Source organism: Triturus cristatus, chromosome 8 (assembly GCF_964204655.1).
Source record: "Triturus cristatus chromosome 8, aTriCri1.1, whole genome shotgun sequence".
NCBI lineage: Eukaryota > Metazoa > Chordata > Amphibia > Caudata > Salamandridae > Triturus > Triturus cristatus.
Window position 1 is genome coordinate 1,179,631,049 of NC_140591.1, and position 141,576 is coordinate 1,179,772,624.

The following is a 141,576-nucleotide window of genomic DNA, read 5'->3' on the forward strand; positions in this document are numbered from 1 at the left end:
ATATCTAATATCCTATGTTTAAAGAACTGTGTTATCCAAAAAGAGAGGTCTCTTAGGATAGAATCTTATTCTATACTGACTATACTGACTAGTGCGTGTACAAGCGTCTAAGTGTCTATACTAGATGCGAGGGGGTAGGAAAATTCCATGGTAACAGGGCTATGAATTACTTGCATGAGGACAGCGAGGCCTGGCCCCTTTGCACAGTAGCTGGAGGAATGTTTACCTAAACTACAAGACAGGAATGCATCGGATGAGGGGCGGAGAAGATAATCTTGAAGGTGAAATACAGTTTTTGGCAGGCGACGGGCTGGATCAGGCACCGTGAGCCGCGCAGGGAGTAAGACAAAGTTCATGGTCACAGATGCAGGCTCAGACTGGAGCTTTCAGAGGCAGAAGGCAGGAAAAGGCTTGATGACAGAATTCGGGCCTACTCGCCTGAATCTGTAAAATGTGGAAAGTGAACCATATAAAGTCGGTGGCCTTTCATACTTAGGAAAGGAATATCTGACCCATTCATGGTGGATCTGAAAGAGGACATATTGACGGTGGACGCACATATATTTGCGTCTTCAAAACCGGAGCAGGAGGGAACATACATGTACGTATAGCATGTACATGGAGCCGTTGGGGTCTACGATAGGGGACATAACTGATCACAAAATTCATATTTCCTCACTTCCCCGCCCACGGGAGCGCCACACAACTCGTTCCTCTGCCCTGTCCCGTCCTCCGTCCACAGAGCCAACTACAAACTCCACTACCTCCCGAGGAGCCCCCCATCCACTCGATGGCACCGTGACCCGCGCTGCAAACCTGTGCGCTCCCACACCCACCGGCCCCTCAGCATACCCAACTGGCTTCCCCCCATCCCTCCCACCCCTTCTCCCTGCTCAGCTGCCCCTCACTCCTCCCAAGAGCCACTGCTCCCCCAACCCACCCCGCTCCTCCCCCTCACCTCACACAGTGCGGCAGCAGCACATACCATAAATATTAAAATTATTTTTTCATTAGGCAGGTATAATTCTTCAAAACCGATCTGGCTGTCAGAACCGGTGCACCACAACTCCCCAAGATGCAAACAACTCGGGGGCTACAGCATGCCGCAGTGCATGAATAATCGGATTTAATAGAATATCAATTGACTTCATCCAAATATTAATTGATATTTCAGCCTCTACCGTATATTCTCCTGTTTCATAATCTTAATGAAATTGTTAGTACTTTTAAAAGGGGGGGGGCACTGCCCCCTGTCTACGTGCCGTGCCTTTAGTACTACCGGCCCGCTCAACATACCCTGCCAGCTGCCCCACACATCTCTCCACTGCCCCCTGAGCCCCCTCACCTTACCTCTGTAACTGCAGCACCTTCTTCTCTTCTCTAGTAAAATTCCCAGGAGAAAGAGGGCCCTTGTTTTTTTATGTGTTGTCTCTATGGCCTAGTTCGTAATCGCATATCTTTTGTTTACTAACTACGTACTCCCATTGTTCTGTCATCTGTGTGTGCATTTTGTGCCATAGTGGCATAGTTAGGTCTCGCATTACTAAAAATTACAGCTATTGGTGTTGCATTATTATTTTCAACTTCAAAAGCTCTAACTCTAACTGATGCGATATCTATTGCATTGCAAATGCTTGTTAATATCCATGTCAGATCCAAGAATAAACGGAAGCTGAAATCTAGCAGTGGACTTTTAAATCTTTATCCCCCTGGCCAGAACATCTTTCTAAGAGCTCGCTGAAATACGGTTTAGCCTACCCTGACTTCTAGGCGTCAGGGTGTCCCGATGATGAAGCATGACACCACTAGGGTGTGTGAGTGAATATAAAACAAAAGGACGTGCCAACTTTCCCACCTCCTAGTGGCGTATCATTCACAGCTTCACATAGGGGTTTTCCACCAGTGTTAGTTCCGGAGCTGTCCTTAACACTTAACCTATCCAAACGGTTAAGTAACCAGGGGAGTACTTCTTGTGAAATAGTGCTACAACACGGGAGGGTGCACTCCCCTCTTGAGTTCCTCTCGGCCCTTCAACGAGTGAGAGATCTCTCTCGCTTTATTTGTGTATCACGTGTGGTCTAAGCCCCTTTAGTTTATAGCCTCTGGCCACACTTGGCCAGAGGATGTACTTGGTTGTGTATCCAGGTGAAGGCCTCCTCGGATAGGCCTGGCTGGCTCACTTCAGGCACAGCAGTACTATACAGATCTCTGTAACATACCTGCAAAGAGGGTCTGACCTCGTGTTGAAGGTTCATAAACAATTGTGCCTGAAAACTCACTTTTTCCCCTCAATTTATACTCTCTAATGCGCCAGGATACTCTTCAGGGTCACTTCAATATTTTTTATTAGAAAAAAGTGCACTCTAGATTAATAATTTCTATTCTGCCTGCCTTTTGAAGTGAGTTTACTCCTCCTAATGAGTCACTGTATCTTTTCCATGTTCCACACTCCCTCTTCATAGCAGCCAAGAAGGCTAATATCATGTGTACCCCATTTAAACTGTTTAAACATTCATTGCTTTTTTTCCCAACAAACAGTACACTGCAATGTAGGTGTTTTAAGCCCACAGTTACAGTGTTAAAAGCTACAACTAAAAGTCCCAGAATGCAACTTGCTTTGAGTAAAGACTGATTGCAAATTTCACACGTTGTGGAGTCACGTGGCTATTTTACATTGACATCTTTAGATAGGTTCGTAACATGTTCCCATCATATAACCTTACTTTGAAACCGGCGGGTGAAAATAGTGCTGGGCTGTTAAGAGTTAAATGTCTGTTTCCTGTTAAGAAGGCACATGACAAGTTGATGTCCGGTGGAATTTGCTAAAATAATTTTCCTTCCCCCCCCTTCTTTGGATAACCGTCCCACGGAATCTAAAGTCTTCAAATCTCTGCGCCATCCATGCCAGCCTCAACGTGGTAAGTATGAAAAAGAAACAGAAAAAAAGTGAAAGTACGAAGAGGGACAGGCAGTCTGTGTTTAGCTGCAGGTGTTTCAGAAAATCACTGAATGTGTCATACCTTATAAGTCATTACTTGGCGGCCCGAACTGCATGCAGCGTAAAGGAAGTTAAAAGGTTATACAGAAAACCGGAATAGCAATAACAAACAGCTTAAAAAGGGGACACGAATATTAAATAAACAGGTCCCGCAGCGAGAGAACGTCATGTGACCAACAGTATTTAAAGAGGCAGCGCACAGCAGAGACAGCAACCTAAGTGCTTTACTTTTTAATTATATTGATTCCATGCAGGGGTTGTTCTGGAAATTCGTTTCAAGATGGGCTCTCCAGTTGTAGATTTACTTGATACATATCTGACATTTGTTTTGAGAAAGCGAAAAAAAAAATCGGCTAGGCTGGCCAGCAACGGCATACATAAATGCTAACATTTTAGAACAAGAAAGCGGGAGATTTCGGAAAGAAATAATGGAAATGTATTTTCCCACATTGACTTCTATGGAAGCAGAGGCCATTTCAGGCTGGAGACGGACAAAATGCAGCCATTTGTGGCTTCAAAAATCGAGTCTCCCAACAGAATCGAGTCTATTGGCGTGCATGAAGGGGTGGGCAAAATATTCCGTTCTGCTTGCCACTCCGCGTTACTCTTTAACTAGGCCTGGGCTAAAATTCCGTTCCGCTCGCGGAAATTGCGATAATATGACATTTTCGCGTTCCGCGGAGAGCACGAAAATGTCAAAATTTCCGCAATCCGCATTTTAACGGAAGTTTTTTGCTTGCTCGCGCTGTAAAATAATACATTCTCAAGTGTGCGCGATCGCCTTACCTGAATCCCCGCGTTCGGCGACAAGTTTTCCCGATCCGGTCGCGTTCTCCACGAGCTGTTGGATTGTTGGTAGCCATTTGCGCTGTCTTGCGACAGTTCGCGCCCGCAGTAACGTCATTCGTCGCACGATCACGTCTTTCTTCTCACGATCATGCACCGCGAGACAAGTGAAAACAAGATGGCCGCGCCCGCGAGCAACCGCATGGGTAAGTTGGTGAAGAAAATACCGCGAACGGGCGGGAAAAAAACTTCCGCATCTTCGTGATATTTCCGCGTGTTTGCGGAGATTTTTAACATTTTCGCGATAATTTGCGAAAGTGAATTTCGCTAATTCCGTCCACCCCTATCTTTAACGCGAAATTCTGGCAATTGTCGCTTGTTGGAATTTTTCTCCTGCAACACTCCAAAATATACGAGCGAGATTTGGCGTCCCCTAGCGTGATATTCTAATGCCGGGGTTTGCGAGCGGTCGCGGTCAGAGGGCTGCGATTCTCGCATATTTGATGGCGCTCAAGTAGATTTTACTTGAGCGCCAGCAAATGAACTCAAATGGCCGCGCATTCTTGTGCAATGCATGGTGCTGTTTGTGCTGATTTTCAGCAATGCTCGCGCTACCGGCGCTAAATTGTAACATGAGCAGCACCAGTTGCATATTTTCTGCCCGTTGACGGTACTCTGTGGAATCTTGTAGAGTTATTCTGTAACCCTTCGGCATTCTGCAAAGTGAAACTCTGCGAGTTCCACCCACCCCTACAATGCATGGGCATATCAACGCAGACACTAAAGCTTTCATGTGAAAACCTAATCCAATCTGGGTATTGTAATCTTCTTTGCTTGCATCTCTTGAGGCAACCAGACTAATACACATGATAGCAATTATTTGTCTTTTAAAGGCCATGTAGCGGAAACAGTTTTTTTACGGGGAGTAAGATGGATAGACTTAACTATCTTGTTCACAGCAACAGGTGTAGTTTTTAAAAGTAACACCAGATGATCATAAGAGTACATCACTAATTATGCAGCAAACACTGGTCCCTTGTGTTGTGTCCCTGTTCCCCGGTCCAGAAAGCAATAAACGGAGACGGGCAGGTATGTAGCGGTGATTCTTTATTCCGCAGTCGGATGCCCATAGTCTCACGTCCTACTGTGTCCGTGCCCCGAGTATAAGTGTCTAGTTTCTGCCTTGCTCCTTCCTAACCGGAAGCGGTGTCCGGTGTCCAGGGCAGTGACCAGTGTTCATGGTCCTAATGCCCTGCCACATCCTGTTACTGCGATATCTCCCCTCTTTGTTAATAAAATAAACACATTTTCCATGGAATGGGAGAGAGAGAGAAAGAAAGAGGAAAAAAAAGTGAAAGGAAAAAAAAGGGAGAGAAATAGAGATACAATGGCTGATACCAAAGACAGCGGTGCCTTGCAACCATGCATCACAGTTCTTCAATGAGTCGTTTGGGCTTCCGAGTCACTCTAGTTGGGTGCGGGCTCTCTTTGCCCAGGCCGCGCATGCCACTCGGCTCCCCTCCTTTCTGCCTCATCACAAAGGGATCCATCCCTATTGGGAGGAGCTAACTTTTTCGCTCCTAGCGTTCGCGTTTCAGTGCCAGTGCTCCTTTCTCCTTCATCGTCATCTGACAACTGAAACTCTTTGAAGTAGGAGCTATTCTGGGCGATGGAATAAGGGCCTGCCACTGCTGTGATCATTGTCCCTTAGACATCTGTTACCTTCAGTGGCTGGCTGGAAAAAGGACTGTCTGACTTTCATGTCTAACGTTAGCGCACGAGGACCAAGTCTCTGGACTTCAGCTTGGAGTTGGTTGTGTGACATCGTGTGTCGGCCTGCCTTCTCACCTTTCCCTTGTCCTCCTGGTCAGGTGCGGCAACAATGCTATGCCCTGATGGGCCTTGTCCTCCATCTGAGGCTGACGAGTTCTGCTCTTTCTTCCTAGTTCTAGCTCCGATGGGCAGCTTCCCGTGGAGCTGTGTGGAGTATTGCGATAGTCTCGCAGTACTTGGCACAGACCTTGACCAACTGAAATCTACGTCAGCTTGGCTCATTGGACTGCCATTTGATGTTGCCCATGAACCGCTCCACCATGCAATTGGCTTGTGGTCATAGTGATGGTGTTTTCCTATGGTGTATACCTAAGTAGCCCATGAACCTACGAAATTCTTCTCCTGGAAAACAGGGTCCATTGTCTGTTTTGAGAAGGTGAAGAGTGCCCCAGGCTGCAAATATCTCATCTAGGAAGGGTAGTTTTGGCTGCTGCTGATGTGGATGACACTTGGTGTACTATGGGGAAACAAGAGTACTCATCAATGAGGACTAGTAGGTATCCCCCAGTGACCAATGGCCCATAGACGTCTGCTCCCAGTGTCGACCACACAGCTTCAGGGAGGTCAGACATGTGTAATTGTTCCAGCTTGGACGGCCTCCCTGTGATCTGACAGATGACAGTTCATGAGCATGTCCTCCACCAGGTGGTCAAGGCCAGGGAACCACACATTTTCCCTCAGCATTTTTTGTTTTTGCCAACATTCCTCTGTTGTTTTCATATGCTAGGCTGACTACCTGCTGGTGAAGAGACTGTGGTATGACTAACCGGGTGTCTCAAAGGAATACATCTCACTCCGTTTCAGACTGTTCTTCCTCCATGTGTATGAATGCAAGTATTTCTTCACTCTGTTCTCTACCTCTGTTACCTTGTGATGGTTTTCACAGCTTTCAGCGTGACGTAATTCATTGTTTCTTATGTCAGTTCTTCCATCGTAATCTGAGTTGGAGTGTTTTATCAAAGCACACAATTGAGGTATTCTTCAGCCATGGAACTGGTCTGTTTTGTCTTTATTCAGTGTTAGTCCAGCTTTCTCCAGCTGATTGCATACATCCCTTAGAGCCTTGTCATGCTTTTCATTTGTGCGACCAAGCACCAGAATATCGTTGCTGTAGTTTAGACAGTTCTTTATGGGCCTTATATTTCTTGAAATATCTCAGCCACGGATGACACCCCGAAGATTAGGTGTTTGTAATGCGTCTTGTGCTAGTAGGCACTTGAGTTCTTCCTCCACTTATGGTTGAACTCGACGGTGATTCTGAGCCACAGGTTTTATGGCTTAGTTGATGTGAAGATTGACTTGCTTGTCTTTCAGCTTTCCAAGCCCTCTGAAGAGTACTGGGTATTCTTTCAAGATATTCTGATGTTCAGACACATGATATGTCATGGCCAGGAGGCCCATCGGTGGTGCCATGACATTGCTGAGCAAGCTTGGTGCTGGAATGTCTACTCATACGATGTGTACCTCCTCTTGCACAGACATATCCTTGTATGTGAGCATCTCCAAAAATGTTCCTAAATTAGTCACCGGGCATTTTGCACCCCATGTTAAAACATCAACATTGGATGGCGATAATGGGGGCTTGCTTTCCATCCTGTTGAACTCCGACACACACATAATGTTAAACGTGGCTCCGCTGTCAAGCATGAAATGCGCTGCATGACTTCCTACCCCAGTATCCACCATAGCGTCTTCTGTATTTCTTTTTTGTCAACTAGCTGGATATGCTACGAATGCCTATCTGATGCAGCCATGTTTGGCATGAGGTATAGGCGTTCACCGGACTCTTGTACCAGAGTAGAATCAGAACCAGTAGAGGAGCTGATATTGCTTGCTTCCATGTGCATTGCATGGTGACTCAATGTTGTTCTCGGCCTGTCAAGCAGACCCAGTTCCGACTGGATGTGCCCACCCATGCAGACATTCGCAAAATGATTGTTCCTGTTAGACTTGCCACATGTCTGTCCCAGAGCCGGGCAGGTGCCAATGTGGGTTTTGCCAGTCCGCCGTGATAGCATGTTTTCTCTAATTTGTCTCGAGATGATGTCGGTGTCTGCTTGTTGTGTCTTGTTCCAGCGTTCACGTTCTCCCTATTTCCATGTTGATGGCATGCGCCATGGCACCGGTCTCTGACCGTGCCATGGCCAGTTAAGTGACACCCTTCAATGATACACAGCCTAATGTCTTCCTCATTGTTGAATTTGTTAAACTCGCAATAGGTTACAAGTTTGAGCAATCAGGTAACAAAATCGTCTAGGAATTTATACTCTCTTTGGAACGCCATGTTGAATGTGTACCGTTCATAATCAACGTTCTGCTGACGGTCGAAACTGTCAATGAGATTTTTGACTAGTTCTTTGTAGGTGGTAAACAATTCAGGTGGGAAAGTTACCAGCTAGTCTTCTACTCCATCCCCTATAAGATTGAGGAACAGATCTCTGGCCTGCTCATCTGAGTAATTTTTGCAAGTAGCTCGCAGATAGTGTTTGAAACGCTGAATCCACTTTTCCCACTGAGCGCCTTTCGTTGAAAGAGACTGAGAGGTCAAAAGACAGAGGGCGTCGAAATACGGAGCTAGGGATTTCTTTGTTGTAGTCAGTCATGGCACCAGTAGTCTGTTTACACCTACTTTGTCACACCTTCTGAGCTGTTGTGGAGTGTTTGGCTTTTGTATTGGTCCTATGCCTCTGTTCGGCAGTGCGGCCTGACCTTGAAATGGTGGCCCTCATTCGCTTGAATGGGCACCCGACTGACTTCAAAATGGCAGCTTCTGCTGATGCGTATGGAGCCCTCAACTTGCCTGACTCCACTATGGTTGTTCCCATACTTTTAGGTAGATGCCTTGCCTGACTTAAAGATGGCCGCTGTGGAATCTCGAAAGATGTTGCAAGCTTTTCCAGTCGTCTGGGGCAGCCTCCCTGGCATCTGGGGCGTTCTTAGGTTCGCGCTGAAAATGTAGGCGACCTCGCCCATGCTATGGCTCTCTTTCTCGGCCATGGAGGGAGAATGTAGTGGGCCGGCTGGTGCTGTACTGTGGCTGCGTTTCTTGCTGTGGCTGCGTGTTCCAGCCAGAGTATGGAGCCATGCAGGTGGGAGCTTCGTGGGAACGATAAATGCAGTGTAGGGTACTTGCCCACTCGTCGCCAGATGTTGTGTCCCCGTTCCCCGGCCCAGGAAGTAATACACAGAGACAGGCAGGTATGTAGAGGTGATTCTTTATTCTGCAGTCGGATCCCCAAAGGCTCACGTCCCACCCTGTCTGTGCCCCAAGTATAAGTGTCCAGTTTCTGTCTCACCTCTTCCTAATCAGAAGCGGTGTCCAGTGTCCAGGGCAATAAATAGTGTATGCATGGTCATAATGCCCTGCCACATCCCGTCAGTGTGACATATAGGGCTTGCTGAAGGTCTGTGTGGTCCCCCGTTGTTGAAGGTTTGCCTCAACTAACAGGAGTAATAGTAGTAATGTCAAACTTCTACCAAGCGAGGGTCTTTGACTTCAAAGTAGCTCTCCTGTTCACCCCCTCTGAATAGAGTTACCACCTGGCCAGTATTTTACAGAAATGGCCAATAATTATATGTGAAGTTTGGTAAAAAAAAAACACATGGTTTCAACCTAAGATAGTATTATTCTCCTTTCCAAATATAAATTTGAAACCTTAGTACAAGAGGAAACTGCATTAAAAGTAATTTAGAATGGTCTCAACTAATTTTAATTGATTATACAAAGCTATATTTTTCTTATGCATACCTTATAAATATCTAAAATGTGGTGGACATATAAATAAGGTTCCTAACATAGCATATTGCAGTGGCCTGTAAAAGAAATTCCCAGGACTGGAATGTGGTGCCCGTAGTGACAAAAAGTTATATAATAACTCATTCGTAGGAGAAATGATTAACTCGGCCATAGATTACGCAAACTTAAGTTATATAAGACTTCATTATAATATTTCTCGGAAAGCTACAGTGACGGCTGGTGATCTTTGAAAGTGGTAGTACATTTTATACCCACCCCTGCACGCGGGCAATCTGAGCAAGCCCGACCCCTTTCAGGGCCATTCAAGAGGAATTTCCTCCCAAGCCAAAGAAAAAAAGGGGAAGGAATATTGTTTTTTGAAGCAAGATGGTCACATAAATGTACTTAAAATCCATGGGTTCTGCATGGTTACTCCTGGAATATTGCAGTACTTTCATGGAGTACCACGAGTGATTACGACTCACCCGCTCCAAATTGTTTTTGATAATGATGCATGCTGAGTACATGTCCCTAAAATATCTAAAAAGACAAGTTACAGTCCTATGAGTTGCTCTAATCTTACAGAATAGGTTCTCATACATCAAGTGTGATTTTCCATCCGATATAAGCCTTAACCATGTTTTTCCCAATGTGAACAGTTTCCCAAACATCAGCTTGTTTGGTTTATGAACATATGCACACTGTTCTCTCAAATCTAAGATTTGTATTTCCCCTAAAAAATCTCAGTTCCTCCAAACAAAAGCTTAACATTTTCATGATTTGTTTTCCTGGAATACCAAGCTTACACTTTTAATAAATACATTTTTAGTGCATAAACATCAAATCGAAATTTTCATCTTTTTTTTTTTTTGTACTCAAAAGTGCTACTTCTACAAGTGGATAACGTATGTCTTACATGCCCCTATTTCACCATCTTTTACCATGGATGCCCACAATATGGCAAAATCACCAGAATTATGCTAGGGTCAGTATTATCCCAATGGTTGGTAACATCATTCCGTGGGCACTGATATATGTACAGAGGAGAGGAATTCCTTTCACCGTGCTCGCTATACTGCATTTGCACATCAAGTCACAGAATAATATATTAATAATAGTTCCTAGGTTACCTAGTCCAATTGGCCATTGATTATATTATCACTCAGCCATCATTTTTATGTTCCTTTTAAAACAAATCTCTAATAGGACATATTAGTATTGACATTCTGAAATAATTGGTGATAGAAAAGCTGTGAGGGGTTGATGGTCACTGAACTGTGAATGTAGTCTTATATAAAAAAAATCCATTCAAAAAAACTTTTACTTCAGTCAAATTGTCTATTTCATTACAACCTGAAAGTGCACTCTTTTTTTTATAACAATCAAATGGAATCTGGCCTGCTTTTCTGTTCTTTAATGTATGTTTGTTGCCTGCCAATAACATAGACCTATATGGTTTCATTTCCCAAGGTACCTTTGATTGCTACAGTAAGCTGCGGGCTGCCAGTCAGAGCACAGGAAAGGCTGGGCCAACCAAGTGGGCAACCTCTAGGGTAGCCACATGGCTGCATGCCACATCACACCCAACATTAGAATCAGATCATTAGTTTTACTCTTAAAATGAAATGCGGTCTTTGATTGTTGCCCAGTTCAGACGTGCCATACATTATATGTATTCATCATGACTATGAGATGAACTTGGTCACCTAAAACATTTAGTGTGTTTTTTGCTCTATTGTATGTTGTATGTCGTGGACGAATGAGCAGGTGTGAAAGAGTGTACGGTTGGCATATTTATGACATGTAATGTTTGTGATGTAAATTCTTGAAGTTATTTTTTCATTTGTAAACATAAATAGAATATAATCTCAATATTTTTAATAATAAACCTCCTTTTTAGGTCTTGCCTGACCCAGCGCATGCGCTGGTCTGGCGAGACTTATTGAGAGGGCTCCAAAAAGTGCTACAAGGCCAGCCTAGAGCTACAGTGCATGTGCGCGGGCGCACGCGCCGCGCTTTACCACGATTACTTTCACTTTCGCGGCCGCTTTGATGTTTGATTGGGATTGCGATCACTTTCACTTTCGCGGCCGCTTTGCATAGCCAATAGATCTCGCTTTTGGAACCTTATAAGTATTCTCCCGAGTATCTGTGCGCGTAATAAATGCATATAACATAACATAACATAACATTTAGTTATGCAACTGTTGCATGGCTAAACACTTATAAGGTCCCAAAGGCGAAACCTATTGGCTGTGCCAATGCTTGTTGATATGTATAATTATGTCTCCCCGGTTTTTGTATCATGTGCTCTCAGTGTCGTTATGATATAAAGTACATGTTGTAAAAGAAAAGTTGCCTAAGAATCTTCGTACATTTGTTTGCATGATCCCTGCCTTGGGAACAAAAACTTGCATTGATATGTTAACACTTCTAGCTGTGTATGCTCAGTGCATGCATGCTGCTCCACAGCAAAGCTTCATTGTACACAATAACAACCAGCAGCTAACTTGTGTCACAAATCACTCTCCTCTTCTGCTTTCAGTGTATACAATTGAAATGTCGCTGCTTGTGGGGTGGAGGTTGTATAACTAAATCTTGACCCCCAGAACATCGTGGTACAAGAATATTGAGGACAGAATATTGAACGGTAAGTGCAAATAGGGAATCATAGATTTACCATTCCCAACTCCACATCTTCGAAGCTTGCGTAGGTACATATATGTGGAGCTAAGTATAAAAAATCTATATTTGCTTGCCTCTCGATTTTTGGATTTGATATTTTGTCCTCCATATTCTTTGTCTTCAATATTCTGGTTTCGATATTCAGGCTACACACCCTTGGGAACAGCCGATCCGTGCATAACATGCGCAAAAGCACTGTCCACATCGGTGACATGCGGATTGTCCTCCATGCCTTTCGACCGGTAAATTGAGAGGAAATTTGCCTTATCTACTACTGTCTGGCTATATTTCTGAAATCTTCGTAGTAAACAAATACTGTTGTGGAATTAGACAGGAAAAACACAGTATTCTAAGAGGCTGTGCCTATCCCCATAATATTTGCAAAATTACTAGATATAGATGGGAAATGGATGTAGTAGCAGCATGACTGTTCTGTACTCCCTTGAGTTCACAACCACAAAAAACATCTTACAGGCGCTAAACAGAATTACTTCAAAAAACCAAGAGAGGAATCCGAGGTCTAATCTACAACCCTTGATCAGAGATTCAAGAGAGTTGGCTAATAGCAATTTTTATGCCAATAGTAATATAGGTAAACATGTGATAGAGCAATACAACAGTTGAAAGGTGCAGAAGGTGAAGCAAAAAAGCTTGATCTAAGGATAATCAGCATCCCATCATTACACTCTTAAAGTGCCCAGTGTCATCATCTGGGTTACCAAACAACTCTTCGCAAGGTCCTCATAATGTATCGAGGCTGAATGAATGAGTTGTATCCTCTTCTCAAGAAACATCCAAAAGAAGAGGAAAAAAAGCGAAAGTCTGTAGAAGAGTGCAAAGAAAATAAACAAATGTTTTTGTATTTTACCAGTGCTCATAAAACGGAATACACAATTGATATGTACTAGATATACGTAAGTACTGAACTGTGCCCCATCAATCGTGTTTGTATCTAAAATAGTGAGAAAAAGAAAAAGGAAGGCAGGTAACCAACGTTTGCTGCCCACTGATTGGTCGACATGTTTCAGCCTTCCGGAGAAACTCTCCTTGGCTTTCTTCAGGACCTCATAGACAAAGTCCCTAGTATGGACTTTGAAAAAAGAAACTGGGTTACTACCATACCCTTCACTATGTCTTCAATTCCTCTATGTGATTGCTGATGTTAAGTTGACATCAAACAATATCTGAGGAAAAAGCCCCACCTCACTCGGCACCAGCTTGAGTCAAGGAAGAGGCCCCGCTCTGTCCGTCGGTACCTCCGGCTGGGACTCGTACTGGGATGGAGGTCCTAAACAGAATTAGCCTATCTTTCTTCAAGGCCGGAGTCCATTACATATTTTGAAATGGGACTTGTGCCAAAGGCAACTCTCCTGCATTCAAAGAAAAGCTGTCCCAAACGAGCTTTCTTAGATTAGCGTTTAGTCAGTGGATGTTGTTAAAACATAAAATAATAATAAAAGAATAAGTGCAAGGTTCCCAGATGTTCTTAGGAGCCCATCCCAGGGTTTCTGAAGATCAAGGCTACCTACTTTTAATTATACTCCTGCCTCTTTCTTCCAACACCCTACCATGTGTGTTTTAACTCATTCTTGCAGGGTCTTTTTCTGTCCTGCTCTGTTACTTTTGACTGTTTTCCTATGCTTATCTTTCTCCTTCTTACTCCGATTTCAGTTGCTCTCTATCTTGTTTAGTAGCTTCAATGTCTGATAATGAAAAGCAGGTCCTTCTCCTCAAAATAAGTGCCGGTGCCCACCACTGGCAACCACCGGCACAAATTAAGCACTCCCTATTAGGTGGCTGTACTGAATGTGTCAGTTCTGGCCTCTTTGAGGATCATAAGCCTGAAGTAATGTTTTAAATATTTTTGGCTTGAAACCGGTTTGCAAGGTTGAGATGGATGAGTTGCACACCATCTAAGCTCGAGCTCAAAGTAGTGCTAGATAAGGATCCTGCATTTGTATGTGGTTTCTTTCCAGGTAAGATATAAACACAGTCGACTTTAGTTTTACAAGTGTAGTATTCTTCTCAAACTGTATTCCTTACCAAGTCAAGCATTGGTAAAGCGCGTGACCTTGCCTAGAGTTTAAATTATTTTTGCTTGGGCTTGCCATCTAAGGATAAATGGGAGTGTTGGTCGTATTTAAACATTACTGCACTTATGTGCTTGTTTAAACACTTTTGTTTACGATATAGTGGATGAGTTTTTTAACCTCGGCTGCAGTTGAAAATTATTCCCTGTCTTTGGACATTTGTGGTGTTTTTCCTGCTACAGAGAAGCTGTTTTTTACGGAGATTTGCAAGCTTAAATCGAGATAGGAATGTTTTAGTTCACATACAAAAGACAATTATTGACTTATGTGCCAGCACATGACATTGTTAATAAACGTTAGTTAGTTAATAAAATACGGTAATGGCAACAATCTTGTTCTAAGGTCCTGTTGACGGAACAATAAATGCGCACCTGTATACTCTAGATACAAGCCACCGGAAATACCTGTAACCGAGAAAGTATGGCACAAACGGTGTACTACCAAATGTTTTATGTTCTGCGAATGAAAACTCAATAAAATGTTTAAAGAAATCCAGATAGGCATGTTTACAATGATAATTTGGCATAAGCCACTGAGTTTTCCCATGATGGCAGACTGACCTCCTAGCCCCTTTTCTCCCAGCTAATACCATTTCACATTAACCAATATCCTGACCCTTGGGTTCTGGTGTGCAGTGGATTGGACTAATCGCCAGCTCAGCAGCGAGGCAGCAGTCCGGGTGGGGAAGCCTGCATGCTGTGTAAAGCTCACGGCGACAGAGGTAAATTATTCACAGGAAAGGCATCAGGTACAATATTAAAGATGCCTTTGAGTGACATTGAAGTGAGCGTAGAAGGAAGCAAGCGGTCTGTAATATTGCAATAAGCTGGAAACGGGATAGACTGAGTATTATGGGCTGAAATCACAAAAACATTAGGAGAACTGTGCATTGCAGAATTTTGCCTACACTCTGCATAGATATTCTCATTTTTCTAAATTCACAAAACCCTAGTGAGGGCACCAGCCTTTTCAGCTATACTCAGTAGTGAAATTGCATAAAAAAGTATGGGAACTGTGATACTGAGCACATGTGGGGACGGGGTCAATGCATGGACGTCGATTCATCAAAATGTCTGGGGTAGCAGAAGTGCAATGTGACTCATCAGATGGCACAGGAAATTACATCACCTGCTCTCTGACCCACCCCGATGATGTCACAGGAAGTGACATCGGAAAACATTTGACCTGATGACATCACAGGAAGTGATATCATGTGACCTTTGGACCTCATGAAATCAAAGGAAGCAACATTGCATGACCTTTGACCTGGTGCAATCACAGGAAGTGATGCATCTAACTTTTGGTTACATACATCACACACACAGGCTGGAAAATCTCTACAGATACAAAAGAATTACCCTATAATCAGACATACTTCAAATCCTATTTCAAATGCAGCTACTTACATTGTTTCAGGTAGTATCTTCAGATATCCAATTAAGATAATGTAGCATTGATAAAGAACCTATCAAATAGTGTACCACAATGGAAAATACGCTAGTCAAGTAGAAATCAGCCATTATCAATATCAAATAACTTATAAAATGGGAATGTTGATGGGCCTATAAGGTTCAAAGCAAGTTCACTTTATCATTTACTTTAGAAACTAAGAGTATCGTGTAATTAAATCTCAGTCTTAGACCTTAGATAACAGTGCTATTTAACGCAGGTCAAGTTCTCCCAGCAACCTTCCTTTCCATGACATGATATACACACTTCTAAACCTGTGGAGCCACTGAGCCTTTCCAGATTTACTGTCATTCATTTCTTCTACAGAAAACATGCACATCACTGGTACAGTACTTGTATTGATCAATGATATGTTTGTTTTTCATTAGCATACCTTACCAGCAACAAACATCTAACAGCCAGAATACCCAAAGGCATGAATGCTTGGTTTACAAATGCAGATGTTACAGTCCACATTTAAATAGGACTCCATTAATCACTGCTCCTCAAGCAAAACTTTCCACATTTTCTAACTCCACCACACACACATACAGAGACAATGAATCATATGTGTGTAAATCAGTGATCCCTCCAGTGCTTTAAATGGGAACAAATAAGTGCAGGTACTCATTAATATGAGCTAGAGGCGTGGTGAGTGGGTGGGGTTAGGGGTGGGGCTTAGGGCAACATATGACGATACATAATGACTTCTATATCAGTTGCAGCAACTATGAAAAACACATGAGAAATGTGTTTATGTAACCAAAACAGGTTAACTCATTACACAAAATGAAACCCAAAAAGGATGATATGTTAACAGTTTATCGTTCTGTAATATTTGCTGCTTCTTAATGCCATACTGTTATGTGGCACAATACTATATGCTCTCAAGCGTGCACACACACGCACACGCTCTATCACTCCACATTCCCTCTAAAATTTACTGAGTGTCCTGATTCTCTCCCTTTTATCTCCACTTGCCTCTAATCTTCACCCAGCCTATAAACTTCTCACTAGTTCTGCTCCTCTTTTGCTTACTCTCCACAAGTCTTACATTTTCTCCCTGGTTTTTCCGTACTTGTCTCCTGTTCACCCCTCCATGCTCCCCCTAAATTTGCTGTCTGGAAAATTAAAGTTAAGAAATGCACCAGATTTGACTTTACAGAAATGTGTGTTAAAATACAATTTCTGAGATGATTCATGATTTTCAAAACTCAACCACCTCACGTCTTTACATTCATCCCTACTCCTTCCGTCCACAAAGAGAAGCAGCTCCTGTCCTGAACAAAAAGATAAAAAGAAAACCGGCTTTGGCGAAGGCAGAGGATTTTGTTGGGCTGTCACTGCTTTAGAATGGCCAGTGCAGTCAATATCCTGACTGACTGCCCGTCCCAACCCATTTACACACCTGATGGAGAGGGGCGGGGTGAGGCTAAAGCACTTTCAGCAGAATAGTCCTCGGGCACATGATGGACAGTGAAGGGTCTGTCTAGACCCTGCACTGTTAGTCACAGCGTGTCGCACGGTAAGCCCTCTGCCCCCTGCAGGCTCAGGCCATTCACATGGGTGCTGCTGGAATCTCCAGCAGGGACTCAGCATGAGGCTTGGCGCTTTTACAAGCTCCTGAGAAGCAGAGCGGCATCTGCCCTGTGCTAGAGGAAATAAATAACCGGAGCCTGCAGTGTCATCTAGTAGGGTGCCGGTACTCTCCCTGGCGAATGAGAAGTGCCGGTACTGAGGGCCAGAAAATTCAGAAGTGCCGGTACTCAGTACCGGTGAGTACCGGCCCATTTAAAGCACTGGATCCCTCCCATTTAGCCGCCTCTGAGTTGGATAATGATCTTGCAGCTTTTCAGCTTAAACAAAAAGTTATCAGCCTTACTCGCATGAAAGGCCATTTACTGGACCCCATTTTCTCTAATGTTGATGAGTTATTGGTTAAAGACCCTATCCTGGTGCCTTGATCCTATCATTTTCAGATTCCTTTCACCTGGACGCCTATGTGCCCTCAGTAGCGGCTCCTGGAGGGAGTGCTGTGGGGGTGGGGGAGGGGCAGGGTGGTGGGTAGGTAAAGAAATAAATAAATAAAACAAATTAAATTGTGCGCGCTGCAATGCCAAATGCGTTGAATGCACAATTTAATTTGTTTTATTTCTTTATTTCTTTACCCAACTCCGATCGGCCGTATGCCAGAGTTTACTACCCCCACCCTGCCCCACAGCACTCCCTCCAGGAGCCGCTACTGTGTGCCCTACCCTGGCTGTCAACCCGGCTAGATGCCAGACACGTCTATGTTCAAAACTCTCGCTAGAACACTGGGTCTCAGCTCTGGAAAATACCAGGCTGATTCCTGATCTCAATCCCATTAGTGCTAGTGATAATTTCAACAAATGGATTGAATCCTCGCTAGACCAGGTCCTCCCTAAGAAGTGGATTCAGAATACAGCCGGAACAAACAGAACAGCGTGGTACTCCCCTAAGCTCTGTAAGCTTAAATAAATCTGCAAAAGATGTGAAAAAATTTGTAGAAAAGACTTTTCCCTAGTCAATAAATTTAAATATAGGGAGGTCATTAGAATTTATAAAGCAGAAATTAAATCAGCACAAGCTTTATATTACGAAAAAAGAATTACTCGGGCATCTAATTCTCGCTAAATTTTTCGCATTGCAAAAACCCTTCTTAGCTCTCCCTTACAGCCAGCTATTAATGATGATGCTTGGTTTCGCTGCAATAAAGTGGTAGAGTTTTTTCTCAATAAAATCCAAACCATTTATACCTCTTTTCTGCAGACGGCCTGCCATAGTAACTTATTATTCTTGGACAGCGTGCCTCAGATCAGTGAGCACCTTCTGGAGGAAATCCCTCCGATGAACCTCGAGTCATTACGAAGTATTTCAGCTAGGGTAAAATCTGGTTCACCTAGAGACTCCGCACCTCCTACTATTCTGAAGAAAGCTGCTGGAATAGTCTCTCCAGTGATATTGGAGCTGATTAATGCTTCGATCTCGACTGGAGTAGTACCTCCAATACGGAAAAGCGCCATGGTGAGGGCACTGCTAAAAAAGCTCAGTCTCAACCCCGAGCTCCTGGGGAATTACCGCCCTGTTTCGCTTCTTCCAGGAATCAGTAAGATTGTTGAGAAGCATGTCAATGCAGTCCTTTCTACATTTCTGGAGTCTCACAATTACCTTCACCCCTAACATACTGGCTTTCGACCCCCAACAGGGTACAGAAACTGCCCTCTTAGCAGTAGTCGAAGAGTCCAAGAAAATCTTGGATGGTGGAGGCACTGCAGCTATCATCCCCTTGGATCTCAGTGCAGCCTTCGACACTGTTAACCACCACACCTTGGCCCGTAGACTCAGAAGTGTGGGGGTGACTGGAGGGGCTATAAGGTGGCTGCAATCCTTTCTGTAAGACAGGTCATTCCAGTTTTTGAATGAGATGCGATTTTGAAATGTATGTCTCTTACTTGTGGGGTTCCGCAGGGATCATCTTTGAGCCCCGCTCTGTTCAACGTATATATGAGTCTGTTAGCAGAGATAGTGCTTCATTTTGGAGTCCACATTGTCACTTATGCTGACGATACACAACTTGTTGTGGCCCTTAATCACTCCACTAATTCTTCACCTGGCCTAGGCCCATGCTTGGAGAAGGTAGCTAGGTGGATGGAGGATTCCTATCTGAAATTGAATGGAGATAAGACTGAGATGATGCTCCTAGGTAATTCTCCCATATTTAATGTAGGAATGTTGTGGCCAGTCTGTCTTGGTCCTGCCCCTACTCCCAAGAACCAGATTAAAAGTCTGGGTTTCTGGCTCAATCGCAACTTGAATTTTAAGCATCAGTCCCTGAAATTGGCTGGTACTTGTTATGGAATACTTAAGATGCTTCGTAAAGTTCTTCCTCTTTTACCATTCCTTGCAAGAAGACTTATGGTCCAGGCCTTGATTCTTTCTCACCTGGAATACGAAAATGATCTCTATTTAGGAGCTCCTTGTGCTACCTTCACGAAGCTGCAGATGGTGCAAAATTGCCCAGCGCATATGCTCCTTCGGATTCCGAACCGCCAATCTGCAAACCAGCTCTGAATACCCTCTACTGGCTCCCCATAAAGGAGAGAATTACATTTAAGGCCCTCTGTATTATTCCCAAGACCTTGGCAGGGAAGGGACTGCCAATTAATCTGTCCATTGTTTTTCCATACCGGTCGAACAGGCGCCTACGCTCAAACAATCTCTGTCTCGCCTTAGTTCTCAGAATAAAAAAGTCGAGAAGTGGTGGTCGTTTGTTTTGCTATAATGCTGCTAGGATGTGGAACACCCTCCCCCTCCACATTCGTCTTGAACTTAATTATTTGACCTTTCGGAAATCTCTTAAAACATGGCTTTTCTCTTAACGTTGCTTAGTGGTTTTCACTGTTTATGCTGCTATTAGCGCTGGGATGCCCTTGGGTAGCTACTCGCTTAACAAATGTTTTATTCATTCAATATAGAAAATGTTTCATAAGGCAGTTGAGACTACAAGGTGTATGATTCACATTTCATCCATACTGGTAGGTACTTTTTGAAAGCACTTGGTCTGGAGAAGCACAAACTTAGGATTCAGAACATAGCACAGTGGTTAGAGTTGACTTTAATGTATTTCTGCCCAAACAAACCTTTCTTAGCAACATCAGAATAGAAAGACTGGGAACAAAACATAACATTCTAACCTTTACCATACAGCTTGCATGCAGATCTTGGATGGCAGTTCATAGCTCACTGGACTAGATTGCGAATGTAATATTATGAACTGCACAGTAACAGAATCTCTGTGAGAAAAATAGTAACCCAGTGAGCTATCCACATAAAATATTGTTCTTTGATATGCATGGTACACATTCTTTGCAGCTAGCATATTAACCCTCTGCGCTACCTTAGATAAGTGAAAACTGGCACTAGATAAAACTCCCTTCTCTCCAGCAGGTACATTAATAAATCACCAGCGTTAACTTGACACTTTTATTGTTGCCCGAACACTAGTGACTATGCATGAGACTTTTCATTGCTTTTAATGCAGCTGCACTGCTACAAAACCGGCCTTCACTAACAAAACCGGCCCCCCCCCCCCCCCCCTTCCAGCCTCCCAGGGAAATGCCCACCCATCACCCGATGCCCAGCCATTCGAACCTTGGTGGTGTTCAAAACAGACAGTCTTTTTGGCCAGTCCACCAGTATTCACTGACTGGCGAGCACATGCAGTGTTCGACATATAACAATTGCAATTAATGTGTTATTCATATTACCTAAACGATGGCTAGACTGCTAGAAGGGTTGAACCTGAAATGTGTGCTCTTTAACAATCATTTCTGAAGTTTTGCATGGCATTTGTGTCAACTCCAAAAACAGATAATCTTATCTGACTTTACTTGTGGCTTCTGTTAGAGGTTTGCCCAGGGCCCGCTGCTTACAGGAGAAACAATGACCTGCACCACCTCAAGGGGAGTCGAGGAGTTGAAACTCTAATTGAGTCAATGTGATGACTCAGTCAGTCTCACTCATGTGATCTCACCTGCCCCGCGGCCCGCCTGAGGTCCGACCGTCCAACTCAGTCAGAGAGTGACAATTAAGTGAAGCAAGTCACTCACGGCCAGGTCCCGAACTTGCATTGATTCTAGTCATTCACTCCAGAGTCTTGACACCCAGCACACATGCAGCAGGCACGAGGCCAACTCGACTCCAAGGCCGTGCCGCATCAATGCAGCTTTTACTGCTGCACGGGGGCTGGCCAATCATTTTTGCCAGGGCCGTAATCCTTGGTAGCGCTTTTGCGTCACCAGATAGACGGCCCTTGGACCCGGTCGACTGTCCCAAACTCGGTAGTACACATACCGCACCAGTCAACAAATCCTCAGCTAGGGTAGGGTGCAGCAGGTGCATGCTTGCTCTTACATTAATGTGCTGTTAGCTGCAACATGTGTAGTAAGTCACTGTTCAATCATTCCCAGACTTGCTGCACCATCTTTGTGCTCATTCGCTCCGCTTCCTGGCCCAGGTCCACAGCAGATACATACAATGGATCAAATCAAGGACTGCACTGGCCGGCCCGGCCTGGGGTCACCATAGCAACAAGTGAGATGACTTCTTTCCTCTACCAAGGCCCAGCTTGCAGGTCATGATGTCTCTGCAGGCAGAGCTTCAGCACAGCACTGCAATCACGCGCTGCTCACACTGTGGCTGATTTTATGCCACCCGAGCGCTTGCCAAGGCTAACAAACAGCCAGGGGTTGCAACCAATGTGACAGGGGTCACAATGAGTTGCTTAGGAGTCGCAGTTGCGACTCCTGGCGACCCCTAATGGTTCAGTGAGTGTGGGGGTGGAGTAATGCGCATAACTAAAAAAGAAAAAATCTTTTCTTCCATATTGTTGGACTGTCACGTGGAAGGGACTGTGAATAGAATACACCGCACGCACCTTAAATGAAATACAAGTGCTAGTTAAACTAATATACACAGTGCAGTAGAGACCCCTTTCTTTCCTTTTAACGTGATGCAACTCAAGGTTGTCATTAATAGTGCAGGAACAGTTATTCATTAACAAAAAGTATGGGAACTGTTTTGATAGAAGTTAAAAAGCTGGGGAACGCCGTTCCTAATAGATCCCGCCCACTTCAACCTCTGTCCTACAATTACTTAAGTTGATTGTACGTATAGATGAAAATCTGCTGGAGTAAGTATTACTGAAAACCGTCATTTGCACATCCAACTTTTTTCAATTATTTTTTGTACCTTTTTTCATGTGGATAAAAGTCTTCCTTTCCTTATAGTAGTATTAAACTCAACTACTCTCCAAATCTGTATGTAGGTGTGTAGGATCACAACTAAGATATCGTTCTCTACTGCTAGAAGTGGCATATTATACTTCCTAGATGAGTTGCACACGTTTGCGACTGTGCATTTCTGCACCTCTGTAAATCCAGGTGTGTGCTCCTGGCATCAATGTACCCTATTGCATACGTTCCTGCATCCTTGTGTTTCTTCTCTTATGGGTATGAGTTTAAGGGTGACATCAGTTTCCTGTTGTCAGATTTTCTGCCTGGGCCCAATCTGATGCTTAGGCTTACTCCCCTCATACTCCTTGATTGTAGGTAGGTCATTGTCAGAAACAGGGAGTGTTTATCCTCAGATTGTGGCGTTTCCTCAACTCCACATGTCCTCTCTCTGGATTTGGTGCCTAGAATGTCCCCCTCATGTAGTTTGTTAGTGTTCTTTTTGTGGCGAATGGGACAAGATTATTTTATTCTCACTATGTAAGTGTGGGTCTTATTTTGTCTGTTATTCGGTAGCCTTCTCACTATTGCTGGTGTTGTCACTGAGGAGCACAGAGGTTGCCTCAGTTTCTGAAGGAAGGTTCAGGATTTTTGCTTTTCATGCGCTCCATGTTTTTAATTAAAGAACGAAGCTGTGTTTCTTCCTGGACTATGGATTGATCTGTGTCTGCCTCTGGCTGCAAACAGTGTGTTGCTTTGTAGCTATATATATCTATATCTCTCTCTCTCTCTCTCTCTCTCTCTATATATATATATATATATATATATATATATGTATATATATATATAATTCAGTTATCATTAACCATCAAAGTGTACACAGACAGAAACGCAATATCAATAAAACATATACATTAAATATAGAATAACGGGCCAAATGTATAAAGCAAATTTGCGATCGCAAACGCCGAAATTCGCCGAATTTCGGTGTTTGCGATCGCAATTTTGCTAAGTGGTATGTAGGAAGGCAAAGCTGCGTGCAAAATAAGGAATCGCAAATTTTGCGATTCCTTAAATGCAATGTAAGAAGCACCAAAAAAGTGCAATTTGGCCTTAAGGAATCGCAAATTACCACTAACTACAGGTTGGTGGTAATTTGCGATTTCTTTCAAAAATGCATATTTTTGCATTTTTCAAAGTGGCATGTGGTGCACACACATGTCCTTAGGGCATGTATGTGTGCCACATGTGCACCCATGCTCATTTCAGGGGTGCAACAGGGTGTCCTTTTGACACCCTGGCACACTTGAAATTGCATTCTCAATTTGCGATTCTCTAATTGAGAATCGCAAATTGAGAATGTCTTCCCATTCATTCCTATGGGCCTCTAGGCCCATAGGAATGAATGGGGAGGTATTCCTTAATTGCGAATTGCAATTTGTAATTCGCAGTTAAGGAATATGTAGGATTCGCAAAATTATTTGCTAATCCTACCTACATTCCGTTTTGCAATTCTCTAATTGCGATTCCCTAAAAATTGCAATTAGAGAATCGCAAAACACGTTCTACCTACATATGGCCCAACAATCCACAAATACTTCATCCAACTTCAGAGAGAGAATGTATATGAAATAGTAATAATCATGTTGTGTTTTATGATAAAATCAAATACAAGCACGTCATTGATTCCCTAAAGTAACAATACATCCACAGCAGCATCATCGCAATTCTTAAAACAACATTTCCGAAGAGGCAATACAGAGTAAATCAGTGTAAGTAACTCTACAAAGGAGACAGTGCAAAATGCGACCAGCAGTCAAGTGCAAAAGGGCAAAAGATTTACAGTTCTGATTTCCCAATACAATCTCTCAATATAAATATATAATATGATAAACATCCTAAATAACGTTAAAGAAGATTACAAAAAGAATTTATAAAGGGCATTTATAAATACTTTTACAATGGGCACAAGCATGAAATGACGGCCTTTAAGATTTTGTTCCTCTGGTACCAGATTGCCTGTAAGAACCTTCCCACTGCAAATACTACTTTTGGAGTAGTATCACTTTTTTAGATTCTAAAAGCTACCAAGTGTCTGTATGTTCTCAAGTCATGGCAAATTGGCCGAATCCATTTATGGTGGGAATTGTAGTACTCAGGGCAGAAAAACATTGTAGGTATCCCATTCTCGTCGTTCGAACCACATGCAGGGCAAGTAATAGAATCTTGTTCCAAGCGCCTTTTGTAAGTTAAAGATCTTAAAGGGAGGGTCCTGTGGCAAATCGTATATACAAGCTCCTAGCTAGAGGAGAGGATATTAGTACTAAAAATTGCTCCAAGACCAGAAAAGGCCTAAAATAAAAAAACAAGTTGGTGGAAGAACCATTTGAGCTGGTTATTATATATCCATCATTTATTTGAACCCAATAGAGAACCTTCAAGGTCCTAAGTTCTTCTTTGCGATTTACACTTGGCTCGTCCCAGAAGCTCTGTAAACCTAATGTTCGAGGCATATGAGCTGCAGATCACACACTTAGGATAAGATCGCCATCTGGTGTTGGGCTCGGATGATTGCAGGTTGTTGTTGTCTTCGGAAGAAGCCTTTTGGTCACGAGATAGGTGACTCCTCCCCTGGACAACAGTGCGCATGGGCATCCACTCCATCCTCAGATTGTTTTTTTCCGCCATTGGGTTCGGATGAACTTTTCCACTCCGGCTGAAAACTTCTGAAAATCCAGCTTTCGAAACCAAAAACCTTTACAACTCAACGTCGAAATCCAATTGGACCGGTTCCGGATACGGTTCATGGAAAGGACACCTTTTAAAAAATGCCCCCAATGCGGAGCAAAGTTCCCCCACAGTGACCACCACGAGGTCTGCAACCTGTGCCTCTCGCCGGAACATAACGAATCCTGCTGTCCAGCCTGCGCCGCATTCCGCTCCAAGAAAACCATCCGGGACCGAAGAGCTCAACGCAATATCATGGCCAGACCAGCTCCAGAACCAGAGGACATCTTTGTCCAGGATGTCCCGGAAGACGATTCCGAAGACCTCCAAATCGTATCCGAAGCGGACGATTCTGATGACCTCATCACTCCGGGGCAACGAGTGAGTACCAGGGCCCCTACCCCAACCCCTCCAAAAAAGGCATCGGTCAAGACTCCGCCAGCTGGCCCCAGTCGCGACCGAAAATAGTCTTCAGAAGCCCCGCCCTCGGGCTCGGCTCCGAAGAAATATAAGCCTACAGGTGGCTCGGGCTCGAGCAAACCACATGTTATTGTGCTCACAATACCTTCGGCACCGAAGACTCAACACCTCTCGGCACCGAAGCAGGCTCCGAAACCATCGAGGCTGAAATCTCCACCGGCACCAAAACGTTCTTCGGCACCGAAATCCCCACTGGCACCGAAAAGTTCTTTGGCACCGAAACCATCATCGGCACCGAAACCATCATCAGTACCGAAAAAAGTCCAAAAAGACTCTACCGATCATCCAAAACATAGATCGGAACCGAAAAAGTCGGCACCAAAGCCACTTTCGGACAATGAAGAACTTTTTCGCCCTGATCCCACGCAAAAAGGATTTATATCAATCCAAAAACCGGACATGTCACCGCTGTGCCATACAAGAAAAGGAAGCTGGACGCAACACCTCCTCCAGCTCCCATAAAGAAGAAGGACTTCGCCACCTAACCCATTCGTCCTTCCTCTCCTATATCACCTCTCATCCCACTCCCCCTGCCCCCATCTCCTTCTCCTCTACCATCTCCTTCACATACACCACCTCCACAGGATGATGATGATGACTTAGGGGGAGTAGGGGGAGGGGGTGATCCGGATGACCTTAATGATCCTAATGATCCTTTCACACTCCCGGATACAGCACCCTTAGATGACTGGGCTTACCCTTTACCCGATATTCCTGATCCCACTACATACCCCTCCAAACCCTCCCCTCCAGATGACCACCTAGGGTTTGGGCAGCTGATAAACAGGGCGGCACTTTTCCATGGTGTCACCATGCACTCAGATACACCCGAAGAAGACTTTCTTCTGGACACATTCGAACAGTCCCAAAACTCAGTTCAGATCTTGCCCATGATTAAGGGAGTCATAAAACAGAGGTTTTTAAAGACCCTGTCAGAGCTAGGGTTCTTAACCCCCGAATTGAAAAAAAATATAGACCTGCCCCACAAGATCCCGCGTACATTAGAGCTCCCTCTAGACTCTTTAGTAGTTTCAAACGCAAGAAAGCGGGCTAACTTCCAAACAACAGGAGACACACCGCCCCCAGATAAAGAGTCCAAGCTATTAGAGGCCTCGGGCAAAAGAGTTGCAGCACAAGCTGCTAACCATTGGCATATTGCCAACACACAAGCCCTATTAGCCCGATATGATAGGGCTCATTATGATCAGTTAGAAGATCTTTTACAACACCTGCCAGATCAGTACAAATCCCAGGCCAATGACCTCATCCAAGAGGGAAAACTCATATCTAGCGCATCAATCAAATGTGCACTAGACGCCGCGGACACTGCTTCTAGGGCGGTCAACACAAGCATACTACTTAGACACCATGCATGGCTACGTATTTCAGGCTTTAAGCCGGAAGTACAAACAACAATACTTGGTCAACCATTCAACCAAGAGCAACTATTTGGGCCCGCAGTAGATACTGCACTAGAGAAGATGAAAAAAGATAACGAGACTGCTAAATCAATGGGAGCATTACAGTCTCCACAACCACGAGGCTCCTTTCGGCGCTCCTTCTATAGAGGAGCCTCCAAAAATGTTGGAACAGACACCTCTTCCACTTTCAAAACCTCCGCACAAACATCCCCTAACAGAGGATATTTTAGAGGAGGATATAGGGGAAACAACACCAAGGGCCGAGGTTGGGGCAATACCAACACCCGTACCTCTCCAGCCACTAAACAGTGACTTGCCTCCACTCCCCCCAGACCATTCCACTCCGGTCGGGGGAAGACTCCAACAGTTCCTACCTGTCTGGAATTCCATTACAACAGACAAGTGGGTAAGACAAATTATCCAGTTTGGTTACTGCCTCGAACTCACAAACACCCCCCGCACATACCACCCAAACACCGTCCAATGTCACCACACCATCTTACACTCCTCAAACAAGAAATTCGGTCCTTGCTTCAAAAACACGCAATAGAACCAGTTCCACTCCAACATCAGGGTACAGGAGTATACTCTCTATACTTCCTAATTCCCAAAAAGGACGAGACCTTAAGACCCATACTCGACCTCAGACTACTAAATCAGTACATACACTCAGATCACTTCCATATGATCACTCTCCAACAAGTCCTCCCACTACTTCAACAAGACGACTTCCTTGCCACATTGGACCTCAAGGACGCATACTTTCACATCCCCATGCATCCTGCTCACAGGAAGTACCTAAGATTTGTGGTAGACGGACAGCACTATCAGTTTACGGTCCTCCCATTCGGACTAACAACTGCACCCAGGGTATTCACCAAATGCTTACCAGTAGTGGCAGCGCATCTCAGGAGACAACAAATCCATGTCTTCCCGTATCTTGACGATTGGCTCATAAAAGCCAATACTTTCGACAAATGCGTTCTCCACACTCACCGCACTATTCAAACCTTGCACAACTTGGGATTCACCATCAACTATCCCAAATCTCAACTGCAACCCTCCCACATACATCAATATCTGGGAGCCACCATAAATACTTCCAAGGCCATAGCTTATCCCAGCACAGCCAGGATAGCCAACATACAAAACCTCATCTTAAAATTTCAAACTCAACACTCTCTTCCAGCAAGAGTGTTTATGCAACTGTTAGGCATGATGGCATCATGCATCTCCATTGTGCCTCACGCACGACTTCAAATGCGTCCCTTACAAGAATGTCTAGCACAACAGTGGAACCAGGCTCACAGACAACTTACCGATCTGGTGTTGGTGGACAGTCGCTCACTTCGCTCACTGAAATGGTGGAACACCATCAACCTGTCCAAAGGGCGACCGTTCTTAGAGCCTCTTCCACAAGTAGTGCTGACAACCGAAGCATCTCTCACAGGGTGGGGAGCCCATCTCCTTCAACACACCACTCAGGGCAGATGGACCACTCAACAAAAACTACTCCATATCAATCACCTAGAACTTCTAGCGGTGTTCCTAGCACTGAAATCCTTTCAGGTACATCTAAGGAACAAAACTGTCCTCATCCGCACAGACAACATGACGACCATGTATTACATACAAAAACAGGGGGGGGACACATTCTCTCCAACTGTCCCAACTCGCACAGAACATCTGGAGATGGGCAATTCCCCAAAACATCTACCTGCTAGCGGAACACCTTCCAGGGGTTCACAACCAGGTTGCCGATCTCCTAAGTCGACAGACACAACAAATCTATGAATGGGAATTACACCCCAAAGTCCTACTCCCATTCTTCCAAAAATGGGGCCAACCAGACATAGACCTGTTCACCACACACGAAAACGCAAAATGCCCAACCTTCGCCGCCAGGTTTCCACACCCACAGTCGAAGGGCAATGCAATATGGATGAACTGGTCAGGCAGATTTGAGTACGCTTTTCCGCCTCTCCCACTCATTCCATTTGTGGTACGCAAGCTCAAACAACAGTCTCTAAAACTGATTCTAGTAGCTCCCACTTGGGCACGTCAACCCTGGTTCACGACACTTCTGGAACTATCGCTAGTTCCACATCAAAAACTGCGCCTTTCCCCGGTCTTATTAACCCAGGACCATGGAGAAATCAGACACCCAGATCCACAGCAACTGAACTTGGCGATCTGGCTCCTGAAGTCTTAGAGTTCGGTTACCTCAATCTCCCACCAGACTGTATGAATATCATAAGCTAAGCTAGAAGACCTACTACTAGGGCATGTTATGCTGCAAAATGGAAAAGATTTGCCATTTACTGCACTAACAATAATATATGCCCACTGGATGCTTCCATCCAAAACATTATTTGCTATTTACTACACTTACAAAGATGCAATTTAGCGTATTCCTCCATACGTCTACACCTAGCAGCGTTAGCAGCCTACTTACAAAATAGACAACACTTGTCACTATGTAGTTTGCTTATAAAATCTAATATTTGCATTGGATCACTATTTAAGGTACCATCAAAGCCTTCATGGAAGGTCTCAAAATAATTTTTCCTCCAAGATTACCACCTTCCCCAGTGTGGAATCTAAATATTGTTCTAACAAGGCTCATGGGCCCTCCATTTGAACCTATGCATAAATGCGAACTGCAATTCCTTACATGGAAAGTGGCTTACCTTATCGCAATCACATCCCTGCGAAGGGTAAGTGAGATACAGGCCTTAACTATTGAAGAACCATTTCTACAACTACATCGTAACAAAGTGGTTCTTAGGATAAACCCAAATTCCTACCAAAAGTCATTTCCCCTTTCCATTTTAACCAATCAGTCGAGCTGCCAGTCTTCTTCCCTAATCCAGACTCAGTAGCTGAGAGAGCACTTCATACCTTAGATGCTAAAAGAGCCTTGCTTTATTACATCCACAGAACCAAAGCTTTTCGCAAAACCAAACAACTGTTTGTTGCTTTCTCTCCACCACATAAAGGCAACCCCATTTCAAAATCAGGTATAGCCAGGTGGATAGTTAAATGTATCCAAATATGTTATCAAAAAGCTAAACGCACTCTTACAGTTCCCCCTAGAGCGCACTCCACACGTAAAATAGGGGCTTCTATGGCATTCTTAGGGAACATTCCCTTAGAAGATATTTGCAAAGCAGCCACATGGTCTACCACACACACCTTCACTAAACATTACTGTGTTGATGTGCAAGCCAAACAACAAGCTTCCGTAGGCCAGGATGACCTAAAAACTCTATTCCAAACTGCTGCAACAGATACAGGTGACCACCGCTAGGGGAGACACTGCTATATAGTCTATCCTAAGTGTGTGATCTGCACCTCATATGCCTTGAGCGGAATATGCTACTTACCAGTATGCATCTGTTCTTGGCATGTAGAGCTGCAGAGCCACACACTCCCACCCACCTCCCCGGGACCTGTATCTGTTCCAGCATTGTCTTAATTAGACACTACACATGGACATCCTTTCTCTTTATTCTTATACACTCCATCAATTCCCATCATGGCGAAAAACAATCTGAGGATGGAGTGGATGCCCATGCGCACTGTTGTCCAGGGGAGGAGTCACCTATCTCGTGACCAAAAGGCTTCTTCCGAAGACAACAACAACCTGCAATCATCCGAGCCCAACACCAGATGGCAATCTTATCCTAAGTGTGTGGCTCTGCAGCTCTACATGCCAAGAACAGATGCATACTGGTAAGTAGCATATTCCTTTCCCTTCCAAGCACAAACAAATTTAACCCAAGAAAGAGTCCTAGCTCTTGGGACTTTTAGTAAATCTATAAGTGAGTCTTTGTAAACTCCTAACTTGGGTGTAGTCCAAAGAAAGACCCCAGTACACTAAACACTTTAAAACAGCCAGGTCAGCAATTCAGCTATAGTTAGCAGGTGAGTGTCAATACAACACCAGTTCTCGGTGCCATAAAACGCCGCACCCTGAGCTTTGGCACAATACATTTCCAAGGCTGGTGAGACTACACGCAATGTAGTTTGCTTATAAAATCTAATATTTGCATTGGATCAATGCTCTATTACTAGAGTACTCATATTCAATTGACTTGTCAACCTGTAATTAGCCATAAGTCTGACACCTAAATACTCAAAATTCGGTACTCTTGCTAAAAAGTCGCTGCCGACATGAACAATAGAATTTTTCCTCATACCCTTTCCTAGCACCATATATTTAGTTGTATTCACGTTTAGCTCCAAGCCCCTAGAATTGCAAAAGCATACAAATGTATCAGTTAAGATTTGGAGCCCCATAGGTGTCTTGGAAATAAGAAGGGAATCGTCGGCGAAAAGAAGAATTTGCATCTTTCTGTTATTCAAAACAGGGGAATCATTTCTACATTGTTCCAGAGCATTCACAACATCAATCATATATAAAGAGAACTGCGTTGGGGCGAGAACACAGCCCTGACACACACTTCGATCAATGGGAATGAGGTCAGTCAATTCTCCATTTGGACCCCAACGAACTTGAGCATAGTTTTTATCATGTCATTTACTATTCAGGTGGACCAGATTACCTGGGGCCCCCATATTTGTCAAAACTCGCCAAAAATTTGAACGTGGGATAAGATCAAACACAGCTCTTAAATCTACAAAAGCCACATAAAGCTTTTGTTTTTGTGGTAAAAAAATATTTCCAATATAAAATTGTGACCATAAAATCCTGATCAATTGTACTAATCTTTGCTCTAAAACCTGCCTGTAGAGGGGACACAATGTTGTCTGTATCCACCCAGTCATGCAGTTTCTCTAAAATGTGTTTTGCAAATATTTTTTGAGCGTTATCAATCAAACTGATCGGCCTATAGTTTGAGGGATCTCTTGCAACGCCCCTTTATTATATTGTTATAATTTCTGCCGAGTGCCAGGAATATGGCACTTCACCCCCAGCCGCTATTGCATTTGATAATACATTTAAATACGTTGTCCATATCTGGGGTCTGTTTTATATAAATCTCCAGGTATTTTATCCAGGCCCTGGAGCCTTAGCAGACTTTAAGAAATAATTGGCTCTATTTGTATCCTCAATGCTAAAGAAAAGAGGGGCAGTAACTTCTGTAAGAGTTGTGATATCCAGGTTTGCAAAGGCATCTAGGTTGCTACTACTCCATAGGTCAATACAGTCTTCAGTGGCATAAAGGGTAGAAAAGTGTTCCTACCCATTTGTAAGCCAAGATGTTATAATGATGAGATTTAACATTATCAGACTTGGTTAGAGCCACTAGATGCCAGAACAACCTAGTATAATTTGTTTTACTAGCTTCTAACAAATATTGCCAGAGTTTTCAGCCCAGTTCCTTTTTGCCACGTTCAAAAGTGCCATATAAGTGCATGTTGCTTTGCTAATTTTGGTCCACACCATCTAAAATAGCTAATCTTAGTGAGATCTTGGTTGATTTACATACTAGATCAAACCACTTTGACTCCTTAGCAGAGTTGGATTTTGCATGAGATACGTCCTTATAAAAAACCTTTTGCATCCGATAATGTACTCTTAAGATAGGAATTTCTACTTTGTTAAATCCCACATATTCCACCAAATGTTTAACATAAAGACTGTAAATCTGCTAATATAATTTTAGATTAGACATAACATTTAGCCAAGTAACATAACTGCAATTGTTGGTTACAAGAGGGGCTGGTACTATAGTTGTGCAAATATTATTTTCTTGCCGCAAAGATTCCCCCATAAATGTTACTTCCAAAGAATTATGGTCGCCATTGACTCGCGATATCACTTTCAAGTTGGTTAAAAGGGACCATAATTTCACATCGACAAGGACGTAATCTATAACACTAGTGCACTCTCCTCTCTTAAAAAGTTGGTGTTCTATTGGGATCAGAGATGGTGCGCCCATTACATGCCCCAAGTCCCCTACTAACTGTTAAAGAGTCTAATTTGAGTGGAAGACTAGAAAGGTTTTTCCTTGGTTGTCCTTATAGTGACGGGATACCCCAAATTTGATCTTCCTCACCAGTTATCTCACTTAAATAAATCAAGGGTTCATAAGAAGTGTTAAAATCCCCTGCCACTATAATTTTGTATTTATCTGTACGGTGTCTAAAACTTCTTTCAAAAGAGCTAGTGTAGGTGATTTATCAGATACCCTTATGGTTCTAACTTAAATATTTAAAAGGGCAAATGTAGTCCTGTTGCAAAAATCACAATAATCCCCATTAAGTCGGGGCAATCTATGTCCATTATTGTGAGCAAACTAATACATCCATCCATTTCTAATTAAAATCATAAGACCCCCAAATTGCTCGACCCAAATCGCTCTGCTGGTTTTGCCTCTATGCTAAAGGTGATGAAACCATCAATAAACACTTTTTCTGTGGCCCACGTTTCTTGAAACATACAAATGTTGTGTTCTTCTACATACACCACCCACTTTGGATCAATCAACTTTGAGCCGAGTCAAGCTAAATTCTGTGATAATAAACTAATACTAGGTATAGAACAATTACTACTGCTGGACATAAGTCCAAAGGGTGAACCTGGCCTCCCATCTAAATGTCCATTCTCAATCCTATCTATCTTGTTGTGCAAGGTAATCTTACGTCTGTCCACTTCATGGGTGTCATCTAAGTTAACTAAAAATAACTGGATTGATGCATTTTCTATAGTACAACAATTTCTCAAAAGGTTGTTCATGTTAGCAACAGCTGGACTAAGCCCGTCCTAATTCACCGGTGCATTCTCTATAATGCAACAATTTGTTGAAGGGTTACTCGTATTAGCATCAACCGGACTAAGCCCAACCTTATTCACAGGTAAAATACCAATTTTTGTCACCTTGAGGGTTACAACAAGTACTTCAAAAAGTAAGTTCTCGATGGACAGACAAGGATTCGATTGAGATTTGAACATTAGTCAATCAACCTCCAGATTAGATGAAACAACAGACAAGGGAGTAATGGTATCACAGGGTGGAGGGCTGGGCGCATTCCTAACAAGTCCTCTTGGTATCCAATAGATGGGGGAGATTCCTTCAACCTTATTCCCAGCAATTTAACCCCCAGAAGTTGGCATGTGCGCAGTTCAACATTTATGAGATTTTCAACCATATACCTCGAACTAGTATATAATAATGTGAAGATAGGTTAGGTGAACATCTTTTTGCATGCACAAAATCCAATCTAACCACGAAAAGCCAATTCCGCTCCACCCTAAGCCAGTGGGTCAATTTGTTAATTAAGGCTTCTGTGTCCTCAAAGGATTCTGGTTTCAATTTTGGGACCTGGACCATATAGATTGATCGCGTAGGGGAGATGACCGAAGACTCTTGTGACAAATTAGAGTAGCCTTTTGTAAAATGACTTCTTGACTGAAGAAGGATAGGTGGACCAGTTTAGCCGCTATGAAGAGGGGCCTATCACTGTGGTGATTCCTCCAATCTGATGGAATAGCTAGAGGCAATGATTCATTGGTTGACCATTTCAAATGGTTTTGCATTTGCTGTGTGTCGAATCTATGAGAGCCCCCGCAGAAAAATGAGAATTGTAAATTGTACTTGATGGTCTTTCAGATTCAGCCACTTTTTCTAGATGTAATTTGTTGTGATTGCTAGTAACCACTTGTCTTGTGTCCGAGACTGATTCTCCACTAGTTATGGAATTTGAGTTGGTACCTAACTGGTCTTTCGCAGAAGGCTCATGAATACCTTTAGTGCGCATATCATCTTGACAACAATAGCATGTTTTAGCTAGCAAGCTAGTAACCTGGGCAGACAGGGAAAGAATTAAGCTTTTGAGATGATCCAATTTAAGGTCCAATGTATCAATACTACTTGTTCCCCCATGAGCTTTATGTGCCGCTACAGTTGATTGGATTAGATTTCTTTCAGATGTATGAACCTTATGTACGAGAATTTCTTCATTTGGACCAATTAAGTGAAATTGATTGAAACAATTATGATAAGGCACGTTAGAGAGCACGGGCCATACCAGCCATTTCAGGACAACAGGATTGAGAAATTTAGATCTTTTAAACATGGCTGGAATTTTTGGTAGTTGACCCTTCCCTTTTTTCTCATTTGTAGTTCGCAGCAACTCCACTTCCTCTATTAAGGTGTCAGCCAATGTATTCACATCAGATAAAGAGGGCTCAGGTATGACTTTCCCTGGTCCCTGTGGTTCCTTGGCATGGGCTTCACTTTTCACAGGATCACCTGCCTTACGTTTGCCCAGATCTGTAAAAAATGAGGACTTAAAACAAAAGCGAAGGAGCCATTGAAACTCAAGAAGAAGAAAAAAAGAAACAAATAAAATATAAGTCTTAAGTTTAAAAAACAGGCTTACTAGTGATTTATGCGTAATCTTAGCTTAATTAAAAGAAAATGGGCCCAGGCTGGCCTCCTCCGGTCGATGACTCAGAACTGGCCCGTCTTTGCCCGGGCACCCACCCGGGCACATCCCACGCTGCAGGAGCCCATAGGTCAATTTATTCAAGCGCCTCCGGACGCAGACGTAACGGTGGTGGCGGCGGCGGCGGAGGCGGTCTGCGGCTGCTGCTGTGATGCTCCCTGGGGCTTTTGGTAGCCCCCGATGGCCACAGCAAGGACTCTCATGCTGCGCGAGTACACAGGTCAATTTATCCAAGCGCCTCCGGGCACGACGTGACAGTGGTGGTGGCGGCGGCCTGCGGCTGCTGCCACGATGCTCCCTGGGGCTTGCGGTCTGCCCCCGATGGCTTTGTATTTCTTGTTATGCTGTGTCTTCTCCTCCCAGGTCTTTTTGGTTTCCATGACTTTCTTCTTCTTGCTGATAGTCTCAGTCAGTATGATGTGTTATTGGCTGGCTTTCAGGCTACTTTTTGTCTAGGTGGATGCGCCCCTGGTTGAGAGATCTTCCGATTGTTCATTGAATCTAATTTGGGACTCATGGAAGTTCTATGACCATAAGTTGTTGGTGTATTTTTTGTATTGCTGCAGTTATTAGCTTGGGCATCCTAATGCTTTTGCTGTTTATTTGTGATGCTTCCATGTTGTAGGTTAGTGGTTTTGTAGTTATGAAGGATGTTATCCATTTGATTGCCTAGAAATGTATTTTGTGTTTCAGCAGTGATTCAAATTAATAATGCTTATCCTGGAAAAAAGATATAGTGTTTAATGAAAATGTTCACAGATAGTTATTTAAAGAAAGTCTTAATTTCAGTAGAAGTAGAGATGAGTAGTATCCTCCTTGATATAGCTTTATATTTTTTGAGCAGCCAAATTTGACAGAAACTGCACTTCCAATCATCCAGAAAAGTGAACTTCCAATGACAAAAATAAACAACCTTCCTCACTTAATCAGGCATTAGGACCTTAAGGAAGAAGGCCGGATGGTACAGAACACTGTTGTGAGTTCGGAAATCTCATAAAAATGTCACAAGTAGCGTCACTTTAAAACTTACTTAGTGAACCTCCAATTTTCCACGCCTTTCCTGGTCGATGAATCTTTGTCACCATGTTAGAATGGAGCATCACACAAAATAGACATCACTTTTAACATTGGATGCTCAGCCAATAAAGAGAGGGCTGGTTAAGTTTCAAATGTTTATTTTCTCTTTAAGTGATTAGTCAGTATTTTTGTTCTTTTTATTTAGATTAGTCAAATAAAACCATTTACGTAAATAGAAAATTTTGTTAAAACAAGCATAGTAAATAACTGTGTTCCTTTCAGAATTTAGTCCTTATTCTAATCTAAAGGACCTAATCTACCCTAACGAGAACCCATAAAGAGTTCTTTTGGAAAAAAGCAAGTGATTTTGGAGCTTAAGATTTATATCTAAGAAAGGTCGAACTCCTTATAAAGAGTAGTTCTGGAAACTCAGCTGAGTTCCCCACAAAATCTGCAATAGCAACCGTTAAGACAGGTAGGAGGAAAGAATCACAGCAGTAGTTATGAACGGCATAAAAACAGAAATTCTCCTCACAGAGCGTTTGGAAAATCCAAGAGTAAACCCCATTACCAATAGCTTATGGCGATTTGGGCTAGCACACTAAAGTGCTAGGGGACTCTCTAGCTAGGAACACGTACTATATAGAAAATGCAAAATAAATTCCAAAAGCAGGTGACTATGTCATCCTCATCCAATGCGGATGGATCTTTCGATGGTCCGTTGTCTTCATCTTTGATTCCCATGGTAAATGTCTATGTCAACATGAAGTCATTCAGATGTTACTACAGCGTATTACAAAAAGTTACATCTACGAAGGTTCTTATGAGAACCTTTTGCAAACCTACTCTATTAGCTACTTGGGGTCCCTTTTCTGTAACAATGAGTTGCTCTATTAAATGAAATATTAAAATCTGGTATGTCGTGGTTAGATCAAGAAATTTTAACTACACCAAGCATTTTTGATCATTAATATACTTATTCATTATAGGCATGTAACATAGGAAACATTCTAAAATACAATTAAGTCATATGGTGTGAGGACGAAAGGAATACATTTTGCAGGAAACAGCACATTACACTAAGATGTTGAGTTCTGCAGTTCGGTTATAACATTAAATCATTAGGCCTTGTGTTTTCTTAAAGGTATAAAGAAGAATATAGGAAATACTTAGGCCTGGCCGTGAGAGAACGATAGAAATGAAAGTTTTCTGCAGAAATAAACAACATTTTCACTTTTTGGATGTTTAATAAAGGCACATTTTCCTAACCCCTACTTTAATAAACATTTTCTATGTTAGCTTTAAAGTACGTTTCTCTATTACTATGTGGTCAATTTTCATAAACATTTTCAGCTCTCACACTGTCGAAAGACAGAACCTTGGGCAAAACGATATCCTCACTAGGCGCCTTGAGAAGGGCTTCATGAAGGAACCCATAGATAAGGAGATAACCAGCCCACACACTAAGTCAGAAATTATTTTACCAAGCAGTATACTGCCATTGAACATACCTGTGAAATATTTTACAAAGAGAAGGTATTATCTTGGCTTCCCCTGGCAAGTAAAGAGGACAAGCTGGTGATAGATAGCCATTATGGGTTTATTGTGACTGGTATCAGTCTGATTGGTTAAACTTTCTCTCATTGGTAGTTCCTTTCCCTGGGGTGGTGGGTAGTGTAGTTGGAGTTCTAATGTAAAACAGGATCTGACAGCATAATAGGAGCCTCCAGTCTTGCAATTAAATTGATTAATATGGCTATTACAGTGGAGGACTGTGTTCCCAATAGTGTGCCCAGTCTGTGGATAAGTAAACTTCAATCCTTATAAATATTTTTAGTGTGTTTTCTTCATAGACATAGGGGTTATTTTTTCCACATTAAAAAGTAGCTTTTTATTAACAAACTCATTACTTCCACAAAAAAAGTGATGGTAAAATGGTCCTCCGCTTTGATGCTGAATGAGGGTTGATTGAAAAGCAGCTGTTAGGAGATACCATCCCAATAGATGATCACATTAAAAGTTATTCCTCCAAGTATAACAAAACCTTTTACAAATGATCACCGTTTTATGAAAGGCTGACAGTGCTTAGAAATCCTGGAGGCTATTTTAATATTTCTGACAACTTTTATGGTCCTTTTGTAACCAGTGGAAGTCCCCAAACTGCAGATGCTCTGTCTCAAAATTCCCACATGGCATAACTTTTGAGGGGCACTGTAATGAGAAATTGAGGAATGGGACCACCAGAAAACTCACTCTATATTTTAACCCCTGAGATGCACAGACGGCATGGCTGTAATAGTCATTCGGGCTCACAAGGCAATCCATGATGAAAAGTTTTACACAATTTGATGTTTTGCATCAGCACTTCAAGACGGTGTCTGACAAACCCCATGGCCTCTTTTGGCCTTTGTGGTCGTTGTTGGCCGCAGTTTTATTACCATTATGCATACTCATTTTGCAATCCCCTGGGCATATTTTGGCCAGGGTCATAAATCATGGAATATCATAAATCAGGTGTCATAAATCATTTGTGTATCATAAATCACTTGTGTCATGACAGCCATAAACTGGACGTCAGCAATCCTCTGCATTACTGGTTATAAATCATTCGTTGGTCATAAATCATTGTGTATCATAAAATCGTAAGATTATGGGTCATAAATCATTTGTGTATCATAAATCATTTGTGTCATGAACCGCCATAAGTTGGGCATCCTAACTCATTTGCCTTACTTGTCATAAATCATTTGTCTAACATCATTCATTGGTCATAAATCATTTGTTTGTCATAACTCATTTGTATATCATAGAATCGTAAATCCACAGACAGTTTGTTATTCTGCTCTTTTGCAGGCGTATCTCCTTTCTTGCCACTTTTTGGGTCAAAATTGCTCTGTTGGTTCCCACCCCCTTTGTGTGTGGGGCGTAGCCTCTCCCCGGAGTTAGGCCCCAGCTCACTACCTTGCTAGTCTTTTTAGTGCCCTGCCATCTGGCGGGGTCTGGGCTGTGAGCGCCGTCCTGGTTTGCTACCCCATTTTGTCATGCCTACTCACCCTGCCATACGGCATCCCAAAGTGAGCAGCCCTCCTTCTACACACCGCCCTGTCGGTGTGCCTCCATAACCAGCCAATGCACCCTTCTTATCTGCCACTCCGCCAGGGAGGCTCACGTCTTCCTGCCGCTTCCCCCCCCTTGTGCTGTCAGGATGTTCAGAATGTTGTCTCCACTCGCAGCTTGTCAAACATGAAAGAAAAAGAAAGACAATACCCCTTCTTGGGGAGGGGGGGGGGGGGGTGAGGCAGCACACCGTCCCCTACACAAAATCATTTGCTTAACCAGAGCCAGGTGTTACTCTGTGTAGGTGTCACTTTACCAACCGTGTATTCAAAAAGTATTTACTTATTTGTACATGATGGCTTCTTTTGTCTAACTATTAGTATCATTATTATTGTTCTTATTTTATATTATTATTATTTTTTTTGTTTTTTTGTTCAATTCTGCCTCTATTTAACTGTCTTGATAGAAAACGATCAGTGGAGGTCGGCAAAATACCAGAATTGCCTACTGCTTGTTCAACTGCCTCTATTTAACTGTCTTTATAAAAATTACCCGTAGAGGTCAGCAAAATACCAAAATTGCTTTCTGCTTGTTCAACTGCCTCTATTAAGCAATCCTATTAGCATTCTCTAGATTCCGGTCCATACAAAGCGCCCGTAAATAATATATATATATATTTTTTTAATGTACAGTGATGTGACCACCGACGGCCCTGATCTTATATTAAAACTGAGTTTTGGACTATACCATTTACAGCAGAAAGGCAATATTTCTCTCCCTGTTTTCCCATGCCTGGCATGTCACGCAGTGTGGTGCTTGCTTCCCCTCCATGTTAAAGAACAGTAGATGTTTCAGCAACCAGGATAATGTGCTGCATAGCTAAATACGTATAAGGTCCCAACGGCGAGACCTATTGCATTGCAAATGCTTGCTTTTCTTTCTTTCTTTTTTTTAAATTTTTTTTACTAAGAACCCTTCTGCGCCGCTCCCCAGCTCCACGATGTAGTAATGTGCTGTAGTATGGGGACCGGCGCCTTATAATCCCCCTGCGATTTTCCCGCCGAAAAGGGGGGTTGCTTCTATTGGAACGTGGTTCAAACATCACCGGGCCCCCTCCATTGAGCAGGTGACTAGGCGCCTCACTGGTGCGAGTTTTGCTGTGACGGAATCGCTCCTTCTGCTTCAGGGCGCTTACCGGCGGTTAGAACTGGTTCCTTACAGGGCTCCGGCCTCCGTTATGGTGCCGGCCCTCGAGGCCCCCTTCGGGGGCGGCCTCTGCAAACAAGGAAGTGGGACTTTAATGCTATAAGGCTATAGAACATTCCACCACTAGGGCAATTAGAACAAAGGCCTCATGGTAAATCCCTTTGGGCTCCGTGAGGCCTTTGTCCACAGCAACAGCTGGAATGTTGGAGCTCCGGGTTGCCACATGACATTAGAAGCCCGGAGCACTCCATTGTTTTCAACGGCGCTCCCAACATTCCAATGTTCTAATAACTTTAAGGAGCTCTTCTGCCAGAGACCATTAAAGGACATCACAAGACAAGTCATCAAATGCTGGAGTAGAGTTGCCTTCAGGCATTAAGGCAGCTGGGAAGTTTTTGGGATATTCCTGAGTGCACAAAGGATTACTTGAATTGGGTGCCGACTAAGGGCGTTGCGTGACTGGTTTCTGAATGGAAGGGAGAATATGGGAAAAGACACTGAAGAAAGCTCGTCATCAGTGGGTAGCAGGAGTGCACATATCCCCTACCCCCTCCAAAATGTCCAAGTGTGCCATTTCAATTCAAGTGTGCAACGGCAAATGAAATAGGGTACACGGAATTACCATCTTTACTTTGGCTATGGAAGACCGGGGTGAGTTATGCCGTTGGGTGGCTGTACACCGAATAAAGTGCTGAAGACCGTTTTTGTTACCAAACGCATGACCTCCCGCTGGGACAGGTCAACCTTTCACTCAGCTGCAGCACCTAATAAATCAGTGAGTGTTTGTCTCACATCCCCAGCCTGGAGTTAAAGTTTAACAAAGTCCAGAGTATAAACCGCGAGCGCCGCCAGGGAGCGTTTGTCTCGGGTGGCACGAGGAAGGCGTCCCTGCAGCAGGTGAGGTATGCACTTCTCATCTGCAAACATTCCATTGAGGTCCTTCTCTCGCAGTGCGCGAGCCCAGTGCTTGTAAGTGGCAAACAACCGTCGTGGTATGGCCAGGGTGTGGCTTATCGGCTAGAGCGACCGACTTTGAGGCTGGGGAACCAGGTTCGAGTCTGGCGGGAGGCTGCAACATCCTGTGATTGATTCTGGGCAAATCACTTAAATCTCCCCGTGCCTAAAAAATGGATCTGTCCGTCTGTAATGCAACTGGTGCTCGTGTAATGCGCACTGATGCCTCGCTGTGGGTCGAGATCGCGCTATATAAAAAATATGTATACTTCTTACGAAACGTAAGCCTTGCTCAACCCATGACTGTGTGGGCGTGGTCTGGCGAGAGTAGAGAATTTCTTTTTGTTGTTGCATATTTATATAGCGCGAACTCGACCTGAAGGCATTGGAGCGCTTTACATGAGGCACCGTATTTTGGCTCGAACCCTGGTTTCCAGCACCAAAGTCGGCAGTCTAGCCGACGGACCACATCCTCTCCCCAAAATCGGTGAGTAACAGTCTGCTGACCTGGTCATTTGTGTACAGGCCCGTATTTTAAAGGACTAGTATTTTCCGAGACTATTTTGATATGGAACAGATTAGCTACGGCCAGCAGTTGGTGACGTCGTGACTAGCGGAGAGCAATCTCGTGAAATCAGGCAGGGCAGCAGGTTACAGGCAAGGCGACTGGAATTATGCGGCAGTGGAGGACAACAGTGTGCAGTGAGCCCATCGTGCAGGATTATGTGGCACTTTCTGTGGCATTTTTATGTTACTGTGTTGACATTTTAACAATGTTTTACGCTAACCAAGACAAATTGTCATTTAATGCCGGATGACATCATTCAACAGCTGAAAGGTGATCAGTTAACTCCTGCAAAGAGTCACGTTGCGCGCAGTGTGCTCGATTGTTGATAACTTTTGATCCTCTTGAGCTAGAAGTACGTTTTTTGAATCTGCAAACTATGCTCAGGTTATGAGGTGAGTGCAGCAGATTCATGTTTATTCGGGACATGTCCGGGCCGGTCCATCACATTTTTAGGTCTCGCTTGAGCCAGCGCTTTAGCGCTGCTCTGGCGAGAGCTATAGAAAACGGGGATCTGGAAGTGCAAACAGTGCTTTTCAGGCCCCCAACTACAGTGCATGTGCGCCGGGCGCGCGCACCATTTGGCAGCCTGCCTGTACATTTCGGGCGCTTTGATGTTCTCAGTGAGCTGCGCGGCCACTGCGAACATCAAAGCGCCCGCGAAATGATTACTTTCACTTTAACGTTCGCACCTACTTGGCAGACTGGTTCTCTGTTGCTCTTTCCTCATCTGCTCTCTCTCCTCAGAGTCCGTCCCTCTCCTTGTTGCAGCAGCTGGCATTACACGGGGGAGGGTGGCTCTTCGTGCCTACCAAAAAACAAGCATTGGCATAGCCAATAGGTCTCGCTTTTGAGACCTTATAAGTATTTAGTTATGCAACTGTTGCATAGTTAAACACTTATAAGGTCCCAAAAGCGAGACCTATTGGCTATGCCAATGCTTGTTCCTGTGGCCCTCGTTATAGGCCCAGCAACCACATTGTTGCTGAGAGATCCTGGGCTTCATCAAAGCAGCGATCATAACACTAAGGGGCAGATTTACTATTTTTTCACGTAGCGCACCGAAGCAGCCGCAAATGCTGTGATGCGCTAGGTGAACAGGAGAAAGGAGAGCGCCCTATTTACTAAACTTGGCACTCTCCTCCCCTCTCGCTAGCGCCGGCGCTGAAATCAGCTGCCATGTGCCACGGAGACACCTTTGCGCCATGGTACCAGGACGTGAGTCTAGCATAGGTTTTGTACTTCCAGCACAAGATACTATACGCAGGCTCACTTGAACTATTTTCACACTTTGTATTTGTGCTGTAAAGTGCAGCACGCATGCAAAGTCGGAAAAGGAAGGAGGAATAAAAGCATTTCTCCTTCCTTGCGCCTACTTGAAAAGGACACAGTTTTCTCATGCAGAACCCAATCTACTGTTTTTAGTAAATTGGGTTTAGAATGAGAACCCTTGGCTGGTTGCGTGAGAATGCCCATGCACCACCCTGGTACGCCCTCATGGCGTAAAATAATCTAAAGCAGCGCTGTGCACTTCTTCACATTACTTTTCCGTTACTTCCAGCGCGCTGGAATATAAATTAGGAAAATATGATTTTGTGCTGATTCGTGTCACTTTTGTGACGCAAACATGCAAAATCTTAGTAAATCTCCCCCTAAACTGTTTGACTACGAGCATTTTACTTCTTAGTTTTGAGCTGAGAGTATTTTTAAGGAGAACAACTGGCATTCTTGTTCCTGACAGGAGTGTATTTAGTCAAGTATAAATCTATTTCTTTTTTAAAAGGAAAAATGTTGTTGTAAGATATATTTTCTTTGTCGTTAGTGATTTATTAAGATGAGCGCATGGATTTTTGATATAAAACCTTTCTTTAAATCATGCTGCAATGATAGCAAAGCGCACCCTGGTGTCACGGTGGTGCTGAAGACCATAATGTGAAAAAAATGTGGCGTGGTAGTGATGGCTAGGAGCAGGCTACATTAAAACGCCTACTTCCTGTGCTTGGTTGAGTGTCCTAAGCCACTATTTCTCAGAATTGGGAGGTTCATGTGGTTGTAAGGGTGTAAAAAGGTCTCTCGGCACTTATCTAAAGCCTTGCGTGTGCCTCTACCATTCCAAAGTGGTTTTCCTTGTCTTTAGCAGAGGTAAAGTAACCAGGTGAGACAGCCCAGGTTTTTCACAATGTGTCCAGGCAGATTTCAGTACATTTTACACCTGTCCTAGTTTTCAGAAAGTGTCAGCTAACGCAGAGGGAGGTACGTTTTTATGAGTTCCAGTGCAGGATTAGTTGGCAACATCAGGGCTGGCTGTGGGCATGGGCGAGTTGGGCTCAGGCCCAGGGCGCCAATGCCAGAGAGGCGCACAGAGCAGTCTGCATTAAGGTCATGCGAACAGCAGCGTCCTCTCACTTGGCTCCTGTGAGTCGGTTTGAAGTGCTTTTAATGATTTGGTACCGGTTTCGCAAGTGCTTTTTCATCACCCCACCAGGCCTTTCCCTTGGCCTTTCCTCTCAGCCGCTGCCGTCACACACCAACACCGCCTCCCCGACAGTCAGTCTGGCACAGGTGTGAAAAGCCTGACCCAGGGCTTTAGCGCTCGTGGCGCCTGGTGCAACAATCCTTTTTGGCGCACCTACACACCTTGACCTCTTCCTCGGATTCTCTCACTACCACCGTGTAAAAGTGGCCCTCATCTCTCCAATCATAAGTTACTGCTAAACACAGCGCCCCCCCCTCAGGTCAACGTCCCCTCCAGAGGTCAGCGCCCAGTGCGGCTGCACCTGTCCCACTGCCCTAAAGCCAGCCCTGGCCTGACCTACGAGTGATTCAGGTGATTCAGAGGAAGTGCAAGGATGTTTGTGTTCAGAGGACTGTCACTGACGTGATGTTAGCCGTCAGGACCTGTGAATTCCCCCTATTGCCTCATTCTATTCAAGGGCAGCAGCGAGGGCGCCCCATTTCTTTCTGCTCAGGGCACTTAGGCCGACTCTGGCAACCATCATTAGAAACCAATGTAATTGGAACAGATGATACTTCCTTTAAAACCCAGGCTGAAGCACCCACTCCAAGAATCTGTTTTTGACCTAATTAATGGTCGCGGGGTTGAATCCCAGCAGAACCATTTAGCCTTTCATCCTTCCGAGGTTGTTTAAATGAGAACCATTGAGCTGGGTAACAATATACATCTCTTATTTCAGGGCCAAGAGACTCAAGGGTATACATATCCTTTACAAATGTACAGTATTACATATATTAAAAGTAGTATTTAATTACGATTATTGCCTTATTGTCTGTGTTGTGGATTTTGGAGAGTATTGTTAAAAAAATCCACTTTGCGCCACTCCATTGATTTGTATACCTACTTCTCTGTTTGTGGAATGTCCTGGTTTTTTGTTTTCAAAATCTGGTCATATTAATATAGCCTTATAGCCCGCCGTAGCGGCCTATACCGGCTATTAAAGGCCCGCTGCAGCGTTAAAGGACCGAGCCGAAGGCGAGGGCCTTTAACAAGGGAGCGGTACTTTAATAGCCGGTATACCCCTGTTACGAAGGGCTATAAGGCTATTGGAACATTCTGCCACTAGAGGGCAGAATGTTGTAACAAATAAAACAAAGCCTTCAGGGAGCGCGAGGGGATTCAAATCCCCTCAGGCTCCCTGAAGCCTTTGTTCACAGCCACAGCTGTGAACAAAGAAACATTGGAATGTTGAAGCTCCGGGCTTATACCAGCCATTATAAGCCCGGAGCACTCCATTGTTTTCAATGGAGCTACCAACATTCCAATGTTCTAATAAAAGGTAATTAGTATTTTTATGTGCATTTTATTTGTATTGTGCGTAATGTATATCTTAATTTTTTCTAGGCGCTCTTGAGAGAGGCAACAAACAGGGTTAGAAATATTGTAAGGCAAACATGTCACCTAAACGTTTTTGCCCGAGTACTGTAGCTAATTCCTAGTCGATCTTGATAACATTGGCCACATTTGTTCTTGACGAATATTTAAAAAGGAAATACAAAGTCAAAGGCAGCAAAGAGGGGAGAAAGGGCCGGTGTAAGTTGCTTTCGAAATTAGATCAGAGGAACTTGGGATGAGCGAGCTGCAGATGTCCGAGCAAGCGAGTCTCAGTTTTCTGAGGCAAGCAGGCTCACTCCACCACCTGAGCTAGTGCAGAAAGTGACATTCAAGGAAAAGGTCAACAAATGTTCCTTAGGAATGTCTGCCTGTTTGTGTATGTTTAAATGTATTTGGGCACTGTTGTATACCTTTGTGTCATGTGTGGCGCGGTGTTATCACAAGTGTGCGCATGTGTAGACATATGTGTTTTTGGGAGTCGCTGTTTTGGTGTCAGTATCTGTCTCTGGCCAATCTGTGTATGTTGCTGCTCACTTCTGGGTCTCACAGTCACATCAGTAATGTCTAGCAGTGAAAACGTAAATTAAGAGCTTGAAAAGCAGGGTAGTGGCTGAAGACTTTGTTTGGCACAGAGTAGATCTCCTTTCTAGGGTAGATCTCCTTTCTAGTGGTAGATCTCCTTTCATTTCTAGGTGTCTGGGTTAAATCTAGTGGAAGCCTAGTCTAGTAAACTCAGCTATAACCAGAGTGCTATATTGTGGTCTTCATTACACATACTGTTCAGTTCCCTGGTGACACAGAAACTGGCTCACGCGTTGGTGGTCTCAGTTGCTAGTTAGTCAATAAACCAATCTGGTAAAAAAAAAACACTTTCTTGCCAACGGAGGTGAGCTCGATAGATTTGATGCCCATTAATGGTTTAGGGATTATGGTACTGTCAATTTCAGAACTGTATCTCCTTGTAAAAAATCCAGGTTGTAGTTGTGCCACCTTAGTACTTAGTAAGTGTTTTATGTCAGCTAATTACAACAATGAAACAGTATACATACAAAAAACAGTATAAAAGAAAAAAAAGCTTTGCGAACACAGCATCTATCACTAGCATCAGTGTTAAAGTCAGTCAATTAATCAGGTGTCTTCTAAAGTGCGACCACTCACCCGTGAGGGTCTCAAGGCACTGGGTAGTGTGGGGGGCTGGATCTGCGGTTCAGTCGAAGGGCCAGGTCTTGAGGTCCTTCCAGCATTGTGGCAGCGATGGTGATTGCTTGAGGTGCAGAGGCAGGGAGTTCCAGGTCTTCACGGTGGGAGGGGGGAGGATCTTCCTCCAGCCGTGGTCTTGCAGGTCTGTGGGATAGTGGCCAGGGCCAGGTGGGCAGAGCGGAGATGTCTTGTGGGAATGTGGAAGGAGTGGCGGTGGTTAAGGTATGCAGGTCTGGTGTTGTGGAGGGTTTTGTATGCGTGCGGGAGGAGCTTGAAGGTAGTTCTTTTGTTGATAGGTAGCCAGTGAAGATCTCTCAGGTGGCCGGTGTTGTGGCTGCGGCGTAGGATGTTCAGGATGAGTCTGGCAGAGGCGTTCTGGATGTTCTAAAATGTCTTTAGGAGTTTCTGTTTGGTGCTGGTGCAGAGTGTGTTGCCGTAGTCCAGTCTCCTGCTGATTAGTGTATGGGTGACCATTTTTCTGGACTTGGTGGGAATCCGCTTGAAGATCTTACAAAGCAGGCAGAGCATGTGAAAGCAGGAGGACGAAACGGCGTTGGTTTGGCGGTTCATTGAGAGTGAGGAGTCCAGGATGATGCTGAGGTTTTGTGTGTGGCTGGTGGGTGTGGGGGGGTTCTGAGTGCTGCGTCCACCAGGAGTCGTCCCAGGCAGAGCGGGTGGAGTCCAGGATGAGGACTTCAGTCTTGTCTGAGTTAAACTTGAGGCAGCTGTCCTTCATCCAGGTGGCGACTGTCTTCATCCCGTTGTGGAAGTTGCTCTTGGTGGCTGTGGATTCGTCTGTGAGGGAGAGAATCAGCTGGGCTTCATCAGCATAGGAGACGATGTTGAGTCTGTGGTTTCTGACGATGGCTGCAAGCGAGACCATGTAGATGTTGAAGAAGGTGGGGCTCAGAGAGGAGCCCTGAGGCACTCCACAGCTGATCTCTGTAGGTTCTGAGTTGAACGGTGGAAGTCCGACTCTCTGTGCTCAGCCGGTGAGGAAGGAGCGGATCCATTCTAGGGCTATGTCGTGGATGCCGGCGTCGTGAATTCTTGCACAGAGGGTGTGGTGGGAGACGGTGTTGCAGGCGGCTGAGAGGTCCAGTAGGATGAGGGCAGTAGTTTTGCCTTGGTCGAGGAGGGTGCGGATGTCGTCATAGCGGCGAAGAGAGCGGTCTCGGTGCTGTGGTTGCTTCTAAAGCCTGATTGGTTGAGGTCCAGGATGTGGTTCATTTAGATGAACTCAGTGAGTTGGGCGTTGATGACTTTCTCAATGGCTTTGGCTGGGAAGGGGAGCAGAGAGATGGGTCTAAAGTTCTTGAGGTCCGTCGGGTTGGCAGAGAGTTTCTTCAGCAGGGGGTTGATCTCTGCGTGTTTCCAGTCTTCAGGGAAGGTGGTGGACTCGATGGAACAGTTGATGGTGTGGCAGAATTTGGGTGCGATGCAGGTGCCGGCGCTGTTGAAGATGTGGTGAGAGCAGAGATCGGAGGGGGCTCCACAGTGGATGCTCTTCATGTTCCTGAGGGTGTCATCAGTGGTGAGGGTGGTCCATTTGGGCAAAGTCTGCTTGGGTCTAGAGCCATTGGGTGTGGTGGTTGCGGGTGGGTTGGGTGGGTGTTGGGTTGAGAAGCTGTCGTAGATCTCCTTGATCTTGAGGTGGAAGAAGGTGGCAAAAACAATTGCTGCAGCAGGCAAATCTGGTGAAAGTTGGTGCATTCAAGTTAATAAATTACGGTCAAAGTCACCATCCGGGACTTAATCCTGCCTGGACTGGCATGTATTATACACTGTTCAGAGACAGTGCAGCGTAAAATAATCTATGGTAGACAATATTGAGTGATGCGTAAACCATACGCGAAACATCCATTTTCATATATTTAATGTCCTAGTATCTTTCTAGAGCGACACGGTGCACACTGCAGATAGAGCCGCAGTCGCTATCTGAATAATCAGAAATCCCCAAGCACTAATCAGAGATCTGATGGGGCAGGATAGCTCCAGTCCAGTTCTTGTGATCATGGTAGGTCGGTCTCTTTGGATCTTCAGGAGGAGAGAGTAAGTGACTCCAGAAGAATCTCCCCGATGACGTGAAATGAATTGATTGTGCGCTATACTGTAAACTACAGCATTCCTTTTGTTTACATAGGTTTATGATTTGTCCATCGTTGGATGTGAAGTTCGATATGTAAATAGCCGAACAGAAACACCATGGCACCTTAAAACTTCGGATTGTACAGATTACAAAGCGGATTTAACATATATATCATGTGCACTAAGCATAAATTAGTATTTAAGAAACTTGATTGCTGATAAGTTGTTGCCATTTAACACATCAATTTTCGTAATTAAAAATGAACCTTCTATAAGATTCTAATTCATACATAAAAATGCATGATTTTCAGGAAGGGGTGAGGCATGGATTTAAAGTACATACCAGATAGCATTTTACTCATGCGCTATTTTTTTCTTTCAGACTATGTCGTCGATTAAAATTGAACACGTTGTTCACGAGAAGTATCGCATCGGCGAGTCCCCGGTCTGGGAGGAGAAGGAAGGTGCACTCCTGTATGTGGATATCACAGGGCAGAAAGTCTGTCGATGGAACCCACAAACCAACCAAGTGCAGAGCATAGCAGTGGGTAAGTTTATGTTGACCATTCATAAAAGTCAATGGAATATATTTGAAACATCATCAATTGTTAATTTATTGGTCAAAGCAAGCATGGAAAGTCCTTTAGGAGAACAATGATATTAATTCCATACATTGTTAGTTGGTCTTATTGTCAATTTACGGAGACTCATTTCGGACAACCTAAAATTAGACAAAATGGTATAAGAAGGCACCAAGAGATAGAATGTTGCACAAGCTAACAGGGTTAATAGAATCTTATCTACGCTTTAATAGTATAAATCAATGTTTTTTTGAAGACTTCTTCTCTTTTGATGCTCATTCCTCTCCACCATGAAGAAAACTAACTATGCAGTGTCTGAAACGTAATATCAAAGTTTGACATTTGGAGTGGAACTTTGTCGACTAAACAGAAAGGGGTAATCTGCACTGCAAAGATGTGATCAGACACAAAACAACTCTAAATCACACTCAAACCCTCGCAAAAACAGGTTACTTACATGGTAATTAACATACGTACCTTTACCATGTCACTTGTAAAAAACCTGCAGGTTGTAAGGTTTACACTTAGATTTGCAATAATGTTTCAGCTTTCTCGTGTATATTCACAAGAAGCTGTCTTTCAAAAGAGATCAGATACATCATAAAGTCATACTTGGTACATATCTAGGCAGCTATGTCTTCAGGGCAGGATTGAAGTTATTAACATTTTATAAATATTGCACGTTACAATCTACTTCGGCATATTAGCCAATATTTAACAATGGCTAAACAAAGAGAATCCCAGAAATATCGCTGCCTTTAACCATAGGGTATTCCAATATGGTGAAGTGCCACCTTACTAAAACGAACTTCTTTTTCTTCAAGAAAGTGAAAAAGCAAATGTATGCCTTGATATCTTCCAGGAATGAGAGATTAATCATCCAGTGGAAGAAATGTGATCTCCAGTTAGAAAAATACCATAACGCGGGGAATTAACACTTTCAAAGAGAAGCAAATATCTTATACTTGAATGATAAAATCTTCACGTAGGAAATATATTTTATACTATTTCCACATGGATGTGATGGCTATAAGTCCTGTATATTTTATTATAAGAAAAGCATAATAACACAAAAGAAAACTTAAACATCTTATCATACTGGGTAGACTCATTAAGACGGTCAAACTACTAAAAACAAGAACAAAAAGTATTACCCCACATTTGGGCATACCCATCTCACTTAGGGCGACACACTAAAGTATACAAATATGTGATGGATGGAATGCTTGAGTTAATCTCACCCACTGGTAATTACTCGGGCTGCATCCCAATCCTTTGTTATTTTGCACACCATGCCACCTCAGTTTGAACCCAGCCATACGCACATCAGTTTTGACCTAGCTCTAATGGAAACAGTCCAGCCCGAACTGCCAGGCCAGGTCCTTCCTGAACCAGAATACAAGAAACCAGGACCGTCTTTGCCTCATTTAGGGCCATCAGCCAGTTATAACTTGGTTTCATTGACACAGAGTGCCCGGGACCCACATCTGGACATCCCTGACCCACTTAGTGCGACACACTAAAGTATACAAACAAGTTATGGATTTAATCCTTGAATTAATCTCAACCACTGGTAATTGCTCAAGCCACATCCCAATCCATCGTTATTTTGCACACTATGCCACCTCATGGACCCAGACAAATGCAATTCAATCTTCACCCAAACTGCCGGGCCAGGTCCTCCCTGAACCACAGCACAAGCAACCCAGCACCAGTTTCACCCTAGTTATCAGAAATCTGGGCACTCCAAAGGACATGAATAAAAGGGGAAAACTCAGAACAACCCATCTTGACCAAATGGTAAAAAGGAATTTGAAATAAGATTAACCAGTCCAGCACTCTAACTTCACACCCATTTTTTCCCGATGTTTAACAAGATCTCATGGTTGACCATGCCAATTGATGAAAAACAGTCCAGTTGTAGGAGAAAACAGGCACCATAGGGACCTTAGCATCCAGCACCAAATTTCAAATTAAATCCTAGATATTTTATAGAGTGTACTTTTTCCTTAAGAAAGGATTTCATTAGAGCATCCTCAGGCCTTCACGGGTACACAAAGTTTGTGGCTTTGTGACATGAAGAGGCCAGCTCAACTTAAACATGTTTTGCCGACTTGTACTCTGTGTGTAACAAGGAGCATTATTTAATCTTAGCAATAATTTGTCCTTAGTTGCTTATTTCTTTGAGAGAAGATTTGGTGAGAACAATAGTTTTACTACATTTTAATTCTTGAACTAAAATGTATACATTTGTTAATGATTACTTATCAGTCAAATATAATTACTTAGATTTATTCCCAATTTTGAAAATTCTTTGTATATAGTAAGTGTTTATACATAGGGTTCCACATTCTAACATTATGCTGTAACTAAAGATTGTTTTTAAAAGGAGGATTGTTACTACATTGAATCTTTTGTCTGGTATCTTTTACAAAAGCAGAGGTCTTTTGTAATTGGTGATGTGCAAAATCTCAATTATATCTTGGGTTCTATTAACAATATTGGTGTTTGATTTTGGTGTTGTGGCAGGCATCCATTATGGTTACAGATTAATGGTAGCTATTGCCTGTAGCCACGGGTTGGGTACAAAATGAACAATGTACTGGTCAAAGCCAGGCCTCCAAAATATGACTTATATTTGCTACAACTAAAGCCGTGCTTCGCAAATAAGAAACATACGATCCAAACCTTTGCGGGCTGTGAATATTGGAAAGATTAGACCACCCACCTAATCATGTCAGACCATCATCAGTTACATTTCTGGTGTTTGATATAGTACAGATAGATTTAAAGGCAAGGAGCAGTGGAGAGCTTTACAGGGAATGGTTATATTGTATCTAGGTAGATGCGTCACTTTGTAAAGCTCTGCACTACATTATATCTGTGACAGGTAAATGTATGCAGGGTGGGCGTTCCGGTGCAGAAAAGATTTCACTGCGATACTTCTATGACGCCACTGCGTCTAATCCTTACGCCTGCCTCACAGCAGGAGTAAGACTGATGCATGGCCCTTTCATATGGGGTTTTCCCTATGTGAAAGGACACATTGCTGGAGAGGCGTCTGTTTTCAGACACATCCCAGCAATGTGCCACTTTTGCCCCTACAGATAGGTCCGGAATAATGACGGATCTGTAAACTCTTGCAACATGGAGCGCTGTACAGTAAATACGGCACATCCATGGTGTCGCAAGGCGGGAGCACTGAAAAGTGTTGCATCGCTGTTTTCATGCAGCGATGCAACGCTTTTCATAAATGAGGCTGTGTGTGTTTCTTTCAGAGTGCTACAGGATCTGGGAAGTGCGTTTTATAGTGTCTATGTTGCCCATGCATTTAATAGTGTCTATTCTCTGGAAAAGTACGAAAGCAAAACAAGCGTTACTCCCTCGCATGAGCCTTTCACGAGAGAGGGCTCACCAACGAAGGGAGAAGATACATGTAGAATTGATGTACTTCGATAACACAGCAAAGTACATCCATTAGCACCAGGATCTTAAAGAACACAGAAAAACGGTGCATACAGCACCCTTACCTGACCAGGAACCAAACGCCATGAATAACGAATAATCGGCAGCTCTGTCTGCCAAGTTTCTGAATAGATCCGGAATTGTCATGTATCAATTAAACATATAGATATAATTTTCTTTCAAATATCTGTAGGCTCTCAGAGGTGTAGATGGCTCTTAAGAGAAGTAGGAAAAACACAGCTATTCAATCCAATAATGTATAAGAAAGGGTTCAATTATGCTGCCCTTTAATCACTCTTTTAATGATAACGTCTAGGTATATAAACACAAGTAAAGCTTTATACCCAACACAAAAAAATACATTTGTGCGCACACCAGGCTGCACCCGAACATTGCAGCGATAAAGAGCTGCAACGAGTAAAGGGACTTGTACCTAATTTCCTGCATAAGAAGCCTACAAAAGACAGATGCAGCTTCCTTTTCTGAGAAATATTTGTTGCATAAAAATGCCAAACTGATCTTTGAGTGGTCCAGAATAGCATTAGGCATACCAAGGGAAGTCTTCTTGTACAACGGGTGAAATCAATCATATACACCTATAACCTAATTTCTGATTAGATCATTGAAAACATTATGTGGAAAACATGTATGGCACGAAATTCAGTTTGCTGATGAGAAGACAGAATGCACAGAATATTGAGTTAAGAACATTAAGGCTAAGAAATATACTGTATCAAAAGGTCTCCAGAAATGTGTATGTGTGCTTTAGCTAGCTGTCCCTTATACCCTTGCGGGAGATACCCTTGATATGTCAGTACAATGGAGGGGTCGGGAGTATGTCCGCTGCAGGCTGCTATTCTGGGCGAGTGTCTTCTAGGCCCGCCCACCCATAGCCAACTGGCCAATCTCTGAGTGCGGCACTGGAATATAACCTAGTATGACCTGCTCCAAAGTGGGAGGTCTCACCAACACCCCTCTTAATATGCACATGAGGTGGCATATTTTTCTCTGTGGACCAAATGGCCTGCATCCACTGAACTCTAAATAAGTCTTAAAGTTTTGTTTGTTATAAGAAGCTGGTAATTCTATCCATGCCATATGCAAAATACATTATTGTACTCTGCAATACTTACTCCGAACGTTACTTATTTGCAAGGTACCTGTTAGGCCTTCATAGGATTGCTACTGTACCTGGCATACCAAACTCTGACTCAATGAACCAAGAGCATAGATATCTTTCCTACAAGAAAATATGTTAAATTTATTATATATATTTGTATACGCACCGCTATTGGCTTAGCTTATACTGCATTGTGTAATGACACTGTATGTTATCTCTTACTCTATCTGTAGATGCTCCCATTGGCTCAGTGGCCCTCCGGAAGTCCGGCGGATATGTTGTCGCTGTGGGGAGGCGGTTTGGCAGTCTCAGTTGGGAAGACCATTCAGTAACAACCCTTGCCAACATTGACGAGGATAAACCCAACAACAGGTTTAATGACGGCAAAGTTGACCCCCAGGGAAGGTTTTTCGCAGGTACAATTCGGATATATCGCTGCACTTTGTCATGATTATTTTGTTGATGCAGTTCTGCAAATAGGCCTATACCTTGTGGTGTTATACCCAAGCACACACAGTTCCACAAACATAACATCTATGGGCCCGATTCACCAAAGTAATCTGATTCAAAATCCTAACTTTATGACTTTCAGTATTCACAAAAGGCATTTAGGAGTAGTAAAGTTAGGATTCCTAACTTTACTACTCCTAAATGCTTTGTAAATATCGAAAGTCATAAAGTTAGGATTTTGTCTCAGTTAAACTTAAGTTTTGGTCTTAAAATCCTAACTTTACGACTTCCGGTATTCACAAAGGGCAATTAGGAGTAGTAAAGTTAGGACTCCTAACTTTACTACCCCTAAATAAACTTTGTGAATACTGAAAGTCATAAAGTTAGGATTTTGTCTCGGATTACTTTTGTGAATCGGGCCCTACCTTTTTTTACTGTCACTACCACTTTGACATCTACAGTGTCAACATTTTCACCAAGACCAATCTCAATACAAGTAACTTCATGCAGGTGCTTTCCAGGCGTGGGTTCTTCCAAAAGTATATAATCACCATTTAACACTCCATTCAGGGAGAGGAGGTAATCCCAAACCTGTTGGTAATGGAGCAGTCACATTTCCCCCTCTCCACACTTGCTTATAGTGCTTCACCTATCTTTCATTCCGTTTGTATTAAGAAATCAGTTGTTTGTACGACTGTTTTAGCTTTTGTGGTTTAACCACTTTGGCTACCATATAGTGCCTTAAAAACTCCAATGGTGGATTTCTGATTGCTTAGCCCTAATTAAATCCATGGTGTGGTGCCTTGCCTAGACGACTTGCACCACAGGATTACCAAACACCTGCACTCACCATGTATGTCCCTCTTTCTTCTGTTTATTGCTGACATCAGCACTAAGTACAAAACTTTAGGTATTCATATTTTTTATGTGCAAACACCTGATAACAGCAAAATCTACGTCAAAGATAGAGGCCTGTTCTCCTGAAAGTCTAAGCTGTCCACCCATAACATTTCTTTCAGACCAAAAACTGAGCAAAGTGATTACTCTTGTCAGGAATATCCGGGGAAATGGTCCCCAGCACACTGTTTCAATGTATTCTTACTGCTGTTTTATTGAAGCCATTACTAGCTTTCATTGAATCCTGTCTTGATGATCTGGGATTAGCTAGGCCATCCACACTCCCCATATTTGATTCCAAGACTACAAGCCAAATATGTGTTGGCGTATTCGGTTGTACCAAAGTTAAATCTACCTTTATTTGTCTTTACCCCATGGTCGTCAACTTGTCATGTAAACCCCGTCCTGATGATCTGACTCTACATTCCTTCATAACTTTGACTCCTGGCTTTCATGTCACCTTTTTTTATACCTCACTATCCAAGGTTGGTTTACGTAAGCATGATCGCGTCTCATCTGTGATCTTATGCACCTACTGCACACCGCTCTTACACTTGAAGTGACCTGGTGTACTCTCAACAAAAATGTAAACAAAATGAATACATTGCCCTCCTTTCAACTTTGCTGAATTCGTACTATGTCTGTGGTCTGTGATCAGTGGCCGTGCAACGGTAGGGAGGAGCGTTGCAACATGCTTTCGATGGGCAGGCCGCTTATCATAGATCCTATGGCTGTGTGGGCTCCCATCGGCGTCCTGAGCTGTTGGCTCACCTACTTATGACCAGTCTTCTAGAACCCTCTGACTGCTGGTAGCAGGGAGGATGCCAGAGATGATAGTTGTGGATGAAGTAGTATAAAACATACTCTGAACTTTTCCGTTCTGTGTGATCTCTGTTTTCTGCATGCGTCTCATTTTTGCAACGAGCTGCGAAAATCAGTTCTTTCAATCTCAACACAGCTACAGCTGTGGTTTGAAGAGTTTAGCAGTCGGTGGGATCTTCAAGGGCCAAAGTCATCTTCTATTAAAATTAGTACCATTGAGTACGGTAACCATAAACATCTGTTATTCAGCGCCAAGATACCCTTATGGATGAACGTGCGCTTTACAAATACAAATGTTATGTTATGTTATGTTATTTTATGTTATGTTATGTGCATTGAAAAGAACCTGCCAGTATCTGGATGCGGTGTGAATATTGGGGCCATTTCCTGTGCTCTTCGATTGCATCTGCCGACTGTGAGTCTTGGCTGATCTGTGGGAGGCCCCCGCTGCAGGATACAGCTACAATGTGACACCAGCCCCAAAACGATTAGCATTTGCGTTCCAACAGTGTATACGTAGCGTTCCAACCAGGTTAGACTTCAGCGTAGCACCAGTTTAAACAACAAGCGAGAAGTATTTTCAGCCAATAGTAATGAAGTTACGTCATCAAGTGACAGGCCTTCATATGTTGGTTACAAGGACACAGTGACATTAAAAGCGTAAAAATGGACGACGATTCACAAAAATGTTAGGGGTAGTGGAAGAGACATCATATGGCCTTAGACTCCGTGGCATCACAGGAAGTGACATTAGCACACCTTTAACCATGAATTTTACACACCACTGAGAGAGAGCACTACTGTGGTCACACAGAAACGCTTCCCATGTAAGGCACATGGCCATTGACCACTGTTTCAATCAAGCACTCCCGCACTGTGCACCATACTATCCATCCACTAATGTGCTTCGGCTCCTCATCAGGTATACGAAATGCTATGTAATTGCAATTACAATCAAATATTGCTTAACCTATATTAAAATTACAAAATGGATTAATAATCCTACCACAGAACGTGCACACATTATGATGTCTAATTTGACTTTTCTTGCCACATTGCATAATTTGATTTTCCATTGCTATATAATGTCAATAACCTCTCATAGAAGGCATTAAAACCTCACACATGAGCAAACTAGAAATATGAAAACATCACAAATAGGCAAAGTGAATATTTGGCAATTGTGTAGTGCTGAAGGAGGCAACATAATTGAAACCTAGAGTAAATGGAAAAAGTAAAAAGAAAGCACTAATAGATGGCTGTCTTAACTCTTAATAGTTCTACCCCCAGCTCCCATCTCTGGGCCTTGGTTCTGGCCACCCCCTAGGATCCTCCCATGAGTATATTACTGTTGAAACTCCTTCCTTTCTGTAGGAGTATTCCAAGTACCTCTCCCTATTGGCATGTAGGATGTGTGCTGTGGTATGGAAAGTGGTGTTTTGAGCACTCCTACATCATTATGATTTGTGGCGTTAGCAGTTTGCCATTGGCCCTTGTCAATTTCATGACTGCGTTCATTCTCCTCTAATTTCTCCACCACTTCCGCTTGAATCAATAAGGTTTGGCTTTAGAAGTGAAGGTAAAAGTGAGAAATTCACCTCAAATGCTTGTGAATATCCACAAAGTTATGAATGTTTAATTCATCTCATTTACCTTATGTATCGCTGAACACTTCTCTAACCCTTCCTATGGAACGTCCACACATGTCGATGGCACCCGAATCCACATAGATGATAACACCACATATGTAACATACATGTGTAACTTACACCATTATGCTTTTGTGAATCACTGCTAAGTCAGTCATGTGTCAGAAGTAAGGACACAGCTGTGGGAATTGGTTCCCATAGTTTTTAATTATTTTTTTTGATTTATAATAGCATGTTTAGCATTTGTGTGCTTGTTTCAAACATGTTTCATGCATCGTATTTGAATTCGTTTTTTTTTATTTGACTAGTTAGTCTGATTATTGTAGGTCCTATGCACTTAATGATTTCAAAAGCACTAACATTGTAGTAACTGGACGTAGATTCATAAAGCTTTTCTTCTGTGAAGAAGTGTAACTTATTCCCAGAAATTCAGGAGTACATCACTCCAAAGTCAGCAGTAAGTCCACTTACTCACAGAAAATAATGAGTGGATGGGATCCTAGATCTCTGATAGGTTCAAAACCATTTTTAGTCAATTGTAATCCATTGTGTTCTTTTTTCAGGTACAATGTCACAGGAGATCCGACCGGCTGTGGTTGAGAGAAACCAGGGATCCCTCTACACCCTATTCGCCGATCATTCAGTGGTGAAAAACTTTGACCAAGTGGACATTTCCAATGGATTGGATTGGTCCCTTGACCACAAGACCTTCTTTTACATAGACAGCCTTTCCTACAATGTGGATGCCTTTGACTACGATGTGACAACCGCCAACATTTGTATGCAACTTTCTTATAAAGAGAGCCTTGTAAATTAATTTTAGAAGATGTTAACGTATATCATGTTGGAGACTAAGAATAATATAAAAATTGCCTTGACATGGCCATCAATACCTTACCTGCAGACATGGACACCCTTAGGTTATAGCTTTGAAACCTGACTGGTTTAACTTAGCTCTTTATGATTTCAAAGGTGATAAACAGAGCACCATGATGTTGGAAATTAACAGAACCACTGTTATTACAATACATAGAATATGGTTGTTAGAATATTGTCTAAGACAAATAATGTATCCTAAATATCATTACAAAAATATCACCCTATTTTAGTTAATAATCGAAAATCTACTCCCAATGGAAGTTTTGTAAATGATATTTAAGATCCAGTATTTATGTCAGAGCGATTTTCTGTAGACAGTATTCTGACATACAACCCAATAAGAGACGTTGATGATTTCGTGCTATAAAGGATGTAGTTATCATGAAGTTATCATCAAAGTAGCCCTTTAGTTATAATCAGAGCAGAAGTAGTACAGACTGTAACTATTTAGATTGCCCAGCACATAGCTGAGAAAACACTTCTTCAAAACACCAATAAACATATAGTGACCACATATGTTATAAGTTGTAATCAAGAAGTCACAACTAAATGTGACATTGTAGGCGAAAAAGGGATAAGATCATATGGCTGCAGCTTGCACTCTGGGCTGTTTTTTCAACCAGAAAATGCTTCCTGGTCTGAACCGTACCTGTATCGTCCTTTCGAATCATGCCCGATCTTGGGCATTTATACACTGTAAGGGCGATATGCATCAAGGGGTTGCGCCACTTTTAGACTACGAAACGTGGTGCAAAAGCGACGCAACCCTTAAGATGTGATTTATCAAGGCATGCAAGGCATCTTGTGTGGCCCTGAGTGGCTTGATAAATCCGGAGTAATGCAACGCAGCGCAAACCACTATGTTGCTTTACTCTTCCCCAGGGAGGCATTCCATGGGTGGTGCATGGGTGTTCCCATGCAAAACCCATGGATTTTGATGCATTCCCAGAGTTACCATTACTGGTAGACCTGGGAATGCACCAAAATGCTTCGCCTTCCCAGGGGAGTTGTAACAAGGAGACATATGATTCTTTCTCCTTGTTTTTTCCTCTTTGTATGTGTGCTGCATTATGCAGCACATGTAGAAAGATGAAAATGCCTCAGGGAATTGTTTTTGTGCAGCAAGGTGGCCCTTCCTGCACATAAACAATCCTGCTTACAATGCAGCCACCCTTGCACCATGATGCAAGAGTGCCTGCGTTGGTGCTAAGCATCACATTGTACGCCAGCACTCAGGAAAAGGCCGGAATGCACCGTATTGTATTGTGCTTAAGGTGGTTGGCTGCACTGTGTCACTTAATGATAAATATGGCCCTAAGTCGGGGAATGAACCCTTCTCCAGCCTTGCAATGCCTGTATCTATAACAGGTTAGGAATGGTCTCTTCATCCCACTGCAATGTCCATCAATAGAGACAGTGAGTGCAGAGCATTCAGGGAGGAAAAGGTAGGAAGGGAACAAGGAGATGGTGAATGGTGATAGGAGGCAAGGTAGTACTTAAATATACTGGAATGCTAAGAAGGAGGGGTTGCCTGTGTGATTTCAAGGGAGGGAGAGAGGGAAGTGGTGTGGGAATGTGAACGGACACTAGAGCACTCATTACAAGTTGGTCAGAATTTGGTGGGGTATAAATACTATAACCCCAAGGAGAGGTTTCCCCCATATGTGGTAAATACCCACTTTTCTGAGACTTTAACAAGAAAATGAGGCAAGACCTGCAGAATTGGGCCCAGATTCACTAACACTTTATGCCATGGTTTTGTCCCAAAAGTGATGCAAACTGGCACAAATTGTTACATTGGGCTTTCCAGCACAAAACTTGTTTAGCACTGGAAAGTAGCCCTATGGAATGCAAAGTAGCACTGTGCGATACTTTGTGCTACTTTGCATCATCACAGGGCTTAACATTGGGTGGGCTGTGCAACCACCCAAGGTTTCTGATGCAAAGACCTAGCTACTAAAAAAGGTAAGAATAGTAAATCTATACCTCCCTCTATGCACGTACCTCCTCAATGTTTTGAGTTTCGATACTTTGCTAATGATATTGTGACCACTGTATATTCCTTCTTCGATATTCCAGAATACAGTCGAAGGAGTTCACTTTGAGCTATGCACACCAGTGTGATCACACAAATGTTGTCACAGAAATTGATCAGTGATAGAGCCTACTTTGATATGCGTTGAATATTTAGCAAGTACAATTTTATTAAAATGCTGATCTCTTAATCCTCCTCGGCAGCAAACCGCCGGCACATGTACAAGCTGGAGAAGGATGAAGGTATCCCTGACGGCATGTGCATCGACGCCGAGGGGAAACTCTGGGTGGCCTGCTACAGTGGTGGAAGAGTCATACGTTTAGATCCTGAGACAGGTATGTGCTCGATAAAGAGAAGCCAAATCATAGTTAAGTAAGATATTCATATTACTATATAAAGGGCCATGTGATATATTGTTGTATGTGAATAATGTATTATCTTCATACTGTGAGAAAAAGCGAAAGTTTAATACAACCAATGGAGGAACGCAAACTCAAATTCACAAGTGGATACAATACTTCACAAAAAAATTACGTATTGATACAATACTTCGCTAAAAATTAAAGTAACGCATATGTCACTCAAAATGATTAGTAATTCAACACCATAGACACTTTTCCAAAGTTGAAGTATGTTCTCCTTTCTCTAATAGTGGGTAAAATTGCCTACAAACTTCCATTGAATCGATTGAAAGGATATGCTGAGTAGGCTCAAGGCCGACACCCCCTGTTATAAAATTACAAGAATGAATATTTGTGATAAAGACTGGACACATTGTTTGATGCCAGTGTTAACAGTTTTAGCTTGCTGTGCGAGGTCCGCGAAGGCTTGTATTTAATTTTCTTCTTACTCTTACTGCTGAGAACACCTGACGTCCTTCTAGGTAGGTACAAAAACATCCTTTCCTTAGCACAGCCATGGTTTTCAGTAGACTTATTCCACTGTGCATCCATGGACACCACTTCATCACAACACCAGGAATAGGAAAAGTCATATCGTGCACACTTTGATCCACTGATGACATCAGAAGGTTGACTGTTTGTGCCACTATTAGCTCCTCAGCAGCCTCCTATCTGCTGCTAAGTGGCTAGCATAAGGGAAGGGAGTGTAATCTACTGAAAATGGGTATGGCTGCCAGAGTCCCGATTACCTTCTGTTCATATTAATGATTACCCCTGAGATTAACGGTGGTGCTATGGGTAGCAAAGGACAAACCAGGGGTAGCTACTTCTATCCCATATACGCCTCTCTGACGACCATATATGCACCTTTTATTTTACCCATATTATTATATAAATATAAAGATGTGTAATGTCAGTGTGATTTGCAAGTGTGATTGTTTTAATGCTGGCACATATAGACAATTTACTTTGTAGTGTATGCTAAAAAAGTAATTAAATTAGCAAATTAGAAAACAGTGAAGGTACATTATACGAATTATTCAGTGGTTGTATGTCAGAATTTTGGATACAAAAACACGGTCTCACAAATGTGTCCTGAACATTGTTTACAAAAATATCATCCCTTGGCTGTAGTTTTTCTATTACTAACTCAAATAGAGCAATATGTTTGTGGACGATATTAAAGACACAATGTTTATGTCAGACGATATAGCATTGTAGCATTTACATAGGGCTTACTACCCTTAGTTTGGGTGCTGAAGGCCTTACCCACACTGGGAGCATGCTACACTATGTAGGGTATGGGGCTGGGAGACTGTCTTAATCTCAAGTGTTTCCATGTCATTTCCATGGACGATGACTCTTGAGGTGCGATTATCGTATTATGGAACAGTGCTTAGCAGTGTTGTGAGTAAAAGGAGAGTGAGGAATAGACATACGACTTACATGTAGATATGATTGCAGCATTAGTTAGCTCTTCTGGTCTTTTTTTAGTTGGTCAACAGGTCAGAAAAAACACATAAAAGAAAACACTCCTGTCACTCAAATGTAAAACATATGAGATGGGGAACAAGCCACTCTTCAGGCCAATATGCTGAAGGCAAAATTGAACCAGGACATGATACATAACCTAGTGCAGGAAGACGTACAGCAGCGACCCAGCCATATGAGTTGAGGGTCCATGCCCTCAGAGGTCAGCCTGACATGCACTCTCCTTGTTCAGGACAGGCAACCAGGAGCTAGACATGCACTAAATTTACATACTCCTGGCTTCCTGAGCTGAACTTTACCAGGCTGAGGATTTTACAGCCTGTGGGCGTGACATCCCCAAACTAGCAAAAGTTTCCCGGGCCCTCCCCCTTGTGACAAGGGGGAGTGTCACTGGTTGCCTCAGACATGGCTCTTTTTTTGCTGAAAAAATTCGGACGATTCAAGACAGTTTCAGTCGGGACTCTCCCCCACTGGACGTCCTGGGTCTTCCCCCCCCCCCTAGCCCCCTTGGCCCTTTCCTCTCTTTTTATTAAGTTTACGCCGGTAGACAGTTCTGGTACCTTGGCTATTCTTAAATCTCTTAAATCGGGGTCTCCATCTGACCCCGTCCCTGCCAGGGTGCTCGCCGGTGTTGCTGAGGTTGTCTCTCTCGAGGCTAATAGGATTATAAATCTATCTCTACTGACTGCTGTGGTCCCTAGGAGTTGGAAACAGGCCAAACTCCTGCCTCTTTTGAAGAAACCCTCTTTGGATCCAACAAAGCTGGTTAGCTACCGTCTTATTTCTCTTTTACCAGCTATGGCAAAAATCTGTGAGAAGGTGGTTTCTCGTCAGCTGGAGGCTTACGTGGAATCTTTTGGCCTTCTCCATCCAGCGCAGTCGGGGTTTAGGGCATCCCACAGTACCGAGACTGCTTTGGTGGAAATGACTGAGGCAATTCGGGAGTGCCTCGACGCGGGCGGCAGAGCAGCTTTGGTCTTACTCGACCTCTCTGTCGCCTTCCATACAGTACCCCACCAATTGCTTCTCTCCTGCTTTTCTTCTATCGGTGTTGTGGGTTCTGCCTGGCATTGGCTGAAATCTTTCCTGGAGGATCGGACTCAACAGGTATGAATGCCTGCCTTTTCCTCTACTTCCAAAAAGCGGTCTACTGGTGTCCCGCAGGGTTCTACCCTTAGCCCTCTACTTTTTAATATCTACCTGACTCCTCTGATCGTCTTGGCAGAGCAGATGGGCGCTAAAATAATTGCATATGCGGATGACACACAGTTGCTTTTTACCTGGAAGGACTCTGACTTATCAACGGAGACTGCCCAGAACTGCCTCTCTGCGGTGTTTAAGTGGCTGGCCTCTGCCCAACTAAAATGTAATGAGGATAAGTCTGAGGTCTTACTGTACGGCCATTTTCCATCTGATTTTAGAAAATCTTTATGGCCTGCTGACTTTCCTCTTCCGAATTCGGAAGGCTCCCCTGCAAAAAATCTGGGGGTCTGGTTTGAAGAGGACCTACGGTTTACTCACCAAATCAAGAAGCTTTCTGGACTGTGCTTTGGCATCCTTAAGTCCTTAAGAAGGTTCCTCCCTTTGCTGCCGCAGTCAGCTAAAGAAATGGTTGTGCGTGCACTTATTCTCTCTCGCCTCGACTACGCAAATGCTCTGTATGTGGGGATACCGGGATATCTTCTCAAAAAATTACAGACCATACAGAATGCCGCTGTCAGACTTCTGTTTAATATCTCCGGAAGAGTCAGCGTAAACAAATATCAATGTGACCTGCATTGGCTGCCTGTTGCCCAAAGAGTGCAATTTAAAGCCCTTACTTTGGCACATAGAGCACTGCATGATTTTGGCTCCATGTAAATTCGGAAGTGTTTTGCTCTCTATGCGCCGAATAGAGTGCTGCGGTCAGTCACCCACCGCAGGATGTCGATTCCTCGCTTTCGTAGGACTCGGCTAGGGGGCCAATCTCTATCAGTTAAAACAGCTATGGCTTGGAATACACTTTCGCAGGAGCTGCGTAATATCCTAGATCTTAGATCTTTTAAAAAACAATTGAAGACTTTCCTGTTTCCAGCGGCATGCTAAGGCCTTGTTCATCGGATCAATTTTTATTCTTCGCGCCAGGACACTCTTGAGTATTAGTGCGCGGTATAAGTCTATTATAACATAACATAACATGGGTGCTTCAGTTTTAAGCCCTGAAATGCCCAAAGATGAGTGTCAATCAGTGGCACCTCGTCAAAGAGTGGGACAGGGTCAGCAGTCGCACTGACCCCATCCCACTCTGTGACAAATGAGGAACTGCTGCCTTCTCTCAAGGAGGGAAGGCAGCAATCCCAACCTTCCTGGGACCTCCGAGGCTTCCCACTCTATAGTGAAGGTAAGTTTAATGTGAGTGTTGTGAATGAGTCTGTGTGTGTGTGTGTGAATGCATGGGTGTTAGTGAGTGTGTATGTGTGCGTGTCGCCCCCTTCAATGGTATAATTACTGCCCACCACTAAAGATGGACAAATTGTATATCAGCATGCAAGCAAGGCACCACTATTTAGGGACTCATAAGGTTGCGTATAATCTAAGGGTCAAGAAAATGAGGAGGAGCAAAGAGAATTTTTTTTGACACAAGACTTTCCAACACTAACAGATAGCCAAAAGTAGTCACTTGTAGCCCTGATTACAGAAGACAAAATTAAACCCACAATAAAGAATATGAAATTGTGTAACTCACCGGGATCTGATCGTTTTGATCAACTCAGGCATCGCTGGCAACACCCTCAAAGGCTTGTACTAATTTGTTCAAACGTAATAGATCTGAAGGAGCAGTTTTTCTTTTGAAATTGTTAATTACTTGTGACACAGTCAGGACCCATCCTGTGTGACCATAGGCACACCTCAAACTGAATTTAACCTCATCCATGTATTCAACGGTCGTGCCATGGGTTTGCTTGCAAGAATAAAGGGTGCATTTTAATTCACCTTTGTTGGTCTACTCAATTGGTGCCCACCTTAGCAGGGTTAATTCAATCGATTGTGTAAAGGGCAAAGTCACTGAATTCATGAATATGGCAACCACAGTGGTGGTTTTAAAATTCGGCAAAAACATACAACAGTGCACCTTATATAGGTCTATTGCATAATAGAAACAACATATTATTGGCCAGAAGACTATGGCAGATGCTACCAGGCATCTTACATGAAGGCCAATCTGGATTCATGGTTAACAGACAAACCTTTGACGACATGAGAAGGTATTGTGGTACCAGACCTTTTTTTAGTGATTTAGCTATGGGACACCCTAGAGTTGAGAGAGGCTGAGAGACTTATAAGGGTTGAGAGGTTAGTAATATAGTATGGAGGTTAAATGGATTCCACTAGGGAGAGGAGGTAGAGTAGTCCCCCTGAAAATAGATCTTGAACTAAAAAAAGTTGGAAGGGGTTTCCAATATGTGGAAGTATGGCCATAGATTGGAGTTCCTAAAAATCGAGAATTGTGTCCAATCACTACTTTCCTGTGCATCAGTCATGGAGCTCTAGCCGTTTTGCTGTTCAGAGTTGGATGGGCAACCTTTAACAGATTAGACAGAACAATCCTCTCCTTATTTTACTCAAGGATTCTTGTAACTATAAATTTATAAGCATCGCAAATAAAAGTATTGGGAATTTGAGTCATTTGAATTATAAGTAAGTGTCATCCTATAGCTTGGAAGAAGACCGCATGAGGTGGCTGAGTTAGCTAACTAGATGTCACCACAACACACTGCCAGCAGGTACACACTAAGGTATAATCTGCACATCCGGGCAGTATTATCTCTCAAACAGTATTTCACCTTGGTTGGGAGGCCCCTAGGCTAGGATAGTTAAGGTAATCATTTGGTCATACGAAAGGCAATCTCAGCGTTTTATGGATAGTTTCATGAATCCAAAAATGCCTTCATTGGTGGCAGAGTTGGTGTTGAAAATATCATCTTACCAAGTGCTAGAAAGATCTCAGCACAAATGGTATGGATGTAGACAATGACAAATGCCTTCATTTCAGCTTTGGGGGTGTTTCAGCGAGATGAGTGGTCTGCTGTTTTGAGTTACAATTTAGGTGTGTGTTAGTATTGGTGAATACATTTACACTGTATTAATTTGCGTTCATAACTCATGGACAATGTATTATTTTCGCGAGAAACAAACCCCTCTGCTCACCGTTATTGGAGAACCAAAGTATTTTTCCAAATGGGATCTGGCTGAATCATTGTGATTATAGTTCAGCCAAACTGTTTGAAAATATATATTTGATACCAGCCTAAGCCTTCCCAAAATAATATATCTAGCAAATCTCAGGGTACCATTGTGTTTTAATGTTCTGTAACTATGAGCAGACTATCAGAAAGGAGATTCACAAACGTTTGTAGCGCAACTTTGAACATAGTTTCCTGGGGATGCTTCTTGAATATAAAGAAGAGACTTGGAATGTTGAATCTAGAGAGGAGAGTACTTTATGTTGTGTGTTATGTTATGTGAATTTGTAGAGCTTGGCTAACCACCTGTGAGGGTACCCAGGCGCTGAGAAGGGCTTGGGAGAACATCATACTTGTTTCATCTGGAAGAGCCACGTCTTGAGGTTTCTTCGGAGGTCCGTGAGGGAGGTATCATACACACGGGACAACTAATTTATCCAGTCTTTTGCTGACTGCCTTATCATTATCCATATATTGATATCCGAGTTTAGCCCCTTCAGGGAGCCCAATATACTTGATTACAGAGGTGCTGGGAAACACAGGGATGTTCCATGCCCTCTGTAAACCTCAAGGAGGCATAATACACCTCCACAGCCAAGAAGAATGTCTTAAAATCTGGCATTGTAATACCCCCTTGGTTGTATAGCAGAACCCTGGTCTCCCATTTTCCTCTGGGCCTTGTACTCACCTAGATCTGTCCCACCATTATAGCTTGAACTGAGAGGATATAGTTATTGGCAAAATTTCAACATTGGTTACACCAACGAGCAATCACTTCGACGTTAGAATCAGGCCTGTTGTGGAAGAGTAAAATTTAATAAATGTATTGTGAATCAACGGATACAACATATAAAAATATAACATTTACAAGAATATGCACATCTTGAAGCTGATGGAGCAGATCTGGAGAGTCTACTAGAATTGCATGTGGATCTGTCTATTTCCAAACAGGTGGCAGCATTGAGATCACCTACTAGATCCTTTATGAAGTAAGAACCTAAAAACTCACTGCAAGATTGTATTACTGTAGGAAGGTAGGATCCTTCTGCCTGGATACCCCCACTTTTTGCCTGGTACCAAGCTGTGTTTTGACTAGTCTGACTGGGATCCTGCTAATCAGGACCCCAGTTTATCTGCTTTCTCCCTAAACTGTATTGTTATGTACTTAGGTACACCTCAGATTGGATACTGGGGTACCCTTCTCAGTCCCTAGTATTTGGTACCCATGTACCCAGGGCAAAGGTACCCCAGGGGCAGTGGCGTAGCTAGGGGGGGGCGGAGGGGGCGGTCCGCCCCAGGCGGCACTATTTTGCGGGCGGCGGCCGCGCGGCACTGGTGGCCCGTTAGAGGGCACAGCGAGGAAGGCCTCCTGCTCGCGACCTGTGAGACCCAGGCTGCCCGGGGCAGCGAGGTCAGGCCTGGCGCCGGCAGCCCGGAATAGCCCTCCGCAGCTCCTCTGGGGGCAGGGCCAGGGAGTTCCCTTTTATACCAGAAGACAAGGCGAGAGCCAGCAAATTAACCGGCGGGGCAGATTCCCGCTCCCCCACTGCATGTATTTTCTACTACCGCCATTGTGTGTGCCACTCATCGATGCGGGAGCGCAAAGTAAGTTGTTTCCTTTTTTAATGTTATATTTCCTCATTATCGTCGGTCTGTCAACTCCCCTCACTCCGCCCCCTACCCCAACATGTGGAAAGGAAGCAGCCTATGGTCTCTGACCCCCGGTGGTAAACAAACAGAAACAGAATACAGCAGCCCCGTCAATTCATGTCTGTGGGGAGCTGGGTGTCCCACATCTCCGATACATGCATGGTGTAGTATTGTGCTGTCTCCTCCCTTCAAATGATTGCAGCAGGAAACGCGGAATCATCTTTCTAATCTAATATGTCTTCATCATATATAACATTAGTTCAGTGCAAAGTAATTACACACCCTGCATAATAGGGCTTCCATCCTCTGTGTGTGTGTGTCTGTGTGTGGTGTGTGTGTGTGTGTGTGTGTGTGTGTGTCAGTGTGTGTTTTGTGCGTGTCTGTGTGTGGTGTGTGTCTATGTGTGTGGTGTGTGTCTGTGTGTGTGTGTGTCTGTGTGGTGTGTGTCTGTGTGTTTTTTTCCAGAGCCCCAGGACAGCGCATCCTTGTTATCCAGTCATGTCTATGAACAGTTCAAGTGACTAGCAAACGTTTATTAGTTATTTAAAAGCATAAATATGTAAAAAGCATGCATCTAACATATTTACAAAATTTAAAAGCGGTTTAAGAACAACATTGCATTTCCGGCTAACAGAAATATCCCAGTTAGAAAAGCGAATGGCGCATTTCAAGATTAAAAAAAGTAACAAATCACAGCCAGGGAACTTGCCCATGCAGATGTATTCCATTTGAAGAGAGCTTGGGGGGGGGGGGGGGGGTACCAGTTGGTCTGGGTGCACAATCACATCATGAATTCTCAATGATCTTTATTAAGTCCGTGGGCAAGTGGTGCAGTGGAGCAGAAACGGTGCTTCAGTCGCGGGAATTTTTATGTGATCAGGTGCCTGCTATCGGTGGAAGAATCTGTAAGATGGCACCCTATCCTGCTAATCCTATGAAAGTAGTAAGCGTGTTAACCGCCCATTGTCATAAGTGACGCCTTCATCCAAACTTGGCTTTTTAGCCAAGACCACTTTGCTTCTGTGGATCCTAGAACACCAGAAAGCAAAGTGCTGTTTGTCACAAAAGCAGGATTTGATGAAGGTGTCACTGATGTCAAAGGGTCACTTGAAGATATGAAGTACTGCGTCCCTCCTTTCCCATAATGCTTTGTTGCTCTTAAACTGGACTGTACCACTAGCAAGTAGTATGATCCGTCAACAGTTTTAAAGCCTGCATCCCTGCAGTGATTTGAAGAAGAACAATTCAAGGAAAAAAAGGTCTAGGCTAGGTCTGGGCATAGGGGCATTGGTCTTTACTCAGTTTTAACCGAATTGGGCCCTCACTCAGTCTTACTGATAAGCCCAGCCCCCACCGGAAGCCAAAACTCTACTCCTGCCATGGCTTCGTACCTTAGTTCAGCTTGCCTCAACCTGAGATACAATGTCACACTACAGCACAGAAGGACATTGCCAACTGGGCACTGGGGAGGTCTGTGAGGTCCATATTGTTCTGTGAATAATAATGGTGTTTAAGTCATTTTCCTGTGTGTTTCCAACTGCTTCCCATGCACACAGGATTTTTGCTTTTATTTGCTGATATCCTTTCAATTTTTTCGGGCTCCTCCTGTGAACCCCTTGGCTTCTGTTTTCTTGCATTATCAGCATTTGCTCTCTGTGGTTTGGAACAAAGCTGCAACATATCTTAGAGGAGGCTGAGGTGCAGGACCTCATATATCTAACAACTTTAACCTAAAGTCTTGTTTAACCCAGAAGGTGGGCCAGATGTGGTTGATTTCATGTAGCTTCAATATTGCCTTTGACACACTGATATGGACCTACCTTCTTTGTGGAGGTCGGGAGTTTGGAAGAATGGGTTTAAATTTGGTTGCATGGTTTCCCCTTGCCTGGTTGCTTGAGGGTGTTGATGGCACTTTTGCAATTATTTTTTGTATTGTATTGTAATTTCATTTATCTAGTACTCACTACCCATAATGAGGCATCGAAGCGCTTTTTCAGTGAGTGGAACGCTACTCCGGAACCCATAAATGATTAGTGGTGAATTAGTATAGTGAAAATTTGAAAGTAATTTGAGTGGTGTATATGTTAGTCAGTTATTTGGATTGAGAAGGATAGTGGAGGGATAGAAGAGGGAAAAAGGTTTGCATTTATATAGCGCTTGCTACCCTTGATGGGGTGTTAAAGCGCTTTTCTGGCGAGTGGCACGTTACTTCAGAACCCAGAAAGGAATAGTGGTGAATTAATATAGTGAAAATATGAAAGTAAGGTGAGTGGTGAATATGTTAGTCAGATTATGTGGATTGAGAAGGGTATGGAGAAGGGAAAAATGGTTTGCATTTATATAGCGCTTGCTACCTCTGATGGGGGGGTTGAAGTGTTATTCGGCGAGTAGCACACTACTCTGGAACCCATACAGTGTTAGTGATGAATTAGTATAATGAAATATGCAAGTCATTTTTAATAATTTGAGTGGTCGGTATGTTAGTCAATTATTTGGATTAAGAAGGATACCGAAGGGGTAGAAGAGGTAAAAAGGTTTGCATTTATATAGCGCTTGCTAACCCGTTGAGGTGTTAATGTGCTTTTTCGGCGAGTAGCATGCTACTCCGGAACCCATAAAGGATTAGTGGTGAATTAGTATAGTGAAATAGGAAATTTATTTGAGTAGTGGACATGTTAGTCTGTTATTTGGATTGAAAAAGGATAGTGGAGGGATAGAAGGGAAGGATTTTGAATAGTTTTTTTGTTGTTGTTTTGTTGTTGCTATACCCTTCATTACGAGTGGTTATTCCCCCAGTAATGAGGACTAACTTCCAGATCTTGCTGCTTACTGCACCTAAATGCCATCTTCCGGTTTTCCCCTGATAGATATGACCTGAAAGCATTTATCAAGGGAACATGGTTTTCATTCCAAAACTCATAAGCCCAATAAGTGTGGTTCCCGGAGTTACCACACATAGCAGAATTTAATGCAAACTCGTAAGGAAGGCAAAGAGAAACTTACCTTGGGAAATGTTTCGGACAGCATAAAATTGAGATTCCTCAATTTTCACAGCATAAAACAGGATTTCTAAAATTCTAACTTCATGTAGGGCTGATATGTGGTATGCACTCCTTTCGTGTTGTAATTGTTCACGCAGCTCTCTGATGGATGTCACATACAGTTTTTCTGAGTCCCCAGATAGATCATGCAGTGTGTGTGTTCTCCTTTGTACTGCCTGTCACCGGTGTATTCAACTGTGTAGCCTTGGACCGTGTCATGTATGTGCATGTAACTTGCATGATCGAGGTAACTGTTAGCAGCGATACTACGCGTCTCTCGGACCTCTTTCAAGTGCTCGCCGTCCTTTTTTCCCAGCACCCCTCCCCAGGGGCGGCAATCTGAGGGATAGCCCCGGGTGCCACAAGCTCTAGCTACGCCTCTGCCCAGGGGTCTCCCATCGGCTGCAGCATGTATTATGCCACCCATGAGAGACCAATTAAAATGGAACTACAGGCCTGCCATTGCAGCCTGTGTAAGTTGGTGCTTACCCTCTTACTAAAGATATAGGTTTACTATATCTAAGGTTCACTGCACTTAAAACCTATAAGTCACCCCTATAGCAGGACTTTACAATCCTGAAGGCAGGGTGCTTGGTTCTAAGTGAGAGGGTGCCCCCGCATGAGCTAGACACCCCTGCAGCCTACGGAGTCCATTCTCCAGGGTTGCCAGTGAAGCAGCCATATACTAATATAAAGAGGCATTGCCTGACCATGCGATGACCATCTTGAAAACTGCTGCAACAAACCCTAACGTGTTTGGTGTCAAACATGTTGATTCATACCCAGACACAGTTAGCGGTGTGGGAGGTAGGATTCCACCCACCAGGAAAGCCCTCCGTTGGGCTCCTGGTGCTCCCGGTACCAGCCATCTAGTCCCGGACAGCACAAAATGGTTGCTGCCAACTAGAGACACATATCTGCCCTCCTGCTGCTGAGACAAGCTCGATCCAGGGAAGGCAGAACAATGGGTATCCTATCACAGGGAGTTGTGACCATTGCCAGGCAGGACTTAGTTTATTAGGACTGGGTGGGTGCGCTTGCCAGTGCCTGAAAGTCTGCATGAGGGACACATTTGGTGTCCCTGGGCATAGTCCAGTTCAAACCAGTCCTGGGAGCCGCTGACTCGCGCTCTGGCCCAAAACTGGACAAGGAACATGAGAGTAACCTCCCTCCTGTCCAGACTCTCCCCTGGGAGGGCCCCCTGAATCTTCCCAACCCTCTCCTTAGGGTACTTAAGGGTTTACCTGGGTGTAGGTCCGTAGATTCGTTGTGGACGAGATTCAGAACTGAAACCACTGCACTTCTACCGTCTGGGCACTCTGGACTTCGCTGGACTTCGTTTGGGCCTGACTTTGTCTCCCTCTCAATCTGCTGCATCGTCTGTGCCTGTGCATTGTACAGGAACCTTCCAAGGCCTGTGAAGCATCAAGGACAACCAAAGTAATCTCCTTTGGAGGGAAGGAGTCACTCCCCTACATTCGTAGGCACCGCAACACTGCTGACTGATCTGCTGATCTTGAGCTCCTGAGGACTCTGAATGGTTCAACAATGCAGGTGGTGGTTATCTACGGCTCCCAAGGCCCGAGCTGCCCTCTCACCAAGTTTGAGGTCAGAATCCCTTGTGGAGGCTGCATTAACCAAACCCCTATGTACCGCGTACCTTTGCAAGTGCATATGCTTGTTGGCAACTTTGCTAGAAGTGCTTTGGGCTCCAAGTAGCCCCAACCTCCGGCAACCCCCTGCACCAAGATCTTCAGTTGCATCGCCTTGTGGGCACCGTGGCCTGCTCCTTTTGGTGAGCTGCTCGAGGTCCGCTCCCGACTCCATTGCCTCCGGCCTGTGGGTCCAAATGAGGGTCATATTTGTTTTCCATGGGCTACTGTGATTGCTCGGGGCCTGCCCTGACTCCCCTGCTTGTGGTGAGTGTACTGGACCTTGCTGGTCCGAACCGTACACTTTCTTGACTTTCTGCTTGGGTTGCCTATGCCAAGGCTTATTGGTGCTCCAGCCGGGCACCGACCCTTCAGCTCTCGACAACTTTCCTGGTACAGCTTGTATCCAGGTCCTGGGCTTCCCCAGTGTCGCCTGGTCCCCACAGCTGCAGAGTCAAGGTCACCGTCAACTATCCTGAAGCACCCAACATTGGAGGGCATTCGTCTTCCAAGTCTCCTGGTCACTCCCAAGTGACATAGACACTGTCCCCTCTGCGTTCAGATACTCCTCTTCAAGAATCCACATTTGGATTCCCTCGGACACTTACTCCTCTTCCAGCAGCGGCACTTTACTGAAGTCTTCCATTGGGATCAACGGCGGTTTCCGACACCACTTTACACCTATGCACCCGGCTTCCCTGGGATAGGTAACTTGGGTACTTCAGCAACCACGGGTGGGGTGGCTCACCAACCTTCTGGCTTCCATGGGGTTTCTTCAGGGTCCACTGGGAAGGGTCCCTAAACTATAAAATTCCAACTGCGACTTGCACATAGACTTGTACGGATTATGCGGTCCTGTGTCACACTGCACACGCACTCCGTGGGGTCCCTATCTACTCACCTTGGGTGGTTCCTTGGGGTCCCGCCAATTCTATGTCCTCTCGACATTGTCCTGACTCGAGTTGTGGTTCTTGTACCACTTTCTTAGTATATGGTTTGGTCCCCCCCTGGGGCCCACTGTGTATTAGTGCTATTTACTGTGATTTCTTTGCTAAAGTATTGAATGCTTTGTGTCTATCTCTGTGTGGGAGATACTGCCACAAAGTATTATGAGAACGTGACAAAGGAGATTTTCTCGATTGTGCAAGAAATGACCAACTCAGCAGATAAGAGCCCTACTCCGAATATATCGAAGGGGAAATGCAACCTGATGGCTGACTACTTTGCAAAAAAAAAAGTGGCTGACATTTATGCCAACTTTGCACAGAAGGAGTTGACAGCCACGCCTACACAGACTAGCTCATTGTGTCAGGCAATGCTAGGTCGACCCAGGCTTGCTGCTTTCAACCCGATCACTCTCAAAACCTTTGAAAGCACTCTTCTTACCATCAAATCTGACTCTTTTACAGACCCAGCACCTCCAATAATCCTAAAAATGGCAGGATCAGTATTCTTTCCTATCTTTTCTTACCTTCTCAATCTTTCTATTGATACTGCAAAGATGCCTTCCAGATGGTAGCACAAAACAATCTTACCGTTATTTAAAAAAAGGTTCTGGATCATAATCTGCATGAATCCTAACGTCCAACTTCACTTTTGCCGTTATTGGCAAAAGTACTTAAAAATTTAATTAATAGACCCCTCTTGGGTTACTTAGAAAGTCATCAACTATTACCCCTCTCAAATTGGTTTTCGCCCCTCCCGTAGCTTGGAGACTTCTCTTTAGGCAGTCACAAAAGAAATGTGCTGGACAGCGGATAAACAAGGCTGTGCTGCACTGATACTAGATCTCAGTGCAGCCTCTGACTCAGTCTCACACAAAATGCTAGTCATGAGGTTGAGAGAGTTTGGAATCTGTGACAAGGCACCCCATACTCAGATTTATCATATGTTCATGCAGTGAAACGCAGCAAGCCACCTTGCTGCCTGAAACGGCAGAAATGCACTGTACTTAACATTATATGGCACATTCCTGTCCTTTCGTTGCACTGGTGCACAATGTATTGCCTTATGGCAACGCAGGCCCCCGTGTGTCATGGTGCAAGGGTGCCTGTGTTGTAGGTAGAATTAATTCTGTGCAAGAAGGGACACCTTTCTGTACAAAAACAATCCTCCGAGCCATTTTCTTCTTTCTACATGTGCTGCAGAATGCCTCGGGAGCGGAAAGCTCACATAGAACGAGGTAAAAAAAGAGGAAAAAACAAGGAGAACTAAAGATATTTCTCATTGTTACATCTCCCCTGGGGGGGCACAGCCTTTTGACGCATTCCCAAGAATGTCAACAACAATGATAGCTTGGCATCAAGAGGACTTCACGTTTCAATTTAAGGACCACCACTACTATTGGGAACAACTATATCCCAACCACTGGCAATACGTCCAAAATTTGCCCGGTCCTGAACCTCTTGAATTTCAATCTGCAATACAACCCTTCATAGCCTCACAAAAAGTGTGTCACCACAGCTCACAGAGAAGTCAAAGAAAATAGTGTGACACGTGAAAAGTGAAAAATGAGGAGGCACCTCACGTACGCAACACCAGGAAGGCTGCCAGCTGGTTCTCGCTGGTATGCCCACGTTTTGTCATCATTGGTTGCCAACTCATAGAGATAGTGTCCAGTAAAGAAAAAGGTGGATAGACAAAGAGAATTTTTAAAAGGAAAACTTTGCTATCCCCATAGACAAAGAGTAAGAATGAAAAAACCCAGTGTATTGCCAAGAACAGATGTTCCGAGCAATTTTAAAATTGAGTTAAGGACTCACTATTAGGTCACCCTCTTTATTCACAACCAGTGAGTTCACTCAAAAATAAAAGCACTATATGTCGCTAACCTTTATGAGGAAGGCCAACATGTTTCATTGCCATTAATCTTTTGGCAATTTCATCAGGGCATGGGGTTTTGATCACTCGTATCACTGGACATCCAGACATTAGATTTAGCTCTAAAAATGGCTGTTCAAAATAGTTGCAAGACCGTATTTTTAAAAAATAATGAGGCAGGCCGATTTAGCTCTAAAAATGGCTGTTCACATTGGCTTGAGGAATGTACAGGAAATAGTTGTGTTTTACACTTAAATTGTGCCGTCATACTGGAGAATTAAACAACTGAAAGGTTGATGCAGAGCTGTTCGGGATTGATGTTGACTACTCTAAGATGGCCGCTATAGATTCGAGTCGTTGTCACCGTTGGCCGCGTATTACGTGAAGCGAACGGAGGGGCGCGGCTCAGCAAGACTACATTAGAGGCTGTGAATTGATCCTGACTCGAGGCGGTGACGAGATAAGGATCGCTCCGATAGAGGTTACGGTGAGATTTCTGAATCCCGGTACAAAGTTGGCGAAATGCTGTGGACATAGCACGGGTTGTCCGTTGTTGGTAAAAGTGATACCGTTGAATTGTGGTGTGGCTTGAATGAATCCAAGACGGGTTCATGCGGAGCTACGAGATGTGGTTGAAGACGGATGTGTGGTTAAAGCATGGCCAGAGTTGAATTTAACCGGCTTTTAGAGACATACAAAATGAGAATGGAGGTGATGCAGGGGGTAGATACTTGCTAAAATCACCGGTTGAAGTCTGCATTGGGACTTGATGATAAGTTGCAAACCTCTTTTCCACAGGTGGAACTCGCGCTAGTTGCAGCGCATTTCCGAGAATCGGGAAAAAGGAATATTGAGTAGAATCCCAAGTGGTGTTGTGAAGGCTGGTATGAATGTCCTCGGCCTTTACATGGTAAATACACCTATGGGAATCAGTAATTGGTGTAATCGATGAATGGTTGGTCCAATTTTTATTGAAGTACAAATAGAAAATAGTCATTCTATTTCTCTTCCTTCCTGCTTTTTATACAGCCCTTCTGTAAACACTAAAGTGGATGTCCAGTGATACGAGTGATCAAAACCCCATGCCCTGATGAAATTGCCAAAAGATTAATGGCAATGAAACATGTTGGCCTTCCTCATAAAGGTTAATGACATATAGTGCTTTTATTTTTGAGTGAACTCACTGGTTGTGAATAAAGAGGGTGACCTAATAGTGAGTCCTTAACTCAATTTTAAAATTGCTCGGAACATCTGTTCTTGGCAATACACTGGGTTTTTTCATTCTTACTCTTTGTCTATGGGGACAGCAAAGTTTTCCTTTTAAAAATTCTCTTTGTCTATCCACCTTTTTCTTTACTGTACACTATCTCTATGAGTTGGCAACCAATGATGACAAAACGTGGGCATACCAGCGAGAACCAGCTGGCAGCCTTCCTGGTGTTGCGTACGTGAGGTGCCTCCTCATTTTTCACTTTTCACGTGTCACACTATTTTCTTTGACTTCTCTGTGAGCTGTGGTGACACACCTTTTGTGAGGCTATGAAGGGTTGTATTGCAGATTGTCTTAATTGAAATTCAAGAGGTTCAGGACCGGACTAATTTTGGACGTATTGCCTGTGGTTGGGATATAGTTGTTCCCAATAGTAGTGGTGGTCCTTAAATTGATACGTGAAGTCCTCTTGATGCCAAGCTATCATTGTTGTTGACAGATTTGGAGTGGAGGGCGGCTTGGCATTTTCCCTCTAGAGCTCCCAGTTGAAAAGAGCATTCCCAAGAATACCAATCATGGTAAATCTCCATATTTATCAAGTCATGCAGAGCCATACAAACTGGCCTTGCGTGGCTTGATGAACATGACTTTAGTGTTGCGCAACCGTAGCGTGGCGCAAGGACGACACAACACTATGATAAATATGTGCCTAAATTGATGCATTTCTTTTTTGGAAAGGTGCTTCTTCCAAGTTGCAACGTCCCCCTTCACCCCTACTAAATGCCAACTAGTGTTCAGGGTGCCTCAAGGTTCTTCCTTGAGGCCCACGCTATGAAATATTTACATGCAACCTCTTGCAGATATTGTAAAACCTCATGGGTTCTCACTGATGTCTTATGTAGATGACACCATATTGATTCTATCCCTTACATCCGCTGAGGATGGGGGCCATGCCAGTTCAGGATCTGTGTGTCTCAAGCAGCAGGATGGATGAGCCTTAACTGCATTAAGCTCAACACCAGTAAAACGGAGGCTGCAGTCTTGGGTAAACAGACTCACCTGTGGGGTCCTCACTTGTGGCCGGAAGCGCTTGGGAATCTTCCTGTCCCTAAGCCTCCGGTAAAGAGCGTAGGTGTCTGGATCAATAGTAATCTATCTTTCGACACTCAAAATAAGACAGTTACTGCCCGCTGCTTGGCATGAGAGGAAGACTGAATAAAATTATGTGAAGCTTGCCCACTTCGACGCGGAGGACAATCATTCAGGTTGTCATTATTTCCTGCCTCGATTAAGACAACATCTTATTTCTGGGCATAACTAAGGCCGCCAGAAATAGGCTCCAACTGATCCAAAACGCTGCGGCACATTTGCTTGGACACCTTCCCAAAACTCTGTTGATATCCAATCAGCTACGTAGCCTGCACTGGCTCCCCATAGAGAAACAAATCCAGTTTAAGGCACCCTGGGGCTTATATACAAGCCCCTTCGCCACCGGCAAGTCACTTTTTCCTATATTAGAAGTGACGCACCAGCGACGCAAGGGGCTTGTAAATAAGCCCCTCTGTGTCAGTAATCACATTTTAAAAGATACTGGCCCAGCCTGCATCACACCCCTTTTGAACAGTGTACCGCCCCATTGGAACACTTAGATCTTCGACTCTTAGACAGGCCGCTATATCACTTTTCAAACAGGCAGGACAGGGTGGCTGCTGTTTCCGGATCCGTGGCACCAAGCTTTGGAACACCTTCCCGTCTAGGTTACATACAATTACTCATCTCCTGACTTGGCTGTTTTAACTTAACTTCTGCACTACTGTCTTTTTGTGTTGTCTTGCGCCCCAGAAAGCCCCTTGTGGGGTAGCCTTGCACTCTACAAATTCCACTAACATAACAGTAACTGATTCACATGATTGTGTAGAAGGGGAGTAAAATAATGATGGGAGGACTACTGTTATTCAAAACGTGCCTTCCCACATCTAAACGAGTTGTCTGTCTGGCAACATTTCCCCGCCTGCTTAGATAGATCTTTTATCCGGTTTTTACTAACTTGTTCCGACCTCTAACGTTTCAAGTCATAAGTCTGATCACCCTGATGCCCATAGCTTACATGATATTACATAGGTTCCAAACAAAATATTTCTTTAAAAATGTCTTGCAAAAATCCCACCATATAGGGCCACAGTAACTCCTCCCACTCTGCCTTGTAAGCAAGCTGGAACTCCAGTGAAATCTTCCACATCTGTGATCCCTTCTCCACCTACTGAAAATCCCCATATCTCAATGAAATATAACCCATACCCAAAATACCCATATAAACCTGATCCTTAAATGTGTTAGACGCTCAGGGAGCAGAAACGCGTCAATGTGCTCCAATGTTCACACACACCCGCCATTCCATCTTTAAGGATGTCAAAACAAATCAGAAACGTTAGGGTTTTGTGTAGAGCAGATACTGAAACACTCAGAACCTTTTAAGCCATACTCTCTCAATCAGTGTGTGGCATAAGTGAGCCCAACTAACCTGAATAAGATCACTTTCACTCTATTCACCTCTCATTGCATTGAGCCTGGACATTCTGGCCCACAAATTTAGCTGCAGTAAGTTGAACAATGTGCTTCCCCTGTGCACATTTCTTAACTGGAATAGTGTAGTATCTGAAAAAGTCTTAAGCTTGAAGTAAAAGTGAAGCACACACTATTCAAAACGGGGTTTCAGTAGACAGATTAAATTATATGTTATGGCTCTTGTTATATTTGAACTGTGACTCTTAGATCACAGGATAGAAAATCACAACAAAATTGTGTGAGGAAATGGAGGGAGAGTGTAAAGGAAGAGAAGAAAATATAATGCAAAAAAGTATGAAAGTAAAATGGGGAGAAAGGGAAGGAAGGTTGACAGGAATTAAAGAAAAATGAAAAGAAAGAAAAAAGGAAAGGAAGAAGGAAGGAAGGAAATGTTTCTTGGGAAAAAACAGTACCTGGATTTTTTTTTAAAGCATTGGAATTGCATTCTTCACATGCTCAGTAGCAGTCATATTGTTCAAAGTGGGGGTGTTTTATTTTTCTGCATACTCCCTTGTTTGAAGTTGTACCAGTTTATCTCTCCCTTCTCTCGAGGCAGGTGGACAACCCTATCCCAATCCCTATAGTTCAGCAGTCTCTCAAAGAGAGGTCTTGTGTCAGCCCAGTTGCCAAGGATGTCTGCAGAGAGCTGGATTGACCAGAATGCCTGGGGTATCAGAAGGGACATCACACAAATTTTCAAGTGCAATTACATATTTCGCACAGGTGAAACATTCCTTATTGCATGGATCACTTAACGATAACTCCTCAGAAAGCTTCCTATTTGCTCCTTAGGTGCTAAAGGGAAGGGCAGAGAGGAAATTACAGAAATATAGGAGTCTTGTTCCTGCTGCTGACTTTATGACCCCTTATACGAGGGTAGGAAGGACAGGTGCCAGGGGTCCGAACAGGCAAGCCAAGGGTAGCAGCTGCTGCTCCTAGATACCCCAAATTGATATTTGGGGTAGATTTACTAAGATTTTAGGCCATGTTTGCATCACCATAGTGACGCATATTGGCACAAAAAATATTTTTTCTGATTTACTTTCCAGAGCTAAACTTGTTTAGCGCTGGAAATAACGTGAAAGTAATGCAAAGCAGCACTGCTTTGGGCTGCGTACCATGGATGAAGCATGGGCGTTCCCATGCAGACACTAAACCCTATTTACTAAATAAAGTAAACAGGGTTTAGCGTTGGAAAACTGCGCTGTTTTGAAGTAGGCGCAACGAAGGAGAAATGCTTTCATTTCTCCTTCCTTTTCCGACTTTGTACGCGTGCTGCACTTTACAGCACATATACAAAGAGGGAAAAGGGTTAAAGTCCGTATATGCATAGTATTTTGTGCTGGAAGTACAAAACCTATACTAGACTCATGGAGACACCCGTGCACTATGGTGCAAAGGTGTCTCCATGGAATGCTGCAGCTGATTTCAGCACCGGCACTAGAGAGAGGTGAGTGTCATATTTCTGTAAATATTGTGCCCTCCTCCTCTCTCCTTTTCACGCAGCGCAGTGCAGCATTTGCTGCTGCTCCACTGCTCTGCATGAATAAGTGGTAAATCTGGCCCTTGGTGTTTCTGTGGCTTGAACCTAGCCACAAGACAGCAGGACGCTGTACAGGGTCAAAGACCAGCATAAAGTCCATAAGTGGTAGGAGAGGTAGCTGGTTTGTGGACTGTTACATTGTGTGGTAGTGCTTTTTAAAGAGGTGGGTCTTCTATGTGCCTGCACTACAACAAATTGAGGAGAAAGGTCTGCAACCTCAAAGGGGCCTGCAACCTTTTTCCCTCAAATTCTTCCCAGTTGGAGGCTGTGGCTGACTCAGCAACCCCAAATATCTACATTCTTGTATTACTGTTGCATGGGCACACTTCTAACTCAGTGCAAAAACTTGTTAAAAATATATATCGGTGCTCACAGTTTTACTTGGAAGTCGTAGCCGATTCTATTGAATGATGGTGTGCCAAATACCAAGGCTATGTGGTCTTAAATCCACCTCCTGCTTCTTTATTCCACCACCAGACACTCCCTGCCTCTTTTATCTCACTTTTGCGGGTTGCTGCGGTCTACCTTTGCCAGTTTATCCGTCTTTCTTATTGTTCTTCTTTCCCCTTATGTGTTTTTCTCTCCCTTATTCTGAGTTAAAGTCTGATGAGAGAAAATACGTGCCTGGCCGCAAAATTGAATGCCCCGCCTGCAACCACTGGCTCAAATTAAGCACTGTTCTAACTCTTTTTACCCTGAAATTGGAGCAGTGTTCGCATCACCTTCTGCAGGATAGTACACTTATTTAGCTTGTCTTTAGTTTCTAAAATGTGTTTTCCAGCTTCACCCAACATTCCGGAATATTTATCCGGCCTGGTTTGCTTGTGTTTATTTTAATAGAGGAAATTAACAAGTTCAGATTCGATTCCATCTTTGCCTGCCTTCAGGTCCACCAACCCTTGTTTCACATGTGCTGTCTTGGGAGGAACCATGGCTTTAGCAGACGATGTCTGTCCCGGGCCTGACTTATATTTTGAAATCTGCATGTGCCTACATGAAACTTTGCTTGCTGGTTGCCATTTATTTATTTTTTTACTTCAGAGCTGTTACTAAAATCTCACAAAGATGGAATAAGTATAGAATAGGATGTTTAACGAAGCAACACCTTAACTTTGAGTCCGGTGGTAGAGAAGAACACACACAGATGAGTTACATACAGGCAGTATTACCTAGAATAGCCAGCAGATGGCAGCAATTGACTATAACATTGTGCTTGGGACATTGACTCTTCCAGAGATGTTAAAAACGAACGTCTCTCACCCTTGTTAGCAAGTATCACACTGGAAGGAGTGTTTCTTGAGATAGCTACATTTATTTGGCATACCCATGACCTGTGATTTTTTTGTGTCACTAAATTTATATTAAAAACTTGAATGTCATTCAGAAAGATTTTAATCAACTGCAGGAAAAAGAATTCAGACTGTGAAGTTGCCCGTGGATAACACGACGTCATGCTGTTTTGGCGGGAAAGATTATTCTGAGATGTACGTGACCTCTGCCACCGATGGCATGGACGAAGCAGCGTGGGCTCGGCGGCCTCAGTCAGGAGGCATTTTTAAGGTAAATGTTGTCATTCGCTAACTACATACGGGTTGAATAGTTCCATGATGAATGTTTTAGATACCAGGTATCTTTGACCAGTACTCTGGCAAGGTGAGATGGTAAAGCACCTTTTGCAGTAAAAAGACGGCACGTGCAGAGAATTAGCATCATTTCCTGTCTAGCGGTGAAAGTAAAGACAGACGTATCTGATCAAACAGCCAGAACTCAGAAATACAACACTCGCCAAAAAATGGTTAAGTAATTCCTATAATAACTTGAAGGGCTCATCATTGTACTTAAACTAATTTTATTGGACCACAAGCTCATTTATATGACCAAACTGTAGTCAGAAAGAGGAACATGTACCCAATGACCTTAAATTTGCCTGCATCTCTGAAGTCCCTCTTAGCTACAGCTCCATCCATCCCTTGAAATCCCTGCAGTTGGTGACATGGGATTGGTCAACTGAAGGCCCTTAGAAGTACTGAAGTTCTGGCTAAAATGGAATTAGATCTTAATCTGATACTTGTCCAACAACAATTACTATTCAGATTATAGGGGGCACTAGTATGCTTGGGTAAAGTTTACAACTAACACACAAAATGTGCTGGGAGGAATGCTTGCAGTTGTCTAACCAGTGGCAATCGCTCTGTGTAGCATTCCAACCCTTCGTTTTTAGGTCTCGCCTGACCCAGCGCATGCGCTGGTCTGGCGAGACTTATTGAGAGGGCTCCAAAAAGTGCTACCAGGCCAGCCGAGTGCTACAGTGCATGTGCGCGGGCACGCGCGCCGCACTTTACCGCGATTACTTTCCTTTTCGCTGCCGCAGGGCCGCTTTGATGTTTGATCGTGATCACTTTCACTTTCGCGGCCGCACAGCTGCTTTGCATAGCCAATAGGTCTCGCTTTTGGGACCTTATAAGTATTTAGTTATGCAACTGTTGCATGGCTAAACACTTATAAGGTCCCAAAGGCGAGACCTATTGGCTATGCAATGCTTGTTTTGCTTCACATGCCACTTCAGATTAGACCCACCCATATGCAAATCAGCCTCGGTATTGGTCAACAGGGACAGTCCAGCTTAAGCTGCCCAGCCAGTTCCTCTCGGAACCGGAACACGCGCAACCCAGGATGGGTTTTGGCCTAGTTGGCTCTCTTCAGTCAGGTGCCGCTTGGATCCAGTGGCACAGTGAGCACGGGACCCACATCTGGCCATAACCTTGGCCACTTAGGGAGTTGCATAAAACTCACAATATGTGATGAGAGCAATCCTTGCAGTTTGTCTAACCACTGGCAAGCGTTCGGTGTACCATTCCAACCTGTTTTTTTTTTTGCCCACCATGCCACTTGACATTACACCCAGTCACATGTAAATCAGCATTGGTCCAACTGCAAATATCAGATATAAGGGCTCGTTGGGCTTGTGGCTCAGCTGAGGGGATACTCATGAAGGTTTATGTTTGTTTATGAATACGTTTGGTGTGGGCTTAATGAGCTATATAAATAATAATGCCTTCCTGTGCAACAGCAGTATTATGATATGTTGCCTTGTAATGTGTTTTTCTGTAGTTTGTTGGTATATCTTTATAATGTCTTGTGCCTGTTAGGAATCGGTTATGAAAATGGGTTGTCATGCTTTGATGTTGACTGATTGATTCATTGAGTACTTATAAAGCCCTCCGTTACCCCAGTGGTTGCCCTGGCATTGTTTCTGTCTTTAATTTAAATTTATTTTTGTTGCTTGACATCTCTTTTAGGGGTGATATCTACTTTGTTAGAACATTGGAATGTTGACAGCTCCATTACGGACAATGAAGCTTCAGTGAACTATCAACACTCATATCAGCGTGATGCTGCAAACATTTCAATGCCCTAATTTAAGAGCCTCCGAGTATCCCTCTCCAAGATAGGTGGCTTGCAGGGGAAAGAGGGAGGATGAGCCTGTGACCGAAGACACACAGTGAGCTTTTTTCTCTCTGTCACCCTTGCTTCACAGTGGCACTGCAGGCGTGGAAGAAGAGAAAGGAAAAATCCTATCAATTCCTGTGTCTTCCTCGGCTCTGCCAAACGAAAAAGGTGTTTGTCCGAGCCTAGGGAGAAACACAACATGGGTTGACCTCAGCCTCCTTTCACAGCCCTATTGTCCATGTTTGACAGTTACTGCCATGACTCTGCAGTAATTGGTAAGCATTCACAGAAGAAGCAGTAAAAACAAAGCTCGGAAGGAAGGAGTGGGGGAATTCTCCTATGGTTCTTGGTCTCCGTAGACTGCGCCAATCGAACAAAGGCAGTTTGGCACAGCTGAAGGAGCGTCAGGACTAACTTCACCCTCCATTCACAGCTCTTCCGGTCTATTTTTTATATTTATTGCCATGGCCCTGCATGCAGTAATAATTGTTCAATGTACACACCAGGAGCTGTAAAACAAAAGCTTGGACGATTCAGAACTGTAGGGGGGTTTTAACCCCTGTGTCTTTTGGGGGCCTTTGTTTTTTAATTCGAACATTCAGCCCTCATAGCCTGGAAAATTCTTATATCCTGCCTTAGCAGGTAATGCTGGCCATTAAGGGTCTGCTCTTTTGTTATAGGCCATCGCCGAACACAGGGCCTTTTGGGGAAACAGCGTTTACAACGCTGTCAACACAACGCGCTTCCATTAGAATGTGGTCGTTACAACGACCGCGTTGTTTCTACGAGATCCATTACATCGCAAGTCGTATCAACGACTTGCTGTAGGGGGCGTGCAGCACCAGGGAATGTGTTGGATTTTATATCCAACACTTTCCCTGCTCTTGCTCAAACTGGAGTAGGAATAGTAATTAATACTATTCCTAAGTCCAGCGCGCCCCCTACATCAAGTCGTTGAAACGACTTGCGATGTAATGGATCACATAGAAACAACGCGGTTGTTGTAACAACCGCATTGTAATGGAATGCATAGTGAAAGCATTCTTTGTAAAGGGCCATATTCCAAATGTTGTGGCTGATATAGCCTGCTACAGTGAGGTATCAGGCTATATTAAAACATTGGAATGTTGAGCGCTCCACTGAAAACAATGGAGTGCTCTGGGCTTATAATGAGCGGTAGAAGCCCGGAGCATAAACATTCCAATGTTTGTTCACAGCAACAGCTGTGAACAAAGGCATCACGGAGCCCAAGGGGATTTAAACCCCTGTGGGCTCCGTGGTGCCTTTGTTTTACAAATTAGAGCCCTCGGCTCGGGCCTTTAATGCTGGAACAGGCCTTTAATGGCTGGTAGAGCTCTAAGGCTATATTAGAATTCTGGAATGCAGGGAGCTCCCTTGATGACAATTAAGTGCCTCAGGGTCAATAATGGCTGACACAGACCTGCTGTTTCAAGATTCCAACGCTTGTATTTTTGTTTCTTCCTGTTTTAAATTAGAACATTCTACCCTCAATGGGTGGAATGTTCTAACAGCATTATTGCCCTTTTGCCTTGGGCTATACCTTAGGTTAAGGGCCTTCATTCACCTTTTTGACCTTGATAGTAGGCTGTATTGCTATAATAATATCTTATTCAGAAAACAAGTACTGAAGTTATTATGGTTGGCATCATTTTCCTACTTTTACATCTTATTTGTCATTCCCAGCTTTCCAATTTATAGGTTCCAATTACCATGAATAGGTAGGCTTGGAGCTGAGGCTTTAGTTGGGACTATAGTGACCAGGCTTCAAATAAATAGACCGAAGAGAAATGCCAGACTGAACTGCATACTAAAGCTGGCATGCAGAGTGCATGTAGAGTAGCCCACACAGCCCTACTGCAAATGTACACAACATTTAAATGACCATGGAAATCCACACAGGGTCCCCTCGCAGCAGCAGGAGGACAAAGAGTTGACCGAATGGTAAGAGTAGCGAGAAAAGCTTCTCAGTTGGAAACATTTCAGCCATAGATGACACACTAGCACATGGAATACTCTGAAAGCCAGTCGATCTAGGTTAGGGGAGAGGATGTAGCCTTACGGCTAAGAGCGGTCAACCTCGAAGCTGGGGAACCGGGTTCAAGTCTCGGCAACGACGCTCAACATCCTGTGATTCTGGGAAAATCACTTAATCTCCCCATGCAACAAAAATGCATGTGTCCTCATGTAACGAAACTGATGCTCCTGTAAAGTGCTCTGATACCCGATATCTCGGGTCTAGTTCACGCTATATAAAACTCTAAAACATTTTTTATTAAATGTGCTAACGCATACAGCGTTGGCACATTAGATCGACATACAAGGGAGGGAGCCAGCAGGAGCATGTAGAGGGCTGTAGTTGTAAAGTAGTCCCTAGTGGAGCTCAATCAACCTCTTAGTGGACGTGCATTTAAAGACCCAAACAGCCAGTAGCCTTCCATTGGACATGAATACTCCACTGGACTAGGCAAAGATGTTATCAATAAAGTATCAAGCCAATGCCTGAAATAGTTTGGTCAAAGAAGGCCAAAGATTGAAAGAGGTGGACCCAAAGTCCTCTCTGTGTATATTGTAAGCAATAGGTCTGTTTGACAGCTGTGCTGCCAAAACCCAAACCATAAATCAAGGGCCTGATGCATAATGGCTATTCATATGCCTAGGCGTACCCCTCCGCATAGGGAATATTTACAGTCTTTACCTGATTCCCCTAAGTGACAGGCCGGGAACTGTTTTCAGTCATATATATATATATATATATATATATATATATATATGTGAAAATTCAAAAATATTCTATCACCAAAACAACTCCATTTGCCGGGGGCCCCCGATCCTGCAGGGCGGGCTCTGACGCCAGGAATGGAGATCCTGGTAACTTGATACTGCCACCTCACACAAAGAGCCCAACACCGACTTCTTGACAGGCAGACTTTATTCGTCAAAATGCGTAGGAAGAGCAAACACACTGATACAGCCTTGATCACAGGTGAGTGTGTTTACAATTGTAGTCCAAGTGGTCATGTGGCTTGCTGAATTAACCACAAGCCCCAGAATGCAGTGTTCTTTTTAAGTTCATTGCGACATGGCACATTCATTAATTCTGCTGAATAGCGTTTTCTAGCAATGCCCCAATGTTCAAAATTCATGCAATTTATTTAGCATAGTGCAGGTTCCTCCGCATTACCTTAATAATTGCATGTCATGCGGTGCCTTCAGAGAGAGAAACATCCCTCTCTTCTCCCTTTCTCGATCAGAACAGTGCCAAATTGCTGTAGAAATCCTCTGTGCTGGCGCTTCTGAGAGCGGATCATGCCCCCTCAATTAATATCACCAAAACAACTCCATTTACCGGGGGCCCCCGATCCTGCACGGCGGGCTCTGACGCCAGGAATGGAGATCCTGGTAACTTGATACTGCCACCTCACACAAAGAGCCCAACACCGACTTCTTGACAGGCAGACTTTATTCGTCAAAATGCGGAGGAAAAGCAAACACACTGATATACCTTACGTGTTTCAGCCAACAGCCTTGATCACAGGTGAGTGTGTTTAAAATTGTAGTCCAAGTGGTCATGTGGCTTGCTGAATATATATATATATATATATTTTTTTTTATCATGGAAACATTTCTGTATGTAAACACATCCCTTCCTGGACAGATAGTTGGAAATTAGAGGTGATCTATACACTTTCCCGCAAAGCATACACCTGGTCCAAGTGGGGGGGACGGAGTGTTTGAGGAAGCACTGCAAATGTTCATAAATAACCTCAGAAATATAACACTGGTCGTTTGCTGCATGTGTACCCCCCTCGCCCCCCAGCAAGCCATGTGAGCCCCCCTAGTACTCCCATTGGAGACATTTCCCTAAAAATCTTCATATTGTGCAGAACTTCTGCGTTCCTGACATTTCTGTCGACTAAACTATGCAGTCAGTCAGTCAGTCAGTCAGTCAAGTACTTTTATTTGATTAATAAAAATCAAAAAAAGACATTACAAACAGATAATCACATAAAATACAGGGCAAAAAGTTCATCAGTTACAAAAATAATGACATTGTCAAGATTAAAAAGGATTGAAGTGAACAAATTTCATAAGTTCAATTCAAAGTTAAAAGAGAAATAAATAAAATACAATAATGTAAATTCACTAAAAAATCTAACAGGAATTGAAACACCATAAATAGGAACCACTAACCCTTCATACCAAATCTATCATATTGGATCTTGGCCGTGCACTGACACGCTTCTTGTTTATGCGGACAGCCGCAACTAAAAAACTTGCTACATAAAAAGCAATAGTGATGCTAGGTAAAAGTTGCAGGAACAAGAGAGCTTGCCGTACTTGTAAAAAACCAGCCCCTTTAAGAACAGGTAACAGGTATTTTTCCCTAATCTGTACATAGTGCTCGCAGAACATAATAAGATGTAATGTGTCCTGAGTAGAAAAATTATCACAATCACATGGGGTTGCATTTTCAGGGGTAGCCCATGTGGGATAAAAACCAAGCACAAAATGTATCAAATTTAAGCGGAATTTGATTAGGAGAGACCTGTGAAATGGACTGGTTACAAAGGTCAGGTAGGGTTCAAGGCCAGGAACAGTTATAAGCGCATAGTTCTTTCTAACTAATGGCTTTTTTAGTTCCAGGTCCTCCCTCTCAGCCGTAAGTCGAATAACAAGAGCGGTCTTAATCCCCATAACATCCTTCTTGTTAATACAATCAGGGGAATTAAATAACTCTGGTCTGCCCGCAATTGCCAGCATCTTTTTAACATATGCCAGCCAGGGGATTCTATGGGCTCTGTCCAAGGCAAGACAATCCTTAAGAATCAAATGGGTTAAAGAAATTTCCTGGTTAAGCCAGGTTTTTAACCAACAAATGACGGGTGCCACTTTAATTAGGTCTACAACATACCCCACACCCAACTCTGAATGTATTGTAAAAGTGGGTGTGGACTGAGGGACGGACAGCAAAGTTCTTAAAAACTTGTTCTCCACCCTCTGAATAATATCGGTGTTAGTGTAGCCCCAAATGGCAGAATCATAGGCGGCTATGGCCAAAGATTTGGCTTTATAAACTTTCAAAATAGCCTCCAAGGGGCGAGCTCCCAACCGTTTGGCAAATCCAAGTATTGATGCGGCCGATCTTGCCACAGAATTGCCTTTTTGTTTATGTTGCGGACCCCATGTTCCTTTCTCGTCAAAAATAACCCGTCAATAAGTAAAAATGGGGACCCTTTTTACCTCGTGACCAAGGCAATAAAATGATTTGGATTTCCTTTTCCTACTGGCCTGACCGGTGATCATGACCTGAGACTTTTGGATGTTAATTTTAAGATCTAGGGATGTCATGAAATCACCAAAGGAGGCCAGTAATCTGTCAAGGGCCACACCTGAATGTGCCAAGAGCACGGCGTCGTCCGCGTATAGGAGAACTGGGATCTTAGTTTCTCCTGCACGCGGAACGTCCGCCAATGAATTGGCCAAAGCAGGGTCCAAAGCATTTATATACAGTGTAAAAAGGAAAGGGTGCCAATATGCACCCCTGCCTAACGCCCCTTTCTGACCTAAAACAGCTGGTACACCTTCCTCCTTGGGTAACCCTCACCGATGCTAATAAGCCGTGATGAAGGTCCGCCAAGAAGCCAACCAAAGGGGGATCAACCCCCATGTCCAATAGGATTCTCCACAGCTTTGACCTGTTAACCAGGTCAAAAGCTGAGGAGAGGTCCATAAAGGCCATATACAAGGACCCCTCCTTTGCGATGGTATATTTACAAATAAGTAAATGAAGGTTTAAACATTGATCCAGCGTGCTCCTGTTAGCCCTGAAACCATATTGAGCATTTGATAGTATGCTACTGCCCTCAAGCCATGTGGTCAACCAACCCAAGATTACTCTGCCTAAAATTTTAACAGCAGAGTCAATTAAGGAAATAGGCCTATAACAGGCCGGATCACCCCTCTGACCTTTTTTTAAAATTGGGATAATGATAGACTTAGCCCAGGAGTCAGGGATATTCTTGTCTCTGGCGGCATTGAAAACGTTTGTTAATATTGTGGCCCAGAATTTAGGGGCAGACTTATATAGGTCTGCAGGGACACCATCTGGTCCCGGAGCCTTATTTTTGGATGTCTCATGAATAGCTTTTTCCACATCCTCCTCCCTAAAGACCGAAACCAAACCAACCTGTTTAAGAGGTGAAGACCCTTCTGGATGCCCAGGTGAATATGAGCTATAAATCTTTTCGAAATGAGCTAACCACTGCTCGTCAGGAATACTACATTCCATAGCCTGGATCTCAGTACCGGAAAAATATGGATGATTAATCACTCCCCAGAATTTCGAACTGTCGTGGAGGGTTTCCTTTGACTGTAAGTTATTCCAAGCATCTTCCTTAATCTCATTTTTACGAGCTGTGATGACCTGTTATATTGTTTCCTCAAGGATGCAATCAATGGTCTGTTTCTCGGTGTTTCCTTTAATGCCCTTAAGAGAGCAGAGTGAGCCTTAGTACAATTAGTGTCAAAACATTTTTTGCCTATTTGACCCCTGGAATTAGTTTTTACCAAAAGGGCTTTATCTACTTGTAGGCAAATAGTAATAAAAGCCTCAACTATCCTTGAGTTGGCATTAGCGTGGTCTAAACAAATGCCCACCTCCGGTTCAACCTTGGACAAAACCTCTTGTAGGAAAGTGATCGGAGTCACTTTAGCCCATTTCAGTCTCCTACCCTGGTCTTTTAAGACAAGGTCTATGGTTCCTGAAATTCTTGTATCTTTAAAAGCCAGTGACCCTCCCGGAACAGCCTCAACTATCACGGGGTTATGGTCGCTAAATACAGAGTCTTCTACCCTGTAATTTAAAACCAAAGATTAAATCAAAGTCGAAACAAATATGTAATCGATGATTGATCCTGAATCTATACCTTTAAATGTAAAGGACCTCTGCCCTTTTGTGCAGCAACCGGATTCAAAGAGGTTTGAGGAAGCCAAAAGGCTCTCCAAAGCCTCACCTTGTTTAGTGTGTTCAAAGTGTGTGGAAGATGAATAGGGAAATCCCTCTTCATCATCCACAATGCAACCCAGACTGCATGGATGAATATTAAAGTCACCCATCAAGATAACCTCGAAGCTATTATGTGACGCTCTGAATTTATCCAGAACTTCCCGCAAAGATTCTAGGTGCTGGATTAGACTGACACTGTCTGGAGAATTATAAAAATTAATAAGAAGCAGGGTTGGAGAATTTGCAACCGTTAGTTCTACGACTTGGCAGTGTCGGGAACCAGATTCTAACTGTTTAGCAGATCCTTTTAAATTCAATGAGACCAGGAGTACAAGGCCCCCCCTCGCCCTGCCCGCCAAGCTGGGTGTGGCTGGGATATAAAAATGGACATAACCATCCAGGAAAAAGCTATTCGTTGTATCCCAGGTCTCTTGTAAAGCAATGATATCGTGTGATATGACATATCCCGCCCATATCTCGTTTTGGCTTTTGGATCTAATGCCCGCAATATTCCAACTTAAAATTTTACATATGGTCTTAGTACAAGACTCGTATGCTGCTGTATCTACCTCACTTCTACCCTTGGGCCCTCCTGTAGGGCTATTTGGTATAGGGGACGTAGTGGAAGGCAACCCCTCTAATACCGGTCAAGCTAAGGCTACCGGATAACATGCGTTGTTGGTAAGATCGGGGGAGTATATAGCGGGCATTGGGTTGATTCCCCATCTTGCCTGGTCATGAACAAATCTTGCAGATATATTAGAATTAAAATTATAAAAGTACCGCAAATCATGTACCCTTATTTCTGAGCGATCACATGTGGATGAATGATCACAAATAAAACGCACCACGCGTCTATCCTCAAAGTTGATAATGATGGAATCCCCTGGGACATCTTTAGGTCTAGGGCCCACCCAACTAACTCTTCTGGCAAAAAGGATCTTCCCGTCCATGAAGGTCGGGATCGGTCTATTCTTGCTTAACCAGAAAAAAACTTTATTTTTGAGTTGTTGGTAGGATTCCACTGTGCCATCTTTGAGTTCAGGGACACCAGTCAAAACGACAACATAAGGAGTGGAATCTGGGGGGAGATGAATGTGGGTATTAGAAGGTTTATTAATTCTATCCCCAAAATCCTTATTCACCCCTTTTTGCATACCCTTGCTTACGGTGTTAGAGCCAGATAGACCCCTTATGCTAACCCTATCCTTAGTGCCACCTTGATTAGTGGCATTTTCTTTGGGCAGAGATCTGGGGGGTGCAAACCTAGAATTAACTTTAGATGACACGTCAGGAGCAGGTGGAGAAGAGGGAGAAGATGGCGGGACAGAAAGAGTGGGGTTAACCCTAATAGGATTATCACTGTCCTTAGTGACTAATTTGATAACATTTTTCAATGAACAAAAGTTATCTAAAATAGTTTGCTCAAGTCGTTCAACCTTTTCATTAACCACTTTTACCCTTTCCAGGAGTGGCAATAATAAGGAACGGACCATTTGCTCGATCTGAGAAATCAGATCGCTATATTGAGGCAGGTCCGAAGATCTATTGATAGTCTCACCCAAGAGTGAGTTATCAACAGCTTGAGCTTCACCTGTCACCAATAGTAAATTTGTCGCAATGTTAGGGTGCTTTGGCTGTCTCCCTCCCTAAGTCATCCCATCTCTTTTCCTCTTAAGAATAGCAGGTTTAGTAACTTTTCTACTAGCTCTTGTCTGAGGGTAGGAAGGGACAGGTTTAAAGATGTTAGGAGCGCTACCAAATATAGGGACAACTTCTCCCGGGGCATCAATCGAATCATTTCGAGCAGGTGATGTGATATTACTATCCCAGGTATTGCAGTATCTCATGAACTAGGATCAAAGTTTACAATCAGATTTATCACCTTTTTCTATGCACAAGTATGATGTATTTCGCGATATAATTAACTCCTCAACTCAATTCAATAAATAACTAAAACCTCACTCTAAGCTCTTTCCCAATTCAATGTATTCGCTATGCGTTGGATAGCAGCAACCAGAGGCGTCTTTTCAACAAAATCATAGGGAGAATGGAAATTACAGCACATGCCTTATGACCCTGCTGACATCACAGGAAGTGACAACACATTACTTTTGAGGCTGCAGCTTATCCAGGATTATTTATTGTAGTTAAATCATAAAAGTCACAACTTAAGGTTACCATTGATCACCCTTTATGGTTGCAAAGGGACATTATTTATCAACCACGTAAACAGTTTACAAATCCGTGAACGATTCTGCAGTGGGATCATCGCGTAACTCCCGCTGGCAGTATGGACATTCAGTAATTGTTCTTCTGCCTTATACTGTACATGGAATTATAAACCTACTTGAGGATCAAGGGTTATTTTGTAAAATACTCTAGTGGAATCTAGGTATTTAAAAAAAAATGTATTGTATTTTTAAGCACTAATTGCATATCTTCATGAAGCGCTCTACATACTAAAGTAATATACATAAGCTCATGATCGCTTGGATGGATCCATTTTGTGGTTTTGTTGGAGGTGTATTGAATGATGGGTATTTACACTCAAAAATAAAATTAAAATAAAAAAAATTGTACACAAGTTATAAGAACCATACACCATTTGTACCCAAACTGAACACTGTTATTAATAGTGGTGGGTGGGCTAGGCAGGACACCAACAGGTAGTGATCAGACATTTTAAATTGCTATTATTTAATTTACAGATAACTGGTCTTGGCGTGAAGGGAATCCCACCATACTCGTTTGGAGGTTGAATCTGATCCGCAAGAAACGCTGTAATAATCGATTTTGTCGTAGTCAACAACCTACCAGATACTGTTGTAAACAATAAAACAGAACATCGAATCTGACATTTTGAAATGTTTGTGTGCGTGTCTTTTTTCTGTTACCTTGTCAGGTAGTTTATACATGGCTCACATTTTTAAAAGTATTACATTGTGACTATTGGTTATTACTGTTACCACTTTTCTTATTCCACTGTTTTTTTTTTGTTCTAACACTGCCAATTGAAAGTGTTGGGCAGATGGGATTCTTTAACATAAACCCAAATGTTACCTTTTTAACCTATAAAATATTTGATGCTAATTTTTAAGTTCACTCCAAACTGCAAGCCGATTCACCACAAAAATATTCTTGCAGCTGTTTCTATGAATATTTTTTTTGTACACAGATATATTTTTTTTTTTAATATTCAAACGGTTTATTTACCTTGATAATTAGCTGACATAGTTTATAGCCGGAAACTCATGCCCACGCAATACCTTTACATAGGTATTACCTCCTAGGAATTATGATGCGTGGCATTTCTTTTGTTTTCTTGTTTGATAAATCTTTGAATTGTTTGACACGTATTGTATTTGGGAAACCAATAGTTGATGCCCGACTGTACATTGTTGCAGTTAAATGGATTTGGATGGGAAACTACTTGCATTTTAGAGATGCATTCTATCACAAAACTACATGCTTAATGATGATGTCAATCAAGCCTTGGACCAAATTAATCAGTAACATATTTTCTGTTTATATTAATTATCGAGAACAAAAGATACAAAAATAAGTTTTGAGGAGTGCTTACTATAGAAATGCTTAACATTCCAATTATAGATATGGTGCTTCTCAAGGCTTCAGTGGTGCCCATCATCAGTTGCATGAACATGTGTCTGGTAATGCCACATCCCAGCTGAGTTGTTACCCCACACAAGACAGAGAGAGACTGGGAGCATCAATAGTCTGCTGTCCTGGCAAACAAGACTGGTCAGACCTGTGTGTGACCATCCTACCATTGTTCCTGTACTCCCTCAACATTCCTACAACTCCCAAAATATAATGGATCCCCCAGAAACCCTCTCCTCCTTTTATGTGAATTACTCCACACTCCTTAAAAACATACCCAAGAATTTCACTTTTATTGTCTGGGGAATTATATAACAGAAAATGCAAGCATTAAGCAATCAGTGTTTTGAAAAGGAGGCCTGCCCAGATGCCCATGCTGCAGCCAGAATACATGCATGCCTAGAGCCGGATTGAGGTTAATTTTATGTTTACCTCTCTTAGCCCATATGTTATTTGAGAATTTTCCAGTCATCACTCAGAGGTTCAAGAGTTGTCTGCATACTGTCAATCATGTGGGGAGTATGTGGTAAGTGGGAGGGTAGAGGCTTTCCATCTGGAACTGATACTCGGATGGTGAGTGCCATGTATTGAACAGGATGTTACAGTGGGAATCCGAGAGAGAGAGCTTCGATGATGTGGAGTAAGTAAAAGAAAGACAAACTGCTCTTGCTATGGAAGAGCTGAGTCCAAATAACATTGTATGAGAAAGAAATTAAGTGTGCGTGTGCCTTTTGTGATGTCTGGTGAGTACAATGGGCAACCCAATCTACCCTTGAGGGCTTGGGCAAAGTAAATGGACAGGTAGGTGTGCCTTCAAGGAATTTGATTAAAGTACTCAGTTATGTTGTTTATATTCACAATTGAATGCAAGGTTTATTATTTACTTGCCGAATGATTTCTTTGATCAAATTATTCTCTAACAAAACAATTCCTTTATTTTTGATAAAGGAGACAATATATATCTAATAGAATATATATCCAATGAAGTAAAAATACAACAGAAAAAACGAGTGTATGTAAAAATAATCAATTTTTATATTAAGATTTAATCAAGGGTACTTATAAAGAACAAATACAAAGGAACAAGAAGGTACCATTCTGATATTTCAACCTTCACTGTCGCTATTGTAAACACTTTTTCACAACCATAATCACAGAAATATATCTGGGAAAAAATTGTGCAAGTCGACGTTTCGGGCTCTATGGTTTCGTTGATGAGACCATCTTCAGAACTGAGAATGTAATAAAGTAGTGGACCCCTGAATTCCGTAGTGAGACACTGAATAGTGTATATCAGCCGTGACTATTTTAGGTGATAGCTTGGGACCTGGAGCGAATCAGTCTTTATCTTGAAAAGATGCGCTTTTCTGTTATACAGCGTACTAGCTCTGTTTGTAAAGTCGTTTCCTCTAACATTCAGGCGTGGTTCAATATCGAGTGAATATGCTTCTTGCTCAGCTTTAAAGTCTGTAGTCTTCTCTCATGAATAGAGGTTGGGGGACATCCGTTTCTGCATCAACGTGATGTCTGTCACCACCCAGAGATGTGTCCTTTTTTGGCTAGGTTGTTCCCCACCCATGGCATACTGTGGGAATTTCTGACACAACTGGTCTCACAAGCTATGTAACGGTTTCCCATTCTTTGCCCTTTGTGAGCATCCTCAAATGATGAGGCCTGTGGCCATTCCTGACAGTGTGTAGGCATCTCTGGTAAGTTGCTGCATTTTCCTGCTATAATGCAGGCCCTGACATAATGGTGGTCATCCATCACATATTATGGGCATTGGTGTCATGATTTCTCTTACCGCTTGTATAATGCTGCCCCTGGTATATTAGTGGTTGTGCCATGCATGTTGTTGGCATCGCTGGCACTATTGAGCTTATTTCTAGTACAATGATGGCTGGACATATTGGTGTGAGTCATTAGCATATTGTGGTATTTGTGAGTAAAGTTTGGCTAGTCCTGGCATAATGGTCTCAGTGGTAAGAGTGACTACCTGAAGAGAACAAGACATGTATTTATTACTAAGAATGAAAATCTGGCACTTCAGGCTGAACTAGTATGTTTTCATGAAAATGACAAGATTGTATGTAGCACAGTTGATTTATTTAAAATGAAAATGTTTTCATTGATAGCAAAATGTGTATGATGTCAGAAACAGTCTTGTATTTCAATGATTATAGTTCAAGCTGGTATTTGAGTAATTTATGCAGAGTTCAACATACTTATTGCTGATGTTGTTTCCTGGGTGCCTGTGGGGAAGGGAACATACGGTGTGGAATGTTAATTCAAACCCCTGTTAGGGCATTTTATCATTTGTATGGATGAAGCTTTTGACAAAATACTACTACTGCCACTGATGTGACATTTCTGCTTTCTAAACCTGCAATACCTTTGTAACTTGGGAGAGAAAATACTGTCTGAGCCTGTGTGATCTTTCTAACTCTGCTGTATATGGACTGTGATTGAAAGGTTTGTGTAACTTTTAAGTTTTCCACCTTGTGTCTTGCAATTAGACTCTCAGCAACATCATACGAATGATACTCTTCGTACAAATGGCCGGTTGAACAAAGGAAATAAAGTACAAACTAGAAAAGCTTGTTAAACCTACTGATTTTTGGCCAACTTTTTGCTGAAAAAATGCACCATTTCTTTCAAAGCTTATTTGGTGATGGTTAGCTTACAAATCCTCTGCAAAGGGTCAGAGTTTCTTTGACACACAATGACAGTACTGTTGATGTTGCATTAGTGCACCTATTTATGTTCAGATTGTACAAAAACGTCTCTATTTGCCACCTTTTCCCATAATTGTGATGAGGGAGAATCCCTCCGAATTTACCAGGAAGGTGAGAACCTCACTTGCTTGGCACGCTCACTTCACATGATGCAATATGAAGAAGGGGTATCTAACCCTAACTAATTTCCGGTTCACCAGCATCCATTGCTTCAAGCAGGGGAACCACTTCCATTTCTGTCAAAAGTGCTGTGCACATTTTAGATCCAAAGTATGCTCTTAGAGTGTACATAAACTAAATCGTACACCCTAAGAGCATACTTTCCAAACCAACCTATATACAAATTATCGACTGTAGACAAAAATAAGCCCGTACGTATTTATACACAGTGTTCATTCACTAAACCGTTAAACCCCTTATGTCCCCATGCAGTCGTTGAAAAAAATGTAGAAAGAGCATTGTACCATATCAAATAAAAAATGTAAAGTCATAACATCATTTCATAAATATATACGCACTACATAACTTCGCTTTAAGGCGCCCTACATCACAGAAACAATATAAATATATAAAATGCAGCACTGCAGCAAATGTAAATTCACAAATGCATTTAGCAATAAAAAAATACGGTATAAAAATGCACAATAAAAACAGATGCAAAAGTCATTGATAACAGCATTTGCCCCAAAAAATGCAGCTTCAGTGCTATTGTTAGGCAACTCAGTCTATTAAGGGAGCGAATGGTCGTAGGCAGTTGTTTCCACTGTGACTCCTGCCATCTTTAGACACTTGGGGCCTTGGTATGATGTCGGGCGAATGGACACCGTTGCGGGAAAGGAACCGCCTGACCATAGGTCGGCGGTTCCAACATCCCAGTTTGGATCCGACCGCCCATAGGGCATTCAAAAACATCAGTTTTCCAATGGAAGCTGCTGCGGCGGGCGGAAAAGGCTTGCAAAACAAGCTTCCACTGAAAAATTGATGTTTTCAAACATCTCTGCACTGTGAGGCAGGCACTTCATGGTGCCTGCCACACGGTGCAGAGATGTTTAGAGGGTCACCATTGGTGCCCCCTAGGCCCCATTGCGGAGGGCCAGGAGGGAAGGGAGCCCTGCTAGGGACCCCAAGTATCGCTTTCCGACAGCCTTTCCATGTCAGAAAGGCTGACATGGAATGGCTGGCGGAAACCCGACATCATAATCCCGACGGCGGAGCTGCCATCAAAAAGGGATTATGAAGCGTTTCCGACACCCCGTCGGAAAGTGTCGAGCGGTCCCTCCGCCTGCTGCCTCCGACCCCATGCATTGTAATACATTGGCGGGACTGCAGTAATACATTGGCGGTCAGACAGTCATCGTAATCAGGCCCTAAGCGTCCACCTAGAGACATACTGTTTTGAATCCAGTGCTGATCGAAGAGCTCTCAAAGATTTGTTAAATATAAAACACCTGCACAAATAGGTGCTTGCACATGAAACGTCTTCCATATTATAGGGCCACATGAATTATGAGGCAGGAGAGGTCCAAAGTGTGTGGCAGGGTGGACTAGATTATGAGTCAAGAAAAGGCAAACTATGCAGCATAATGCGGCACAATTTGTGATGGTATTACATCATTATTTTTGTCATTTTTACATGTTAATTCTGTCTATACAAAGGTTTCTCCCCATGAGTATTGATTTAACATCCAAGTTACAGAAATCAGCTACAGATGGGTGATCAGTTCAACTTTGTGAAAAGCTTTCCACTGCACAGCAACACGTGCTACTGCATTTCTGTTTGATCTAGCTGTTGAAATATGCAGTTTAGGCAGCATGGTGGTGTATTCTGTGGCATAGGCGGCAAGTCCATAATAATGCTGAAAATACTGTGGCTGCAAAATCACACAATTACAGTGGCCCAGGATATTGTACACCGTACTTACAATGTGGCCTGTGTTTCCAACGATAGCCAGCCTAATTTCCTTCCGTGGTCAGATTTACGAGAAAAAGATTCTTAGCACAACCCTATTTTGACCTGCCTGTAGATTGCATATGAGTGACTGAAAGGTGCTCAGATACACAGCTGAGCAAAACAATAGTCTGGAGCTGTCAGTCACTTGGTGAATCTGCTCTGCTCTCAGGGGAGGGGGAGGAGTGATGTGCACTATGTAAGTGTGCATGAATGTTTGATCGGCCCTTTCGGGACGGCCAAACATTCATGTGCGCTTTGCACGTTCTCCATCCAGGCTGCATTACAACCTGGGTGGAGAACATGCCCAAGCTCCCATTCCCTGACTGAGCGTCGAACCACGCGCTCAGACCAATCACGACACTGCATTGCAGCGTTGTGATTGGCTATGGGGACCCTGGGAGCCCGTGTGCTTTCTGCTTCCTGTTTGCACGGAAGAAGCCAGGAAGAGGACGGAGGAGAGGCGGCGGGCGGCCGGCGGGCAACCCTGCAGGTAAGCAATTTCTTTTTTTTTTTTTTTTTTTACCCCTCCCTACCACACTGCTGCTTCCCGGGAGCAGCCGCCACTGAAAGTCACTCTGTCTATCCCAGGTGTAACATGGGTTACAGAGAGGATGCCCTCTGGAAAGTAGTGCCGGACAGAACAAGGAGGAAAAACCCACTGGTACTAAAAGCCTTCAAAGTGCTAGGCCCCGATTGTAGGACAGTTTGTAGACAGAGGTCGGTGCTGGGGGCCAACGAATCCAACAGCAGGAGCAAGTCAGAGGAGTTGGGATGAACTTGCATGCCAGCCAAAGGCTCTTTATATACTGGTTAACCAGGAACCACCTGGCAGAAAGTGACTGGCCTTTGAACAGGAACTGCCTAGTGGAAGGGGCTGGTCTCCGAACTGGAACAACCTGGCAGGAATAGTAGTGTTCCTAGTTTTTTTGCATTCCAAGGCCCCCTCAGGTTAGCACAACACGGCAATCAGTGTTGGAATGTAGGGGGATTGCACCAGATCCCCATTCCGGCAACTATTTCTGGGCCAAATCTGGGATACAGCCAACCCAAGGAAATATGCTGAATTTGTTCTGGTGCTATTTTCTGACACTAAGACACAATTCAGTAGCGCCCACATGTTGTCTGCCTTCAGTTTATTGTATCATTCCATTCAAGTATCATCCTGGCTGGGAGCCGTCTGGCACCTCACACCTAGATGCCAAAGCAATGGAAGGAATCAAAGGCACATTGCTTCACTTCACAAGTACTTTGGAGAAACTAACTTGGAGCCAGGTTTTTGACTTTGTACAGCCCCCCCCTATGTGAGAGATGTTCCTGCACTGTGAGAATTCAAGATATACCTGTGTCCATGAGTAATTACACTAATAATTATTAAAATGGCACCAAATTTATATTTTGTATAATTCTTTTATAGCGGTACTCATCCCAGTATATGGTGGCAGAGAGCTTTATATCACACACAAAAGCACAATAAGTCAAACAAGTGTGTAAATCAATGTACAAGAAATGTTATTTAAGATAGTGAGGGGTATGGGTGAAGGCAGTCCATACTTGAAAATACTATATGTTAAGAGTGAACGGTGTATAACGTAACGTAGTGACCGGGGTTGCCTGTACTAACAAGACTTTAGTGTGAGAGGAGCCCTTCTTTGCAATCTTAGAATAACAGATTGAGAAAAAAACGATAAGGATCTATAGCCATGATTTACAGTTTGCATACAGCTTCTTAATGTCAGTAAATAGATCACTGCGCTATATCAGAAGAATTGCAACTTATGAACAGAAAGCAACAAAGTGATCTCAGTATCAAAAGCAGTAGCCCATTTACCCATCTACATTAAATACAAATCTGTGATCTGCATCTTTTATGATGTGCTTTGCAGCAGGCACTTTAACCCTCTATGCCACTTTATGAGTCAAAACTGGGATTGGGTAAAACACAGATCTCTCTCAAGACTGCATTACCCTATCATAGTCACCTTACCGCTATAATCCCCTCAAAATTGCGGGGCACACAAAGATCTTTTAAAATGCAGCCTCAGTGTGACCAATTAAGTGAGCTACAACAGATTTGCTGTCAAGTTTAAAGTTTTTGTTTGATTTAGTTCTCTAATGAGAACAACAAATTTAAAAAAATACATTTGTTATAAAACATTAATAAGGTAGTCATTTCAGAACAGTTTTAAAAAAACTCTTTAAAAATTTGAACAAATTATGACATACAAATTCATCAAGCGTCGATTTAAGAAGCAAAATAAGGCCTAGGGCTGAAATAATGTTTAATCTGATTCGAATAGGTTTTAAATACCAGCGTCTGGCCTCGACTAGTGTCGGGTTTGGGCATTCAAACAGAACGTGCGGTAAGTCTTGCACTCCTCCGTCGCATAAATCACAAATACTGGTGGCATTTTCAATGAGGTTCCATCTGGAAGTAAGTGCTTTTAAAGGGAGAATCCTGAGTCGTAATAACATAATAAAACGCCGGACTCCATGCCCTATAGTAAAACGGAAATACTGTTGCTGATATTTGTATTCTATTGACTCAGCATAATATTCAAAATGTTTTAATTGAGAGCAATGCTTGATGTTGAGGTCGTAACTTATTCTCGGCGTCAAGTGTTTTAAAAGAAAGCCTTAAGTGCGCAGGAGTCCAAGATTTCAAAAGTGTAGTTGTACAGTTCGATAAATTAAAAGCGGTAATTAGATTTAGTCTAAAAGTGTGATGCGATGATTCGATCCCAAAAGTCTCAGTTTTTAATACAAATCTTAAGGTTCCTTGTTCAGCGTGTTTAAGATTGTAAGCCCATCTCATGATATTAGTGATAGCTCTGGCGTACACGCTAACTAGCGAGAGCTCAAGGCGCAAAGTTTGTGCAGGAACTGCTTGATGGAATTTAATCAATTTACAAAGTATTTTCCCTTCTTTGATTTGTATTTGTTGACACTGTTTCATTGGAATGTATTCCAATGCATACGATAAAATAGGTGGAATTTTAGAACTAAGAACCTCTCCCAGATTTGCGGTCGTATTTGTCCTTGTTGCCAATTTCTTTGCTACATAATCTATGTGATTCGGTAGGATAGGATTCAAAACATTTTTGCTAATTCAATAAGTGATTAAAAGATCCCACAAAAATCAATTATTTAGAAAAAACACTTTTTGTAAACATACAAGTCTGAACCATTCAATTCGTATATAACAGATATATATTGTGATGAGACAATATCAGTTCACAATGTTATTCAATGTGGTGCTCCACAAGGGCGTAGTGAAACAAGCATTTACAATGCAATAGGTCTCGCATTTTCGGAACTTTGACCTATGGGTATTGTAAATGACAATGCCTTTTATTAATGCAGGTTTTTTAAACACGTAAATGAAATGCTTTGTCATTTACAATGCCTTTAGCTCCAAATTCTGCAAATGCGAGACCTACTGCAAATGTTTGTAAACTGGCATGGATCCAGGCCAGGGGTGTATGAGGGAGTCAAGGCCCCAATATAAATAAGTAAATTGGGTTCTGTTACCCACTTGTTGCCAGGATTTGATTTGAATTACAAATCGGCCCGGGCACGCTAAAAAAAAAAGTGGCCCATATTTGCATATTGCCTTTCCGCAAACCACTACTTCTACGAACATTTATTAAAAAAAGAAGGGGGGGTAAATAAACACATGGATTAGTTTACACTGGTGAAACACACCTGAAAACAAGTGAGGCCACTTTTGCTCTGGCCCCCTGCCCCCCCCCCTCAATATTCATAAATTAATGGGCCGACCCAGAGAAAGAAAGGGAGAAACACCTCTGCCCGTTGATAAAAATTGAGGTAATGGACGCCCATCTCCCTCCAGCAAAGGCCACCCAGGCACCCATTGGGCCACTGGCAGCATCGAACAACGTAGAAACCGCCCAAATCGGCCCCAAGGCTGCTAAAAAAAAGCAGCCCACAGCTGGAATTCCGAAACCGGACCCTCGGGCATTGCCCGAGTGCGCTACCCACCAATCCAACACTGCTTGTTGCACATTTAAAAAAACAATTGCATATTTAAAAAAACAATTGCAGTGCCAGTGCACGTTACAGCTATCATCTCCGGTGCAACTGCTGCACTAATGATAGCTGTGGCGCCTATCTAGCCTCCCCGCACCTGCCCCTTGCATTCATAATTTTAACATTGGTACTGTCCAGATACAGGTAAGAAACCCTGCAATGCCGAAACGAAAGCTGCTGGTATAAGGACCTGCCCTCAGCTCACTGATATACAATGGGGTAGCTTCCTAGGGTGTCTTCCGACTATTCCACCCCCTCCGTGTGTGCCCCTTTCTCACCTATACAAAACAATTGCTAATGTCCATTCACAGAGGACACGAAATGGTAATGATCCCCAAATATGAAAACAAAAGGAAGGGTGGGATGGAAGCGGATAAAGGGGCTTAAATACTGCAGCGTCAAGCTGATCACATCGAAGACTTAGCCTGAGGCTGTACTGCCCTGGACCTAAACTAATGAACCCCACCCTTGGGCTGCCTTAACCATCTCGATCTGCTGCACGTTTTAGACATCCTATGAGGCCAACATTAAAATGGAGATTTCATTACAAATGAACTACTGGAAACTAGCATGTCTCTTACTTACTATTTAGGACTCGCAATGTCAAGGGTCAATGGCCACTCAGTCCAAACACTCTTTAAACAAAATATTGAGGGTGCGCAGAAGCAATATCTTTGTTGTTTTACTGGTTGGGAAACTGCATCCATGCTTTTGGGGGCAAGTTTATTTAAAAATAAAACCGTGTCGTTATCTATCCCCGTTGGAAGGCATATCGGCTTGCCCTGCTTTAAATAAAATATGAAACATTTTTCCCACCACATGAAGACAAACTATGTAAAAATCAGCTGCTGGCTGAAACGCCACTGCACAACCCTCGCGCACAAGAGAAAAATGCAACATTGTACATAATCTAGAGTAAATCAGTTTGCTACGAAGTACGGAGCCAGATAGGTGTTCAGGTTGCCCCCGTTCTGAGACAAATAAACTTGGAATGTGGAAAATGAACGTTAATGACCAGCGCCGCGGCCATGAGATGGGTGCCGCGCTGAGAGAAATGAATGCCTGGAATGTTGGAGAAAAAAAGTGACCAGCACTGCGACTGTAGTTGGGAGCTGCGCTGAGAGAAATAAACGCTTGAAATGTGGGAAAATTAATGTTACTAACCAGCGCGGCAGCCGTGCGCTGAGCGAAATGAACGCCTGAAATGTGAAATGAATATTTGCAAGGTCAGAAAGTTAAGCGGGCGCCTGTTGAAATATTAAGCATGGCGCCCGTGTTGTTGGTAATATTGAAAACATAGTGCGCGACCAGAGGCGGGACGGCATGGCAATGAGGAGCAAACTGCAACACTGGATATGAAAAAAATTGAAATGAAAGATGATTGGTGCTGCGCTCACCATGCACATACAAGTAACAAGCGTGCGCACCTCGCGCTGACGAGGAGAGGAGGCGGCAGCAGAGGGAGCGAAGATAGGAGGTGGCCTGCACCGGATTCCCTTGCAGGAGCGAGCAGGAACCATCTGTTAAAGCTCGCTCCCGCAAGGGAATCGGCAAAAGTGCATGAGTTGCCATTGAAAGCAATGCAATGCGTGCACGTTTTTGCCTGCAAAAGTGAAGCAATTGCTAAAGGTCTTTTTCCTAAGCAGCGCATGCGCCCTGCGTAGGCAAGACCTAAAAAGTGCTTGTGCAGTGCATCAAAAGATGTACAAAACATGGAATTAATATACAATTCTTCATAATTCTTGCTCGGCCGAGCCATGAATCTCTACATAAAGTCTCTGTAAATGGACTTGTAAGGTTAAGCCAGTTTTACTTCCTTGCCCAGACTGGTCTAATGGTACAGGCCCAAAGAAATCCATTGACTGTTTTAACCTGTGCATAATGCGTGTACCATGTATACATCAATGCAGGTCTTCATCAGGACTCTGTGGGGAACGCCTTAGGACAGGTGATAATGGCATACACACATGTACATCATTTGGGCTTCAATTAATCAAAATACTCTTAGGCAAAGGATACATGCCACTTTCTATCTTTTAGACATAGTATCTAAAGGGGAAAACTATTTGTTTCATTAACTGGATTGTCCCAGTTATGCCATTCTCATCTAAGATGAAACCAGCAGTTTTCTCCTTTAGATGCAATGTCTGAAAGCAACTTTGCGACCTATTAGGTTCAATTGACCCAATCATGTTGAACAAATAAGAAGATATAGACGGACATACCCACATCAGATGTAATAAGTTAGGGTCTACTGCTTGGCACATTCAGCATGTGTTCAGCACCGAGGGTGACTCTTTGGAGATGGCTGGCTGTTAGATGGGTGTGATGTAGGATGCTTTGTTGAATCAATTTGAACCTAGCATTTCTTAACACTAAACGTGGATATCCTACTACTTCTTAGCAGTCCGCCTCAGAAAATTATTCTCTCTGATGGCCTACTTCAACATGATGACAGTGCTCTCTGCATTGGCAACAGAGACATTTTTAAGTCTTGCTGGACAGTAAAGCTGTCACTCATCCATATGTGATTGATAGAAAAAGAGCTTTTTGAAGCACGGTCGGGGGAGAGGAGCTTTAGCTCCATCCACATATTGCCATTGTTGAGTACAGCATTTGATTGGGCAGAGGTTGTGTACTTACACTGAAAAGAAGTTCTTGTATTGCACTCTTTGCATTGTAGAGAATGCTATGCTCAATGCATCAGTTTAGAGGTTGGATCAGTGTTAAAATCAATCCCAAGAGGCAGGGCCCCAGGCCCTGATTGTATACCCGCCGACCTGTTTGCTTATGATAAAGATCATTGGATATCTGACATAAAGTTACTGGCTAATGCCATTGCCAGTCGTGCTCCCATTCCTGAAACGTGGTCAGGTGCTGAAATCATACCAATTTACAAAAAAGGTGACCGCTCGCTACCAGGCAATTATCGACCAATAAGCCTTATTTATTCAATTCAGAAGATAGTTGCCAGGCTTGTTCTTGGTAGAATCCAGACCTGGATAGACGAGACAGATATTTTGACTTCTCTTCAGGCAGGGTTCTGACCACATACAAGCACCCTTGACCAGGTTTTTAGATTTGTGCTGATCTATTGGTGGGTGGTTATTATAGGAGGGGGTGCTATTTATGTGGCTTCTATCGATTTAAAATCCGCATTTGACTTAGTCCCCCGCATGAAAATGTGGAACGCCTTTGTGGATATGGGGATGCCACTGGAATTGGTGCTATTTTAGTAAAATTACACAGTGCAAACTATGCACAGGTACGTTGGGGAAAGCAGGGAAACGTTACATAGAGGTTTCCGGTTTCTAAGGGGGTATGCCAGGGGTGCGTTTTAGCCCTAACCCTGTTCTCCTTGTTCATAAACAGGGTAGTTCAGTATTTTTACACTCACCCCACAGATGCCCCTGTGTTGGCTGGAATGAAGATACCGCTGCTCATGTTCGCGGACAACACCCTGATAATATCAAAGACTCAACAGGGCTTGCAGGACGCCCTGTCCCGCTTCGAGGAGTTCTGCCGCGACCATGAACTAGTGGTAAATGTGGAGAAAACGAAGTTTATGGTGCTCCACAAAACTAAAGTCATAACTGGGAGAGTGTACATAAATAATGTCCCCCTGGAACAGACCGATGTTTTTACTTACTTGGGCATAACACTGGGCAGGAAATTAAATTGGAAACCGCAGATTGACATGCTGGCCTTAAAGTTTGCACAATTAGCTTGTGTATTGACCAGAGAGTTGAGGTATTCTCAGACTAAACCCATTGTCCCTGCTCTCAGGATTTATAACTCCAAAATCAGCACCTCAATTTTATACGGTGCTGAACTTGGGGGTTTTGAGGATCTGACCTTAATAGCTCAAAATAAATTTGTTAGAACACTAACTGGCCTCCCGCAATCAACCCCACTCCTGCCACTTTATCTTGACTTAGGTTGTTATGGTATTGAGGACTCTGCATGCTTCAGACCCATAGCATTTTAGAGAAGGCTCTGGACTACACCAGAGCTTTCTCTGTATGCTAAGGCTCTTCTTGAGGTCCGGGGGCTGGGCCTCACATTTAAGATCTATTGGTTTAAAAACATTAAAACAACCCTGGTTAATATGGGGATGAGCTCCTTGTGGGATGACCCAGCAGCTAATTTATTCCCAACCAAAAAAAACTTTAAGGAAGCGTATTGGAATATGGTTAAAACTAAGCGGTTCTCATCTATCACGAGGCCCACCCTTACCAAAGAATTCCTGGAGATGAAGCTCGAGACCAAGCTGGAAACCTATTGGGACTTTATTAATAGCCCAATAGACAGGAAACTCCTATCACCAGTTCAGAGTGGGATCGCTTCCCATAAGATCTCTTACCAGTAGCTGTTAACCGCCAACGGATGATAAATGCTTCTCATGCCCAACTAAAATGGAGACAATTGCGCATATCATGTTTGTATGTCCAGCTTACAGTCTATCAAATGGCTCAAACCCATTTGCAATAATATGGGTACAAGATTAGCAATGGCGGCCTTAAGGATCCTAAGGACAGATACCAAAGATTTGATAGTAGTTGCAGTAGCAAAATTCTTGAGCTGGATGTGGGTTATTCGCGCTAAAAAGAGGAGGGCATACTAATCCTGATAGTTTTTATCTTGAGAGCTGAGGGGAAACAGAATGGGTTTGTCGTTAAAATTATTGGCTTTCGTGATTTTGTTAATCTAAGAGATGACCATTAGCTGACCCTTAATTCATAATTGGTCCCTATATTATGGACCGACAAATGCAAATAACTGTCCTGCTATAGCTCTAGTGTACTGTATACTTTTTATGTGTTTTTAAACGTTTTTAAACCCTTTTATAACATCCTTTGATTCTATGTATTGATGTTTCTTAATATATTTGTAACTATAATTGTGGTTTTTACAAAAGTCAGGTCGATTGCATATTATATATTACAATCCAACTTTCATCTAAACAATTAATGTATTTTGTCTTTTATGATTTTGTAAATCGAAATAAAGACTTTATTGACTGACTGACTGATTACCCTCGGACTTAACCTGGAAGAAGACTTGTATACTTGTATAGTGAGAGTCCTTGTTTATCCCTCTTAGAGGAAAACGCAGCCCCTTGACAGTGCTACTGAGCTACTCATTTTATCTGCAGTGCATAACACGTAGTCAATACTTCTAAATCAGCTGGTCATCTTAGAATGCTGTTGTTCATAGTGTATGATGATTTTTTTTTTGCATTCCACAATGTTGCTTCTAAATGGGCCTACCTTGCCGGAACTTTAAAACAATTACATCCTACGTACAGGACCATTACAAGGTGGAAGAACGCTGCTAAATTTAACAGGTTTTTTTGTAGTTATACGCCGACCATGTTTAGCCTGCTTTTATTCTTTTCATTTATTTTGTATATGCTTGTTGAATTTTTGTAACCAGTAGCTTCCAAAATAAAACCAACCCATGTTAGATCACATTTGTTTATTCGGATGAGGCTGTGTACCTACAATCTTAAGATATAGGGTTTCGTTAGCAACTCACTATCCTGTTTTGAAGGCCTATTTGTTGTTCAGGAACAAATGAATCCTATGGCCTGGCATCCAAAATTACACCCTTATTGGAAGGCAGATCTTACTTTACACGTTTCATGGGGGGATAGACAGATCCTAAAAACTATTTTAATTCCCTCTTTTTACTCCAGTCCAGTAATCCATTTTTGTTATTCTACATTGATTTTCACCCTCGATGTTCACAAAGATAGAACCAGAAAAAAAAACTATGAAGCTGAGCCAATACATAACATGACAGAAGTATAGGTCCTTCAGATAAGGTGAACAACACAGGACAACAGAAAAAACAATTCCAAGGGAAGGAAGGCTTGCCCAGGCTGCCGCCAGAAGGTAAACAGCAGATAACCTCACAGAAGCTAAGTCTCTATAACAGGATCACAATCGCACAGCTCAGTGGTGTATTGTCTGCATTCTAGGCAGCAGTGCCAGTGACAGGCATGGTAGCTATAGCAAACAACAAATCTTAGGAGGTAACTGATCTCGGATCAGTAGATCACGCATGTATGGTGGCCACCCAACTGGATTCTTCTCCAGTTTATCCTCTTTGTCTGTGATGTTAATGGTCGGTATTCCATGATGGGATCCCAGAGCCCAACAGGAAAGGCACTCTGGACTATTCAATAGTGAGAAAAAGGAAGCCATATCTGATAAAACCTAAGAGATATGAACTGGAAGACAGTTCCTTTAAAACAGCAGAAGGGGTTCACGCAAATTGATGAGTTTTCATTTTCCATCTCTTGATATACTGGCAATCTGTTCATTATGAAGGCGAGCGAATGAAGTCTGGGGATCATGCGTTGGCAGGTCAATGAGTGAAACTGCAACCGTAAGCCTTACTAAACTGCACGTTCTGTGCAATGTTACTAGAAGGCAGTGTTGTAGCAAGGGCGCCATGAGCAGCAGCGGCTTGTCCTTAAGGAAGGGCATGTCCCCCGCCCCATTTTCCAAACTTTACCCGACTTACTAAGGTTCTTGAGCAACTGGGCCAAGCACCCCTTCTGCCCTTGACTCAGTGGTAACTGTGGACAAGCAGTCAAAGGCTCCTTGAGGAAGAAGAGGAGGCGGGTGGAGTGGTTTGTGAGTATAGTACAGATTAGTGAACGCGACCCATAACCCAAAGTGCATGCAGTAAGGTCCAAAAATCAACATGGAGTTAAATACTGCTTTTATATGAAAAAGAAGTATTTTATTTCTAACTCTACACATGCAAAAGAATAACTACACTTGTAGGCAACAACACAATCCCCTTGAGGTTGGGGCTCCAGTGTTTGTCAGGCAAATCCCTGTCCCACCCTATTCTTTATAATGTGGTCCGGGTTATTCCCCATTCACTGGTGACTGCATCCAAGAAGTGCTCACTAGTAGGCTTTTCTCAAGATTTCCTCTTTGAATCTTAGGAATTAGTCAAAGGTGTCAATGGTGCCACCGCACCTTCAGCATTGAGTCCCTAGGGTCCAACTGGCCCGATTCAGGTCATTACCTGCTCCTGCAGCACAGAAGCGTTCAGCATATCAGTAAGAGACATGACCATGGGTCCTCACAAGCTCTAATCCTGTACGGCAAAGTCTAGCTGCTCGCGGTACATGTAGCAACACCCAGCAGGCACAGGCTCTCTCCCGAGTTGCGCTTCCCGCTTTCCCCAGTGATCAGAGATACTCCTAGTCTGCGTAGATGTGTTAGGTCAGTCTTTCCCACACAGAGGTTGGGGGGGGCTTCCGACAGAAACTCAGATAGGGTGTGATGTCTTCCTCTGTGTCCTCCAAGATCCTCAGCGGCCGATCAGGGCCAGATCTCAAAATGCAGGGCTCAACCCTCTGGTCGCCTCACTCTTGTCCCGGGCAACAGCCCAAATTCTTTGGCAACTTAGTACCCCCAGTCCTTTCTGGCATACAGGTTTACTGTGGTACCTCCAGGAACAATGCTCCGGTGCTTTCGCCCACACCATGGCAGCTCCTCCTGACATATGGGGTCATCGCTATGTCGTTCGCAAGTTCTGACACGCTGATCACACAATTACTTCAACGGTGGGCCCCTTTGGCATATGGGGGTCACCACAATGAGGAAGTATGTGCTTGGCACTCCCACGCAGTGCTCGATGCACAGCTCAAATCTAGACCCTGCTCCTGGCATGCAGCGGTCATCGATTCAATCCCGCACACGGGCAACCACCTGATCAGTGCACAGCTGTATCCTCAGACCTCACACAGGGAGACCTCACTGTAGGGCTCTCGACTGGACCTCGCTCACTCAAATGCTCTCCCCTTCCTCACAGGGCATACTGTCTTGGCAAGCAGGCAGGTGCTGGTGCTCCAGGGCAGGTGGTCTTGGTTCCCCTGGGTGATGTCCCTTCACCCAGCAGGGAGACTAGCAGGCCTCGGACCCCATGGCTGGTCACAAGCAGAAGTCTTGAAGAGCCTCCCCTTCTCACACAGCCCATCTGGTTGCTTGGCAGAGGACACATTGTCCAGGTGTCTCAACCTCCCCTTCTCATAGTCCATTTCCAGACCCTAAATGTTATTTAGGGTCTTAGTCTTTGAGGTATTATGTTGGGATTCTGCTTCCTTTGAAGTGTAAAGTTTTCATTCTCTTTTTTTCTCTTGCGAGGCTGTCTGTCACAGCAGGAGAGACTCGGAAACTGATGGTTCCACAACACACACCATCGGAGTGACTTGTTTTAATATCTGGATGCCAGCCACCATGATATGTGAATCAAAAGGTTAATCCTGGGCTTACGCCCCAATCTTTATGATTTCCTTATCAATCCCGCCTCCTTCCTGAGATGTGTTACGGGCCCCTTCATTGTGATCTATCACTGAATCGAAGAGCACCCTTTTAAAGTGTAAAGGAGAAATCTCCCTCTCCCTTCCTCCAGTGTGTCCCACCCAGCTCACAGAGATGAAGCAATACACATCTGTCTGGGGATGGGGGGCCAGGGGGTGGGTAACTCTACTCTTCACCAGTCAAGCCTGTGCTTCCCAAAATGGAACCCATGGTCCTTTGAATGCGAGTGTTCCCACAATGGTGTATTATACAATGTACATACACAGTACACATACTGTCCAGCACTGTTACCGCCATGTATTTTGCCACTACAGACACACCTACATTCAGCACACACAATCTGTGTGCACTGTTCAGTACTGTAGCTTCTGTGTATTATACCATGGTGTGTGATTTGCAAACACACACTGTCAGCACATACACACTTCATCCTTCATGTATTGCACTTCCCGCAAGCACACATACACCCAGCACATACTTTCATTGCACATGCACAGTACTACATATCTCATGTAATGTATCTCTTGCAGGCATACATACACACAATGCATGTACTGCACAGCACTGCTCTATCCCTGGACTGTACCATTCCAAGTCACGCATACATCCAGCATAGAGTCACAACTCGGGCTCTGCGCAGCACTCCATATCTACCGGATGCAAGCCAAGGGTCAGTTAGCACACAGCAGCTGAACTTTAAAACGGAGAGTGAGCGTGTAGGCCTGTTCACTACTACTGATCACTATACGGTATGCTACTACCCCCATTCTTGTGCTACTTAACCCATTGGTGAAGGCAGTAGCCTACCACCACTATGAAGGTAGTGCCTGGTCCAACAAGACTGCAATCTGTGGGACAGCCTTATGTCTGGTCACGCACACACATGATCCGTGTTTGCCTATGAAAACAAAAATCAGAATTAGGGAGTCTATAGGTGAGAAGCACACCCCACTCATGCTAGTCAACACTGAAAATACTTGGTGCCTTTGGCTTGGTGCTCTGCTTTTGGAACAAGCCTACTTTTTTCTTCAACTCTACCAGTTGTGACACAAACTTTGTACATCGGGCCACAGACTCTTAGTTACTCTCAAACAGATGACTCAAAATTGGGTCGCTTCCTAAAAAGTTGTTCCTTTTCAGTAACATTGTTCTATCAACAGAATGGTTAAAGTGTCTTTGCATTCCTAGCAAAGTAGGCCAATGGTACCAGTTTCGGAGCCGATATGGGCAGATCTTTGTTTATTTTGGGTCAAGCTTGATGTTGGGTTCGTCCTCTGGCAGAACATGGTTCGATTCTGAGTAAAAGTCAGCGTCTTATGTGATGTCCCTTTCAGTTTGGAGCGGACCCTCGTTTCAAGGTCCATACTCGAAGACCTGTCTTTTGGGGGGTAGTTCATTGGTTCAAAACGGAGCCTCCATGAGCGTAACTTAATGAGGTGGCGGCTGAGAAGTGGGGAGTCAAAGTCAGCCTATGGTGACTGTTTCTAGATTGATGCATCATGGATTTAAAAAAAAAAGCCTCCAGGCAAATGGCATCATTTGACATATTGCAAGACCCCTTAAGGGAAGAAACATCTGTTTTGTAGATTTCAGTAGACTTCTGTCTGAGTCTTTTACAGAACGTCTGGGTCTCAAATAATGCTAATTAGGAATGGTTTCAGTACTTTCCATCCAGATCAATAATCATCAATAGTTCCAACAAGAACAAGTTGCTTACTTTCAGTAACACTCTTTCTGGTGGATACTCTAATCGCAGATTCCTCACCTTGGAATATCCCAGGTGCTTCAGTGGATCCGCAGAATTTCTAGCAGTGCTACTGCATGCCAACAGGCAGCCCTGAATGGCTCCGCATTGAGCTATGCTGCAGCAGAAGCGATGGAGTGGAGCTGCATATTAGCACCAACACTGGGCGCTGACATCGGCTGTCTTTTCCCTTTCCACACCCTCAGAAATTGAGCATGAGCAATTGGAGGTAACAATGAGGTGAGCACCGACTTTGGACTTTTTTAAATGTTAAAGAAAGACCATAGCACAGAACAGGAAGGGGGAGGGGAGTGAGGATTTTGTGGTTAGATTATCCACTAGAAAGAATGTTACTGAAGATAAGTATCTTGGTCTTCTGATGGCTACTTCTAACTGCAGATTCCTCACCTTAGAACAGGGACCAAAGCAATCTCTCTCAAAGACAGAGGTCTATGTAGCGGGCTCAGACCAGAAAGTCTTGCAGGACCGAAAGGGCAAAGTGTCCTTCCCATCAGACCTAGCTGTTAAGGCAGTAGTGGTCCGTGAACGTATGAACCAACACCCACGTCCTCTCCTGCTCAGCCTTCTCTTTCTTTGTTCCTGAGAAATCCCAAAAAACCTGTTCATCCGCACGATGGACCTTGGTAGATCAATGTAAAAGCTTGGAGTCCTTTTTGGATACAACCAATGAAGGCTCTCCTCCTTTGAGGAGTGAGGGGAGAGAAAAGAACGCTGGATGACTGGTTGATTGTTCAACATGTAAAGGAGTCTCTACTTTCAGCAAGAAGACCACAGCACTAATTTGTCTACAAAAAAGGTGGTGTACCACTGATACCATACACTACCATGCAGTTCAAGCTTGTGACAAACTGATGTAATCACAGAGAGGATGACAGTCTTTGAGGAAAACAGACACAACAAACAGCTACGCATAGGGTCGAAAGATGTACACATTAGGAATGTCAGGACCAAGTTATGGTCCCACTGTGGCATCACAAATTGCTTGTGAGGGAACAGGTGTGAAAAAACTTAACAAACCTCATCACAACAGGCAAGTTGAACAAGTATGGTTGGTCTGGCAAAAGTAAAATGCTGAAAGGGTCAACAAATAACTTTTTACCCTACCCATAGGAAGGCTTTGCTTGGTGCTTTGCTTGGTTAAAGACAAAATAAACCAAAAGATGTCCAACCGTTTTGCCTGGGCACCAAACCAGGTTACAAATTTGTCAGGGCTCCCAGTGCAGATGGATTTCTTGGAGGAGTCTGGCTGCAAAAATGACATCCACAACCTCAAGCAGCAAATCAAAAGCAGTCAATTGCTAAAGTTCTATGCTTGGAGCTGTAAGTTATGTACTTTTGGGTGGAGGACCCTCCTCTGCTCCCGAAACCTGAGACCCCCGCCCTAAACCACTCCCCCCCCCCCACCCGAAGTGGTAGCCCGTTGGCAGATGCTTATGCTCAGAAGTATTGGCTACCACACTGTCCTGGCTCAATCCAGGGCTACTAGGATGACCTGGGCCTGGTCGTTCTTGGCCTTCAAATACACAAAAGGTGATGGGATGAATGCTAGCAAATGGTCTAACCACTGGCTATTGCTTATGGTAGCATTCCAACCCATTGTGTTTAGCCCACTGTCCCCATCTAGATATAGGCCTGCCTTATGCACACTAATACTGACTCTGTTCCTCATGCGAACAATCCATCCGGAACTGGCAGGTCAGCCCCCTCCAGAAGGTAGCATATGCAACCACAAACCGGCTTTGGCCTCATCAGTGAGATATAGCTTGAATCCTATGGCACACCTAGTAAGGGATGTGTCTAGGCATACCATCGGCCACTTAGGGTGCTATATCAAACACACAAAAGATGATTGGAGAAATGCTTGCAAATAGTCTAACCACTGGCAATAACTCGGGGTAGCATGCCAACCCATTGTTCTTCACATACTATGGACAGAGGCCTACCTTATGCAAATGAGTACTGACCCTGTTCCTCATGGGATTAGTCCACCCAAAACTTCTTCATAATTCTGGGCTGGGGCAGGAGAGGTAGTGGCAGGAAGGCATACAGTAACTTGTTCTTTTGCAGCCAGCATGAGTATCTCAGCAAGTGTTCAGGTGGAAACACCAATGTGCAAGATTGTTGGCACTGCACAGTGTTGACTGGCAAAAAGATCTAGCAACGGCCCTGCGCCACGTAATGATGTAAATGTCACTCATGCTCTGTGAAACAACATCTGCTCAGTTCGTGAACTGTGACATTCAAGACCCCTGCCAAGTGGTTGGCGACCATGGAAATCTCTTTGCACAGAACCCCATACTGCTGTGCTTGTTGCAATATCACATGGCAGTGGTGTTTTCTGTAAAAACCCGCACCAGTCTCCCTCTGATGAATGTCAGTAAAGTCTTCAGAGCCAGACGAATGGCCCATAGCTCTAAAAGTTGATGTGAACCCTGCCCTCCTCCACAACAAACTAGAGGCCTCTGATGTCCACCTCCCCCACAAAGCCCCCTCCACCCAAACCAGCAGGGATGCGTGACTCACCACGGTCAGCTCTGGGTGTGGAGAGTAGAGTGACCTGCTACAGGATAGATTGTAATCAGTCAGTCACCGCTGCAAATCATGGACTGTCGGCTGGAAAGGTGGCTTTGATGCAGACCCAATGGGACTCCACGTTACACTCCAGGGCACACATACACCATCTGGCATAGGTGACAAGGAGGATTCATGAGGTCAAGAGGTCTCAGAGCCAACCTCACGTGGGTCAAATCTGAATGTCCTGGACTTGATTTGCCAGAGGGAATACTTGAACTCCAAGTGTCCATATTCCCCCCCCCACCCCTATCATTTGAAGCCTCTGTGAGGGAATCAGGTGAAACTTCAGTTTGTTTATATTAAACTCCAACAATAATAGGCATTTTGTTTTTGTTCTGTGGTGAGCCCACATTTAGCAGACAGTTGTCAATGTATGGGAATCCAGGAAATGCCAACCTCCAAAGATGGGCAGTGACCATGGCCATCACATTTGAGAAAACCAGAGGAGTGCTGGTGCGGTCAAAGGAGAGCACTGTAAACTGTGAATACTCCTAGTCTATCTTGAATCGCAAGCAATGCCATTGGGACTGCAGGGCGGATATATGAAAATGTGTGTTCTGCAATCCAAAGGACAACATACAGTCTTACCAGGCCCAGACCAGACGAATCTGAACCAGTGTGAGTATTTTGGATTTATCCTTCCGTAAGAAGCTGGTCAGCGGTACAAGGCAGGTCAAAGGCCACAGTACTTTTTCAGGATGAATACGTATCTGGAATAACCACCCCACATATTTCAGAATCTGGTACCCTCTCTATGACACAATTGGAGAGCAACAGGAGAAAGAGCTGGGCTGTCTGCTGCATCATGGACGATTACTGCCTATGTGCCAGTCCTCTGGTGTAGACCCTGAATCTTCATAGCAGGTGAGGTAATTTCCTGGCAGGCGTCAAAAGCCCCACGGAGCGTGCTGTAGTTCAGTTATCTTTGAAGTTTTCCATAGCAGAGTCCACCTTTTCCCTGAAGAAGTGAGACCAATCAAATGGCATATCCATTTGCAAAGCATGTACATCAAGGGGGAATCCGGTGGACCTCATCCAAGCATGTGTATGACAAACAACCCTGGTAAAGACTTCCCTGGCAATGCAGTTAGTGGTATGCAAGCCAGCACAGATAACACATCTGACCACATCCTGCCAGTCATGGATCATCTGAGCCAGAGAGTTCCCCAAGGTCTTTTGCAACTAATGGCAAGATCACGCTGCTCATGTCCAAAGTCAGACTACACTTATGGATCGCAGTGCCAGGCTTTCAGAATAAAACAGACATTCACCAAAGGCATCAGTCCTTTTGGATTCTTTGACAGGGGCTCCACTGGTTTGAAACGAATTAGAGTTCACCTCACTAGTTGAGATTTGGACAATGAGACTCTCTGAAGTACAGTGCTTGTTGAGAAAATCAGGGTCACTAGGTGCCAGTCTATGTCACCTAGCTACCTGCCAGTCAAACAGGAGGGCAGGAACATGGTTTCAATCGGGTAGCTAGCAAAGTATCTGTGAGGAAGTCTTTAAATAGGAGTAAGAGCTCATATGTTGCTGGCACAGGGCTGCAATTTCTTTTGTATAAATATTTGAAAAAGTCTCAGTGGAGGGCAGAAGCAATTCTATTGCTTTGAGTGCCATCTGAACCACCACTGCAAAGTAGCCACTCTTCCACCAGTGGCCAATGTGGCGAGTCAAACTCAGTCTCTGGAGGCATCAAGCTAACTAGCATTCTGAAAAACAAGGTATAATACCAGTATAATGAGCGGGGGAGTAAGCCACTAGCCTCACCATCATCAGTATCCTGAGGTCCACCATGCTCTGGCACAGGATGAGAGTCAGAACCCCTCTGCTGATAGTGGCAACGTGGTAGCAGCACTGGGTTTGAATCAGGCTGCATGACAACTGATTACACTGTTTCACTTTTGTAGTACATCTGCTGAGTTCAAGCAAATGTTGGTTCAGGATCTAACATGGGTGTTGGCACCAGATCATCCAGGGGCACCAGCATGGATCTCAGGGCTGTACTGGAGTTGGTACAGACCTAATAACATATCCTAAGTGTTGGACCAGGCCCTTTCTGCTGGGTACTCCCCACACATTTTTCCTTCCTCCTATTTTTGCAGAATGTGTTTGTGTTGGCCCTAGGACTCTGTGCACTTCACCAGTATTAAAGGGCTTGTGCTCTCCCCTTAAAACATGTTACATTGGCTTATACCCAATTGGCATATTTGATTTACTGGTAAGTCCCAAGTCAAGTGGCCCTACATGTGCCTAGAGCCTGTAAATAAATGCTACTAGTGGGCCTGTAGCACTGATTGTGCCACCCATTTAAGTAGCCCTGTAAACAGGTCTCATTATTGCAATTGCATAGCCGGTGTATACAGTTTCAACCTGCCATGTCGACCTGGCAGGTTAAACCTTTTGCCAGGCCCAAACCTTCCTTTTCAATACATATAAGCCACCCCAAGGTAGGTCCTGGACAGCTCCAAGGGCAGGGTGCAGTGTATTTAAAAAGTTGGACATGTACTTTTAAGTTTTGCATGTCCTGGTAGTGAAAAGCTCTTAAATTCGTTTTTCACTACTGCAAGGCCTATCTCTCCCATAGGATAACATTGGAGTTGCCTTACTACATTTAATAAGTGCAATTTCCAAATGAAGAGAGGTAACAAGTTCATGTTTGGTGTCTCTGAAATCCTAATCTGGAATCCTAATTTACAGTTCTATTTTATGGTAAAAATCGGATTTTAAATTACAATTCAGAAAATGCTCTCCATGCCACCGGAGTCAAGCTAGCCTGGCTGATGAGGGGTGATGCCCTGAAACCGGTCCCAGGATGCTTGTTTCCAGTCCAGGGAGGACCTGGCCTGGCAGTTTGGGCTGGATTGTTCCCATGGGGAACAGGGTCAAAACTGATTTGCATATGGCTGGGTCTAAACTGGAAAGGCATGGGGAGTAAAAAAAACAATGGATTTAGGTCCAGATCTCTGTAATGGGGTGAATGTTTGACATCGTGCAGCATTCTGTCCATCAATTGTTCTTTTTGCACTTTTAGAAAGTTGGCAGTTTCTTGCCTTAGCCATTAGGTGCATGCGGCCTGTCTTTGGTCACATGGCTGGGCGTAGATGTCAGTTGAGCTTTGTGTATTCCTCCTAGACAGCCGCACATTGGGAACTTAGGTGTGATTGGATGGGTAATCACTGGCAGGATGGGAGGGAAGAGCTGGGCCCTGCCTCACTTACACCTGAATAGGCTGTGTCCTGTCTCCACACAAAGAGCTGCATACCCCCTATAGTTAGTCTGGAGCCAAGGCAGGGAGGAAAGGGCATCTGTGTACTTCAAAGGCATGCCTCCAGAAGCTTCTCCCCACTTTAGAGGCACAACTTTGTACAAAAAAACGCCCTCAGACACCACCACTTCAGTACACTTCTGAACACGTTGATACTCTGCCAAGAAGGACTGCTGTGCTGCTACAAGGACTGGCACTCTGCTGGACTGCTGCTCTACAAGGAACTGCTGCCTTGCTGACCCGTTGCCTGCTGCCCTCTTGCTTGGGGGAAGAACTAGACCTGAAACTCCATCCTGAACCCAGGACCCCAGAGTGACTCAAGGGGTTACTCTGCTGGTCTTCTGATCTGAGCTTCAGGGACATTACAGGCTCCCCAACAGCTCATGGACACGTCTTCAGTGAGTTCTTTGTCCCCCAAGAGGTGCCTCTCAGGCCCTGGACTCTCAAAATTCAAGCTTTTGGGCTCTTCATGAATGGGCCCGTTTGTACCGGAAACGCGCTGCCCACATGGAAAATTAGCGTGAGCCACCACAAGCCCATCTACACACAGAGTAGCATCTTCAGCCTGCGGGGTGACCGACAATGCGAAGCTACAGCCCACCTGCAGCACCCATCTTGCTCTCTGCGCCACGCCGGCTGCTGCCCACAAGGCTCTCCAATGCCAAGGGGACTCTTGGCACAAAATTTGAGAATGTAATCCTTCAGCTGGACTAATCTGGGACTGTATCCGACCAGTGCTTGGCCTGAACTTTTGACTGAGTTTAGTGTGACTAAGAAGCCGCGGTTGGTGATTTCTGTTTCTAGGCTCCATTTTACAGCTTATTTTTAAAAAATTCATAACTCTGGTTCTACCGATTGGATTTTTGTTGTTTTGGTCTTGGGTTATTTATTGAATTAAGCTCTATTTTTCTAACATTTTTTTTTAACCTGGTGTGGAATCTTTTTGTGTGGTGTTTTCACTGTTTGACGTGTTGCACAAATACTTTACACATGGTCTGTTAGTTAAGCCTGAGTGCTCTATGCCAAGCTACCGGGGGGTTGAGCATCGATTAATTTGGGGTTTCCTTGTGCCTTACCTTGACTAGGATTGCGGTTGCCACTTCACAAGGGCTCACACCCCAGTCAACCAGTAACCCAATTTCTAACATTGGTAATCAGCAGTGAAGACAATACTTGGATTTGTGCAGTGCCATCAAGTGATTTGGTGTACACTACCAGCCCATATCTAAGACCAATTCGAGTTTTAAATTCTCCCTGACTGGCCATTTTACTTTCTTCTAAATTAATTCCTACTCTACCTGACAGATTGTTTCTGAGACCTCACATGCAAAGATGGACTTTGAGCTTGTCAACCTGGAGTGCTACACTGAGGCTAAGCTTAAGGAATTTTGCCAGGAGAGGGTGTTGCCCATCAAGAGGGGTCTCAAGAAGGTGGAGCTCAAAAAAGCCTTGAGAGCATGGGCAGAGGCCCACCAGTTGCCAGTTACAACAGAGGACCAGGAGGATGAGGAAGATCTGAGTAGGACCCACAGGAGGGTCTTGGAATGCAGCCTGTTGATGAGGGTATCCTACTTCCAAGATTGAAAATCCCCTCCCGTGCAGGGAGCAGTGTGTCCTCTCGCAACCTGTCCCCAGATGAACTGGTGGCCTCCTGATCTGAGCTCCAAGGACATAACAAGCTCCCCAACAACTCCTGGACCTTTCTTCAGGGAGTTCCTGACACCTTGCCCCCTCTACCCTCCCTCCCCTCCCCTCCCCTCAAGAGGTGCCTCTCTGGTCCTAGACCCTTGGTGTGGCTATTGATCTCCTAAATTCAAGCTTTTGGGCTCTTCGTGAATGGGCCCATTAGCACCAGAATCACGCCGCTCGCACGGAAAATCAGCACAAGCTCTCACCAGCCTGTCTCTTTGCACAGCAGCACTGTCATCCCACGGGGGAACCACCAATGCAAAGCTCCAGCCCACCTGTCCACAACACCCGTCCTGCTCTTCGCCCCTTGCCAACTGCAACACTCTCCTTGTTGCTGGCGACCCTCTCCAATGTGAATGGGAGTCTTGGCACAAAACTTGAGAAGGTAAACCTTCAGAGGGACTATTCTGGGACTGTATCCGACTCACACTTCTTCGCAGTCGGCCTAAACGTTTGACTTTGACCCGATCTAGCATGACCAGATAGCCACGGTTGAAACTTTGTAGGCGCAATTTTAGTTTATTCATTAAAAATTCATAACTCCGGTTCTATTGATAGATTTTTGTAGTTTGGGCCTGGTTTTATTTATTAATGTAAGGTAAGCTCTATTTTCCTAACCTTGTGTCGGATCTTTTTGTGAGGTATTTTCACTGTTTTACATGTTGCACAAATACTTTAAACATTGTCTCTAAGTTAAACCTGACTGCTCTGTGCCAAGCTACCAGGTGGCTGAGCACAGGCTAATTTGGGGTTTGCTTGTGTCTTACCCTGACTACGATTGTGGTTGCCGCTTGACCAGGGCTCACTCCCCACTCAAGCAGTAACCCCATTTGTAACACTAAGGAGAAAGACAGCAATGGGATGCTACGAATCAGCAGGAATCCTACTGGAGGCCTCTGTAGTTCCCGAAGGTGCCCCAGAGAGAGCCAGAAGAGCACTGAAAATTCGGAGTATGGTCTTTTTGAACGCCTTGATCTGCTGCAGGGTCGATGAAGGCCTGTGGAACTTGGGGCATATCAGGACTAAGGGGGGATTTAGTTCCGTGGCCAGTGACCTCGAGGGAGTGTGACTTATATCTTGAGAACCTTGCGTCTTCTCTTTGGAGCAGAGTGATGGGATAGCATCGATTCCCCCTTCTATTTCTTATGTTCGCACTTGGGACTTTGACTTATGAAAAGATTTCAAGTGGACAGTGGAATGATCGGGGGAACCTTCCCAAGACAGGGACTACGCCTGTGACTTGCAGGGGGATCCGCATGAACACGTTGGCTTCTTATGCAGGGCAATATACAACTTCCTCTCCCCTCAAATCACCTTCAGGTGCATTAGGGAGCATTTATTACACAATTTAGAGCAGCGGTTCCCAACCCGTGGTCCACAGACCCCCCAGGGGTCCGTGACACATTCCCAGGGGGGTCCATAGGCAGCAGTTTTAAAAGAACTGCAAAATTCCTTGTTTTACCAGGAGTTTTCAGGCAACAACAAGAGTGTCAAGATAACTAAGGTGATTTATGTACCTGCTGGAAAGAGATGGGAGTTTTTTCTAGTGGCAGCTTTGACTCATCTATGGTAGTGCGGGTGGTTAACATGCCTGCTGCGAAGAGTGTGTATCGTGCATTTTCAAGAACAGTATTTTATGTGCATCATGTAGTGGATTACTGCTTTTGTCAGAGATTCTTTTGTTACTGTGCAATTCATAAGTTACAATCGTAATCTAGTACAGTGACCTATGAACTGCCATCAAAGAGCTGCATGAAAACTGCATGGTGCAAGTTAGTAAGTTGTTTTCCCAGTCTCTGTATGTGTGTGGCGTAAAGTGCTATGACACCCTTCACTGGTATAAGAGGTGCTAAAAAACAAATGAAATACATGTGGCAGAGGCGCTATGGCGAGAAGAGAGGGTGATAGCGAGGGAATCATTGAAGAGCCCAAACAAAGATTGTTGTATCCTGGTGCACAGTAAAGTCATCATTTACTATGCTTTAAAAGCCAATACAATTGAACATATAATGACAAATGTGTTGTCGAATGCACCTTTCCCCCCAAACTGTTCTTGGGGTAGGGGAGAGCCCCCCAAAGCCCCCCTTTGCATATTTTGTCCAATATAAAATAATAAAATCTTTAGCAATTAAGAGTATTTATTTGGTGTGTACTTGTATTTTTTGTGAATTACTGTTTTAATGTTTGAAATGTGAAGACTACAAATTGCTAGGGAGTCCCCATCTTCCAGTAGTGACTCAGAGGGGGTCCTCATAAGTGAAAAGGTTGGGAGCCACTGACTTAGAGTACAGCCCAGGCACCAAAGGCACACCTTGTGCCAGTCTGTGACAGACATCTGCCTTCTTCAGCCTTGCTGCATCTTGAATCCTGTCATTTTCAGCAGGAACATCATTCAATAGCACATTGTGCAGTTTTGAAAGACCAACAAAGTTGAGAGTGGAGTTCTCGATCCATCTCAGAAGGTGCAGAAAGAAAGGAACAAACATCAGCCTGTAGGGGCGGCACTTAAATGCAGCTCCAATATGTAATTTTGAAGGCGGTATGGGGGTAAAGGCAAAGCTGCACAATGCCATCTGTCAGTGCTCCGGAGCCCTGCTACAAAATTCTCTGGATCCAGTCTGGTGCCTGGGGATATCATAAGGTGAGGAATTTGGAGTTGGAAATATGCGACAGAAAATTCCTCACCCACCCACCCCAGAACCTTCTTCCTCAAACTCCTACTCAGAGGCTTTTCTCTAAACTATGTCCTTACTCTGAAGGCAGGATGCGTTCACAGAAATGTCACACACCCAGACAGAATCGATACAATCCATGGGTAAGCGAAGGTCACAGACCGAATGTAGGCTGTCCCAGAAGTAATGGGCGTCACATATTGTGAACAAAATTTAAATGTAGTTTTCTCCATTACCACCCCTCGCTCACCAGAGTCCATTTCATTTGGCCTCAATCTGCACTCCCATCAGTCTGAAAAAGGTTCCAATGTTCCATCTACTCCTGATGTAAATGATTCTTTTGTATTAGTGATGAAATGGAGACATTGCATTCAGACCAAACTAGTTTACAGTGATCTTGAAGCACACAAGTTGATTGAGTTCTCTGGAGACGTGGACCTGTGGTATATTTTGCTGGTTTAGAGGCTCATAGGCAGCCTCTCAAGTGGACCTTGCAGTATGTTCAGTCCATGTCAAAGCTGGATTCACAGCAATCCACACCAACTCCAGGTTGTGTGCATTTCATGATTATGACATCATGATCAAACCATCTATTCACTTTGCTGACGGGTTTGCTCTTTTTCAACTCTATAGGTGAATAGAGTTAAGAGATGACATCAATTTAGCATAGTCTCCTATTCAGCTGGAGATGTGTACATGCCATACAGGTTCTCAGGAAAGGTCAATTTTATTCATGTAGTTTACTAAATTTGTTTTTGTATAGCACTCACAACTGTGATGACAACGGAGTGTTTATGAAAGATGTAAGTGATGAAAATGAATAGTCCAGGGACTAAAAATTAGGAGCGAGATGGAAGATCAATTTTCAGTTAGCAAAGGAATTAGCTTAGTTGGTGCCTCAATGAATTAACTCTGCTTTAAAGCTAATTACTAATTTTAGGACTTTGGTAGAAAGCAGACTTGCAGAGTTCTGATTCCAAACTCTTCCAAATGTACCAGGTGGATAGGTAACTTTCCTTAGGTATCAGACTGGACGGCATGGTAGTTTAGAAAAGTAAAGGGCTGCAATGCTGTGCAACATCAAATTAATAAATTTGCTCTCCCTGGGTAACAATATTTTTCATTGATACTATATCTTCCTGAAGATTCCACACCTAATGATTATCATCCAGGCGCCAGACTTGATCTGGAAAACATTTCCCACAGCAGTAGCTTTCCAGCAACGCCTTGTAGCACAAGGCAACTCCAATCACAGCTCTGCCTTCCATGATGTTATGAACTCAGCCTATATAAACTGCCGTCTGGCATGCAAGCATAATTTCCTTCCATTTTCCTCACACCCAAGAAGATGTGGAAAGGAACCAAACAGAACCCAACGGTAGCAGATAAAAAATGTTACATTACAAAACCTTGGAAAAATCGCCTCAACTATCTCAGGAGGGGGGGCAGCGAGGAACCTATGCAAGAATATAGTTTTTGACAGAAATATTGTTACTGAAGGAAAGATTTTTTCTTCTCATAGATGTTTCTCCCCACAGATTCCTCACCTTATGAATGAGTTCCATATCGGTACCTAGCGAAAGGCAGGACCGATTAGTGCAGTTTAACCAAGAAAATCATGCACGGGATGTCTCACCTAGTATTCATCATTCTGTGCCTGAGACGCCAGACAGTACCATTTGTGAAAGGTTTGTAACGAAGACCAAGTGGCCATCTGGTAAATGTCAGCCACTGGGAAGATGCTGGTGAAAGCAATGGAAGCTACTCTGGCCTTCATAAAGTTAGCATGAATGGCTGCGAGAGGGGCTTTCTTAGCCATGGCGTAGCAGATCTTAATGTAAAGAGTGATCCAGCTCAAGGTCAACACTTTTCATAGCACCGGTGAAACCTAGGAAGAGATGATCCTCTGCATGGCATGATCTCATACAGTGAACATAGTAGGAAACAGCCTGCATACTTCCAGGCTGGGTAGACACTCCTTCCTTAGAAGAACAAGGGAGGGAGAAAGAAGATAGGCAGGTGACTGACCTTCCATAGGTGAAGGCAGTCTCCACTTGCGATTGGAAAGTTGGACAAGTGTGAAGAATCAGCTTCTCTTGGTAGAAGACAGTTTGTTGTAGCTGGACCAACGGCCAAAGCAATAGCCAAAAAGTAGTATGTTATCAGCATCAGAAGGCTAACAGAACATCTGTACATTGGTTTAAACAGAGATGCCAGGAGAAAAGTCAATTTCAAATTAAAGTCCCTCTGTGAAACAAAAACAAGCTCTGGCAGAAATGTATAGAAAAGACACTTTAGGGACCACAACTCTAGAAGCAATCTGAACAAAGGTTGGCCAGGAAGACAGAAGAAAGCAGAGAAGAGGGGGCGTGGCTATGGCGCTGACCGCAATGGGCACAGTAGAGGACCTCCGTGCCAGGACCATCGTTTGGGACACTAAATCTGTCCTAATAATCCGAACTTGCCTGGGACTGTTAAGGAATGTATGAGGCAATTCACCATAACGGTGGAGGGGGCCTGTTATCCTTCTTTCTTCCCCCCATCACGGGTGCTGAACCGCTGCAAAACTAAAGCGCGGCCGCAGACAACACTGACAAGGAGGGGCAGACCGGTCGACTGAAGGCAGTCGGGAGTGCGCAGGAGACCGGTCTCTGCCCCAGGGGAACCGGTGGGACTGTTTCGGACAGGAAGAGACCCAGCTGTGGAGAAAAGCGGAAGAGGACGCGGCGTTTGGAGGAGATCGAAGCAGGGGGCGCCTGTGAGTAAGCGCTCTACCAGATAAGCCTGTGCTTTACGTGCAGGAGCGGGCGTGTCGCAGACACAAAAGCCGGGAGTTGGGCACCTGAGAAGTGATAGCAGAAGGCAGCGGGCAGTCAGGAAGACTGTGGAAAGCGGGCTGCGAGGGAGCTGAATGAGAGAGGAGTCGTCAGAATGAAGGCATGGCGAGGCCCAGAGTGACAGAACTATATTAGGAGCAAAGAAGGAGTAGAGGGTCAGAATAAAAAGTTGGCAAAGCAGAAAGGAGAGCAAATAAACCCGTGGGACACCTGAGGGCGGGTTAACACCCTTCCCTCCGCCGTGGCCCTGGGGGGGGCTCTGGACAGCTCAGAGTATCGACCCCTGAAGAAGCATAGTGGTTCAGGAAAGAGGGTTACATACACAGCCTCTGGTAAGTCCTGGCAGCTTGGTGCAACAATCCTTTGAGAGAAACAGATATGCAGGTGAAAGGGGCAGTCAAAGAAAGACAAGAGACCCGGCGGAGTGGGTTGAAAGGAAGAGCCAGTCAGAGCCAGTCAGAGCCTGGGAGGCAGGCGACACCTAAGCTACAGCATTATCCGAACCGCAACACCACAGGGCAGGAGGTGATCCCTAAAGGAGTCAAGTGTGAAGGAGACAGCGTGAAACAGAAGGAAAGGCAGGGGAGCTGGGAGGAGAGAAGTCCCATCTAGCGCGAATTGCCAGATATGGGCAAGCCCAAACATGCCCTGGCCCAAGCCAACAAAATGGACAACTACACAGTTAATAGAACACCAGCGGCAGAGGCCGGGGACCATTCGGTACCTGCGGAAGCCCACCTTTGGAGCAATAATGGTGGCAATCACTGATCTCAAGGGCACCTTCAAGCCTACCTGGATGCAGTGACAACTGACGTCAATATCTTAAGAGCAGACTTTCATAAAATCTCAGATAAAGTATCAACAGCAGAGGCCAATATAACACAATTGCAATCTCCGACCAAGAGCCTGTAAGAGAGGGTAGATCATCTAAATAAACAGGCTGCCATGGCAGCGAAGCTGGAAGATCAAGAAGGGAGGGCCCGACGGCACAACATACGAGTGGTGGGAGTTCCAGAGGGAGCAGACGGTCCGAGCACTGACCTCTTCCTGGAGGATTTAATCCGTAAACATCTGCAACCAAAACGCTTTTCCAACTTTTTCTCCGCTGAACGGGCCCACAGGGCGCCGGTCCCCAAGCCAAGACCGGGAGCGCCCCCATGCGCAATTATAGTACAGATCCTGAATTATAGAGAAAGAGATGCTAGCCTGCAGGCAGTATGCTCACATTGAGACTTGAACTATGAGAATACTGTAATTCGATTTTTCCTGGATTTTACTCTACAAGTTCAGCGCCAGCGCAGATAGTTTGAGGCCATAAAGGGCGAGCTCCGAGCCAAGGACCTTGCTGTTCTCCGCCAGGCTACGGGTGGTGGCAGAGGGGAAAACGTTGAACTTCAACATGCCAGAAGAAACATGGGAATGGTTAGAGGGATGGCGGACAGTGGGGCATCGCTCACCCCAAGAGGCAAGCAATAATGGAGCCCTTGGGGGACGGGCCATTCCGACTTAACCAGATGAGGCACGCAGTGAGGCAGCGGTTCTACATGACAGGGGGCGGAACCCACCAGAGAAGGAACACTGACGGTAACAAAGTTAGCGAGAAGATTGCAGATGGAACAGAGGGATGAAGCCCAGACGATCTCCTTTCTGAACAGGCTGATACAACATAGGAACTGATGCACAGAACAACCAGGGAGGGGGGCAAGGGAACCCACAACCAGCGATTCACACGGGACAGAGGGATTTTGAGCCCGTGATCTGACTATTGAGAGGAAGCTCTATGTTGTGGAGGACAAGGCCAGCAAATTGTTAGCGTGGTTTGAACGGAGGCCCCAGGGGAGAAACTGGGTGCAGGAAGTGAGAGCGCCTGATGGGACACTGTACAGGACAGGGAGGGAAATAGTGGGAGCCTTTGCAGACCACTATGAACAACTATATGCTCCGGTCTCAACACGCACGCAGAAGACTGTAGAGCTCCTGCGTGATACAGCACTTCCAGCACTGTCCGGAGAGGACCAACAGATGCTAGAACAGGACCTAACTTAGGAGGAGATAGTAGGGGCTATTGAGGACCTACAATCTGGTAAGGCCCCAGGCCCAAACGGCTTTCCAATCGAACTCTATATAGGAGTGGCAAGCATAGTGGCGAAGCATATGCTCAAAATGTTTCAAGGGGCTAAAGACAAGCGATATCTGCCAGAGGATCAGCGTACAGCATTAATAATAACTATTCCCAAGCAGGGAAAACCCCCGGAACTATATAGCTCCTATCAACCTATTTCCCTACTAAATCGGGAGGTCAAAGTTCTGGCAAAGGTCCTGGCATCTAGGCTGTCCACAGTGATATCATCGGTGGTACATCCAGACCAGTCAGGCTTTATACCACCAAAGTCCTACATATGACCCAAGATAGAACATGGGAAGACGCTGTCCTAATATCGATAGACGCCCGAATGATGTTTGACAGCATTGAGTGGCTGTATCTATTTGCAGTACTTGAGAAGTTGAGATTTGGGCAGGAGTTCAACAGTTGGGTCAGGCTGTTGAATACAGACCTGAATGCGAGAGTTCGGGTAAGTGGTGTCCAGAACCTTTACATTGAGAAGGGGGACAATGCAGGGCTGCCCACTATCCCCGATGCTCTTTGCGCTAGCGATGGAACCGCTGGCAGCATTGGTGAGGGCGGATCACATGGTGAGAGACATCTGAGGCATGGAGGGGTGGGAAGAACGAATCTCGCTATATGCCAATGACATTCTTGTATTTGCCACCAGACCATACAGCACGGAGGCCAGACTACTCCAGATCTCTTGGCTTTTTGGCAGCTACTCCAGCTACCAGATTAACTGGGATAAATCCCTCCTGCTCCCCCTATTAGGATTAACCCCCCTAGGCTGGCTAGAGATACGCCCCTATTAGTGAGGACGAGCTTTACGTACCTAGGAATACAGATCACTAGGACCCACAAGAATTTCTAAAAGATAATCTTCTCCCATTGATTGAGAGGCTCCGGACGGACGTGACACACTGGAGAGGCCTCCCACTGTCCTTGATGGGTAGAGTGGCCAGCTTTAAAATGATGGCTCTACCCGGCTTTCTCTGTTATACAAAATACCCCGTGTAGGGTTCCTCCTGTCCTCTTTAGGAGGATAGATGGAGAGTCACGTGGACTCCTCTGGAGCAAGAGCAGCTCTAAAATTGCCCTTTCCAAACTGCAGAGGGGGGGGGGGGGGGGGGGGAGGGCTAGCAGTCCCGGATATCAAGAAGTACTATTGGACAGCCCAGTTGAGTACGATTAATGCATGGGTGTATGCTGATAGGGAGGAACCAGCGTATAGGGTAGACAGACAAGCGATGGTTACAGAGGCTATTCGGCAGTGCTATACCAGAAAAAGGCATTGAGACAACTTCCGCTGCATACTCGGACAGTGACCCAAGTGTGGTACGAGGTAAATAAATACCTGAAATCTGCGACTACCCTGACGGAAAGAACCCCTCTATGAGATAGCGACTTGCTATGGGAAGTAGGTAGTCAAGAAGAATTCCACAAATGGAAGCTATTGGGGATAGAATCGCTGGGCGAAGTGTGGAAGGGCTAAGTGTTGATCACATTTCAGGAACTACAAGAATACAGTATGGCAAGCATGGAAGGGTTTCACTATCTGCAACTTGAGCATGCACTTAGGGCACACATTTGGAAAGGAGATAGTATACCAGAGTACACACCCTTGGAAGATAGACCCCTTTTTGACCCTATGCAGTCTCATTGATATATAGGAAGATCCTCAACAACTTGCCGGACCCGTTGGTCTATCTGCGGGAGGCATGGGAAGAGGAAGTGGGTTTCCTAGAAGATGACTATTGAAAAGAGGCGCTACAGGGGCCAAGGGAGGTGGCCATACGATCGCGATTCAGATTAGTGCAGCTACGGATACTACATAGATCATATTTTTCTAGCCCACTCACATAGGCTGGGAAGAAAATAATCGGACAAGTGTAGCAAAGGCTGTGGGGAGGTGGGATCGCTTTTCCATATTTTATGGGAATGCCTAGGTATCCAGGGCTACTGAACAGAGGTCACAAAAGTGATGTCAGAAGTGGTGGATAAGGCGGTCCCACTGGAACCAAGAGGACGTTTATTATGTGTATTGATGGAGAAGCCATGGCCCAAATATCAGAAAGTGTGGCTTATGATGGCGGCAGCACTGGCAAAGAGAAATGTTGCAAGGGAATGAGGCGTGTCGTTTTTACCCCCCTCCCACTTAATTTAGTGGCCCACATACAGCAACTTACTGGCTAGCGAAGTTGACATCCGCTACCGCTGGGGTCAAAGAGACTGCATTGAATTGACACTGCTCAATCGCCACGTGTGAAGTCAAATCATCTGAGGATTTGGCTAGAAGACCCCGCCATATTGCTGTGAAAGCAGATCTATTCTGTGTAGGAGGGAAGAAGGGGGCAGGATGCTAATATAAATAGATTAGTGCCCTAAATCTTCCTCGCCCAATCGAGTGATGAAAATAAATTGTGCTTGATACCTTCGCAACATCAGGGGGACCTTCTAGGGCAAAGCAAATGCTAAGAGCAGGCCTTGTGACTGGCTGGGCAGGAAGATGCTCCCCCGGGGAACCACAGAACTGGAAGAACAGGGTGCAGAACAGATATTTTCATATTATGAGCTATGGCAAATAAGTCTATGCATGGACCTCCCAGTCAGGAGAAGATCATGAAAGGCTACAGCTCCTTTCATTACCCTCCAGAGACAGGTGACTCAATGCATGCAAATTCACATTTGAGAGCCCTGAAGACAAGCTGCCACTGGGAAAATTCCAAGTTGCAGAGCCTGCTGTACAGCACATACCTAGATGGAAGGAAGAAGCCTGTTCCGATAGGGAACCTGAGTCCCCAGAAGGGTGTCCCAGCCCACGAACAAAGACTGAAGAGACGACCCACTGTAAGGTTGGAGGGACCCATCTACCAATGAATATTTGGTAAGACCAAGCAGAAAATGTCCATGTGAGCATAAAGGCTCACTGATGCAGGAGCCATTGCCTCTTGAGGGACCAATGAAGGGATTTTATCTGCCACCTAATGTCCAGATCCAACAAGCCCAATACACAAAGGATCTGCAGAACAGGGTCAGAACAAAGGCTCTCATGCAGGTTGGGTCAGTTGCTCCAGTGAAGTTCAACCTCCAATTAAGGGTGAATTGGGACTTTTCCTCATTGATTTAGAAGCCCAGGTAACGAAGAGGGCACTTGGTGAGCTACAGATGATCCAAAACCAGCACTAGGATCCTGCCTACACCAGCCAGTCGTCCACGTTTGGTAATATATAGACTCCTGACCTACAAAATGATGCTGCAACGACAGTAAGGATTTTGGTGAAATCTTTCAGTGTTGTAAGGGCACAGTTCAGAATGGTGAAATGGTAGAGCTGGAACCCCACTGAAAAGCAGAGGTAACATCAATGAGATGGGAGGATCAGCAGGTGGAAAGAAGTGTTCTGGAGATCCAGTGACACATCCACTCCTGTACATGCAGGAACAAGAGGATTTGGGCAAGCACCTTGAATTTGACCCGAACAAAGAAATTCAGAACTCTCAGGACTAAAATGGGCCCGATGCCCAGAATAAAATTCCATGCCCTCTCCTCCAGGGACACCACGTCCATGGTCCTTGTGCTAGATGGTGAGAAATTCTCCTTCCAACATCTAGTCATGTGCTAAGTGAAATTCCTTCCTGAAGATGGATTATTAGGGCGATGAACAGAAAGGGAAGGGTATAGCCTCAACGAACAAGCTGAAGATCCCAGGAATCTGCTATAATGAACTTCCAACTAGACAGAAAATGAGACCCTACACTCCCTTCTAGAAGACAATGGTGAAGGGAGGACAAATCTAGGCAGTTGTGAAGCAGCAGTGCCAGAGGAACATAGGGGAGCTGCTGCTTCCAGTTTTACAGCATAAAGAGTAGATCTGCTGTGTGGGGTTGAAACCGAATGGGAATATTGATGCTCCTGGGAGAGCAGTCATCTTGAAAATACGCATAGGCAGCAATATTGTTAACATAACTACTTGGCTGGTGTGGTTAAACCCAATGAGTGCACTGTGGAGCAAAAATTTGTTTGTAATAACTCCTGGGAGGAGATGGCTTTGTTACTGAAAAGCCTATTGCAGTGGAAGGACATGTCCATTAGGGCACCCTGGATGTCTCCAGAAATATATAGAACACATCAAGCTATGCTTATGGTGAGGTAACTGAATTGGCCACCTTGTCAGCAGAGTCCATCCCACATTAAAAAAATTGTTTAGAGGTGTCCACACTATTATTCACTAGTTTTGCAATTGGCTTCTTCAAGATTACTTGAGGACTAATGATAACAAATTTAGTAATTTCTAACAATGAGATGGGACGCCTGGCTGACCTGTTGGTGTGTGTGGAGAACTGCTGCCCTGACTGCTGCTTTTCCTTGCAGCGCCTCGCGGAACCCGCTTCGCGGGTCCCGCTTCGCGGGGTGTGCTGTCCTGGACCTTTGGACCCCTGGAGTTGTTTCCTTGCCAAAGCGGAGCCTGCAGTGGGTGTGAGTGCGCGTGGGCAGGGCTGCGAGCTGCGGGACCGGGACTACCTCTCCCAGGAGTCCCCACCAGCCCTAATTACAATCATCTGGGCCGCTCTCCCTGCCTGCCCCGCCCCCACCAACGAGAGTCTCTATTTTTTCAATCTGTTATTCCCGCTGTGCGGGAGCGCACGCAGGAGCGTCCCGGGAGAAGCCCGGGACAAGGGCGGGACCGTCTGTGGCCGTCAGAGGCCGGAGTAGGCCAGGCTGGGCCTACTCTCTTGGGTCATCCATTCGACCCCTGGTCCTATTTACTGTCACAGCCCCTTGCCGATTATAATCCATCACTCACATTATGCCGTCTCCGGCAAGGGAGAGTACCCCATTGAAGCTGGGAGGAGTTAAAAATAGGACCCTAGAGAATTATTTCTCCCGGGCGGCGGGGGAGGGGGACAAAGAGTGCAACCTGTCCCGGTTAAGCGCAGAACGGAGACGCTCAATAGATAACTTGAAAAACATCCCCCTTGGAGAACAACCCACTACGCCCAGAGAGGAGTTGTCCCTAATAGATGAGGTCCCACTCCTGCTGAGGGATTGTATAAACACTCCACCAGTTGCAGCCATGAGTATAGTCCCAGCTACCAGTCCAAGCCCTACAAGGGTGACCAATGATTTAGTCTCCCAACCCTCCCCAGCCTCTAAGGCTAGGAAAGCTAAACCCAAGCCAGTCACCACACAAGGAGCACCGGGGCCCCCTCCTAATAAACGTAGGAGGAAATCGAAGGGAGCCCAGGGAAGGAGTAAACCAAAGATCTTTCACTCGGACTTTGGGAAATCTTCAAAACCCCCCGTATTAGCAGCGAAATTACCGGCTGAATCACACCCCAAATCTATTGCCCGGGAGGATTTAGCTCCCGCCCTGATAAAAGACAGAGGAACTAGTACCGCTAATGTCCCCCTCTCTGTTGTCCCGCTCGGAAATCTGGAATTCTTGCGAAGGTCTCTATTACTACCGATTAGCGAGAGTATAAAAAAGATTGAGATCAGACTAACTATTCTGGAGGCCACACTAGGTAGTCTGAAAATCCCGGCTGGTCATCAGGGAAGGCATCTAGAATCTACCCCCGCCACAATAGCCCCTCAACAGCCTGTAAATAGTGCAGCAAACTTAGTCCCTCCACAAGCCGCAAATGCGGCGGCCCCGCTAAAACCCCTAAGGCCCAAGCCTGCACCAACTAAGCCCCTTAACTCTAACATGCCTACTCCTCCTTCAGGCCCTGTTCATCCAGCACAGCCGGTAGATAGTACCACACCGACTCCCCTAATGAAGCTTCCCTTGAGACCACGCAGACCTAACCTACCCCCAGAGACTAATGATTTCACTGTAGTCATGGCAGGTGTCCCCCCACTCGAAGAAGGTGAAACGGAGGATTTTTGTGCCCTGAAAAGTAGGGTTATTAAGTGGTTAAACATAAACAGACCCCTCCCGACACACCTTAATAACGAAATCATAATGGTAAGAAGGGTGCCATGGGTGGGGAGAACATACAAATCTATTATAGGGGACTGCATATTGGTGAGTTTTAGGGACACAGGAACCGTGTCCTACATATGCCAAGGGAAGAATAGATCCAGAGAATCCACTATCCAAACCCTTCGTGTATCTTTCTTTTTCCCCATAATTCCAGTCCCATTGCAGCCGCCCCAAATTCATGACAACTGGGAGAGGGTTGGCAGGAGGGGGAGACACTGGGCATTCAACCCTAGGCCACTATTTGGCCGACCAGAACCACCCTTGTACACCTATAACCGGTTTAATTGCCTGAACGGTCTAGAGGGGGTGGATTGACAAACAGATAATGTCCTCCAGGGTTACATGGATAAGGGCGTTTTGGTAGAGGTGGTGGAGGAGCAAAACTCTCAGGCTCAGCAAACTCTACCGAGTGGTGTGGGGAATTCCATGTTTGCTGAACCTAACGCTACAGCCATAGAATGTATAGGAGGGGGACATGGGCTGGCTATGCAAGGGTCAATACAGGAGATACCATCAATGCCCCAGGGGGGTTCAAGACGGAGGGGAGAGGGAGTGAGATTCATCTCCTGGAATGTAGCAGGCATAGCGGGCAAATTTAATAACAAGGAATGGGTTGATTTTATTAGAAAATTTCAAGTCATATGTGTACAGGAGACATGGGCCTTGGTGAATAATTACCATCTACAGGGGTACAAGTGTTTTTTTGTCCCCGCCCGAAAATCCAGATCAGGGAGAGCAATGGGCGGTTTGTCCATCTACGTAGATTTAGACCTCCCAGGCTCCTGGTCCTCCCCAGATTGGAACTCACATGGGATTCAGGTAGTTCGGTTCCTTGGAAAGGGGTTAAGATTTTCTGTTTTTAACATCTATAACACTGAGATAGTAAACAACCATATCCCGCTACTAGCTGAACTAGACCATAGGCTGGGACAAGAAACAACATTCCAAAATAAGGGGCCGCCGCACGGGCTGCTTTTAGTGGGAGACTTTAATTGCCACCTCTGTCCGGCACTGGTCAAGGTAAACACAGACTGGTCACAATGCCCAATGGAGAAGGGGCTGCATTTTTCTCATACGCCTACTGGGTTGGCTCTTAGGTTGCTTTGGCTTAAGTACGACTTAGAGCATACCATTAATATGATAGACCCACAGTCGGATGGTACACTTCTACCAACTTTCAAGGGCAGGGGTTGCTCATCTATTATAGATTATATTCTGGCCTCGAGATCCCTGATAAACAAAATAATCAGTGTAGGGATAGATTGGAGCAGTTTCAGTGACCACAATCCCCTTGTTTTGATGCTCTCGTATAGGGTGGGTGCTGGAACTAGAGTCCACCGCTCAACTGAGGAGAGGGTCACAGATCAAGGTAGGAGACTGAAATGGTCCAAAATAGATGGGCTAAAGTTTTATAAAACTTTGGGTGACAAGGGCCTACTGGCCATTAACGACTGGCTAGACCTAGAAGTCCAGGGACCAAGGGTACTGGAAGCATTTGACCAGATCGCTAACCTGGTCGATGGCCTACTTAGGACCAGTGCGTCCACACGTAATCTGGTAAATCCCCGGTGGTTTGATAAAGACTGTTCTAAGGCATTGAGGGAGTTGAGATGCTCCCTCAAGCTAAAACCAAGGGACCCTCAAAAAATCAAGGTATGCAGAGAAAAATATAAAAAAGAGACCAAAAGGAGGAAACTTGCCCTGCAGGCAGAAGCTTGGGCAGACTTAAGAGAGGCAGGCGAAAGAAGGGATCTAGCGGGATTTTGGAGAATCATTAATAAACCGACTTTTCAAGAAAATGATTCCCCAGAGATAGGGGTTAACATCCTCCCGGAGCAGTGGGTCACACACTTTAGGGGTCTATATAACCATGAGCCCGGTATCCATGAAGAGTCACCCGTAACCACAAGTCAGGTTCCCTCGGTAGTATTCACTCTTAAGGAGATTACTGCAGGGATGGAGGGTCTGACTAAAAATAAAGCCCCGGGGCCGGATGGAATTCCCCCTGACCTGTTTCTTAGTAATATAGAACTATGGGCCCCGCTGATGACCAGGGTCATAAATACTGCGACCACTTGTGGCCTGCCGCCATCCTGGTCTAAAGCGATCATCGTGCCAATCTTCAAAAAGGGCAATAGGGATGACCCCAAGTGCTACCGGCCCATTTCCCTGATTGACGTATCGGCTAAACTTTTGGGTAGGGCAATCCTCAACAGACTGTCTGAGTGGACCGAAGAGAATAACACCTTCTCGGACACTCAATACGGGTTTAGGACAGGGAGGTCCACCAGTGACCAATGCCTGAACCTTTACATGCTGACTGCCAAATATACTCTGGCCAGTGATGAACCCATTTATATGGGATTCATGGATCTGGCAGCAGCATTCGATCACGTCAATAGAGGAAAGCTGTGGGATATGATGTCAAGCATGGGGATTGAGAGTGGTTTAATTACCATATTAAGGGAATTACACAGCGACACCACGGCCAAGGTTCGATTTAATAGGGAGGGAAGATTGTCTGACTCTTTTCCCTGTAAGAGTGGAGTCAGACAAGGTTGCATTCTTGCCCCTTTTTTGTTCTCCCTTTATATCAATAACCTGGAGCAGTTCCTTTTGGGGTTAAAGGCAGATTCCCCAAGGGTCGGGGCGCGGCATATTCCTGTTCTGCTTTACGCAGATGATGCGGTTCTGCTTGCACGCACACCCCGAAGCTTACAAATCCTGATAGACGGGTTTGTTAGGTTCATGAGTACACTGGATCTATCTGTCAACCTGGGCAAATCATATGTACTCCTGGCCGGCAAAAAACCTTCCTCTAAATTTACTTATACAATAGGCACCCATACTTTAGAGGAGGTCAAAACGTTCTCTTATCTTGGAGTAACCTTTGATGGTGTTTTGCAGTTTAACTCTCTAGTGGCGGAACGTTGTAGCAAAATGATTGCCTCTAATGGGGCTATAGCTGGATATGGAAGGAGGCTAGGTAGATGGAGCCCGGAACAGGTGATGAACTTGTATGGCTCCGTATCATGCTCCAAAGTAATCTATGGGGCAGAAGTATGGGGCTTTGTGAACACCACTAGAATGCAACAGGAAGAAAACAAATATCTGAAATCTATCCTGAGGGCACCACCAAGTACTGCTGGAATCATAGCTCATAGGGAGCTAGGGAGACCATACTTGGATGACCTGTTAAAACTTAGGCCAATTATGGCCTGGCTAAAAATATGGGTTAATCCAGATGCGCATCTAAGCAGAGAAATTTTATTGGACTGCTTAGATAGGACCCATTGTATGCGCATCCCCTGGCTTAAATATGTAAGAAACACCCTTGAAGATTTAGGCTTTGGAAACCTCTTTACGAACCCCACAACAATTTCAGCCCAGCACAAGAAACAAGTAGGGGAAATTTTTCTAGAGCGGAAAACCCAATGTAGAGCTGAGGCTGAAGGTGTTAAAAAGACGGTGAGGGCTCATAATTTGGTAAAGAGTGTGGAGGGTATGGAGCCTTATCTGTATCTTGTGCATAATGCACAGGATAGATTTCTTATGTGCCGTTTTAGACTGAATTTACTTCCTTTTATGTTGGCCTCACCAGCAGGTTTCACCACGTCAATTGAGCAGAAGGGACCCTGCGGCTGCGACAACAGGTCTCCACAGGATTCCCTCCATTTTGTTTTGCTCTGTCCCTATTTCTCTATGCCCAGGCGCAGATTTCTTGTAATTATTTTAAAAAAAGCCCAACAGGAACGTGCCAGGGACGCATTAGTCTTTTTGCAAAAAGCCTCTGATCCACTAACATTGTGCTGTATTATGAATTTTATTAAGGTTGCGGTCCGATTAAAGATGACTAGGGGAGAGGAATGAAAGACTTTGGATTTTCTATTTTTATGACCCTGTATGTCGGTATCTCTATTTGCACTAACTCTGTACAAGGATCTCGATTAATGTTTAATGACTTTTTACCCATGTATATATATATGTGCTTTTATGGTGTTTTTTAATCACCGAATCAAGATTCTTAAAAAAAAAAAAGAGTCCCGCCTCGTGAGGCATGTGTGTAGATCCAAACAGTCAGATGCAAAGACTTTCCAGACAACGGATTAAATCAGTTTGATTTCATGGAGCAGTGGAACAGAGTAGAAATCATTGGGGTTAAGTTTACAAAAAACTTCGAATCAGACAGAGCACATCTATGGCACTCAGTGATCTATCTGTGTACTGCTGAGCCTGAAAAGAAGCTCTTCTGGCGTCACCATGAGATGGGGGTAGGAGATATATATATATCTCCATCCCATTGGCAGTTGCTACAAATTGCATTTTTGTGTTTTGATTAACGTTAGCCCCGTTTCACAAATCTCAAAGAAACTTTCCCCAAAAAAGTGCTACTTTGATTGCGCATTGGAAGTTTCAAGGTGATCCGACAAGCAGAGTTCGAGAAAAAGGAGGGTTTGAATAAGTGTTTCTGATTCATTTTTCGATAGGAACTTCAGACACAGCTACAGCCCAAACTTAGCGTAAATCCATTCAGTAGTTTTTGCGCAATTAATGTTCAAGAACTTTGTATATCTAGTGGCTTGGAGCCTCCGCAATCCGACAGATTTCCTTCTGAGATCCAATTGGCTGCCACCACATCAACAAGGAAGTGGTGGCAGTCAACAGACTCACTCCAGAGTCCTACAAAATGCAAAAATAAAACATGGGGGCAGGGATACCCAGACCCCCTAGGATTGGTGCGCAGCCTCCTCCCCTTTTAATTAATATGTACGCCCGGGGGCCTAATAAGGGCTGGTGAGGGGGGCCCATACCTTCAATATAGATAGGGCGCTGGGAGATGGAGTTCCTAGAGCCTGATAAGGCTCAGGGGTGGGATCACATGGCTCCCCTCTCCTTTAAATTAAACTAAAAAAACAGCTCCTGGGGGCAAAGGCCAATCCTACAGTGCGTGGCAAAGCATCAACCGCCTACCACGGACAGCCAAAGGCCATATGTGGCATGGGGATGGCTGTCTGCAGGGGTCTGGTCAACTGTCCACCACACACTGCCAAATGTCCTGCACAGTCTGGCTCTGTGACCAACTTCCCGCCACACACAGCTGAAAGCTGTTGCAGCGTGGTAGTTGACTGCATGCAGGGGGTTGTGCGCAGCATAGGGTTGGCTGCCTTGGGGAGGTTGGGATGGCCACACGGCCTGTTTGCCAGCCGAGCCTTGTGGCCAACTCCCTGCCGTGCACGGCCAAAAGTCGTGTACATTGTGGGATTGGCTGCATGCGGGGGTTGGCCACAGGCCAGGTCCTGCTGCCAAACTACAAAACACAGAAATCCTTTGGTCTACAAACTGCCACTGGGTGATATTAGACCTATGTGGTAGAAAGCCTAACTTAAAGGAAGATAAAGCACTACATGTATAAGGGCAGATCCCTTTGAGGACGAGATCCCTCACTCACCAGAGGTGACATGCTTCATCATAGGGACTCTCCTCCCAAGGGAAAAACCTAGTTCCCTTGGGGGCTACAACCCCCTCACTGAGAGGGAGGAGCTCAGGGATGTTTTTTGTTGGTGTTAAAGGACTAACTACGTCCACATATGATGAGCCAAAAAGTGTGAGCAAGGATGCAGCGCAAAAATAAGATAAATGTGAAGAATAGTGCAAGGTTAAAACTGGCTAGGAGGCACCAAAACCAACTTTAATT

General features: G+C 44.2%; 1 protein-coding gene across 5 annotated transcripts; it reads left to right on the forward strand.

Annotated features, from left to right (window-relative positions):
* The first annotated feature begins 2,745 nt into the window (after positions 1–2,745).
* Positions 2,746–95,151, forward strand: RGN (regucalcin). 5 transcript variants are annotated; one of them, XM_085622851.1, is made up of 8 exons: positions 2,746–2,918; positions 11,899–12,003; positions 49,695–49,860; positions 54,712–54,894; positions 58,860–59,075; positions 61,414–61,545; positions 83,212–83,366; positions 94,995–95,151. In XM_085622851.1, exons 3-8 carry the CDS (start codon positions 49,698–49,700, stop codon positions 95,043–95,045), a joined length of 900 nt encoding a protein of 299 aa, XP_085478977.1. In that variant the 5' UTR covers positions 2,746–2,918; positions 11,899–12,003; positions 49,695–49,697; the 3' UTR covers positions 95,046–95,151. The 5 variants fall into 5 exon arrangements, with proteins under 5 accessions (XP_085478977.1, XP_085478976.1, XP_085478974.1 ...); XM_085622850.1 differs by lacking the exon at positions 11,899–12,003 and having other exon boundaries at positions 2,781–2,918; XM_085622848.1 differs by lacking the exons at positions 2,746–2,918; positions 11,899–12,003 and adding an exon at positions 41,472–41,552.
* Positions 95,152–141,576: the final 46,425 nt, after the last annotated feature.

Excerpts from the sequence above, each read along its gene's own strand:
- RGN (XM_085622851.1), top strand. The coding sequence starts at position 49,698 with ATGTCGTCGATTAAAATTGAACACGTTGTTCACGAGAAGTATCGCATC. Across the intron at positions 54,895-58,859 it reads CCAGGGAAGGTTTTTCGCAG|GTACAATGTCACAGGAGATC; the intron begins GTACAATTCGGA and ends TTCTTTTTTCAG. Across the intron at positions 61,546-83,211 it reads ACGTTTAGATCCTGAGACAG|GAAAAAGAATTCAGACTGTG; the intron begins GTATGTGCTCGA and ends AATCAACTGCAG.